This window comes from Lissotriton vulgaris, chromosome 1_1, assembly GCF_964263255.1.
Source record: "Lissotriton vulgaris chromosome 1_1, aLisVul1.2, whole genome shotgun sequence".
In the NCBI taxonomy this organism is placed as follows: Eukaryota; Metazoa; Chordata; class Amphibia; order Caudata; family Salamandridae; genus Lissotriton; species Lissotriton vulgaris.
Window position 1 is genome coordinate 1,054,135,493 of NC_141685.1, and position 144,179 is coordinate 1,054,279,671.

Sequence of the window (144,179 nt, forward strand, 5' to 3'; positions counted from 1 at the left end):
CAGGGGTTTGGGGCTGGGGGTGGGGGGCAGGGTTACATGCTTCTAATGCTGACTTTCGGACGAGGATGTTGGGGTATTGTTTTCTTTCCTTTTCTCCGTTGCTTTTCTTTCTTCTATTTTTCCGGGGATGGGGGGTTGGAGGGATGGTGTGTTTTTTTCCTGTGTTGCGGGACGCTACTCTAGCTCGGCCTTGCTCGGGGAATGGGGGTCTACTGGAGGGTCATTTGCACTGCCTTATTGCCTTATGACTTGCGCTTTGTTGCCCTCCGGGGCTTCCTGCCTCCCTACTTTCCCTCTGAATCACTGCACCGTTTCGCGTCTTGTATTGTATGTTCGCTTGACCTCCTATTCCCTTCCCCATGTTTTTTGTACCTTAATAAAATACTTTAAACCTAAAGGTTGGGCTAGCATGTCTGTTTGATTGGTTAGTTTTATACCCCATGCTTCAAATTGTTGCGTGTGGTTCAGTATAAGTTGTGGTTTGTTTAGACTGCAATGTAGTGCGAGTATGTTCGGTGTGCTTAAAATTCCAGTTTGGAAGAAATTCCACTGATCAATAATCCTCAGATTCTATGTGCATCAGTTCTGGAATTTTGGCAGTCAGTTTTAATATATTCCCAATTAAGAATGTTGTGTCGACCTTGCGAGTCATATAGTGGGGTGGAGAGGGTTTGTAGCACGTCCTTGCTCAGGGGAAAAATATTGGGGGGTTGGATGAGGATACCATGCGTTTTTTAATGGATTCAACTTTGTGTGTTTGTACTGCAACCCTAAAACCTAGTTGGGTGTTGTTGTGTCCATTTTAGCATAATCTGTTAGCATACTCTCTTCTGGAGTAGTGTAGGGAAGGTCCCCCTTCTTACTCTCTTGCAGATCTTCTTTCTTGTTTGATAGCTAGTGTAGGAAAGTGTCTCATTTTGCATGGTTACCCCCTAACTTTTTGCCTTATGCCAACTTGACCGAGTGTGTGCTGGGATCCTGATAACCAGGCCCCAGTACCTGTGTTTTCCCCCTAAACTGTACTTTTGTACCCACACTAGGCACACATCTGGGCCACAAGTAAGTCCCATGAAAAATGATCCCTTGTAGCAAGGGCCTGGTGATCAGAGAGGGCACCGGAGGGCTGTAGCGTGTATTATGCCACCATCAGAGACCCTTCACCTAAACACCTTCACCCTGCTATTACAGACTGGGTGCATACTTACCTGAAGAGTCGACATGGCACACAGCCCTGTATGCCATACCCAGCAGCACTACCTGTGGCATAGGAAAGTTATCCCTCTAGCAGGCCTTAGAGCCCAAAAAGGCGAGGTGGACCATACCACAGGTGGGGGGCATAGCTGCATGCCCCTACTGTGCCTGTGCCATTCCCAGACATTGTAAGTGCAGTGGAGCCATTTTGAGTACATAGGCTGGGAGTTTGTCAATAAACTCCACAGCTCCATGATGGCTTTACTGGAGTCTAGGACGTTTAGTAGCAAACTTCCCAGCACATTAAACCCACACTGATGCCAGTGTCAGATTTAATGAAAAATATAGAGATAATCTTTGAGATACCACCTGAAAAGTGACCAACTCTAGTGTGGTTTCTGTAGGGAAGTAGTATCTGCTTCTTATGGTTACCCGCACTTTTTGCTTGATGTTACACTATTCTTGACTAGTCTGACTGGGATTCTGCTAATCTGGATCCCAATCTGTCTGCTTTCCCCCTAAAAGGTCATGCCATGTACTTAGGTACACTCCAGATTGGATACTGGGGCAGCCTGGTCATTCTCTAGTATATGGTAAACATGTACCCAAGTCATAGGTACCCCAGAGACCTCCTATGAGCTGAAGCATATATTATGCCACCTATGAGAGGCCAACCAAAATGGAACTACAGGCCTGCCACTGCAGCCTGTGGATGATAGTGCATGCACCACTTACTTTAACTGTAGGTTTACTATATCTAAAAGGTCACTATACTCAAAATCAGTCACCTCTCTAGCAAGCCTTGACAATCCTGGAGGGAGGGAGGGTGCTGGGTTTTACGTGAGAAGGTGCCCTTGCATGAGCAGAGCAACCCTGCAGCCATTCTCCTGGGTTGTTGGTGACGCAGCCAGATATATATAGATAGGAGTGCATTATATTCTCGCGTAAAGTGCTATCTCGAAAACGGCGGCAATAAAACATGTGTTTGCTGTCAAACACCTTTGAATAATACCTCCACCGCGGTAACCGGTGTAGGAGGTATGATTCCACCCTTCTGAAGTGATCTTTGTGGGGTCCCTGGTCTTCCAGGTACCAGCCTTCTCGACCCAGGCAGCACAAAAAAGGTTGCTGCCGACCAGACACATTTGTGTCCTCCTGCTGTTGAGCCAAGCCTGAGCAGGAGAAGCCAGCACAATAGGCATCCTGCCACAGGGAGGAGTGATCACCTCCCAGACAGGATTTAGTGTATTGGGACTGGGAGGGTGCACTTCCAAAGTGCCTGAAAGTCTGCACGAAAGGCACATTTGGTGTCCCTATGAATAGGCCAGTTCAAACCAGTCCTGGGAGCCATTGGCTCCTGCTCTGGCCTGAAACTGGACAAAGGGCATGGGAGTAACCTCCCCACTGTCCTGACCCTCCCCTGGGAGGGTCCCCTGAATCTGTCCAACCCTCTCCTGTGGGTACGAAAGGGCTTACCTGGCTGTAATACTCTAGATTCGATGTGGACAAGATTCTGATCAAGAAACCACTGATCTTCGACCGTCTGGACACTCTGGACTTCGACTAGGCCCGACTTGGTCTCCCTCTCAGTCCAAAGCATTGTCCGTGCCTGTGCACCATATAGGCTCCGTGCAGCACCTGTGGAACATAAAGGACAACTGAAGTTATCTCCCTTGGGGTGAAGGAGTCCCTCCCCTGCATTTCCAGGCACCGTAACGCAACTGACCGGTCTGCTGATCCTGAGCTCCTGCGGGCTCCAAGGCCCCAGCAACATTGGAGGTGGTTTCCTACGTTCGTTGAGGTCGAGCTGCCCACGCACCAAGTCTGAGGCCAGTATCCCTTGTGGGGACCGCATAACCAGAACCCCTGTGCATTGCTTAATTTTGCAAGTGCATATGCTTGTTGGCATCCCCCAACTAAGTGCAATGGGCTATCGATAGCCCCAATCTCTGCGCACATTTTGTACAAAGGACTTCAGCCTCCTCGCACTCTGTGCCCTGCAAGCTGCTACTTTCGGAAACTGCTAGAGGTCCCCTTGTGACTCCTGTGCCTTAGGGCTGTGTGTCCATTTGAGGGACAACACTGCTTTTCCTGCCCTGACTCCCCTGATCTTTGCTGGGCCAGACCGTACCCTTACTTGACCTGTTTCGTGGGTTGCCACTGCTAAGGTTTGTTCATGCTCTTGCCGGACACCAACCCCTCAGCACTCTACATCCTTCGTGGGACAGCTCATATCTGGCTCCTGGTTGTCCTCGGCGGCTCCTGGTCCCTCTAGCTGTAGAGTCAACGTCTCTACCTGAAGCACCAGACATCTGTGGGCATTAGTCCACCTAGCCCTTGGTCACTCCAGAGTGACCCAGACTCTGTCCCCTCTGCTTTCAGATACACTTAAACACAAATCCACCTTTGGATTCAGACAGACACTTTTCTTCTTTCCCGCAGTGGCATGTCCTTGAAGTCCTCCATGGAGATCGACAGCAGTTTCCAACACCACTTCAACCCTTTGCACCCAGCTTCCCTAGCATAGGCAACTCTGGTTCTACGGTATCCACGGGTGGGGTGGCTCTCAAACCTATGATCCAAAGGGTTTCTTCATAATCCACTGGTAAGGGTCCCTAAACTTAACTGCAACTCAACTCTCCCATTGAATCGTACGTAGCACGTGGTCGTGTTCTCACACTGTACCCGTCCTCCAAGGGGTCCTCCTTACTCACCTTGGATGGTTCCTTGGGTCCCAGAGAGTCAACAACCTCTAGACACTGTTGACTCGAGTCGTGGTTCTTACACCACTATTTCAGTATATGGTTTGGTCTCCCCCTGGAGCCCACTGTGCATTAGTGCTGCTTATGATTGTTTCTGTGCTACAGTATTGTGTGCATCTGCGTGTAGCAGATACTGTGAGGTATTTAAGGTGTGTTATAATAAATACATATATTTATAACTAGTGTGTGGTTCTCCTTTCATTCAACCAATACAATAAGGTTACATTCTGATAAAACAAGCTGCTTAACATTCCTTCAAGACTAAGCCTAAAGGTTGCTCTCCAAAGTTACCACTTGGATAGCTTTCTAAGGTTATCTTTGACCTCCTAAATCACCATAAGCGTTCTTTGGACTGGTGCAAGGAGGTCACTGTAATTAATATACCAGGCCAACTTCTCATAGTTTCAGACTGGCTCCAAGCCAGCTGCTACCACCAGATGATTTCTGGATCCCTGGGTAGACATCCCTCCGCTCTCAGGGTCTGGATACAAAGCACATCCTGGGTAAAGGGGTCATGCTTCCTCCCCCAGGATGGGTAGGGTCCTCGAAGAGGGAGATTAAAAGGCCTGCAGCCTTTGTTAGCTGCACCCAGTGTTTTGCTGCTGTCAGCAAACTGACTTCCACCCATTTGGATCCCCATTGTGGGTGCAAGAACTGACAGGAAAACTTTGCTAGGAAGGAAGGTGTGCCAACCACACCACTCAGGTGGAGGAGGAGAGGCGAAGCCCACATCTCAGTCCCTGCCGTCTTGTAGATGAGGGGACCCCTCCAATCAGGAAGAGGCTTATGCCCCCCTCTCACTGGAGGGAGGCATTGCAGGGGATGTAGACACCCCAGGGAATTGACCCATTTGTCCCAACCTGCACACCCCTGTAACACCACCAAATCTAGTATTTAGGGGCACCTCTGAACCATGCCTCTTCAGATTCGACATGACAAAGAGGGCTGAAGAGCTGTGCTGATAAAGAGGAGGAAGACCACATCTCCTTTGGCCCCAGCCCTGCCAGCCTGTCTCCTGCTCTGAAACCCCTGCAAGCTGAACCAGGAAGAGTGTCGTGTAGCCAGCAGCCTCCAAGAACCCCAGAGACCTCCCCTGCCTTCCCAAAGAACTCTGAACTCCCATGGACACCAGATCTGCCCAACACCAACCCAAGCAAGGATTCCAGATACGACCGGATTTGCGAGTTCGCTACTCTGCACCGGATGCGCAGAATAAGAGTGGCCCAATATCTATGCGAGGTCCCCCCAGTGACCCTGACCTGTGATCCAGGGTTCGATAGCCTCCACCAACCTTCCCCTCAACACCTGCAGCCTCATCCCTATGGGCCCCCTCATCAGCGACTGGAACCAGAGAGAAGAACTTGAAACGAAAGGACACCCCTGCACCTGCTGCTCCAGAGTCCTGAGGTGTCCGACCGATGGTATCCAGCAACTCTTAATTATCATTTTCCAGTTGTTGGTTCTCTTCATCACATCTTCTGGGTCCAGCCTGCTATCCTTTTCCATGACCAGCATCCTCCATTGAAAAGAATTGGACTCTCAACACCATCCGTGCACCCTGCACCCGGTCGCACCTGCGCCACTGGTGGTGTGGACATGGTGCCAACCTGTGACCCCATTGTCCTGATCTTAACCCTAGGAGCTTGGCTCCTAAGGCTGAATGGCCTGCCCGTGAACAGTCCCCAACCAAGGGGCCCCCTAGCCCTAGTGGCAACATTGGCACTCTGCATCCGTGCACCCTAGTGCTGCTGGTGGTGGTGCCAGTTGAGTGCCAACCTGAACCTTGGTTCTACCCCCCCAAAACTCCAATCCAAAAACCGTGTTGCCCACCTGTAAACTTAACACTTTGTTTTCTCCACAGGACTGAATGGTAGAGGTTTCTCTGAAAATTATTTTAAGTGTTGAACTGTCTTGCACTGCAACAAAGAGTAACTTAGGCCCTCACCAGAGTTAACCTGTTTAATCGATGACCAGTGTTTGGACTGTTAGGAGTGTGTTTCATGCCAAACTAGAAATGTAATCAAAAAGGTAAATGGAAGCATTTTTGAACAGTTAACAAATAGTTTTCTTAACAGTAAAAGTAATTTGAATGTTCCTACAAACCCAGTACTCCCTAGATTACAGAAATTAATATTGTATGAAGAGTTTAACTTACCGGCCTACTAAGTAAATCTTGAAATAAAACAAAATAATAACTTTTTATACGAACAATTGGTCTGGATTTAGTCTTTGATTGAGACATTTCTTGCCCGAGTGTGTAAAGCAAAGGTTTAACACTACCCTCCTGATAAGCCTGACTGCTCAACCACTCTACCACAAAAGATATATACTTTAGCCGCTGCTAAGCAGCTGGTAGCAGTTGCGCTCTAGAAATAACATTAACTATACCTCTGAGGATCCACTGGACTCTTTACACACTATACCTTTACTTTGGTATAGTTTATACATAATGTAGCCCTACCTCAACCAACAAAACATCCAGCTTCTAGACCAAAACAAGGGTAAACGATCACACTATCTGTTTCTATACCCTGGGTGTGTATAATAACACTACTCATCAGGTCAGGATGTCTCAATTAGATAAACATGAAGTCAAAACAATGTAAAAACACAGGCCAACACTTACTGGGAACAGAAAAGTGTAGGGAATAGAGAGAGTGCCTATGAGTGTGTGAGGGCGAGTGTGTGGGTGAGTGTGTGGGTGAGTGTGTGAGTGAGGGTTAGGGTGGGTGAGTGAGGGTTAGGGTGGGTGAGTGAGGGTTAGGGTGGGTGAGTGAGGGTTAGGGTGGGTGAGTGAGTGTGAGGGTGGGTGAGAGAGTGTGAGGGTGGGTGAGAGAGTGAGGGTGGGTGAGAGAGTGTGAGGGTGGGTGAGAGAGTGTGAGGGTGGGTGAGAGAGTGTGAGGGTGGGTGAGAGAGTGTGAGGGTGGGTGAGAGAGTGTGAGGGTGGGTGAGAGAGTGTGAGGGTAGGTGAGAGAGTGTGAGGGTGGGTGAGAGAGTGTGAGGGTGGGTGAGAGAGTGTGAGGGTGTGAGGGTGGATGAGAGAGTGTGAGGGTGGGTGAGAGTGTGAGGGTGGGTGAGAGAGTGTGAGGGTGGGTGAGAGTGTGAGGGTGGGTGAGAGAGTGAGGGTGGGTGAGAGAGTGTGGGTGAGAGAGTGTGAGGGTGGGTGAGAGAGTGTGAGGGTGGGTGAGAGTGTGAGGGTGGGTGAGAGAGTGAGGGTGGGTGAGAGAGTGAGGGTGGGTGAGAGAGTGTGGGTGAGAGAGTGTGAGGGTGGGTGAGAGAGTGTGAGGGTGGGTGAGAGAGTGTGAGGGTGGGTGAGAGAGTGTGAGGGTGGGTGAGAGAGTGTGAGGGTGGGTGAGAGAGTGTGAGGGTGGGTGAGAGAGTGTGAGGGTGGGTGAGAGAGTGTGAGGGTGGGTGAGAGAGTGTGAGGGTGGGTGAGAGAGTGTGAGGGTGGGTGAGAGAGTGTGAGGGTGGGTGAGAGAGTGTGAGGGTGGGTGAGAGAGTGTGAGGGTGGGTGAGAGAGTGTGAGGGTGAGAGTGTGAGGGTGGGAGGGTGTGAGGGTGTGAGGGTGTGGGTGGGAGGGTGTGTGAGGGTGTGGGTGGGAGGGTGTGGGTGATAGGGTGTGTGAGGGTGTGGGTGGGAGGGTGTGGGTGGGAGGGTGTGTGAGGGTGTGGGTGGGAGGGTGTGTGAGGGTGTGGGTGGGAGGGTGTGTGAGGGTGTGGGTGGGAGGGTGTGTGAGGGTGTGGGTGGGAGGGTGGGTGAGGGTGTGTGAGGGTGAGAGGGGGTGCCAGGGTGAGAGGGGGTGCCAGGGAGTGCGAGGGTGAGAGGGTGAGGGTGAGAAGGTGATTGAGGGTGAGAAGGTGATTGAGGGTGAGGGTGGGTGAGGGTGAGGGGGTGAGTGGTTATGAGGGTGAGGGGGGTGCGGGTGTGGGTGGCTGGGTGGGTGAGTGTTTGAGGGTGAGGGTGTGGGTGTCTGAGTGTGGGTGTGTGAGGGTGAGAGGGTGTGTGAGGGTGAGAGGGTGTTAGGGTGAGGTGTGTGCGGGTGGGGGATGTGAGGGGGTAGGGATAAGAGGGTTCTGGGGTGAGGGTGGTGGGGTGAGGGTGGAGGGTGAGGAGGTGGGTGAGGGGATGAGGTTGAGGGGGTGTGAGGGTGAGGGTGTGTGAGCGTGAGAGAGAGAGGGTTGTAAGGGTGAGGGGGGAGGGTGAGAGTGTGAGGGTGAGTGAGTGTCTAGAGGCAAAGCATAGCGGATGTAGCACTGCAGCTAGCAAGTCAAGTTTTTCAAGCTGAGTGCCCTGCGCAGGGAGCATCGCTGGAGTACAATGTCCTGCAACTTAGTTAACATGGTACGTCCTGGGATCGGCTTGACTGGTCATACTGATTCATTATTATAAAAAACACACTGAGAAAAACTTAAAAGTGATGTTGGCTTCCGTACATGGTGTAGTAAGCTCGGCGGGGTGAGAGCTTGTTTAGCTCGGTTGTAAAATAAATAAGCCCTGGTTGCGCTCGATGGAATGCTGTAAAATTAGGAAGCATAGGAAAAATGTTATTGGCTTGACTGTGCATAAGTGAAAACAAAATGCTCAAGGGCATGCTACATAACTGGGAGGCTTAAGGAAAGTATCATTGTGATCGTATCGTTATAACTAGGAGTGAGGGAAACAAAATCAACTTGAAACTTAGGACAAGCTCTCGGCATTGCGTTGCGGGGGAGCAGGGGAGCGGCGGTCCTTTGAAGTCGGAAGGGTGGGAGGGAACGAACATATGGGGTGTGAGCGATAACGCAAGTAAGAGATGTACAGTCTCTGTGTTACAGAGAAGAAGTGGCAATGTATGGCCTCGGTAAACTAAGTTTTGGCAAGGAGACTCACTGTGGTGGACGTTAAAGATGTGGGGCAGTGCATTTCCCACGACGTGTTGCTTATGGAGTCGACCTGGCAGAGTCTAAAATCACTGCGGAAATGGGGTCACTATTCTCCCGATGTGGGTCGCTAGTAAGGCAACAAAAAGAGTCTGTCAATAAAACAAGTGGGTTCGTTCAGAAAAAGGGGTTTTCTTGCACTAGCTGGCAGGTCGCGGTGTGAGTCCAAAAACGTTGAATTTAAAAAAAATCATGATTGAAAAATTGCGTGGCGACGGCTACTCTTGGTGGACCTCTGCACTATAGTCCTTTGTAGACAAAGACTATAGGCCGCATGGGTATGCTGGCATGGGCTCAGCTGGTAGTTAGTATCTCGTGAGCATGCTGTAACAAGGCGGGTGATATATCCTAAATCTGTGCAGGGAGCATCAATGGCGTACGATGTCCAGCAACTTAGTTAATATGGTACGTCCTGGGATCGGCTTGACTGGTCATACTGATTCATTATAATAAAAAAACACACTCAGAGAAAAACTTAAGTGATGTTGGCTTCCGTACATGGTGTAGTACGCTCGGCTGGGTGAGAGCTTGCTTAGCTCGGTTGTAAAAGAAATTAACCCTGGTAGCGCTCGATGGAATGCTGTAAAACTAGGAGGCATAGGGAAAATGTTATCGGCTTGACTGTGCATAAGTGAAAACAAAATGCTCGAGGGCATGCTACATAACTGGGAGGCTTAAGGAAAGTATCATCGTGATCGTATCGTTATAACTAGGAGTGAGGGAAACAAAATCAACTTGAAACTTAGAAGGACAAGCTCTCGGCATTGCTGTGGCGGGGGTGGGCGTAAAGTGGGGATTAAAAACAAGGGAAAAACAAGTCTAACAGAGGGCAGAAAGGCACCAAAAAATAGAGTCTAAACCTGGGAGTGGGGAAGGATGTTGAAAGAGACATGGCCTGGCGGCCGTGAAAGTACAGCCGTGGGCAGCAACAGCAGGGGTGAATAATTAGGGGGGATGAGAAATGCCTGAGGCAGAGCGCACACTGGGGGAAGCTTCAGATGCCTGTGGGAGGGAGGCTGATGGCTTTGATGTGCACTTGCTATCCGCACAAGTGCACCACACGAACTGTCCGAAATCTGCGATGTTTTCAGACCTTGGTTTGCCCTCTATACTCTCGTCTATTATCCCTTGCGGGATTAATAGGCGAGACCTAACTAGCATAAGCATGGAACAGAGGCAAGAAAATCGAGCAAAAGCAGGGAACAGAGGCCACAGAGCCACACACACAGCCCTCCCCCCACACACACACACACAGAGCCCCCCCCCACACACAGAGCCCCCCCCCCCACACACACACACACAGAGACACCCCCCCACACACACAGCCCCCCCACACACAGCCCCCCCCACACACACCCCCCCCCCACACACACAGAGCCGCCCCCCCACACACACAGAGCCGCCCCCCACACACACACAGAGCCCCCCCCACACACAGAGCCCCCCCCCACACACACAGAGCCCCCCCCACCCACACACACAGAGCCCCCCCCACCCACACACACAGAGCCCCCCACACACACACACAGAGCCCCCCCACACACACACAGAGCCCCCCCACACACACACAGAGACCCCCCCACACACAGAGACCCCCCCCCCCCCACACACACACACACACACACAGAGCCCCCCCCCACACACACACACAGATCCCTCAGTCTAGGTCAGCCACACGCCCATCTCTGCCCCGTAATACCCCAGGGAACAGATGCAAGAAAAAAAACGCGCTGGCTCGGGCGGCCATCTTAGATGCCGAAAGTGGGCACACAGGGCTTACGGGCCCGGAAGATGGAGGCACGGGCTGGGAATTCCGGGAAGGGTCAGGACTTACCGTGGAGGGAAGGGTTGGTTAGGCCGGGGGACTCAGGGGTCTGTTGTGGTGGAAGCTCGGAAGGTAGGTGCTACGGGTCAGGGAGGACCACTCCACGAGGCCGGGTCCAACATGCGACCCCTCCAGCTGAAAGTCGGGGAGAACTACCCATCCTCTTGGGGGTTCGCTTCGCTGAGGCGGAAGAACCTGGAGAGGCCGTCGGTACCAGGGCGATGCTCTACAGTGAAATCCATTCCCTGGAGGGAGATCGACCATCGCAGCAGTTTGGGGTTCTCGCCCCGCATCTGCATCAGCCACCCCAATGGTCGATGATCCGTCTAGACTCTGAAATGGGTTCCGAACAGGTAGGGCAGTAATTTCTTGAGGGCCCAAACTACAGCGAACGCTTCTCGTTCGATGGTGCTCCACCTCTGCTCTCTGGGGAGTAGCCTTCGGCTGATGAAAGCTACGGGCTGGTCTAGACCTTCCTCATTCAGTTGGGATAGTACGGCCCCCAATGCCGTGCTCAGAGGCATCAGTTTGTACTACAAATTCCTTGGAGTAGTCAGGGGCTTGTAGCACCGGGGCAGTACACATGGCTCTCTTGAGGGCGTCGAACGCCTCTTGGCAGGCGGGGGTCCACTGCACTTTCTGGGGTTGCTTTTTGGACGTTAACTCCGTGAGGGGACCTACGAGGCTGCCGTACCCTCGGATGAACCTCCGGTAGTAACCGGTGAGGCCCAGGAAGGCCCGAACCTCTGTTTGGGTTGTGGGGGGTTCCCAGGCTTGGATGGCGTCGATTTTAGGCTGCAGAGGGGCGACCTGCCCACTTCCGACCTGGTGCCCCTGGTAGACCACGATCCTTGCCCGATTTGGCATTTGCTGGCTTTTACTGTGAGGCCTGCCTGGGGCAGGGCCATTAGTACTCTCCGGAGGTGCTCGCTCCATTCTGTACTGAAAACCGCAATATCGTCCAGATACGCGGCACTGAACTCTTCCAGCCCGGCCAGGACCTTGTTTACTAGTCTCTGAAAAGTGGCCGGGCGTTTTTCATTCCGAAGGGCATCACGCAAAAGCGATAATGCCCGTCCGGGGTGGAGAAGGCGGACCGCTCCTTGGCTGCCTCTGTGAGCGCAATTTGCCAGTATCCTCAGGTCAAGTCAAAGGTGCTGAGGAATTGAGCAGACCCGAGACGGTCAATGAGCTCGTCTGCCAGGGGAATGGGGTGGGCGTTGGCTCGGGTGACTGCATTGAGCCCCCGGTAGTCCACGCAGAACCTCAGTTCCGGGGCGACACCAGGGGCAGCGGCTTTCGGGACCAGCCCCACGGGGCTGGCCCAGGGGCTGTCTGAGGGTTCAACCACCCCCAAGGACAACATCTTCGAGACCTCGGCCTGAATGCAGGACCGGACTCGATCGGGGACTCAGTAGGCTCTGTGTCGCACCGGCAGACTGTCTCCGGTGTCCACGTCGTGGACACACCAGTCGGTGACCTTGGGGACGAGAGAAAACAGGTCTGAGAACTGCTCCAGGAGCTGGCGTTAGTCCTCGCGTTGCTGGGGAGTGAGGGAGGGAGAGAGAGAGGTTCACTCCTTCCACTGAGCCATCTTTCTCTTTGACGCACAGGAGGTCAGGGAGAGGCTCCGTCTCCTCTTCCGCCCCGTCATCTGTGGCCAGCAGCAGGCTCAACTCCGTACGCACGAAGTGAGGCTTGAGGCGGTTCACGTGCAGGACCTGCAGGGGATTCCTGCGAGACTGGACGTCCACCAAGTATGTGACTTGGCTTTTCCGCTCGATCACCTTGAAGGGCCCTGTCCACTTATCTTGAAGATCGCACGGTTTTACTGGGGCCATGACCCATACCTGCTGCTCCAGCTGGAACTCGACCAGAGTGGCATTCTGGTCGTACCAGCGCTTAATTTCTTCCTGGCTCGCCTCCAGGTGGCTTCGGCCAGTTCTCGGAACTTCCTAGTCTGATTTCGGAACACCTTCTGAGGAGGGTCGCGGGGGGCAGTCTCCCAACCCTCTCGGACCAGGCTGAAGGGCCCCTGGACAGGGTGTCCGTACAGTAATTCGAACGGGCTGAACCCCAAGGATTTCTGGGGGACCTCCCGGTAGGCGAACAAGAGGCAGGGGAGCAGGACGTCCCACTTACGCCGGAGGGGCTCCTCTAGGCCCATGATCATCCCCTTTAGAGTCCGGTTGAACCGCTCTACTAGGCCATTTCCTTGGGGGTGGTACGGAGTGGTGAACCGATAGGACACTCCACATTGCTGCCAAAGGGACGTCCTGTACCGGGAGATAAAGTCACGTGGGGAAATCCTACATGGGAAAAGATTCCCATCAGCGCCCGGCCCACCATGGGGGCTGTGACGGTGCGTAGGGGTATGCTTCCGGGTATCGAGTGGCATGGTCCACTAGGACGAGGATGAAGCGGTTTTGGGGTCCAGCGGCCCCACAATGTCAATTCCGACCCGTTCAAAGGGGGTACTGACTGGGAATGGTTGGAGGGGAGCCTTGCGCTTTCCTCCGATTGCAGTGGGTTTCTACGTCTGTTTTCATCTTGGGCCAATAGAAGTGCGTAACCAGGCGGCTATATGTCTTGTCTTGACCTAAGTGGCCTGCTAGGGGTACATCGTGGGCCAAGTTCAGGAGGAAGTCGCGGAAGCGTAGGGGTACCACCAGCACTCGGGCTGACCCTAGCTTCGCTGACTTCTGTTCGCTGTAAAGGAGGTAATTCTCCCAGTACAGCCAGTGCGTACCAGATTGGTCGCCCGCTGCCTGGGCTTCGGCCTGTCGCCGGGGCCCGACCAAGGAAGGACAGGCAGCTTGTTATCGGCAGAACTCCTCTCGGGAGGGGCCCCCTTCGTGGCGCCACTTCGGGCAGATCAGATCACCCAGCTCGGTGATCTGTGCGGGATCTGGGTGTATGGCTTAGTCGTTAATGTCCTCCTCTCCTCGTGGGACGAGGTCGGAGGCCTCGGCCCGGTCGCCATCCACAGGGGGAAGGCTGGCCGGGTCTTCCTCGACTTCTCTGTCGGGGGGCAGTCGGGCTGCCATGGATCGGGTGGTGGCGCACACCCACTCGGGAAGACCCATCATCCCGAGGTGGGTGCGGCGCTCGACCTGCTTCCATGGAGAACTTTCTAGGTCGTTCCCCAGGAGGCAGTCAACCGGTTGGGAGGTCCGTACTGCTACTTTTAATTTTCCTGCTACTCCTTCCCACTCAAATGGTATCAGGGCTACCTGACACAAGCTCTCAGTGTTATCTGCTGAAATTACAGGGCACATGACATTGGGGAGGATCTGGTCTTCTTTTACTAGATGGCTAAGGACACCTGTGATGCTGGCGCCGGTGTCACGGAGGGCCTCCACTTGGTGGCCATTCACGATGACGGACTGGTGGTACTTCTCGGTGTTGGGGGGTAGGATGTTCCCGGGGACCATCTCCCCATCTCCCAGGGATACTAGGGCCATGGCAGCAGGTTCCCATTCCTCGGTGTCCTCAAACTCTTCCCCTAGAGCTACATTCGCTATCTGCCTAGCTGGGGGAGTGGTGGTAGGGATATGTGGGGCCATAGGACACAGGGGATCACTGGCGTAGTGACCGGGCTTCTGACATCTAAAGCAGGTGATGGTCACCTTGTGTGGCCTACCCAGGGGACCGGCCGTGGTGGGTGGAGGTGCGGGGAAATTCGGTGGTGTGGTTCTCGGGGGGGGGGCTACGCTGGGGACCGGACTTGGCATCCCTGGGTCCTCCTTGGTTTCCCCCCCTCTCTGGCGGGGTGGTCCTTGATTGGTGCGGGAAGAATCCCCTATGGGGCCTCTGGAGACCAGAGTGTTTACCCAGCGATCCGCCTCGACGGCCAGCTTCCTCGGATCTGCGAGCTTGCTGTCGAGCAGATGCTGGCGGAGTTCTACAAAACAGTTGTGGCCAAATGTTCCCATAGCATGAGGTCAGTTAGTTCTTCCATGGTGGTCACTTTGCTGCCCTTGACCCATCCGTCGAATGCTCAGCTAAAAATTTTTACGTACTCTACCCAGGTGGTGCCAGGAATCTTCTTGCAGTCCCGGAACCGCTGGTGGTACATTGCCGTACCTCGTCAGGAGGGCCTCCTTCATGTGGCTGTAGGAAGTCTGCTCGGAGGATGGTAGATCAAGCAGGGTGTCTCTCCCCTCGCTCAGGAATCGACCCCACAACCCGGCCCCCCAATCCTTCTGTGGGACTCGGTGGGTGGTCATGGCGACTTCGTAGGCCTTAAACCATTGCTGGATGTCGTAATTTTTGTAGTACTCTTTGACCACATCTTTGGGGTTGTGGACCGTCGGCTCGGCCGGGTTGATGAGCTCTCTGTTCCCCAGGGGCCGGTTCTCCTCGTTTCTTGCTTCGCTCGTGTTCCAGCTGAAGTCTCCTTCCCTCAGGCTCCCGCTGGAGTTTCTTCTCCTCTAGGTCTCCTTGTACCTTCATTTGCTCGATCGCCAACTTCTTTTCGGCTAGTTTTATTTCTCCTTCGATTTTTAGTTTCGCCATTTCGAGCTCATGGTGGCGACTTCTTTCTTGGTCTGCGAGCGCTTCCGGGGATAGGCCCCTGTCTGGTACAGTGCTTCGTACTGGGCTGCTGCCGTTCTCTGTCTGGGGGAGTCCCGGCGCCGCTGCTCCTTCTGTGCGGGGGTTCCGGACTCCACCCAAGCTTTCAATGCTTTCTGCATGTCTTCTTTTGTGTGGAGGCCAGTGGTAGCGATTCCTAGTTCTTTACAGAATTCTTTTAGTTCTTTGTGTGTGTAGTCTTCCAGTTGTTCCACACGGAATGCCGTACTTGCTTCAGTTTCGATGATACTCATGGTGGTTTCTTCCGTTGTCTTTGCTTGGTAGTGCGTTAGTCGTGTACTGTACGATCTCTAGATTGCGGCTCGTATCCCGTCGCTTGCCACCAATGTTAGAAGGCGACCTCAGGGGAGGGCAGGAAGTGTACCCGACCACCCTGGGACCCACCTCCCTAGGTACGAAGACTAGCACTGGAGGGAGACTTCTCAGGGGGAGAGTCTTGAGTCTAGGATCGTACACACTACACAAGCACCACAGGACAAAGAGAGACCACACCGTAGCTGCTTAAGAACTTTTCTTTATCTTTATGATCAATGAAAGCTGATAGTTACAAGTAGAGCAAGAGCTCAAAGAGTCTCGGTCAGGGTAGGGGTAGCGGGACAGTCTTATAGGATCAGTGTCACTGTCGTTGCGTATCTGACGCACAGCTCTCAATCCTCGAGCCGGGGGATACGGGGCGATCTTTCAGGGTCCAGTCGGACCAGGAGAGTCAGGGAGCCACGAGTCACTCAGCAGGGCTCAAGCAGGATGTCGGAGGTCTTACGATCTTCAGGGGAGCCGCGAGTCACTTAGCAAGGCTCAGATGTTCCAAGGGTGCAGGGGAGCCGCGAGTCACTCAGCAGGGCTCAGATGTTCCAAGGGTGCAGGGGAGCCGCGAGTCACTCAGCAGGGCTCAGGTGGTTCTGGCAGAAGTCCTTCTCTGCCAAACGAGCCGCGACCACGTCAGCAGGGCTCTCGATGTTCCAGAATCGAATCTGCCGATCGTCCCGGAGCATCCCCAGTTATAGGACTGCTCCTCTTTGATCTCCGGAGTCTGGTCGGCAGGGGACTTGGCACCTGGGGGCCGCTTGTTGGGGTTTCCTGCCACGCGGCCCTTTGATTCATTCAGGTCGGTTTCGGGAGGAGTCCCAGACACACAGCAGGCGTGGAGCCAGCCCTCCGGGCGATCGAAACCCACTTCTCGAGGAGAGGTCGGAGGTGTGAAGGATACTGCTCCTCACTCTCACTCGCTGGGAGCGCTCTGTCCTCCCGCCAGGGTGGCGCCTCTCGGCCTAGGCCGCGCTGGCTCAGGCGGCAATCTTAGATGCAGAAAGTGGGCACACAGGGCTTACGGGCCGGGAAGATGGAGGCACGGGCTGGGAAGTCTGGGAAGGGTCAGGACTTACCGTGGAGGGAAGGGTTGGTTAGGCCGGGGGACTCAGGGGTCTGTTGTGGTGGAAGCTCGGAAGGGAGGTGCTACGGGTCAGGGAGGACCACGCCACGAGGCCGGGTCTAACAGAGGCTGAGAGGGGAGGCGAGAGCGGGATGGAGGGCAGAGGGAAGGGGGGGGGGGGGGGGGGGAGAGGAGAGCGGAGCCGAGCAGCTGCAGAAATAACCAAAGTACTGTGGGGGGAAGACTGGGGGCCACCAAGTTTCGCCGAGGTCCTCTGGCACTTCACCGTTTTACAGCAACCTACTTTGTAGAACCAGTTGAAAGACACATTTTTACCATCTGCCTTTCTAGTCTACGACCACATGCTGATGCCACCCGATTTCATCTAGCGCCTAGAGCTGTCCTCCTATCCACTAGGTGCTTCAGAAGGCTAGCTTTACAACTGGATGGAAGGCAGCGTGGCCCTTCCACCCAGACTCGTTATGGAAGATCAGTTTGACCGTTCACCTCCATGCATTAAGTACGAGGGGCTCGCAGGGCGCGCCGTTTGTCTTTATATAGCATAGGAAAATGTCCACACAACCAGGATTGGGTAATGTCTGGGCTCGGGTGACCGGCCGCACTCACGGTTTGGAGCATCGCAGTGGGAGGGACCACTGTGGTATGCACGCACCTCCACAGTGGGCCTGGATAGGCTGCAGGGAGCTGATGCATTTACCGCACGTGCTACTCACTGGAGATGTGGTCTTTAGGCGCTACGTGCAAAGGACGCTTTTAAGCTGCGACTGACACTTCTGCAAATGAGTGAGGTTAAGCAGTTTTTTATTGTTTCTAAATGTTGTAAGTGCGTGAAATGAGCGCTGTACCTAAACGGCACTCTGAAGTTCTCTTCTGCTTAATTTGTGGCTGTTCACCAGGGATGTGGCCAGTTACGGGCAACCTGCCGTTCTAGAAAGAGAAGAAAGACAGTAACTAGAGAAGCATTTAGCGGCCATCTTCGATTGGGATACTATTGTCTTAAAAGCTTAAATGCTGGTGCCATTTTGTATACTAGGGTCATATGTGCAGTGAAGATGGGCCTTAATTATTCAGATTTTCCTTATTCGTGAGTTGTGGGTGTCCCAGATTTTGGTGTCTTACATACCACGTCTGGTGTCCGTGTCACTGAATATAGCCGCTACGCTGTATTCATGCTTCAGGCAAGTGAATTGCAAGCAGGAGTTATTCCTTTAAATAACTGAATGAGCGCCAGTTCATTTTATTAGGACAACGTTATAGTGGCCTGCAAATACACCCAGTGGACATTGCAAATCGCTGGGTCCGAGCAGGCAACCGGGAGAAAGGAGCCAAGGTGGTGGAAACACCACCATGTTTCTCCGAGGCGAAGCAGAAATGCCTCGGAGAAACGCACGGTCATTTTGGGATTCGGGGGCGTGGTTTTCGTTCTCTGCACCTCTTCCCATTGGCTGGAATGTAAAATTCCAGCCAATGGGAAGAGAAGAGGTGAGAAAGAACCTAAAAAAACACGCCCCTCAATCCCCAAAACGAGGGGCTTAAACACATACGCCCCTCTCCTCCAATGGTTGGCCTCCGGTTAGGAAGCCAGCAATGGAGAAGAGGGGCGGGTTCAAGCCCTCACTGAAAAACATAAGATCTCGCCGGCGAGACTGCGTAAGTGCAGCGTACGCAGACCGAGACCTAAAAAGGCAACTGGTAAAATCTACAGAGTAAGCAGACAACTAAAACCTTCTGATGAACTATGCTGTTGAAAAAGAAATATGCAAGGCGGCTCTCCGTTGATGCAGACTAAATAGCTTATGCATACATTTGAAGATGTCCCTTCAGAGTGGCTACTCAAAGTATAGCTGAGCTGGGGCAGAGTCACATGCTTTAGAGACCTTTACAGTGCTTTACGTTGCAGCATACGGGACACTCCTTTACTTTTGTTTAGGTGCTGTGATATTGCGACTGTTCACACTGGATACATAAGTAGGGCCTAACTTTACTTCCTCAATGTCCCTAAAAATGGGGGTTAACATTTTTAACATAAGGTGGGAGTTGTCCTACAGCTAGAGATGGCGTTTTGCAATCAGGACTGAGGCTTTTCTTAAATGCTTAGAATAGACCATATACATCTATTACCCATACCTAAAGCTTAAACAGCACGTTCCAACCAGACAAGGAAGAAATACAGATGAAACAGTCAGCTCAAATCTTTATTTTTGTGCTATTAATAAATCATGGTTTTGGAGTTGTCAGCAGTGAAAATAAAGTGGCTACTTCTCAGTGCCCATGGCATTGGACGCTCAGCTCTCCTCTTCTGAAAGAAAAATAGACAATGTTCCTTAAGACAAAATGCGTAGAGAACAGCTACAGGGAGTTGGGTAAAACTTTGGTGAGCCTGAAAGTTCTGGGAAGGGGGTAAAACAGGCTCCTTGGGTTTGTAAACTTAGCGGTGTACCAACAGTGAGGTATTCCAGTTTCAGGGGTTCAGATTAACCCTGGGTTACCAAATGCTTTCAAGTAATCCCAAATTCTCCACACAAATGGACTTTCCAATTAAAATGAACTACAATTCCCAGCATGCAACTGTGAGATAAATGAAAATGTCCAATTGAAAAGCAACATCATTGTAACAGTGCTATGATAACCATAATTCAAGATACAGATTAAGGGCCTTGAACACTGCCTAAAAGCTACAGTACTACATGTCTGTGCTGCCTCAAAACATGGACAATGGATTTCAAAAAAAAATTATGACACAAAAGAATGGATATAAACTGCCATAATATCATTTGGAGGTTAGCTGATAAGTAGGTTCAAATCTGGCCAAAATGAGTGTCCTGTGAGAGAGTGAGAAGGTTGGACAGGAAGAGGGTGACGCGTAAGTGAGTGGGCAGGCAACAGGAAAAGGGCAAGCACGGCCACTGCAATGTCTGGGCATCGGTGGTTTGTGTTCAAAATCTCCCCATTATTGGGGACAGGGCTGCTCATTTGTGCTCTATTGAAGGTTGCATACAGGACCACCAGTGTTTCAAACTCTGGCCTTGGTGTGCTTAGCTGTGTACTTTTAAGGTGGGAAGGGATAGAGGGAACAAACTGCAGCTAGGAGTTGTCCACCGATACAACCCCCCCCAAATAAGGTCCTTCACCACCTACATACCTTCTGCTTCTTCCTCCTCCTCTTCATCATCATCCTCATCCTCATCTGAGCTGAAGGTGCCCTCTGGCAAGCTGTAGATTCGGATTACTTGCTGAAAAGAAGCAATGTTATCCTGAGTACAAAAATTTCTTGCACAGGAATTGTTTTCTTTTATTTTCACATATGACATTAGAAGGAATTTCTACATTTTATTCTAAGAGACCTAGTTGCCACCTACTGTAGATTTTGGATCTAAAGAAATAAACACCAGAAACATGGGTGGAACCAGCAAAACTGATCTCCCTCTTACTGGCTATCACAGAGGACACAATATCACTGCCAGGAGCACCACACAACCTCTTAGACGATAACCCCTGAAGACCTAATCCACAACACACTTCTAGAGCATCACTTCAACATTATAGCGCATTCATTAAACAAAACCAGAGTTCAAAATCCAAACTTTCCAACCTCACTCCTTTCTCTCAAGGTTGGTCTTTTACAAAATGATTTCAAAATGTTTGAGATGGCCGAAGTTAGTGGGGAAATAAAGATTGAATCTGTAGTCCAAATCTGTCTGGTAGGAAGAGAACAAGGGACCGGTCAACCAGGGTGCCAAGATGTTACACTTACCTGGTAATTCTGAGTCTTCAGACAAGAACTGAGTCCCAGTTCTTAATACTAGTCAAAAAGCCTGGGGAATGGACTATAGGGAGGTTGGATGGTATCTGCATGCAAGGCCCAGTTGGTGGGGTGATGACACAGGATCTGATACTCGGGGAATAGCACTCCATCATGCAAGCTATCTAGGTTACTATAAAAAGATATTGGACATGTTTTGATCGTCAACTGTCCGTCCTACAGCGTAAATCAATGAGAAATGGGATTACGCTTTGTGTACTGGTTATTATGAAGTATGATCAAAAAAATATATACAGATATTTTTTTAAAAGCTCACACCACTTCAAGTAAATGCCTCAAGAGCAATCTAAGGCCAACCCCATAAGTCTTTTTTCCTCTCAATGCAATTTCAGAATGCTATAGACACAACAGACACTTTCTGCTACAGGAGGGTAAGGAGGAAGGTTTCAGTTATGACAGGATCATTACCATACATTAGTAATTACAGCCAAGTTGCTTCAATCTTATCTTCTGCCCTGCAGCAAATTCATTATGTCCTCAAAGTAATAACCGGAAAGAGCGGTGCTAAAGGAGGAAAATGGGAAGAGTGACATTTTAATATGAATTAGATCAAAAGGTTCCAAAAGACTGACCAACCAAACTTCACAACTGTCCTGGTTTCGAACCCCACACAAAAAAAATTATTTGTTGCAGAAGCCCTTGTGGCAGCCTCCAAATCCATGAGCTTGACAGACGTTAGTAAGAATTTGTGCACGGACTGCCAATCCTTCCATGGTTGGTAGTTGCGGATACTGGCCTAAAATCTCAAGTTGGTAGCTCTTATGTTTGGGAGGAGCATAAAAAGCAAAAACTAAGCCAGGTGTAAACCATGGCCCCCACCAATGGGACAGGGTAGATGTTCACAGCCATAGAACAAGCAAAACATCAGTAGCAAACTGAACTTGGCGTATTGTGGAGGACAACATTTAGCGTTAAAGTGGTGATCTAATTAATAAAGCAGGGGGAAGGAATATGTTTTTAAGTTTGGCAAAATTAATCTGACATACTAACAGGAGGACTTCTGTTAATTCCACATTTAATTATAGCCAGCACTGCCAACATAAATGATTCTCGTTCTTTTTGCCATGCTGTAGCTCAGAACAATTCGGAAAAAGTGAAAATTTATCCTTAGCATATTCAACCTGATAATGGCGGTCTCACTTTTCAGAACTGCAGCTACAAAAGATCTTAATGGCACAACTAGAGCATTCCATCTTTTAAAAACCAGCCAAGGCACCTGATAAAATTCCTGGGGACTTGTATCAAGCAGAGCCACTAGTATGGACTATTTATATAAACGTATTATCAAATGCAAAAGCGGCAGGGGGAGAGATACCAGAATAATGGAGAGGTGCTGAAATCATTTCTATTAATAAGAAAGGTGGTGTATGCATCCCCTAAAATTACAGCCCATCAGCCTGATCGACAATCTGCAAAAGATCTTTGCACAACAAGTAATGGCTAGACTGCTAGATTGGCCAGATTCCAACAACATAGGACAGCCTTTGTAAGGCTAGTAAAACTTGATGAATCAGTAAATCATGGATAGCAGGTCTGGGGGCTGACATAGAGCTGCATAAAAGTCACATGTCCATCGACAACAGGGGTCATGTCAGTGCATTAAGTAATGTACAAAGGCTTTTGTAATGTGGAATGTCCTATATGGGTAATACACAACAGTAACAGCTGGAGTTACCCTTGCACCAAGGTAATAGCAGTAATATTCACGGGAGTAGCCAGAAAATGAAACCATCCCCTCTTGAAACATATCTGTAATCAGCCAGAGAATGCTAAGCGAGCAAATGCGACCTTCCATCTATTAATCCATCCATACCTTTACATATACCCAGGTATTGCCCCATCCATCAGTATGTTTGTGTATCTGACTTCTAACCATCCATTCGCTCTTTCATTGAGCATTTTCCATACTTGCACCCATTAACACTTACCAGTCATTCCCATCACTCTTCCATCCAGTCATTTTTACACTTCACCCTACCTTTCAAATTTCTTATGCTTTCCTTTGATGTGTCCTTCTTGCATCCCTCCTCCCCCCCTATTTCCCTTTCCCATTTTTTCTCCCTCATCCTTACTTTTTCATTCATATTTTTCTGTCAGACCAATTGTTTTCTAAAGTGTTCACCTCTGCGTTTTCTACAATCATTTTATTTTTAAATATATGCGTTTTCTTCCTTGTGCATTCCAGATGATCGCTCACAACCCCCTCTTGTGGTAATTCCTAGCAGTTTAATTTATCAGCATTTCTCTGCAGACATAAGGCCATAAAAACCAAATTAATGTTCAGATAGCCCCAGTGCACCAGCTCAAAAGGCCTAGGGGTAGCCTCCGCTTAAGCTGCTAAAGAGCCTCCATCCCGGGGATATTTCAACAATCCGCTTTAAATATACTTTGGAGATCTGTTTTTTCTCAAAACATCAGATTTTGAGTTTTGAAAATACACACTTTTTAATCTCATATATGCTCTTCAATTTTGAGATACATAATTCAACCAAACAAAAGCTTCCCATGTAATAGGCTGGGATGCTCACAGGAGTGATCCTTACAGTTAGTTGGAGAGCTATTAGTAGTTCCCAAGCTACTCATTGGAAAAGCTTGATCTAGATTAACGTACCAAAGGAACCTGCAGTGTGCTTGGTGCGCTTAAACTTCACATCCTGATAAACAAGGAAACTTCATGATGGTCAGCGAAGTCAAGAAATTTGGCCCAAGTTTAACTTTCACCAATTTTACGAATTAGAGCATTTAAACCGTGTGGACAAGTGCTACATGTATAGTGATTGTACCCAAATGGAACCATGCATCGAAAATGAAGTACGAACAAGCTAATAGCTGGTGGTGTAGACAAAGATACTATCATCAAATTACCGATCTCCGAATGCAGATTTGGAAAGCTCAACATTCCAAAACAAAATTTGTGTGGAAGAGTTTCTTGCTGCCTTCATCCACAATTTCTTCTGAAAGTTACAAACTGAGTTATGACCTTTCAAGAACTAACCCTAGTCTCACCTCCCACAAAAATTGTTGCAAAGGATTTAAAATTAGACGAACACAGGGATCCAAGATCCTGCTGTTTTGGGAGTATTTACCAAAGAAAATCTGTGGACTTTACCTGAAAGGGGCTGTCACAATCACAGCTCCGTTACAATCATTCAAGCACCATATGCCCTGTACCTGGTGACTGCGAGGAGGGCAAGAGCCTAAAGGTGTAGAATGAGGCAGTTTCACCAAGACTTCCAACTGTCGAATGATGAGTCTGCTTAAACATATTTAGGTTCTTACTGGATGAGGCACCGCTTCTATCAAGCGATAGAGCACCTACAAATTTGTGCCATTAATTACCTTGTTGGGGTCCTTCAGGATAAGGTATTTCCCCTCGTCCAACTTCATGCAAACATCGATCACACAGCGCAGGATGCCCCAGGTGTTCTCCATGCACAGGTTAATCTGGCTCGCAAACTCGTTTGGTTTAAACTGCTGTGTGCCCAGGACGACATGTCGTGAGGAATCCTTAGTGTGATAGCGGGAAACATAGCTAGAATAAAGAAGAGGCATGGGAAAAAGGGAGAGTGCGTTATTAAAGGACCATGATAGGAGGGGAGGCCCCAGTGACTTCTAGGACCATGCATGAGTGATTGCTATCACAATGATCAGATCATACAGACCTACACATCTAAAGAACAAGCTGATGCTTTGACCAGCACAGCCAGTAAGAAAAGGTAGTAGCAGTGCTTGCAGAGGGTCACAGATGCCCCTAAACCACCCACTTCGTCTCCCTCCTATGGATCAGCCTAACCCACAGAGAAAAACGTTAGATATGCCCTATCTAACCCATGCCCTGGAAGCCCACAGCTTTAATACAGGTTCAGATACTCCATTCATGCCATCTCCAGGACATTACCATATCTAGTATTATGTACCTGCCTTCCCAAGGACCTTACCCCAATTTCAAGTACTCTGATCCTGCCAGGAGGGCACAGCAAGTCCAGCGAGCTAGTTTGTAGCTGTTGTTTTTCAGCTCAGTGGCGATCACGGCTCCCCTCTGGGAGTCCAGTTTCTGACGCCAATCAACCCCATTGCAGTGCTGAAAAAGTCACACAAAAGGCATCTTGTTAGAAACTTTGGGGCACAATATGAACACACAAGTGCTGGTGAGGTGTTAGATCACAGTTAAGACGACGTTAGGCCCTTAAGCCAGAAGGTCAAATTTAGAAAGGAGCGAGTTTAGGGAAAGGGCACAACTTGGGGAGCATGACACCAGAGTGTAATGAGGAAGGTGTGAGAAACTACAGATCAGGAAGGTTTGTTTTTAGTGAGCAACAGTTAGAACATATCCTCACTTCATAAAACGTGCAGTGCAAATGACTGCCATAGTTCTTAAGACAAGAAGAGGGCATAATGGGACGGAGTACAGAGACAGGCAGAAGGCGGTCTGATACAAACATCAGAGCGGCCTCTAAATAGACACCAACCCTGGAGTCCCACTCGTTCAGCGTCTTGATGTTGATAAAGGACACTTCACCATTGGCTCCAGTCATCACACCGTCGTGTTCACAGCGAACAATCAGGTCAATGTCATCGCCAAGCTTCCACCGTCGGTACCTGAAAGACAGAGGCGTCAGGCTATTATAGTAATCCCTATAAAAATAACTGCACAAGTACTGTAAGATGGGTTTTAGCGACACAAAGTTCTCTGGCATTACGTGGATTGGTAGCATAAACAGTGGACACCAGAGTTAGGGCAAAATAAAGGCTTTTACCAGCAACTGTATTCCAGAGTACAAACGTAAACAGTTTCAATATACCCGGTTGCCAGAAAGAAAATATCCACTGCCCACGAATCCCCTTCTAGACTCCGGACCTCATTAGGCAGTGAGAAGAACATAGTGTATCACTGCTGTCCTTGTCCAGTTCAGGCACAGTTTGGTAAATGTCTGAAACACTGCATTATGGGCCAATCTTTCAAAGGAGTAAGATGGGTGAGCTCCAACAATACCCACTCTAGACAGTACGTAGACACAGGGAAATTCCTCTGAATTAATGCAGTGTTTCATTCTGGCTGAGAGGGGACCAGGCAGAAAACCTTTAGTGGAAGGAAGCAATCTTAGCATGGTCAGCTGAAAGGTAAAGGGGCTTTTCTTTCATTTACATCGCTAAGTCAATGACTAGAATTTCTAAAGAGTATGGATTTATTTCCAGCAGCAAAGAAGATCAGCCGAGGAATACACCACAGGACAAAGAAGTGTTCAATCACCTCTTGGTGAAGACTCGTGATCATCAAGATGTCGTCAAATCAGGCTGTACACCCTGGTGTTCAGACACCCAGCCCATTTGCGACAACCCAAATGCTGGAGAACACAGGGCCAGAGCATCTCAACAGAGAAAGCAAAACCCCAATCCTGTCTGCTTGTTGACATAACCACATTGCTTTCATATTGTCTGTCAACATCTGGACAGACTGAGCAGGAAGAAAAGCCTTGAGCACCAAATCGCAATCAATTAAAGTAGGCTGATGAGCAATACTTGCCATTCCGGAGACTAAAGCTTCCTATCTACAGCTGATCCAGATAAGCACCCCAGCCAAGAGCAGATAAAGCAGTCAACCCCATGGCCTTGTCTGGTGGAGGTTGTCCTTACATTCCACGACACAGGTGCACCTCCAAGTTAGGTCCGCCACTGTGGCTTGAGAAGCCAAAACTATGTCTAACAGGCTTACCCTGAGCCGGCACCACTGCCCACAGAAGAACCGCTGGAAAGCCCCCGTGGGGCAGCACGTATACATGACCAGGAAGCCAGTAGATCAAGCAGTTGTAGAACCATCAGGTATGGAATCAAAGACCACTCCTGAAACATCATAATCAAAACCGAATTTTCTGGACCTTCAGAGGAGAGAATGAACATAGATTTTGAGTCCAGTATTACCCTTATAAACAGGAAACAGTAATGGGCCCCCAAGAGAGATTTGGGCTTGTCAATGGAAAATTCCAACTCAAACAGCAGGGATGATGTTTTTTGCAAGTGGTGAGACACATTCTGCGACAACCCAACTGAGAGAAGCAAGTCATCCAGATATGTGACTACAGCAATTCTAGACCTCCCGAGATAAGCCACAACCCATGCCATCACCTCTGTTTAGACTTGAGGTGCTGATCTCAGTCCAAACAGAAGTACCACAAACTGGTAGGGAGATGACCTTATCAGAAAATGTAGGTACTGTAGGAAACTGATGCAGAACCCATGCTTTTTTTTACCCCTTTTTATCTACTAGATGCTGGTTTTGAGCTCTGACAGTGCACTGAAGCATGCTAACCAGAACTCCATGCCAGTGCTCTTTCCTTAAAATAAGTTGAAGTCTAATTGGAACACAACTAGCAAAAGGACTTTAGCACCCCTGTAAGTCCCTAGTAAATGGTACCCCTGGTACCTAGGGCATGGGTACTAAAGAGGGTCCCTAAGGGCTGCAGTATATGTTATGCCACCCTAAGGAACCCACACACAAACGGCCATTGCAGGCAGCTATATATGGTGCAAACCATGAGTGAAAATATGACCAGGCACATTACTGTGTGCCATGCGAAAGTCACTGCATTTAATATAAGTAAGTCATCCCTAGAGCAGGCCTTCTAGCCCTAAGGCAGGGTGAATTATATTTTATGTGAGGACATCTCTGCATGAGCAGATATACCCCTGTGATGTCTGGTTCTATTACCAGATGATGTGAGAGAACAGAGAAGCCATCTTAATGTATTTACTGTGCACCGGTCAAAACGAGTAACCCAGCTACATAATGGCTTCACAGATACATAGGTACCCCCACAAAACCTACTAGTTCATCTAGTGAGCTGGCTGGCTGGTATTGTCCAGCCTGCTACCACAGATGAGTTTCTGACCCCCTAGAAGGCGAGAGCTCCACTCGGAGTTCAGTAACAATGCACCTCCTTGTGGGGGGGGGGGGGGGGGGGGGAGACTAGTGAATCAGCATATCAAGGCCAGAGGTTTCAAAGCCTCTGCTGCCTTTGATATGCATGCCTAGCTTCCCCGAGACCTTGATACCACCCCCGGAGGCCCATTTGGCAGCAGGACAGACAGGTAATTATTAGGAGGCGTGTTACACTGCCAGGCTGGGCACACTTCCAGGGTAAGCAGGATGAAGTGAACAAAAGTACTCCACCATCTTGACTATGGTGGAATTAGGAACTCTGGAACAGGGTGATGCCCACTCCCCACAGGAAGTTGTCATCTAGGGATGAAGTCACCCCAGAAGTAAGTAGCCAATTGGCTGCTAAGTCACTTCCTTTAACGCCCCTAAATTGAGAGTTTAGGTGGCCCCCGACACCAGAAAATCTATTTGACTACTAGAAACCAAGGAAGAAAGAAGGAGCAAAGAGCGAAAAGTGAAGACTTGCACACAACCCTGCCAGGTTGCTTTCACTTTGACCATCGCTGGGACTGACTTCACCAAGTGCTGGATAGCGTCCCCAAAAGCCTTCAAGGACTGCCCAGCACCTCAACAACCAGAAGAGATCTCGCTTGGAGCAGAAAATCTGCTCTTCTACATCTGCAGGCACCAAAACAAATCTGCCAGGGCCACTGTGTTGCCGGCTATTGGGCCCACCGAAGGAGCAGCTCCAGGAGATCAAATTGGTCTCCTTGCCAAATTTGGAGACGCCAAGACCCCTGGTAGCTTCCCAGCACCAATAACCTGGCTATTGCAGCAGCTGCAGCAACCAAGGCTTGTTGGTGGTCCAATCCAGACTGCAATAGCACAAAGACCGACTGACCTACTATTGAGGGACATCAGAATCTACAAAGGCAGCACAGAGAGTGGCCCTGCTGCCCTGTTTCCCCTGTACACTAGGTCACCAAGACACAGAGAGTCTGACCGCGGCACTCCAGTGGCGTAGTGAGCACGGGACCCACGTCTGGGCATACCCTCCCAAAATAGGGCGAATAGAAAAACACACAAGATGATGGTCTCCATGCCACTAGAATCAAGCTATCCTGGCTGATGAAGGCTGATAGCCAGAAACCGGTTCTAGGATGCTTGATTCCGGTCCAGGGAAGACATGTCTTGGCAGTTCAGGCTGGACTGTTCCCATGAGGCACAGGGTCAAGACTGATTTGCATATGGCCATGTCTGAACTGGGGTGGTGTGGGGAGCAAAATAACAATGGATTAAACCCAGATCTGTGATTGGGGGTGAATGTTTTGCCATTGTGCAACATTTCGTCCATCAAATGTTTTAACATAAGCTTCTTTATTAAAAAGCCTTTATGCCTCCGTACCTGTCAATCCGCAGAGGTATTGGCCTAGCAGGGATAACGGACAACATTTAGAATCACTCAAAAAAACAATCTAATTTCTGTTTTTATTCACATTTAAAAATAAATACAGACAAGAAAATACATTTTTTTATGTTGTATCTATCTGTAAAAAGAAATCGAAACGGAAAACACAGAGCCGTATTTATTGTACTCCTCAAAGCACCATGTCCATCTTTTACTACTTCCGAAAAATCTTCTTTCAAATGGTCTAGCATATTAAGTTACTACAGCATGCAGCTAAAATACAGGCAGCATTAAAGAGACTATAGGGCCAAACTTCCTGATTAATAACTCATTTTGCCCACGGGCTCAAGATTGTTGGATCCCTGTCCGGTAGGTGAGAGGGAAAGGATCCAGGATTTTTGTTTGCAACATGAGGAGGCCAGGAGCACTAAACTCTCCGGTAAAGGATGAAAGAAATGGAGGGTCCCCTAGAGCCGTTTTGCTCCTCCAAACCACAGCTCTGCTAGCAGTAGGCAAAAAGACAGGTTTGTTACATGCCTCCCAACTGGGATCCATAAACTTCATTGAAGGGCAAGAGTAACTCTGCAGAAACTGCTGCAGTGTTCAACCTCTAAGAATATTGTAGGAAGACTATACAGATGGTAGAAGAAGTTCCAGATTGTCAACAGCATCCTTTATGACCGCATTGAAGGATACCATATATGCAGAAGCAGGGCCTAGTGGGGAGGGGAGGTCTATATATCTGGAGATGTGTCCAGACTGCAAGTTTTCTGTGAAGCTAGTAAAACTGCAGTCTCACAGGGGCTTACAGAGATGTATGATTAGTGCTGCTGGTACATCTTGCAACGGTGGTGGTGGAGCGACTGGTATAGGGGTCAATCATGGAACGGACTACGAGGGCCGTGGACTCAAGAGGATAGATCAACGCCAGGGTAAACACCAGATGAACAAAGGGAATACTTGGCACCAAGGTATGCACAACTAGTACCCCAGGCAGTACTCTACTCTGTATCATGAGGCCAACCGGTGCATTAGAGGAGAAACTGAGCATGTTGGAACATGTCCCGCTTATAGGAAAACTGATCTGCGTCCGGAGCCAGTAACTCTGTGTAACCAGGCACCAATCAGCAGCTGAAACTGGTACCAGCTAATGATCCAGAGGGATGGTCACAAATTACGACTGAGGAAGACAATTTCTGAGGAGGTGAGAAGTTCTCTGCACTTTGAAAGTCTAAGCGCCTGAACACTTTTTCCTCTTTTCAATGTCCTCTCTTTTACCCAAGAATACTTCCAGGAGGTTGAAGACCGCGAACAGGAGCGGACCTAGACTGAGAATATGGCAAGTCCATCAATCATCCTTTGCAAAAGCCACAATCATACTTGGCTTCCCAGTTTTTGATTGCCTTGGGCAACATGCTCCCGTACAGGGGAGCCCAAACACAACAGACAATCCATGTGAGGATCCATTCGGAACAATTGTTTGTTGCTGCTGCGCCACAGCTTAATGCATGACCTCTTATGGGTTGACAATGTCATATACAAAGCACTGATTTTGTTTGCTGATTTCCCTGAGGAAAATGTCTGACGAGAGGAGAGCTTTGGATACATGCAATACTGTAAAGAAAAAAGTGATCCGATGTCTGTGTACTGTGGTGAGCTCTTTATAGCTCCAATAACATCACAGGAGGCTATTTCCGGCTCCCAGATGAAGCCAGGGCCCTCTTCCGGCACAGAGGATCTATAAAGAAAATTCAGCATCTAGGTTAGTGCCTGGGAATATTCAGCAGGAGAAGAGTCTGCAGGCACATCTACCAATTAGAGTTATATTTTATCGGCAATGGCAGGTTAAACTACAATGGAATACTATATGTACCTACCTGCAAAATGAAATAATGATCTACAACCTAGAGGTTTGTTGCAGCATAAATAAACCAGCAGGTTTTCAGTTTGGACAACAACAAAAAAATCACTATAACCACAGAGTGAACACCACCCATACGCAAACAGTCCACATTATGCCTCGAGGCACATCCTTTTCTAATATTTTACTAAAGTCATTCTGAGAAACAAGATCAAACTTTCGGCCTTGCTCTGCGAAAACCACCTATTAGCACTGAAGTGTGTTATGTCCAACAAATGGATGCAGGTGGCCTTCATTAGCTGAGAGCTAGCATTTGTGGAAACAGCTGGCTCTGGTTGTAATAATAATCCGACAGAATTGGATACGAAGGAGGAGCCTGGGCCTAGCTGGACAGCTCTGGTGAAAAATGGTGATTGTTCTTCTGAAAGAGCGTGAACTTTGCAGACTGCATATGATGGGACAATTGGCATCATTTCAACAGTGATCTGCAAGTGCTCAGAACATTCAATAGGCACAACTTAGGAAATATTTCATAGTTTATATGTATTCAACCTTATATGTATAAACAATCTAAATAATCACTATCATGCAAAATCATTACTTGCCTTTATTTGCAACATATCCAGGATCATTTCTTTTCCACATATTATATCAGAACCCAATTCAGAGTGATGCTTAAGAGTACACCCTAAGCCGCACACATTATATGGTCATAGACCCTCCCCCACTCATAGCCAGGTTGTACCTGTAGGCAACAGACGCTACTTCATTCTGGTCCACATCATCCTCGATAAAGGGGTTCGGGTTGGGAAACTTGTACTTTTCTTTACCCTGCCAGGGAATTAAGAACAGGTAAACCAGGTGTGTATTAGGCTCAGACGAGACAATGCCAGCCACTTACTCAAGATGCTCCAGTAAGATTATTGAAATAGGTGATATGGTACCATCACAGCTCCCGCTTCTCAAGAACCCTCACTGCAGTACCATGAAATAATGCTGATCTGCCTTCCCTTACTAGGCAAACCCGTTGCAATCCTCATCCTCTGGGCTCCGGCAATCCCACATGCTTTCTAGACTATCGCTTGAGTGCTCCTTTCACTGGATCCCCACCTGCTACACTCCTGCTGCTGTATAAAGACCCACTTCTACAGTTATCTGCTACTTCTTTTAATGGCCTCTTGCATATTTGCTCTCAACCCCTAATTAGGATACCTCGGTGCAGTGGTTGTTGCCCCTCGTTAAGACCTGCTGCGGCAATCCTCCTCACTCCTAGTTAGGACCTCTTTCTGCAGCACTCATTTTCCTCCCTCACTAGGATATCCCTGCTGCAGTGTTGCATCGTACCCATTATGACCCACCGCCCTAAACCCCAACCCTCCTGCTGCAGCCCTCTTCTTCCTACATTAGGCCTCCTCCATGCCACACTCCGGTCCTTATCAGGCTCGTTCCCTACTTAGGCACCTCACTTTGGCACTTACCATTCGCAGACACTGCTGAGAGAAGTTGTGGTTGATGTAGGTAGCCTCCATCGCAAGGTTTCTGGGTGAATTGAAGGAGTTGACTTCATCCTGGGGCGGCTCATTGGCAGTTTCACTCACAGTGAGGAGGTCTATGGGGGAAAAAAAGGGGTTGGGAGTGGGGGAGGAAGCGTTAACATAAATATCAGGTCAATCACAAAAATACTTCATCTCTCAACAGGCAACTTGCATCAATTTCCAAACATTGATATAGCACTGCCTATTGGGCATTTTCCCTAAACCCAAACCGGGAATTATGCAACACAAATTTGCAAAATTAGGCTAAATCCTTGATAAGCAGCATATAGAGTTTTGTTCGCTGTCAAATATGGGGTCTACTATTCAAATGGACCAAAGATGTATTGGAATAGGCACTTGTGGAAGAACTACAATTAAAAGTGGCGAGAAGAGATTGACCGGGCAGAGGAGGACTCAAGGGAGTTGGGAAATATATAGGTTGAGTCAAATATTAGTTAACCCTGCATCAGATGAGAACTGATTTAATATAGGGCCCACCAGTGTGTGTGTGTGTGGGGGGGGGGGGGGTCAATAAATTGAGCTGGTGATATAATCCTGTGTACTGTTGCCTAAAAGACCAGGTAAGAATCATTCACATACGGGGGGGGGAGAACACTGGGGGGCTGCGCAGACTCTTGCTTAATTGTATGGACAGGCTTCGTTGCCACAGACAGCCACCTTCCCAAGTGCAATGGCAGGTTACGTTATTAATGACTTATGCTGTGGATATATCTGCTTGACATAAAAATGTAAAAAAGAAAAAAAACTATTTCGATTCAGACAGGAAAACAACAGAAAATATACATAAAATGAAGTGCCTGTATCTGAGGGGGATCGTTAAATAAGTATACATTGGAATAGACTTGCAGTCCAAATATCATTCATTTTCGCTGTTAATCTAACTCCTAGGTACACTGCAGACTCCTTCACCCGGGGATCATCCACTATACAGTCAGAAGAGCAAATGATGTGTCTTAGAGCTGTTTACTAAATAGCCTGATCTCCGACAATAAATCTGGATCCAGTTATGATGTCAATCAATAGGGAAATGAAAAGACTAGATCATCTGCACGTCACAATAATTGGTAGGATAAATGTAATAAAAATGAAAATCTTTGCAAAAATTCTTTATTTAATGCGGGCCATCCCCATAGAACGGAAGGCTGTAAAAATACGGGAATTAGAAGGGTTGTTTATTAATTTTATTTGGAGCTACCAAAGAAATTGCCGTGCCTATAGAAATCTAAATCGATCGATTGACCAGGGTGTCTGGAACACTCCAAATATACAGCTATACAGCTATATTACTGGGGTACGACCCTGCAAAATTTTGGCGTTCTATACTACCATAAGAAGATCCAAAATGATGGGGGAGAAAAACCCAATATTTACAAATTGGCAATTGGGGAAGCTGCAGGTGGTCTATTCCAGCGCCAAGATGACATAAGGAAATATCGAAGGAAAGGATATAAATGTATTGATTGTGCAATCAAAAATTGGAGAAAAATAGTGAAGAAATGTGAGATTAACAGATTTACTAAATATTCATCACTCTGGCATTCAGATTTCCTTCATGCAAATATGTATGATGACATGGCTAGAAAATGGTAAAGTAAAGGGTTTGTAATGCTGACAGAAGTTTATGTAAATTCAGAAACATGTATATTTATAGAAATTGCACAAAAATATGATCTACAAAGTGACTAATGTTTTAAATATCTACAAGTTAAGAACTGTATGAGAGACGTTCCAAAAGAAAATATCTGTCTTGACCAAATACTTCACCTTATGGGTAATTCTAAAAGTAGAATAAAAGACTTATCAGGAATTACAAACATGTATCCCTAGTGATCTAGAAAGAACAGAAACAAAGTGGTCAAGCAAACTAAATGGTGGGGACGTTGATATAGATAAGGAGCTGGAAATAGGTAAAAACTTTTTTATATCGTCTAACCTTAAAGCACAACAATATAAAACGATGTTTAGCCTATATTATACACCAGTGAAGCTTTTCAAATGGGGGAATAGAGACGGATAGGTGTCCAAGGTGTCAAAACGGAACAGTTGACATGGTACATATGTTCTACTCCTGTGACAAGCTACACGAGTTAAAAAAAGGAAATTAGGTATTTATCCTACAGTTCTGGGGAGGAATGTTAAGATCACTGCAACACTAATGTTATTGGGCTTTGACAACAATGCAATTTGATGTGTCGCACAGAGATTTCATGTAGCAATAGCACGTCTCTTGATTGCCACACCATGGAAGGATTCTGAACCACCAACTTATTATCAGTGGTTAAATCGATTAATCTGCTTTGGGAAACAAGAAATTGCTCTATATAAATGCAAAGGCTCAAAAAACAGGAAAGAAGGTATGAATATTTGGAAACCACTCATTGTCTCGATGGAGGAACGAAGCAGACAAGGAGTAGGGTGAAGAAATAGATACATTCTTTTTTGTTGTAATAGGTAGTACAATCAAAGGATAACGCTAAAGAGATATGTATCTGTATGCTCCTCTTTTGTTGATGTTTATCGTATCTAACATACCCATTATTTAACTGTATAATCTTATACTTTGTTTTGATGTACTCAAATGCAATGTGTCTGATTTCAATAAAAAAAAAAGGAATAGACTTGCAGTACCTAATGTATTAATAGTGGCAGATAAGCATCCAGTTATTAGTTATCCAAATTCTCCAGTATTGAGTCTTTCATAGATTCACATGCTTTATTGTTCCACGTCGTCATGGTGGGATCCCACGGTAATTACTACAAGCAGTGTTATGAATAAACATTAACAGCCACAGAGAAAGAAATTGACATTGTTAACCAATTCACATTGTTTTAATAGAACCAAACTTGAGCCAATCAGTGACCATAGCCCTGTAGCACTCTTCCCCTGCAGATCTCAACCACGCGTGACAGTCTCCCTGAGCTCTGCTCAATTAATCTTCAACTTTTGAGCCCCGACTTCTTCCAAAAGTCAAACATTTGACTTGTACAACTGAGGTACTGTTTCCAGCTTTTCCATCATGTCAGAGGGATCTAACAGACTTTTCAGGCCCTGTAAGTCTTGTGGACATCCAAGACTTTTCTCTGAAGATACCCATAAGAAATGCCTATATTGTTTACATCCACATCATAAGCCAAAGGATTGTACACATTTCCAAACTTTTTCTGCTAATACTCTAAAGGTCCGGTTAGCCACACTACTCCTTTGGCTTCAAAAGAAGAGGACTCCTTCAGAAAAAGGATCTGGCGATGAGGGACAGAATCACACCCCAACTGAGCGAAAAGGTAAAAATTAGGGCTTTACCTAACGCAGGGACCCTAAAAGATCAAAAATCAATGAGTAAAGGCTCTGGGTCTGTCAACCCGGCCAATAAAAAGATTCCACTCCAAGTCCCTCTCACAAAAAATGATCTGCTGTACCTGCGACTCCTCAAAAGGAGCCTTCGCCGAAAAACATCTGCTAGTCGACAGATCCATCATAGACTGGAACTTCGTTGATGCTAAAGCCACCGTTGATTACAGTGACAAGTATCGTCTGTAATCCAGACTGCAATGTTACTTTCGAAGAGATCAATGCCAACCTCCTCGTTGATGGTCATCTCATTGATGGGAAATTTTGAAATCTCAGCAGAAGCCTACATCCCATTGATGGGACCTTTAAAAGCTCCACTGTCTAAGCCTACATTGCTTCAGCGAGGAGTTCATCGGAAGCGGACCTCTTGGTCATCGTTGAGCCCGTACACTGTACAAAAACAGGCTATACTTCCTTCCTCAAAAAACGCGCCAAGGTCGCTGGACCCAGACCAGATATCTCCTAGCACAGATTCTCCATTGCCTTCAGCAAATCTCATTGAGACTGAGGAGTCGGGTGAGGGGGCTTGGGTGACGAAGTACGTTTTGGGATAGCATACAGTCCCCCACAGCTGAATGTAAAATGGCAAGATATGGAATGATGAAGACGTTAGTAGAGAAACTTCCACTTATTTGGAGGGAAATAATCCTTTCAGATTGCCAACAGTCAGCGGCTCACTGCTACAACTCTTTTCAAGAGCACTACCCCTATGATGAATCTTATGATGAACACCAGGGTTCATGTGGCAACACCGTATCAGTGCCTATATATCTTTAGTCTCAGACTTGCGTCATATGCTAAAGGACTACTACAAAAGTTTTTCTGAAGCACCACCAGATAAAAAGATGACATCGGTAAGCGTTTTTTGGGATTGGCATCCACATCTATTAGAGCATCAAGTGAGTTGGGACACTACGATAGACCTATGGTCGGACTTGTAGGCATTCATTGAATTTTTATCAGAAGACAAAAGAAAGAGGCTAAAGACATACTGCAGGAAGATGATAGGGCTTCCTTTGAAATCATCGACAGTTATGGATATATCCTCCACAGCATTTAAGCATATGGCAGGTGCGGCTGTGTTACCCAGGCAGCGATGGTAAAAAGCAACATCCCTCCGCCTGGAAGTTCAGATATGCTGTTTGATGGTGAAAATGTATTTGGGAATTATGTAGATGATGCTCTACAAGTCCTAAAAATAGATACCAACACTTCACGTTCCATGGGGACGCGGCAGTAAACACGTTTTCAGTCCTTTCTTGAAGGCGGAGGACAATTTTTTTCCCGGAGAGCTTACTACCAATCTTATAGTTATCAACCCTATTCTCAGCAGGGTTATCAGACTCAATACTCTGTTCAACAGCACGAATACAGGGCGACCTCAACTTTCATCTATTCAAGGCAGCCAACAAGAGGGCAGCACCAGGGAGGACAGGAGGGGAGTATTGGGAGCCCAGGAAGCAACAAAAACCAATGAGCTAGAATCTCTCCAACTCTTACAATCATTGGAAGAGCACCTCTTTAGACAAATGGGTGTTAGACCAGGGCCACTGGAACTATGCAATTGAGCGGCGATTTTCGCATAATTATATATTTGCCAAATAATCCACCATCTGCTGCATAATGTGCAGATTTACAAAAAGGTGTTTCTAGCTCAAATGATTCAAAGGTTACTAAAAATGCAGCGGCAAGGGTTACAGTGCAGTGGAAGGCCTTTTGAAAATGTTGACTGACATTTCTGTAGCTTATTACTGTATTTGGATGTTAAACTGGTGCTAATGAGGTACACCCAATGCTCAGACAGTGTTAAGTGTAAAAAAAGTAGAAAATAATGAAGTAATACTATTAAAAAATGTGACACATTACGCCACATAATTAGCAGTTTATTGCCGCATAATTTACTCAACCCTGCTGCATAATTCAGCCATATCCTGCCGCACAATTCCAGTGGCCCATGTGTTAGACCAAAGGGAGCAATAGGAAACGCTCAGGAAAACGGAGGCTCGTTCTGGAGCGAAGTCTGCTGAACACGTACATAAATAAGCAACCTTTCAGAATGCTCTCTCTAAAGGAGATTTTACTGCTGATAGAAATGAGGAATTTCAGGACGTGTCAACCTCTTAGAAGTGTACTTCCGCATTCACGTGAAACAGTGGCAATTCCTGAGGTTCGAGGTGGCGAGGTGCCATTACAAATTGCAAGTCCTTCCCTTTGGGATATGGTCGGCTCCCATGGTGTTCACAGAATGCATGCTCCTGTGCGGTGTTTAGAAACCAGTCTCCAGGTATTCCCTCATCTTGACGACTGGTTGGTCAAGTATCCCATGTTCGAACTAGCAAAAAAAAAAAAAAACTACCTTAACCTGTCTTTGGTTGTTCAAGTGTCTAAGTCTAAAATGGAACAGAGAAAAGACTTCCCCAATCCCATTCCAATCTTTGGTGTTTCTGGGAGCCATTCTGGATACAAATGTCTTCAAAGCTTACCCAACTATAGAGAGAATTCAGCAGATAATGGAAAGAACAGCTTCCCTGTCAAGAGAAGAGTTCTGTGTGGATGTTCGTCAATGTTGGGAGTGATGGGGGGGTGGGGGTGGGGGAAGGGAGGAGGAATATCTTTCGGGGTCCGTCATTCTTAACAGTACACCCCCCAGACCGTTTGGGAGCTCTCATTTAGGAACAGCAAGAGTCCAAAATGAACATCAATCTTCTGGAGCTAAAGTCTGTTTTCCCGGGCCTACAATACTTTCTACCCAGAATTCGCAATTCCTCCATTTTGGTGACAACGGACAATACAACGACCATGCCATATCACATATTCACAAGAGGAAGCAGGGACCGTGCAGTCGCTTACTCATAGCTCCAGCATGGCCGAGGCAATATTGATACACAGAGCTTCTTCTACTATCCATGTGCCCACACATTCAATTCAAACCACAGGAGAATGTCTTTTCCTTGAATGGTCAGATCTTAAGTCCTCAAATAAAGTCGCTCAATGCATCAGATTGGCTCCTCACGACAAGGAGTCTGGATTGTTGAATTTCAGACTAGAGTGTAAAACTATTATCGAGCAGTCACGCGCTACTATGAAAAATAAATCTTACTTTTAACAGACATCCTTTCCAATTTTCTCCAGAGCAATTGCCATCATCCCAGTGAAGTCAGGCCTGGCACATTCTTCAATAAAGGTGCATTTGGCTGCAATTTCAAGATTTCAGAGAAAGAAAGGCAACATCTTTTTGTGGTCTACTAGACTATTAAGGAATTTGTGAAAGGATTATTCAGAGTCTGCCTTCTAGTAAAACCTCTTTCAGTGTCCTGGCAGTTGCTGTCCAGTCACAGCTCATTAGACAGATATAACATATGTATTGTGGAAAATAGCCCTAGTCTTGGCCCTCATGTCAGCAAGACGAGTCCATAAAATACCAGCTTTTACAGTTACAAAAACCTTCATGGAGCTCAAAGATGACCATGATATTAAGAACTAATCCCAAATTCATTCCGAAGGTCCCAACTTCCTTTCACTTGAATGAACCAACTGTGAGGTCAACATAGCTTTAAAACTCCTCCTCTACAGTGGAAAGATCTCTGCATTCTCTGGATGTCAAACGTGTTTTAAATTCTATATTAACAGGACAAAGACTTTCAGGAAATCAGCTCATCACTTTTGCTCCACCCAGAAAGGGATACGCATTAACAAGAAGCAGTATAGTTGTTGGGTGTCTGTAGGGATTGCCTTTTGGCACAACAAAGCAGCAAGGCCCCTGTCGACGAAGGTTACAGCACATTCTCAACGAGAAATATGGCTGCGTCCACGGCCCTGTTTGCAGGCGTGTCGCTTCAGACATTTGCAGAGCTGCAGCGTGGGCGAATGAAAATACGTTCTCCAAGCATTATTGTTTGGACTCATCGTGGAAGGTGGATGCCTATGTTGGACAGGCAGCATTACGCCGCCTTTTTCAGGAAGGTACAAAAGTTTTGTTATTAAACATAATTACTATAGTTAATACTTTGTATTGCTTAAGACTCCGCGCTTGCAATATTTATATACAGTTTACATTGCCATTTTAATATGTTTATTAAAAAAAACTATTATGATCATAGCTTTCTATGTGTGAGGGTTGGGTTGCCCGAAACCTGCATATTTTTTTTTTTTTTTTACTTTGGTACTGCTGACTGCTCCGATTTAAGCATGTGAATCTGAAAGATTCAATACTGGGGAAAAAAACAAGTTACTTACCTGTACACACACTGTGGTTTTCCAGTATTGATATCTTCCATAGATTCATATGCGACCCTCCCACCTTCCCTATACACACATACCTACATGCAGAAAAGGAATAGTGCTTCAGGGGAATGGTCTCTGGCTAAAGCTTGGCTCAATTAAAATAATGCGAAGTGGTTAGCAATATCAATTGTTAATGCTTATTCATAGCACTCGCACCATGGTGGGAGTCCAAAGGTAATTACACAAGCAGGGAAAATTTGCGCCCTTTTTTTTTTTTTACTAGCCTCAGAAGCTACAGCCCACCTCAGTCTCTCATGGCAGGTCTTAGGAATTTAACAGCAGCACAACAAATCCTCGGGGATTTAAAAAAATGTATTTATTGCTTTTACACATAAGAGAGGTCATCCAACAGAATAATTTACAAAATTAGTTATAAACTTCGGAACTGAATACCACATCTACAACATGGTCACATTTCTGCAATATTCTGGATAATGTAACCATACACTACTGATTAGTCCCACCATCTTCATCTCTTTAGACCCCAATGGTGGTTCAGTCTTAATGTTCAACTGGCATCTTCCAGCAACTAGAAAGTTCACCATAATTATAGTTATAAATTCAAGCGCGACCACATTTATTTGTAGGGCAGGGTTATTAAACTACTGTATCATCTGCTATGCTTCATAGATATATTTACCACAGAGGTCTAGGAAGAGGGCAGCCAAAGTAGCAGATGAGTCCCTGCAATATAGTTTCATAACTTTTAGCACAGTCGCAGCACCTTAGATCACTTGTAGATATTTCTTCGCATTGCATACTCCTCTTCGATCAACTAATTAAATGTAATCTCCATGTCGAACACTGTGGAGCATATTTCGACTTCCAAACCACCATTTAGACTTTTTTGCCAATAATACCAAATCTATAATCGTTAGTCTTTTTAGATACCTGGGAGTGCCTCACTAAAAAGCGGTTTGGCCTGCACGCACATGGCCAAACATTGGGGGATTAAATAAAGAAAGGTTCAAAAGGCTAGTGTCTATACTCTATGTCCAAGTAGGATGAACAGCCACAAAAATTACCTTCGCTGTAGTTCATAAAAGTCGCTCATACTGCATACTGGTCATAGCTGGCTAAAAGCACCCCAAAAAGAACATTTAAACAGCATAACAGGTTTTTGTCATAACAGTTAGAAACTCTGTTTGGCACCGGGATAATGTCAGATAAAACAGTAGAAGTCTAATTTTGAGTGATAATGTTCACAGCACAAAGGCCTCACATGGACTTACCAAAGTCAGAGTTGTCTCTCTTATCGAAAAAGACCTTGGAGCCAACTCTTTGCACAACGATGTCCCATGAGTTGACAGAGCGGGTGCAACACATGAGGGTGGCCAGGATGGCATCGGTAGCAAAAACGTTCCCCTGGGTCTTGGCCAACTTAAAGCAAGCAAAAAAGAACAAGAGGTGAGCAAACCAGCAATTCTTGGAAGAAAGTAGATCAAAACCCAAGGAGGTGAATGGGCTGATGGGACTCACTGAAGGAAGCGGCATGTATGTAGAATCACTCACAAACATGCCTATTATCTTATTAGTTCTTCTAGAACAGTGCATGAGCCAGTTTCCCACCAGTCCTCTAACAGTAGAAAAACTAACCAGAGGTATTTTTACCTGTGGTGTTAGTGAGATGGGTGCAGAGGGATTGGAAATCGTACCCTGTCAGTGGTTAACTCCTTTGGGCTACTCTCAGAAGAACACAGTATTCATCACCTCACCTGTCTGGAAGGGAAGGCAGTTGGGGCTCATGTTCTTTGTGCACCTGCAAGTACCCTGATGCTCATCCCAACAGCAGCTGAAATTATTCAAGAGGTCTGTAATGTTGTACTCTTGGTGTCCTCTTTATAATGCATTGCTCTCTTTAGACTCTCATGCGTGTCATCTTGCAATCTGACAAACACTGGAAAACGTCCATACTTTGTTAGTAACAGGTATTGCAAATGCATGATGCTCACAAATGATAAATCATGCATTTGCAATGCTAATTACATTACAAAGTAAATGTGTAAAAAAATGTACTGAGCGTGCACAGCTCACCAGCTCCAGAAAGTAAATACATGTAGCAGGCATGCATTTCACTTTTGTACCTTTAGGTCACTGGTATCTGCAGAGGATGCACAGATTTCTCAGCCAGCTATTTGTAAGATCTGTCCTGGGCGGATGTCAGCACAAGAAACGATACAGCATGCGTCTCCCAGCCAACAATAACAACTTTATGACCTCTAGTAGAGCCCCTTGTATAATCGGATCGCTCCATAGAGGAGTTGCAGGGAGAGCAATAAAAAGAACAAGCTAGATTCATCTGGCCATTCTTCATGATAGGTAAGCGTGATGTATTTTACTTTTGAAATAACTGAATAAAGAGATTTCTGAAAGTTCTTTCTCCGGTTCGGCCATTAGAGACCAGAGTCTGAATACACTGCTCATTCGCTTCTCCATGTTCAACTTTCTGCTCTACCAGTGCACTTAATACTAATTGCAGGCTTGTAAATTGTAGATGTATTGGCATGTTGTGCTATAAAATGGCCTGCTCTGACTTGATTTTTGTAGCTTACTATTCTGTTTTTTCCTAAACTTTAGACCAAGACATTTTTTAAGAAACATTTCCACCTCCAATAGTAATAAAAGCATTTGTGCACAGTAAAGCGTCTGCTGACTTTTCTGAGCTAAGCTCCGCTCAGGGTTATACTGACCTTTCAAACAGCTTGAAAGGGCCAGTGTGTGGCTGCTTTAGCCCACTCACGATCCGCAGGGAAAAAACAATCGTCCCTCACACTGGTCGTTCTAAGCTGGCCGGTAGTGCCAGATTTCCCAAACATTCAGTCCAACAATGCATTCTGGTGGTTTCCATGACCTCTCACTCTGTTATTACCACTTGCAGTGATGAACAGGCCTTTCGAGCAATCTGGCACGGTCGGTAGGGCCAGCTTCAAAGGGCCAGTGTGTGGGCTATATATCTTAGCCATGATATGGCCCAAGGGACCAACAAAATATTCAACACACTGGCCTTTTCAAGCTGGACCATTTGAGAACCAGGCTGCCCATAAGGCCAGCGCAACACTGCACTCTAGTAGGTTTTCATGACATTGACAGCACTTTGGCAACTGCGGAAAGCTAAACTGTAGTTTAAATTATAGAGCCTGGAGTGTATTTCACGTTTATGGTTAAGCGGTTTCGCCATGCTGGACTATGATCTCAGATGACCTGCATCATTTTGTTTCCCTAGGGGAGTCAGTTAATGGGGATACCTACTGTGTTGGTGCATGGGAGCTGCTGCCTGAAGTTGGTGTTGGCCCTAAATGCCAAAGGGCTGCTGCCTCTGAAGGACATTGTATCTGCTGGCTTGTATGCAGCTCCTCTGGCCCTGCACCCGCTGTGACTAAGATGTATTTTGTGATCACAGCAATGAAAGTGAAGTGGACGAAGAGCAGCAGTATATGTGGAAAAGGGAGAGTAGTGGATGGGAAGAGATATTGTTAGATGTACAGGCGAGTGATAAAATGTGATGGGAGGGCTGTTAGTGTGAGAGTGGTGGACGACTGAAGTGGACAGTAGTAAAGGTAGTTGGAGGTGGATATAACAAATGGGTAAGTAGGGGTGATGGGAAAGATGCAGTGGTAAGGAGAGAGTGCCTGAGGTGAACTGAAGGAAAGGCAAACAGTGGGAGGATAACCATGTCAAAAGAGGCACTTTCTCACACAGAAGAGCTGAGAAGAGAGACAAATGAAAGAGTAGGGGCAGTAGATAGGGATAGTCGTAAGGGATGATGGACGAATGATGGTTGTGGTTAGTGGAGATTAAATACGGAGGAAAGAGTGGTAGGGGTCATGAGAAGAGTTGTGAGGGTTACTGGCACACAGGGCTGGGTAGTGAAAGAGGCAAGAGACAAAATATACAATGTAGCCCTTGTTCTGAAAAGTTTGGTGAGCCCTGCTCTACAGTGACAAATGTGCAAGCATTGGGGGAGAAGCTGATGCAATAACAGTAGGATAGAGGGTTAGCTCCATCTCATGGAGTGACCGATACAAGGATAACCTTTAAAAAAAAAAAGCAGTTCATTTAAAGGACTGAAGCACAGCCTGATCATGTAAAATTATCTCAAGAAAAGCTGAATATGGAACATGCAAGAATACATGTTCAATAATAGATGCAGGATATGCATGCATTTGCAAATTACAGAATAATTTGATTTGTTATCAGAAGATACAATGAACAGCTTCATAACATCAGGAAGGATTTCTAAGATAACCAGTTATTCGCCATTGACTCTACTAACAATCCATTGACTTTTCAATGATTGATTAATTGAAGTGCGCTTTCTTTAATATACCTGGTACACTTCCTTTCTGAAATTCGGAGTTACATGGTTTAAGTTTTCGTTAATGACAAGAGCGGACCTTAAAGACAGTCTTTAAATTTTTTTTTTTTTTAATTTAAAAAAAAAAAAAAAAAAAAAAAAAGAAGAGGTATCCTCGTTATCTAGTGTTCTGCAAGAAGTAAAATAGTTTTGCGGAAGAACCAGGCACCGTAGCAATTCTGAAAGGCACAAGTTGTGTTATACTAATAGGCAGTACCTGCAAATATGCAATGTAGTGCATTTCATGCCAAGGGGCCTAAGATGAGTAAGTTACAGACTAGTTAAAACCACCAGGCTGGGCATTCAAATCGCTCTTTATCCAGGCCAGAAATGCTAATCACAAGAACAGTTATCCCTGCAACGTCTTTGAACAAGATATTTGGTGGTTACCAATGCTTCTATTTGTTACACAATTCATATTCTTGTGTGCAGTTGTAAAATATATATGGTTTAACTATGTCAGACAGTGAAGAATATGAGAGAGAGAATGAGATAGACAGAGATATATATATATATATATATATATATATATATATATATATATATATATATATATATATATATATATATTGGGGTCCACAGAAAAGAATGAGAAGGGGAACCAGGTTGTAGAAAAAAAAAACACGGCACTTTTTAAGTATGGAAGATTTCAGAGAGCGTTCTTACCTTGCGGATAACCGGGTCATCAGTTGTCGTCACTGTGTGGAAGATTCTCTTGATGCTCTTCAATGACTTTTCATTCCTGGTGGTGATTCTGTCAAAGGCTTTATCATAATATTCCAGGGCACCACAGCACTCACTGAGAGAAAGACAAAGAGAGGTGAGGATCAACACTGGAGACCATCAGTCAAGGGTCACCCCAGTTCTTGCTCCAGGAGGGCCCTTCAAATATCTGTCCCAAGCCAGGTCCCAACACTCTTCTCTTTTGGCTTTATGTTGAATGACCTCTTCGGTTATCTTTTTTTGTGTTCAAGTGCTAACAGGGCCAGCACTTGCTTCTTTTCTAGGACTTGTACACAGTTAGAAGTGACAAGATCACTACTGAGACTCAGTGCTAAGGGAGCATTCAGATGGCTAGATGGGGTTCTGGTTCCTGCTGCCATGCTAAACAGTGCGTGGGTCGAATAATGCAGTCAGCTGCTGGGTGCAGTTCATTTGTGGCATAAGAAGATGTATATTTCCCACACTCAGGCAGAAGACTCATACCCAAAACCCACTCCCCAATAGTGGCTTCCAAACAATCCCATTTTATTCAAGCATGTCCTGCCTCATGTCTGTACAGCAACTCTAGCTGATAGAGGTCCAACTATTTGCAGTCTTTGAGTCATATGTTCTTTGCACCTGGGTCCTCATCATGCTCTAGCCTTTTATACTATAATTCTGTTTCTAAATGCCAGGAGTCCTGTGCAGATAATCCCCTGCTTTGCAGTTTCTAACCAGTATTTGAAAGAATGAAGATTTCAGTACAAGTATAAGCAATGTCGGTTGTATCCCCCTGAAATTGTTTATCTTTTGTTGTATTTTCACTCTACTTTGCAGGAGGCCTTAGACTGTTCAGTGTTTCCTACCAGGATACTCATTTTTGGGACTGTTGCCATTAAACAAGCATTGGCAAAACCAACACGTCTTATTTCTGTCATGTGGTAAACCAGTGGGGCGGCTGTACAGCATAGCTAAAGGTTAGTGGCACGGAGAGAAGGAAAAATACATGCACATACAAGCAGTCATCCTTACACAACTGCTAAGGTCCCGGAACTCTGCCCCTAAAAGTGAAATATAATCACCATTTTCTCTACTTAAAAAGAAACTCTGGACACTTCAAGATGCTGGATTCTGTTTATTAAACAGAATCCAGCATCTCAGAGTGTCCAGAGTTTTTCTTCTTAAGGAGAGAAAGTGGTGATTAACTTAACACTGGGTTCCACTCTGGACCGCCGCATGGTAAAGCCCCGCACTACCGGATCTGTGTGCATGATTATATATTATATATCTTGTATTCATGAAAATTGCTCCAATACCCTCGGATCGGGTTCGCAACATTTATAAAAAATAAAAAACACAAATAGTGCCTCAATTGTAGCAGACACTAATTAGACCCTCGAGGATATTGCAGCATGCATTCAGAAATTTTGCACCACAGTATTGCATTTTTTGCGGCATCTCATTTTTTGGGCAGCAGAGTTATTCATATTTATTTACAATAAAACTTGGGTAAGAGTAAGAATGGGGGACGGCCAATCACTAACAAAGGAGATTCCAGCAATAGACGGGCTAAAGCAGGGATGTGTGTTGGCCCCTCTTCTCTTTAATTTATTCCTTGGAGATATATCAGGGAACTTGGAGCTCAACGCACATCCTCCGAAGCTAGGGGACAAACATATCTCTAACTTAATGTATGCAGATGACGCCATCCTTTTAAGTCATACTAAAATTGGTCTTCAACGCCTAATTAACAAAATAGCTTTGTATGCTCAAGAAAATGGAATGATAATGAATGAAACCAAAACAAAAATCATGGTGGTCACTAGGAACATAAAACTAAGACAAAAAAATAAATGGTATATGGAAAACACCCAACTGGAACAAATAGAAGTATACAAGTATTTGGGTGTACTATTTGACCAAAAAGGAAATTTTCAATCACAAAAACTGGATATACAAAGAAAAGCTAATTCACTTACTGCAGCATTTAAGATGCTCGGAAATCTGACCTATCAACCGCTTTTGAAAATTATAGGGGCTAAATTGCTCCCAACAATATCATATGGTAGCGAAGCATTAATGGGGATGGATGCGGAAACAATAAACAAAGTTCTTTCTAAAACATATAAAACGCTTTTCTATCTCCCAAATAACGCTTCACCGGCACAAATTAGACTGGAGTTTGGTTTAAACAATCAAGAATTTGCAAGAAAAGGCCAATTTATTGAAACTTGGTATAGGATTAAAAATGAGCATGATAATCATTTATCCCAATTACTTTGGCAAGAAATAAATAAGAACATGAAATCGGTTGCATGGAAATACCTCAATGAGGCAATAGAAGAGTTTGCACTAATGCCAATCTGGATAAATATGATAAGCAATGGATCATTTAAAAAAATTGTAAATCGAACAACAAACCACCTATCACTAGTAAAGGACAAAGATACGTTGGCAAAAAGAAAGCACTCGTGGTCAGTAATAATTGGATACGAAAAAAATAAAGTACAAGAATATCTGGAGACACCCTGGTCTGAAAAAAGCAAACAATGTCTCATAAGAGCAAGATTTGGAATACTACCAGGCCTCAGTCATGCCCCGCCGTGGAAAAAGACCAACAGCAACACTTGGTGTAGACTATGTAACGGTGGAGAAGAGAATATTGTCCACCTTCTATGTATCTGCCCTGGACTCCGAAATGAAAGATGTGCACTACTGAAACCTCACTTTAATATGCGTGGAATAAGGACATGTAGGCAGGCTTTAAAAATCTGTCTTCATTCAAATGATATAGTCATGAACGCTGCCTTTGTAAAGTTCCTAAAGATAGCATCTACAAAACTGGGAGAATGATTTAGAAAAATTGTTTTTAAAATAACTTTTTATAGAAATCTTTTAAGGATATAATTGTCTTTTTACTGTATTTTAAAAACTATGTTTTTGTATTGGAAATATTGTAAGATTTTAAATAATCAAACAAAGAATTATCTACTAAAAACAAAATTAAAGTATTTATGAGTTGTAATTTAGGTGTAAACCAATAGTTTCCTATCTAAATACATTGCAAGTGCTCAATAATGACACCTTAAGTGAGCACTGGCTTTTTAGACAAAAACACTGTTGAAATTGTAAGTGTCTCCAGTCACATGAGGGCAAAAGTGGCTGTAGGAAGAGGACTGTGTAAGCTACTGCTGAGAGCTGTAGGACGTTAAAACACATACCTTAACCACACATGACTTCACCATGAATATGCCTTTACAATGCAAGTTAAGTATATTTAAGGTAAGCTAAATAAATGTGTAATTTTATTTTTTAAGAGAGGAACCCCCAAACCCTCCCTTTAAAACAGTTAAGGAATTGGGGGGGGAACCCAACAGGCAGAACGTCACCGAGCGGCATCCCAGGATGAGCTACAGCAAGCAAAGCAGTGCTGGGACGGTGGCATTTTGTCACCCCGAGTGGGATGGGTATGCTCAGACGTGAGTCCCTTGCTCTCCACACCACTGGAGTAAAGCTATCCTGGCTGAAGACGGCTGATAGCCAGAAACCGGCCCTAGGATACTTGATTCCGGTCCAGTAAAGACATGGCTTGGCAGTTCGGGCTGGACTGTTCCCATGAGGCAGAGGGTCAAGGCTGATTTGCATATGGCCATGTCTGAACTGGGGTGGTGTGGAGTGCAAAAAACGATGGATTTAGGCCCAGATCTCTGTACTGGGGTGAATGTATGACATTGTTCTGCATTCTGTCCATCAACTGTGGTTTTGCATTGGGCCGGTGGGAGGTAGCAGCGCTGGAGGCTGCAGGTCCCTACCAAAGGAGGAGGAAGCAGTGGTGGCAGCAATGGCACAAACATGAGCCAGGCATCGGCACGAGATTTTGAAAACTGTGCGTCGGCCACTGGCTGAAGTTGTTCGTCAGCATGGAATTAAGATCATTTCATATGCTGACGACACTCAGCTAGTGGTCTCACTGGCACAGGAAGTTAACCAGACCTCAAAAGGAGGGCTGAGGAAATGCCTAGAGGAAGTCAAGGACTGGATGTCCTCCTCCTCATTAAAAATGAATGGAGACAAGACAGAGCTTATGCTCCTGGGCCCTGCCAACCCTAACTCCCTCAGCACTCTATGGCCACCCTGCCTGGGCACCCCTCCGGCCCCAAAGGACAGCATCAAGAGCCTTGGGGTGTGGCTAGACAGATCTCTGTCCTTCGGCACCCAATCCACCAAACTGGCAGCCACCTGCTTCGGCCTCCTCAGAGTGCTAAGGAAGGTACTCCATCTTCTACCGATGGAGGCAAAACAAGTAGCCATTCAGGGCCTTATCCAGTCACGACTGGATTATAACAACGCCCTCTACCTCGCCGCCCCTGAGTACACGATACGGAGATTACAGACGGTGCAGAACTGTGCCGCGCGCATTTTGCTTCAGATCCCTCGACGTCAATCAGTCAAAAATGGACTGAAAAAACTGCATTGGCTACCCATTCCCCAAAGAATACAATTCAAAGCCTTATGCATTGCGCACCAGGCGTTCTGGAAAACGGGTCCTCTCATCACTCGCAACCTAGTGTCACACTACCTCCCCACTAGGAATTTGCGATCCAACCAGACCTTCACGGCCACAATTCCCAAAATAAAAAAGTCCAGAACTGGCGGTAGGACTTTCACTTACAACGCTTCCAAGCTATGGAACACCCTACCCCTCCACCTAAGGAAAAATTCCAATCTCACCTCATTCAGGAAACAGCTAAAAACATTCCTCTTCACTACTGCCCAATAACACCGGGCTACCTCCCCTTGTTCTGTTGGTTTCTTAGCGCTTGGACGCCCCCGGGCAGCAATCGCGCTCTACAAATCGGCATACAAATACAAATACAAATAAAAAATAAAAAACACACTGGTGCTCCTAACATGACATGGGGCCAGACAGCCATTAAAAAAAATAATAAAGTAGTCCCAAAACAATGGATGAAAATTGCTGCAGTGTATGTGTAGAAGTAGTTGGGGGGCTCTTAGGGAGGGCTTCACACCGGAAGAGGCATGATGAGTGCATGCCCTTGACAAATGGGGAGAACGAATAAAGGAGCGACAATGGTACCAGCACATGGGAATCCAATGGGCGGGCTGTAAGCCCAAGCCCACAATGTAGATACACCATGTCTCTTCTCAAGACACTGCAAACGCATCGCCTAGAGCAGAGATCTAAAGAGGAATAGATCTCCATGTCGTATTTGCTTACTTTACTCACTTTTGTGTGGCCAGGCAGTGTTTTTATAATACAAAGAAGCCAGAAAAATAAACAACCCCTACTTGGGAGACCACCACTTTCGTTTTTTTGCAGCAGGATTCTTAAACTTGCAGGCATCACAGGAGTCAGATATTGCAGGAAAAAAGCAATTCATGGGCGGGCCAAACGACCTAAAAAGAGTAATCTTTTCCCCGAGATCTCATTGTTGTGCAAGTGACCCAGATTCAGGTAGTTGTACTTGGACAACCAATATGTTCTATTCCTTTGGGGGACACTCAAGGAGGGTTGTGGCCTACTATTTAGAAAAAAACAGAGTGGATTTACAGCTTGAAAGGAAGATACAGAGCTCTTTGTAACTTCATTTATGGAGTAACATACAATGGCTAACCTTCACAGCAAGTAAAGGAGCCTCAACTGTGGTTGAAATCTTAATTGCCTGAGGATAGGGTGGAAAAGTTTTGAAATTACAATAAAATGTTGAAAAAAGGCCATAAGTCAACCCATGAGCAGTGAAATATTTCGGTTTCATGGAGTGAGTGAATCCCAGCTGAGAGAAGGCCTGGGGACTTTCCACACACCTACCCTCGTCACCGCAGTATAAACTTACATGTCCTGTGGCTCTGAAACCTCAACGTATCTCATTTTCATCAGCCGAGGAAAGTCCATTTCCTCCTTCACCTCCCAGTCACTGCGCACTTCCACTGAGGAGTCTCGGGGCTTCTGCTAGGATCAAGACAAGAACAAGATGAAACATCGCAAGTTAAAGAACACACAGCAAAGAGAAGGAGGCAAATAAGGGGAATCTAAGAGGAACACCTCATTAGGGAAAGGGGGAAATTGAGGGGAGCGGTTGCCCAAACCATGAGGAATCACACAACAGAAGGGAAAACCCGGTTGAGAAGATGTGATGTATGGAGACAAAACAGAAGCAACATATTTACCAAGAGAACAACTATAGGAATGTGGTGAATTTACAATTATATATGAAAATGTTAATATCCATCGGACATTCAGAATATGATGCGCAATCCCAAATATTTTGTTGTGTAAAATTCCAAAACATGATAATTTTATTCCACACAGATTTTCATAGTGGTTTCTGTGATGAAGCATTTGTTAAATTAACTTCGGGGACGGAAAAGATGAGAGCAAAACCTTTCAAGTGGCTAAGTAGCCAGCGTTTTGAACACTGCTTGCTGTACCTAGAGTTAAGTGAACATATCACTCGCCTTCTGATGTTCAGATAGCCTTTGAATTTCGCATCCATACACACCATTCCATCACTTCCACAACCGCTACAAAACACTACTTGGATAGCAGTGGCTCATTGTTCTGCCACATTTTCTAAATACACAGCTCTTCTGGGGATTGAGGAAACCAGGATTTACCTATGTGCCGAAACCAGACATCTATTCTGAATCTAGTAATGCCATATTCATTTTGACTGCAAAAACCTGCTCATGGACCTAATCACAAGGTTCATTAACATAAAACTCCAAAAATTGGGTATATCCTCCACACACCTTTAATGTTAACTGATAATCCCACTGCTTAGTCTAAAAACAGAACCAGAAGCTCTTCAACTACACACCAACCACTAGACTTCCTTGATAGGTAAAGATTCTATACATGATGATTAACACCTAACTCTGTCCATTGGAACGGACCAACCTCCCTAGCCACTCAATTCAGGACATGACCATGAAGAAAGATGGAGATCACAGTAATTATCATTAGGGAGTAAGATAATCAGGTAGTACCTACTCATTGCACTGAACGAGAATCTGCACCAATTCCTCTCGGTGGCATTTAGTTACAAATTACTCATAGACAAGCTCTGACCAGCTTGAGGATTCAGGAGCAGTTTCAGTGGCTCTTGCACGGCGGCACCAACACAGCAGAAATTAGTTAAATCTGGTCACCTGACTGTTGTCACCAGTGAATTAAAAAAATGCCAGTATCGTCTCCCCAACAATATCTAAAATATGTGCTATCCAACACCTCTGACATTCCAAATCAAGCAGTCTTTGGGCCATCCACTGGCTTGTTCTCAGTCATTTCAGTGAGGGACACCCTGAATGCAATCTTATCACTTGATTTCCTAGCTGATCAACACTTTTAAAAAGGCCATCTACCACTTCAGTTTCTGCTGCTACTGCCTCAGCAGATCACTGGGGTTATAGCAATGATCCTCTCTATTACGGATTACGACAATAGATTCTACAGAGACTTATCTACTATGATGGTGGTCACGCTCTTCAGAGTAAAAAATTATGTAGGAATCATGAAATATGCAGACTACATCTCACCTGAACAAACGGCACACCATTGGCTTCCCACCAAAGGTTTCAAGTTTAAAATATTACAGATGAATGCCCACTGAGCTGTCTAACGTGAAGACCTCATACCAGCTAACAACATGTTTAAGCCTCGAAGCCCAATACTGACTTTATACCCAATCAGTGTGTGATACAAGCTTTGGGGACAGAACAAGAAGTGCACAAAGCGTTTCACTCTGAAACTTTCTCATGGTACCCCTCCACCTGGAATCAGAATTTCTGAGGCTCAGAAAAGCCATCCACTCCAGTCTCAGAATGAACATGAGACCTTTAAAAATATGAACACCCTCTTGCAGACCTTCTGGAACAATTATTTTTCCAACATGTGCAAAGCAAGTTACAACAGTTCAGACACAAAACATCAGCAACAAAATTCGTTGCATTCCAGTATTTCACCTATTGTACAAATAGGCGTCTCTTCTTCATTTTCTTTATCTCCCATTGTGAGGAGCCAAATTCTGAGAACAAGGCCTAAGCAGTTAATGTGTTAATGAAAATGAACGTCACCTACTCCCCACAAGAAGAGAAGGGGTACGTCTGTCCTCACCGGAGACTCAAACCCAAAAACACTGTTCCCCCAGGAATTCACCTGCCTATTGCGTGACAAGGGAGTGGAATTAAGACAAAATATGGTTCATGTATGATAGCAGAAAGGGATTGAGGGGGCACACAATTTATTTTAGGCACCTCTTTTCTGTCCCTTCAGAAGTTACGTGGTGTTTTTTCCTAAGCCAAAAGACTATCTTGGAGCATATACATAAATAATGCCTTAGAATCCTCATGGCCATGAGGGAACCTTTAATGTGGCACTCAGAAGTGTACTTTGTGCACTTTCGCAGCACATAAAAACAGGTCTGTTGATTCAATGCTAGATTAGTTTATCCGTTTTCAAAATGAATGGAGAGCTTAGCCTGTTTCAATAAATTCTGTACTAAGGCAAACAGACGTGCTTCTCTATTGTGTTGACATAGGTTGTATAATCTGTGTTTTTCATACTGTATTCACCAAAACGTAAAGCATAAATCTGCTGTTTACACTTATTTCAGCTCTGCACGATTTTTGAGGATTTATATGCCCCCATTTTAAATAGGATTACTGAATTTTTCAAAAAAATCTGTTTTACCTGTTGACAGATCTATTACACAATAATGTTGCCATTGATTTAAGAGCTCACGTACAAAACAAAGAAGAAAGACCAGGAGAAGTAAACTATAAAAATAAAAACTGCACAGTATCGTATAATTACCAATGGATTGGAAGATAAAGGATGCCCACATGGTCTTCCTCAAAAACATTCTCGTAGTACGAAGCTGGTTTTAGGTAAAGGGAAGCACAGTCAAACACCTATTTTATCCGAACCTCAGAAATCCAAACCATGAACAACTGTAAACATGACTGCTAGATGTGATCTATGCAAAACTCAGGCACCCTTCTTTGGATGAAACTGTGAAACAGTAAGCAGAAAGAACTAGTGGCTGGGAAATATCTGGGTTGACGGGAAATATCTGGGTTCACTGGGATTAAAACATTAGAGGAGTACTATTCCTTGTAACTATCACTTACAGAGATTTCCTTGAACATGTACTCTTAATTGATACAAAGGGGAGCTTTGGATGCCTAGTGTAGTCCTTATTTATAAGACAGAAGTGGCGATTGTAGGAAAAAAGCTCAATTTTTCTGCATGGAACAGCACACATGAAGAAATAAGATTGAGCATAGCACGACATTACCTGGGACCTCTGATCCCACTTCTGACGTACGCCAAACTGCTTCTGGAACTTTTTCTGGAGTCGCAAACGATCCCTGAAATTAGAAAGAACAGCAGTCACAATGGTTTCTGCATGGGAAAATGGAAAGGTGACAAGATAGCAAAGGGGGAGGGGAGGGTAAGGCTACAGCAAGTTTTTATGATTGGATCTCTCTCAAACACACTGAAGATCTCAAATTCTTAGAAAGGAGTGAATTGTAAAACGGAGTAAAAGGGCTGCCTGAGATTCTTCAAGCTTGCTGCCACTTTAAGGTACGCTTTCTTATGTAACAGGATCGCGAAAAGCTTACTGACTTTGTCTTGTTTTTTCCCCCACATAGAATAGGAAGTACACGTCGCTTAGGACCACCTTAGGAGTGATGCAATTTATGGTCAAATGATGTGTGTTCACACAAACCTACCGGCCCATTCTTCCATCCTTAACACTCTTCACCTCTTTTAGTAAAATCAGCTGATTTTACTCATGGGCTCAGACCCTGCTATTTTAGCAGTGCATTATATAATAAGGTTGACCACCCAGATGCATTGGATTCTTGATAGTGCCATACAGTAAGTCTTACAAAATATGGTCATATGCAAAACCCAGAGACCACGCTGCACAGGGTTAAACACCACAGAAGGTATACAAACCTAAAGGTGACATAAATAACAAAGACATAAGTGCCTGTGCACATAAAAGGAAAAGGAGAGAAAGTGGCTACTACAATTATTCACTCATAATATTAAGCATCACTAAATCACCACAAAAGTGCATAGTGAATCTACAATTCCACACCCTCACATGGGAAAAGAGATCCTTTATTTTATAACCAACCTATCCGAGACATTTAAGTCAACAAAAACGATGCTATCAATGCCCTATGTGCTCGCTCAGGCAGAAATGAATCACTCAAACATGCTCTCTGTCCTCTAGCTACCTGGACAGGATACGAAGGCCTTAAGCCACTCAAACTTGATCTAACCTCTGTTGAAAGAAAATCACACTGGACTTAGTTTAAAGCACTGGCCATCCTGTGAAGCATATCAAATCTATGGAAGAAACCTTTTTAATTTCGATGGGCCAAAAACAGCTTTTAGTTTTTAACCCACAAAATAGAATTTCATCAAAACCTTCACCAATACTTAAGATTTGCTGCATTCCTCAGGAGTTACTAGATTCAACAAAAATCATGAACATGGATATCCCACCCACTTTACAGTCACTGAACAGCAGTATATGGAAAACTACATCTGCTTTAGTTGGCCACAAAACAAATGCACACAGAATAAAGGTGATCTGTGAAGGGAATAAAGGATGCCAACGCAGGAAAGACAATACAAGATGTAGAAGATGACAAAGCAGGTAAATGAAAGGTTTTCGCATATAACAAGCCAGCAAGTAAAAGGCGGTCGTCTTCGTGGCATCACAGTTGAAGCCACAAAAAAAGTGGAAACGTGTTTTAACATAACAGGGTGCCGTACTATAAAGGGGACACACAACATTAAGATCAGATGATCATGCAGAAAGAAGTGAATGATAGCGCTACGCACCTTTCCTTCTGCTTGGCACTTTTAGGCAACGTCTGCATGTTGAACTGTAGCTGATTTCTACGGTCCTTGTCCCTCCGAAGGTTTCTCTGATGATGGAAAAGAATCATACAAGATAAAGGCACTGACACACAGCCTAACTATACTAAGATGGTAGGTTCTTAGATTCATCACCAGGGACTCCCCAATCAATATACTTCTAGATCCATTGTCTGTAAATCTACAAAGCACAATCCCAATTACTGTGAAAGCACCCACATCCATTAATGAGAAAGCAGTGGATCCCAGTACACCCTTGCTCAGAACTTCAACCTTCATACAGTGTGAACTTAAAGGCCCCAGCTCTGCCTTTGGATGGTACATCCATGCGAACAGGCCCTGTAAGCAGCAGATCTAACCAGAGGGGCCCAAGATCGAATCACCTGTGCGAAGCGCATACGGTTCCTCTGGTACGCAGTCTTCTGCATCTTGGTAGTGTCTACCAGCTGGAAGCTGCCCTCATCCTCCTCGTGGAAGTATGCATACTGACTGCCACCACCAAACTGAGAAGAGTATTTATCTGTACAAAGAGACAGAACAGCTCAACGTAAGGGGGAGATGACCAAATCTTGAAGAAGCAGTATTTTCGATAACAGGCTTCTCCCACACAATGAAGCTCCTAAAAGAAAAACAGAGTCAGGGAATTGAGACAAAAAAGGTTGAGAAATAAGGAGTGTGTCTGGAAGTATGGGTGCCTGGGACTCAGTATGAAGTGCACATGGAAGCAAGGTGAGAATGGTTTTGGGGTAAGAGTGGGAGAGGCATATGGGTAGATAGACTCTAGTGCTAGAGCACTTACTGGTGTATCGTTTGTCCTGGTATGTGGCTCCTGTCCAGTCAGCGACCTTAGAGAGGCAGAGGGGGAAAAGCATATTAGAAAAAGGGAAAGCACAAATACAAGACAACTTATTGTCATCTAGAACTCCTCTCCATCCTCAAACTCCCATGCCTGGCCAAGAAACCTGAGCAGTGTGGCATTGGTATCTATTAAAGGCCATACAAATTATAGATTCAAATTCCACAATGAAAAGCAGACAAAAGTGAGTTTTGCAGCAGGTCTGGAATAATGCATGGTCTGGAGTACAGTCTACAGTTACAAGACAGTGTACTACAAAACGCCACTGCCTCCCTCAAAACACATTTACCGAGTAATGGTGGGTCTTTACATTACACTTAGGGACCCACAGATGTAGCTTGTAGTTTTTCGATACACTGCTACAGAAGGGTGAATTTGTGTCACAAGACTATGCAATCTTTGCTATTCACCATAGCCAATATACAGAAAAACACAACAAGCAAGTGTAAGCTGCACAAAACAGACAGTGATATGTCTGAAGTGAACAACGTGTCATAGCATTCAAGCGGCTGCATTAAAGTGTCAGAGCCAGAAGCTGATCTGTGACTCCAAGGCTAGAAGACACAAACTGTGCTTAAAACAGCTTCATATGGAAGGGCTATTGGCTAAATGCCCCCACAATATTTCTACATCAATTAGGGAAAATCCTTACCTTGCCAAGTCGATCTCCTTTGCTGAAGGGTTGATATGGCATGTCCTTAAACTGATCGGGCACAGCACAGGGACCCCATCCAGACAGGTTGTCCTGGATTACCGGGGCAACAAATTTAGCCATCATGGTAAAGCCTGGAGTAGAGAGTGAGAAGAGCATGAATACCATAATGTATCACAGATGGTTAAACAGGTAGGGAACAGCACACCTTACAAGACCTGAATAGTTAGCATCAAGGGCTACATAAAGAACACGAAAATCGTTCAAATAAACGAGAAAACAAAACAGGCCACCATCTCATCTCGGCATGCTACACTATGGTATCTTAGAAAAAATTAAATTTTTAGTACACCAAGCTCAGATTATGGACATCAAGACAGAGTTTTCTACCGTGTTGACAGAGGAGAGTTTCAAGTTCTACCAAATTTATTTTTTACGGGCACTGAATGATGCGACATTATAAAATTCAGGATCATCCAGTCATTTTACTGTTTCAAACGAATTTTACCACTTTTGACAACAGCTGAAAGAAATGGGTGTCAGAAAGACTGGCAGACAGTATATCCTTTTGTGACAGATTGTTCATTTCACCCACCCATGACCTCTAGAATGTGAATGGTTAACTATATTAGTGATGTACATGTCTAGTTACACCCTGCTCTTGAAAATTACGATGAGTCTGTATTTTGCCGATCCTGTGGAGCTCACTACATAGCTGATCTCAAATACTAATATTTATAATCATACCTGTGGAAACTAGCCAAAATAATTTATCTTTTTTATTTGATTTTTCTATGGCACAGTACATGATTCAAAACATTGCATCCATCAACAATGCCATGCAGGATTCAACGTACAATCGTACCGAGTTACAATAACACATTACAGGAGAGATCTTCAGACTTTTTGAGCAGAGACCCCCTTGTCAAACTCTTTTAGGCGTAAGGACCCCTCTGTCAAAAATTTCTAGAACCTGGTACTCTATCATAGACAACCATAAACGCCCCAAATTACCACAGCAAATAAGGTTTATGGTGGGGAAATAATATTAAACAGTGTTTAGCAAACCAAAGGTCAATGAGCATGGGGGTGTAGTCAAAGATGTAGCTATAAACAAAGGGCCTCATTTAGGAAGAATTGCCGTTGGTCAGCTCTGCAAGTCTTCTTGCTGAGCTGCCCTATGCCAATGCAAATGGGCAGGAATGCACAGTTGTTTTAATGAAATACAGTGTATTCCTGTCCTTTTCCCTTGCCTAGGCTCACGAATTGCTGCCTAGCACCAACATAGGCAGGATAGGTTTTGTACAGGAAGAGGCACCTTCCTTCAGAAAAACAATCCCCCAAGAGGCGTTTTCCTCTTTCTATGTGAGCTGCAGACAAAAAATGAGGAGAAATAAAAACATTTCTCCTCATTACACCTCCACTGGAGAGGCGTCCTTTTTTTAGAGCTGCCCCAGATTTTGTAAATATGGGGCAGCATCAAAATCCACAAGTGTTGCATGGGAACCTGACGCAAAGTAAGGAAACGCAATGACTTGCGCTGCTGTATGTCTTAATATCTACAAAGCCATACAAAGCTATGAGGCGTGACTTTGCACTGCCTCATGGGTATGTTGAGACCCTTGCGCCACCAGAGTGTAAAATAAATAAATAAATAAATAAATAAATAAAAAGAGTGCTCTGGTGATGCAAGCCTCTCATAAAGAAGCCCCAAAATAGTCGGTACGTTTTTTATGTCTTTCACCATCAGGTATCTCCATAAAATAACGGGCAGTGTAAATGAAAAGAATTTGAAGAGTTGTTACTCAGTGGGAAATGCACTGTAGTACATTATGAAACCTCTATTCCTGAAAGCACTGCAGAGGTATGTGTGTAACCAGAGAGCCACATAATTAAATCTTGATTGGTGCAGTGGAGAATAGGGATTTGTATTTTTAGTGCTACGGAGGTCACGGCCTGTGCCAAAAATCAATGTGAATATGTAAGTCATTATTTTATACTTGCATTACACACGGTGTAAGATAGTATGCTGCAAAGTGTGCAAATAGTTTTACAATAACATGGTGCTTCCTAAACGTAGATTTTAGAAATACCATAAAGTATGCAATGACTTTTTTTTCTTTTTACTTAACTGTCCCTTCTACATCCCTTTAGGGGTATTAAGGGCTGTGTAAATGCAGTTAAAATTAAAATCAAGCACTTACCAGCCCAGTTTTAACTCTTTGCACTTCCACTCAAAAAAGCAAATCTTTGTTATCACAAAGTTTGGAGTGATTTGATCAATTAAAGCTAGAACCGCTCCCAAGCATCCTTTACACTTGCAGATTAACTGCTAGGCACATTTGCATTTCATTCAGGGAAGCAGGTGTTAACAATCTAAATGGATGTCTGTCTTTTTCTAAAAGGAAAGCAAACATTTTGGATTGCAGGGACAAGTGAAGCTGGGGAATGCTAACCCCATTCCCAGTACTCCACAGCACCTCCTGGGGGTCGCCCCCCACAGATTGAAGACCACTGCAGTACAGCATTGGCCTTTTCCACCAGAAGTGAACCACAGTGGGTTGGAAACTCCACTTTCTTTAGCAGTGCTAATCAGGAATACTACATAGGGAAGGGGCCATCCTCTCCCATGTCTATGGGATAGTGGTTGAACCAGGGACTCCAACTGTTATGGAACTTCTTGAGGCATCCACGTCTTATAGGTAACTTGTTCTACCACCATATAAAAAGGTCCATTCCTACTTTTCAATCTCCGATGGTGGACTGCTCAGGGGCACCCCAGTGTTTGCCCACTTCTCAGTTCGCCAACACAAATCCAGATTGCTAAAGAGAAGTTTGTTTCTGGGTAGGTCTCTCTTGGTGGGTATCCCCAGCAGGACGAATGTGGGTTCTATTGGCAGGCATACGCCCAGTAGTCCTGTACAAGCTTATCAAGGGCCAGGACCACATAGTAGTCATGATTGACCCATCCTAGTCCCCATATCTCCCCAAATCTGACAGTTAGGCACCACTGCCCTATCAAATCTGTGTAAACTGGCCTTATGATAGTATACCCTGTGTAAGACCTTTAAAGGAATAGGTCGTAGGCAGGACTTGATAGACACCTTCCTCAAGTGCATCAAACCTACCTCTCAATCTGTATGGTCTAATTACCCCACCTCACCTTACCATATTGCCTTCAGTCTCGTCAGGGTTTATTTATTTATTTTAGTGGTTTTATATGGCGCTGGCTGGACCCAGGGGTATCCGAGCGCTTTACAATTTTTTTTAGACAATAAGGTAAATAGGACAGGGAAAATACATAGCATCAAAGTATATAAACAACATATAAGTCTCCGCCTGACAAATTTCAAAATGATAAATATGGGCAATAAGCACACCAAAAGGAGCTGGAAAAATTGCAGAGTCAGGATAGGGAGGTTAGTGGTCAGTTAGGTTGGTAAAGGAAGAGAGGGGGGGCAGAAGGGGGAGGGTTGGAGGGGATGAGGGCTGAGGGTGGACAGGGGAAGGGAGGGTGCAAGGAAAAGTGAAGGTGGTAAACAGGGAGGGGGAAGTGACAAGGAGGAAGGGCGAGTAGGGCTGATAAAGAGAGGGCAGATGTATCTAGGGTCGGACAGATGTGGCCAGTGGAAGAGAACAGATAGGGATTAGGGTCTCCTGTATTTATTGAGGAGATGTAGTTTGAGTTCTTTTTTGAAGCTAGAGTAGGAAGGGTTGCAGCGAAGGTCAGTTGGAAGGGCATTCCAAATGCAAGGAGTGTTACCGGAAAAGGATCGTGACTGGATGGTTTTCTTTGGGGGGGGGGGGGGGAAATAAGAAGGAGGGTATTAGTACTTCTCAAGGCACGGGAGCAACCGGCTTTAGTGAGTTTGTTAGCGAGGTAGGTCGGTGTGTTCTGATGGAGAATTTTGTGTGTAATGCAGGCTGTTTTGTAAGTGGACCTACCTTCAATGGGGAACCATTTAACCCATCCCATGCTGGTGACGAACCCCAGCCGTCACGCTCCGCAGTGCTCTTGTGCGGATGACGGCTGGGGTTAGTCATGGCCCCGCCCAGTTCTTTTGTTTACCGCACCGCGGAAAAATCGCGGCCGCATCGAAGGGGTTAAGGGTTTTAAGGGCAGTGGGAGATGTGGTCGAATCACTTGCAGTTTGAGGTAAGCCTAGCTGCAAGGTAAAGCACAGATTTAAGAGGTGCTAGGTGGGTCTTGGGAATTCCGGTGAGAATGGCATTGCCATAGTCGATGCGAGAAAGAACAAGGGATTGGACTGCTAGTTTGAAATCATCGATAGGGATGAAGGGCTTGATTTTCTTAAGGTGGCGGAGAGTATAGAGGGCTCCTTTGGCAGAATTGTTGATGTGAACCTTGATGGTTAGGAGGTTGCCAAAGGAGATCCCTAGTGATTCGACTGAAGAGGACAAAGATAAGGAGCAGTTGAGGGTATTAAGGTCAGAGATCCAATTTTGAACGGGGAGCTGGTTATTTTTAGAGGAAAAAAGAAGAATTTCAGTTTTTTTAGGGTTCAGTGTGAGGTGGTTAATGTGGAACCAGTCTTGAATCTTGATGAGTGTTGTTGAGATGAAGGATGTCAGCATGCGTTTTAATCTTAAAATAGAGTTGGGTGTCGTCAGCGTAGAGATGGTAGTTGATCCAAGCTTGTTTTAAGAAGGAGTGTGAGGGGTTCCATGAAAAGGTTAAGGAGAGAGGGAGAGAGGATGGATCCTTGCAGAACTCCTAAGGAGATGGAGGTAGGGTTAGATAGCCAATTTTGGATTTTGATTTGTTGAGAACGGTGTTGTAGATATGAGACGAACCATTTACGTGTCGTACCATTCAGGCCGAATCGATCACTAAGTACATTGAGTAGAGCAGAGTAGTTAACAGTATCAAACGCTGCAGAGAGATCACGAAAGATTAGAAGGCTAGATTCGCCATTGTCAAGTGAGTGGTGGATGTCGTCAACAATGTTTAGCATGGCGGTTTCAGTGCTGCATCCTTTCCTAAAGCCAGATTGGAAGGGGTCTAGTAAGTTAAAGTGTTCAATGTGTCTATCAAGTTGGAGAAGGACACATTTTTCCAGGGCTTTAGAAAGAAGGGGAAGGTTGGAGATGGGACTACGGTTATTGAGGTCGTTTGGGTCTGCCAAAGGATTTTTGATAATGGGGGTGATTTGGCCTAGTTGCAATGAAGTGGGGACACAGCCGGTGGCAAGGGAGCTGTTGATAATAGAGGTCCAGGAAGGGGTGATGATGTGTTTAAGGTTTTGGACAAGTTTGGAGGGGAGAGGGTCATTGGTGTGGGAGGAAGGCTTGAGTTTGGTAATGATGTTAAAGACGTCTCTTTCAGTGACTGGCTGGAAGTTAAGTTAAGCCATGCGGCATTGTTTTTAGGAGGAGAATTAGGATGATTGGAGTCCAGGAAATTGGAGGGCAAGGGGGGGGGGAGGGGGCTGGGGGAGAGAGATCAGAGTTATGATGGGTAGTAGTGGGTGTAGGGGGAGTTATAATGGGGGGTGGGATATTAATAGAAATGTTCGGATTGGCGGTAGGGATCGCAGTAGAGAGGAAGGATTGCTCAATTTGTTTAATTTTGTCTGAAAAAAAGAGCTATTTCTTCACATCTAGTCGTCGAGGCCAGTGGGACAGGGGGAACGGAAGCGGTTTGATTGCGCATAATGTTGAATAGTTCTCTTGGCCTATTCTGAGCTCGATCTAATTGTGTCCTGAAGAAGGAAGTTTTTTGTCTAAAGAGGGATTTTTTGTAGGACGATCTAGCAAGTCTGAGGCGGGCCAGGTTAGAAGGAGAGGGGTGCTGTCTCCATAATCTTTCAGTCAGTCTGAGACTGCGTCTTTCATTATTTAGCTCCATGTTCAACCATGATTTGGAGGGGATATTTCTTTGTTTTTTGAGTTTGAGAGGGGCTAGAAGGTCAAGGGTAACCATGACTGCTTTGTTATATTGTTCGGATAGTTCATTCGTGTTAAGGGAGGGAGGGATAGCGAGAAGTTGGGCATGAAGTTTGGATTCAAGTACGTCGGGAGGGATATGACTGAGATTTCTGATCAGTTTCATGGGTTTAGTAGTTTTGGTAGGAGGGGGCGGGGGGGAGACAGAGGTAGTTATGGATAACAGGATATGGTGATGGTCGGACCAGTCAAAGGGAATGATGTTAGATAGGAGGGCTAGATCCTTGCTGGTAATGATAGCGTCAAGGGTGGCTCCTTTGGAATGGGTTGGTGACTGACAGATTTGTTTGAGGTCATTAATTTCGAGAAGGTCAGAGAGGAGGGATCTTTGGTATCATTGCAATGGAGGTTAAAGTCTCCCAGGAATATGTTTTTAGATTTGGTAATGGAGGATTGGGTACGAAGGTTAGATAGCTCGTCAATGAATGGGTAGTGATTTCTGGGCGGATTATATATATATTGTGATGGCGGATTGGGGGAACCCTGTATTTTGAGTTCGGCTACAAGGTATTCAAAGGAAGCATATTCGGCGTTATTGATAAGGGAGAGCTGTAGTTGGTCTTTGAAGATGATAGCTACACCACAGCCTTTTCGGATAGATCTATCTTTCCTAATGATGGAGTAGCCCGGGGTGAGAGTAGGTCTAGAATGCTTGTAGAGTGGTCATTAAGCCAGGATTCTGTAAGGAACGCGATGTCGATGGATTCGCTAAGGATGGTTTCAGAGATTATTATGGCATGTCGGGCAGCGGAGCGGCAGTTAACAAGTATGCAGGTGAGGGGTTTGGGAGATGAGAGGGCATGGCTGGAGGTGAGAAGAGGAGGGGGTCTAGGTGAGACAGGTGAGAGGGGAATACGACTAGTCCCCAATATGACTGGGATGCTTAAGGGGGAGGCGTGTTCATGGTTGATGAGAATGGAGGGTAGAAGTTTTGAAGGTCGGAGATAAAATGAGAGAAAAGGGGCCAGAGTAAAGAGAATATGAGTTAAGTAAAGCACGAAGGAAGTGAGCAATCACAGCCCAGCTAGATTTGGGGGGGGAGCTATATTAAAGCAATGTTGAAATATCCCCAACAAAGCAAACAATCAATCCTCGCAAAGCTACACAAGGTGCGGATAGCTAGGTTTAGGACCAAAAGTACTGGGTCATCAAACTGCACAGATTCTCAAGTTGGGTGCATTGTTAAAAACAGTCCAGCGAATCAAACAATCACAGCACAAATACACAATAGGAGGTCATGGGCCATAGGGCACAATAGGGGATCAGATGTGAAGACCTAAAGGGCTAGGAAGGGAAAGGAATAGGAGGTTGTATCGAGGTTGACACAAAAATCACTATAAGATTCGCAGCGGAAGGTAACTATAGGGGTAAAAAACATACGACATAACTGGCGCTAGTTAGAAACATCAAAAGTAAAAGACCATAAAAAGCACATGAGGGGCAGGTTGAAAAATTAACAGAACATGTAGGAAAAATAAACATAGGGGGACGAAGATCAGGATTAGGCCACAAGGTGGAGCTCCAGGCTAAGGAAGGGAGCAGTTTGAAATTCAAAGGAAAAATACATCAGGCGTGTTTCTGTTGAAAAGTGGCGCTGTTATTCTAATGGCAGCGCGTCCATCTTGAGGGGCCTCGAAGTAGTCAGATCTCGGCTTTGGCACCATTTTGTAAGGCTAGTTGGATCACGCAATTTCGGTGCAGCAGTTACAACTCCATTAATGTCAGTGCTGCTTCGCTCCAAAAATTCCATCCTGCCCAGCCACTATAACGATTTAACCCCCAATTTATAATCAGCGCTCCCAGAAAAGTGTCTTCACTTAAGTCAAACATTCAATCAACTAATCCACTAAGGCATTGCAGGGCTAGGCGAGGAAGGCCTCACTTGGTGCCGGTGTTGTGTTCAAAGCTCAGCCTGCAATCCCCACTAGCAATCCAGTCAGCTGATCTCGCGAGTCATAACTCACAAAGTTAGGTGAGCTGAGGCGAGTTAGAGAGAGCGGGAGCAATGCCGGTTCAGAAGCGCTGAGCTTGGAGAAAGCAGCGCAAGAGAGGCAGGCCTCACCTTTTCAACAGTTTTATCCGGTGGGGGGTCATCGCACTATCAGATGTTGGTCAGGCAGTCGGGTCCTCAGCATTCAGCATCGTGGTGGTGAGCTGGGCATGGAGAACTGGGCGGCAAACTGGGAAAGCCACGGAAGGAGCGGGAGCGCTGGAACGTTCCAAGGCGCCTAGCAGATCACAGGCACTCTGAGGAAGCGGAGATGAGCCGTGCAACTGCCAGGGGTTCGGCGGCGCTGAGGAGGATGCTGCCACTGGCGGCCGATGGGTTCCGGCGAATTCACTGAACGAGAGCCCATTTAGGTGGGCTCTCGTATGGCCGGAGGGATGCGCCGTGAAGAGGAATGGCGGGATTGTGAGGGTGGGGTAGTTATTCCCCCATCGGCATCCAGCGAGGGTGGCACGAATCACTCCGTAGGTCTGGGGGTGTTGTAGGGGAGAAAACCTGTGGCTCAGTGTTGAGAGGGGAGAAAGTGTAACAGCATACTCACTCCTAAATTCAACGACTTGTATAGGGATGAGGTCTCAAGATGTGATAGATGATAACGTGCTCAGGGTCAAGGAGCGGATTGTTGACAATCAAATAAGAACAAAGAGGTATTCCGACATGTCCAATAAAGTGGGAGAGAAAGAAATAGAACAAGGTGACTGGGTACTAGTCAAGAAGCCTGTTAAGGTGTCAGAAGGAGAGTCGGTGTATAGCAACCCTGTTCAGGTGTGTAGAACGTCCCAGGGGGCTGTATGCATGGAAGGAAAAGGTTGGAGGAGTAAGGATGATGTAATCAAACTCAAAAAAGGTCAAGAAAAGATTATAATGAGAGGGAAGGATGATCAAGAAGGAAATCTTGATGACAGCATACTGGAATGGGAAAATGTACATGAAGATCAAAGTCACCCTGAAATTGATGGTAATCCAAACATGGTCAAGGGGAATGGTGTTGGGAGAAAAGAAAATGTAATGGAGAAATCCAGTGTAGAGACTGACCTTAGTGTGGGTAGCCCAGGGGGTTCCAGTGAGGCTAAAGAGTCTACAAGCGGTCACTGTCCCAGAAACAACCAATGCAATGCCATGCATGCCAAAACTAGGTCAGGAAGAGAAGTCAGAATGCCTAAACGTTTTGAGGAGTTTTTAATTAAATAATGCTTGTTTTTACGTGGTTGCTCATTTGTATTTTCGTTGGGGAAAAGGGAGATGTTGAGAATATAATCGTACTCACTATGTATAGTGTGTTTTCTCTGTCTTTTATTGCCACGTCACATAATGTCATCTCCGAATGCTCGGAGATTACTTATGTGACATCACCAGGTTCTATCGCCAGATGCTGTAATCCCTGGCTGATAGCGTGCTCTTATCTGCTGGCTCCCTGTGGGCCCTTATTACATGTGTAATAAATCCTTCATCCAGAACCTTGCTTGTGTCATCTTGTCCATTCCCAAAACACTCAGCCTGGACACTATGTGCCTTTAGCAGACTCCCCGGTCTCGGTGAGGGGGAGACCCCTGGGGAGCTGTTGCACGAGCTGAACGGTCCACTCTAGCATGCAGTCAAGAAACCCGGATACACTGATTGGCTCAAAATGGGATAGTTGAAGTCAGAGCCATAGAACCCAGCCATGCCGCCGGGGCTCAGACGGTCGCAGGAACCTGGGAGAACAAGTCCCAGAAGTCGATCCCCACAGATCACCTGGTTAAGGGCCCAAGCAGCAGGGGCAAACCGCACCACAGCCCTGCCTACATCAAGGGTCTTCGCATGCGAGGAGCTGCCACCGATCCCACGAGGAAGAGTCGACGCTGTCCCGAGAGCCAGGACCCAGGGCTTGGAGTGGATCGGGCACCACGATTACAGGGCCCCGGAGAACCAGTTCCACCAATCAGCCCCAGCAGACTCAGGCAGCAAGAGCCCACAGCACGGCAGACAGTTCAGCCTCGAGGTCACGGGTGGCGATGTCGGTTCAGCCCGAGAGCCAGGACGAGGGCCAGGATGTAAGGAAGTCCGGGCCAGTCGTCTGTACGTTACTGAGAATAGCCTTATAGTTCCATGAGACCGCTTACCCAGCTACCTCACCCTGGAGGAGCCTCCCTTCCCAAGGTGCATAATCCACAATGTTATCTAGTACGACCTTCTCAATTTGCAGGCATGCTACAATTGTAAGTATTTAAAATACTGGGTATTATGTAGATATTTCCGCTGTAAGGAACTAAAGGGGATCAATGTGCACTCCTCTATGAGGTCACTCAGCTTGGAGATTCTGTTAGTGTCCCACTGTCCAAAACCCTTCAGCTTCCCAAATTCCTTCAAACATGTTCCCATCCATAGGGGTGTCTTCCTGGTCAGCCTTGTGTCCCTTTTTGTCAGTCTCCCCACCCCATTTCAGGCACAGATAGTCATCTCGGTCGTTGTCAGTAGTTTCTTTGACCCCCCCCCCCCCTTGTACCTGTACAGATAGTGTAAATATGAGTGGGCTTGGAACTGGGTCCTCTCCAGCAAATATGTTGGGTGATTATCTGGTATACAACCACTATTAAGTGAGCTGCCCAATAGTACACCCTGATGTTGGGTGGGAAATACCTCCATTTGGTCTCAGGACGAATCTCTCTACCACATAAACTATCTGGAGCTGACGGCCGGACTTTATGCTCTTATGAGCTTCAAAGATTCGCTTCAAGGAAGGTCTGTCCTTTTGAAAATGGACAACATGTCGGCAGTGGCTTAGATCAATCGCCTAGGAGGCACGAGGTCTGCGGATCTCTCGGATCTAGCAAAAAAACTTTGGATGTTTTGCCTGGAGCACAAGATTGCTCTAAAAGCAGAATACCTTCCGGGCTCTGCCAACTCATCCGCGGATTGGAACTCCAGGTTCCTTGTGGATTTCAGCGATTGGAAGCTGAACCCTCATGTCTTCAGGACTTTGAACCACATTTGGGGCCCTCTATAGGTGGATCTCTTTGCAAGCAGACTCACCTCCCAACTTCCAGATTATTTCAGCTGGATGCCCGACCCGGGTGCTCGAGCATTCAACTCCTTCCTCCAGCCTTGGAGGGATGTCCGGGGATATGCCTTTCCCCCCTTTGCGATGATTCAGAGAGTCCTCCAGAAGGTGAGACAAGAACAATGTCTCCTCACTTTGATAACTCCCTTCTGGCCCTCCCAAGCTTGGTTTCCAACTGCTCTGGAACTAACTTGCAGCATTCCTTTTTTAATCCCGTCTCTGGAAGATCTTCTCACAGATTCAGACGGTCGAATTCATCCCCTTATTCTCAATCAGACTTTGTCCCTTCTTGCTTGGAAGGTGTCAGGAGATCTAACGAGATCTCAGGACTTTCGGACACAGCTTCAGTTCTCCTCAGGGAGTCTTGGGCACCAGGCACACATTACAGATACAATAGAATCTGGAAACTTTGGGTTTGTTGGTGCTTGGAAAGGGACCTGGATCCCTTGGAGGCTCCTATTGTTGACGTAACCAATTTTCTAGTCGAACAATTTGAAAGGGGACTTAGTTATAGATCCATTAATTGCTTTAGGTCAGCAATTTCTGCGGGACATACCCTCGTTAATGGCAAAACCATTGGAAAAAATGTTATCATTTGTAGGGTTATGAAGAGTATTCGTCTCAAAAGACCCCCTAGACCCAAGTATGACATACTTTGGGACGTTAATTTGATTCTTCGTCTCTTTAGTAATTGGCCTTCTAATTCTCTCCTCAACCGGAAGTATCTTTCTATTAAACTGGCTACTGTCTTATGCCTGGTTTCTTGCAGAAGATCCTCAGATATCCGTTCTTTGGATATTTCCTATCGTTCCTACAATGTTTTTGGTGTTAAATTTGATATTCATAGTCGTACTAAAACCATGTCTGACTCCATATTTTACCCACGATTCGATCTACATCCTAAACTCTGTGTTGTTGAGTGCATGAAAGAATATGACCTCAGAATGTCTGGACTCCGTCCAGTTGGTGTTAATCAATTGCTTATTTCTTTTATTAAACCTCATAAAGGTATTCGTTCTCCTTCTATTGCTAGATGGATTAAAATGGCTATGAAGTTAGCCGGAGTTGATTTATCCATATTTCAGGCTCATTCTCTAAGAGGTGCTATGGCTAGCAAATCACTTTGGTCTGGAGGTAAGTTGGATGATATTTTGAAAGCTGCTGATTGGTCCAATGCAGGTACCTTCGCTCGTCATTATTGTAAACCCATCCAACATATGTCTGATGCTGTTTTAGGAAGCTTCCAACATGCATAATTTAGCCTCCGGTCTTGTAATGAAATTGCGATTCTCATATTTACATGACTAGAGAATCTGGATTCATTAAAGACTCGGAGGCTGACATTATCCCTCCCTCCCTCCTCCGGAGGCATTCCAATTATTATTGCTACCTTGTATAACTTATTGTAATGTAATGTTTACTTTGATTTATGACCTTTGAATTTGTTCTTTTCTCTTGATATGTCTCTTGAGATTCTTTAGTTTAATTGCTTTATCTTTTCAGATAACGCCTAATCTGGACTGCGCCTTTTTCAAGCCTACTTCCTGCCTGACTTCTTCTTTTGGACCTTCTCCAGTCAAGTTTCAAGTTATGCGGTCTCCTTGTTCCAAAGTTTGATTCTTCTCTACTTCAACATTTGAACTTTGAACTTTATCTTCTTTGTCCTCATTTAAAAGAGGCTGTGTGTTGTTGGCTCATGGCTTTTAGCTGTTGCCTTTGTTCTATTTGGAACTTTCTATTGTGATGCGGCTGCTGGGATCTGCATTAAAAGTTGTATGCATAATGTCAGCCTCCGAGTCTTTAATGAAATCCAGATTCTCTAGTCATGTAAATATGAGAATCACAATTCCTCTGCAAAGTCCCCAGTGCCACCTTAGGGTGACCCCCATTCCACAGCAGCCTCTGGACTTCACTATCTATTCTTGCAAAAACGTCTTCTGATATATGTTATGGTAGGCGTTTTGATGAACGAACAATAGCTTCGGAAGTTAACTATCTTATACATAGCTGCCCTCCCTAGGAGCTTCAGAGGCAGCATCCTCCACCTTTCGACCTCCTTGTGGAAGTCTGCAATTACCCTCCGAATAATGTGGTCTAGGCTGGCTTCTTTATTGGAGGTCACAGACACCCAGGTACTTTAATTCTAGCCAATCGATTTGCAACTGCTCAGGACAGTCTAGCTCAAGAAAGGAGTCTCCGGCCGGGTAGAGGCTGCTATTGGCCCAGTTGATGCTGCAGCCCGCATGGGATCCGTAATCTCCCAATATCTGGAATATACCAGGCAGCATCACAGTCTGCCTGGTTACATATAAGAGGATATTGCCTGCATACAATGATATCCATTTGTCACCTGTTTCCTAATTCCCCCCCGCATTGCTGTAAATCCTGATATCAGGATGTGCTCTAATTGTGCAGGCATGGAGCTCCAGGAGCACGAGGGCAAACACAAGGAGATAATGGGTACCCTTGTCTCATACCCCTCTCAATGGGAATTCAGTGGATAGGTCACCATTAACTTGGACAACTGTTTTTTTTTGTAGAGGAGGTTGATCCAGACAATACATTTGTGGCCACACCTCACCAAGGCCTTTCTGAAGAAGGGCTAATGGACAGCATCAAATGCCTTCTTGGCATCCAAGTACAGAATTATGTGGGGATCTTTCCAAAACGGAACCAACTCAAGCCAGTTATAAAGTCTGCAGAGGTTGAGCCTGGTCGACTTTTTGAACACAAAGCCAGATGGGTCCAGTTGTATTAAAATCGGTAATAGGAGTCTGGTGGCTAATATTGCAGCCAGTATTTTCGTCTCAATGTTCAGAAGAGAGATCAGGTGATAAGAACTGCATTGTGTTGTAATATTATCTGGTTTATGAATCACTACTATAGTAGAGCCTCTTTGGCTTAACTGAACATTTTGAGCAAACATGGACCCAGGAGTCCTCCATTTTTTTTTTTTTTTAATTCAGCCAACATGCCATTAGGACTCCAGAGGTTTTCCCATCTTTAAACTTTCAATAGACACCAGTACCTCAGAGAAGCCCACATCCTCATTAAAAGCCTGTCAATTTTCCCTTTACAAGATTGGGACTATCACCTCTCCCAGATAGTTTTCCTTTTGAGTAGCGTCTGCTAATGGCAGAGCCTTATAAAATTGCAAAAAACACAGTTGATGGGACAGAATGCAGAACAATGTCTTCTGCATTCTGTCCCATCAACTGTGTGTTTTGCAATTTTCACCCCGAGTGGGCTGGGTATGCTCAGACGTGAGTCCCAGGCTCTCCACATCACTGGAGTCAAGCTATCCAGGCTGAAGAAGGCTGATAGCCAGAAACCAGTCCTTGGATGCTTGATTCCGGTCTAGGAAAGACATGGCTTGGTAGTTCGGGCTGGACTGTTCCCTTGAGGCACAGGGTCAAGGCTGATTTGCATATAGCCAGTGTCTGACCTAGGGTGGTGTGGAGTGCAAAAAAACGATGGATTTAGGCCCAGATCTTTGTACTGGGGTGAATGTAAGACATTGTTCTGCATTCTATCCATCAACTGTGTTTTTTGCAACGAGCCTTATAAAAGGCAGCATAGTATCGCGCAAACTCATTCACAATTTCCCCAAATCATGACATAGGAAACCCCACCCACTCCTGTTTCTCAGTCATCCACCTAGCCTCCGCTTCCTTTCTACCTCGCTAAGCTAACAGCTGCCTGCTTTATCCCCGGAGTCATAAAGACATTGCTGCAAGGAATGGATCTTTGCTTTATCTTTTTGATGTGCCAACGCCTGGTATTCCCTGCGAACTATTTATCAAACAGGATTGATTAAATTATGTAGGGAGAATAGCCAGGAGCACTGGCTTGCTATTTTGTCATTTTTACTAATGTGTACAAAATAATAATAACTATCAATAATACAAGGATTTCTTAAGAAAGAAAAGTACAGAAATCTAGCAGATAGCACAGAAAATATTGTTACCCAATAAGGAAAATGTTACTTACCCAGTAAGTATCTCTTTGTAGCATATAGTGATGTAGATTTTCATGCTTTGCATACTCGTACCACCTAGTGCTGGGCTCAGACTTTTCAAAATTGTTTTTCTTTGAAATAGTCTTCAGAAATACAAAATGTGCTGTGACCACTCACTTACTGGACAATGTGCATGGGCACCAACTACACGTTACATTGCTTTTCTCACAGCCGGTGAGAAGGTTTATGAAGCGCCAAATGATCGTAGCATGGTGTACAATGCATATTGTGCGGTGTCCAACAGGTAATAAAAGTAGAGATTTGCGATCAGGAAAATGCTACTTACCAGTATGCATGTGTTCTTGGCATGTAGAGCTGCAGAGTTACACACTATTGCATTAAGCGTAAGCAAGGCCTGACTTCTACAGATGTAAAAGAGAGCAGATATTGTCCTGGACATTGGCTTTTAGGGGATTCACGTTTTTAGGTCGAGCCTAGACGAAAGCAAAGCGAAGCTTTGCTGTCTAGGGCTCGACAACTTATGTGATCACTTTTGGGGGAATGTGGACAGCAGACTGTCACGAGCTTCTCCTGCCAGAGATTTGACCTTGTGAACGCGCACGCTTTCGCGTTGGTTAACAGGCACGCACGCAGGCACACACACGCGCGCACATGCACGCAGGCACACACACTCACACATACACGCAAACTCACCCGCGCCCCGACCCACCCCTACCAGGCTCACACCACTGTGACCAGCATGTCCAGGTCTTCCAGCCGGTACTGCGGCGGCGGCTCCTGCAGAGAGGTAGGTGGGTACCAGGCTGCTTCCTCTCCTTGCTGTTTGCCAGTGCTGCTCGCCGGGCCGCCCGGCGCTCTAGCCGCCCCAGCCTCCATCGGCGGAGATCCCCCCCTTACATCCGCTGTCCTGGCCACGGAGTCCCCCTTCGGACGACACCCCGCAGACCAGAACACAGCACTAGGAGCCCGGGGCTTCTGCGCCACATTACCTCGGCTCACAGGGAAGGCATGTGGATCTCGCCGGGGGACAGAAGCTCCAAACGGAGACAGCGCACCTACAGCCGGCAGCGGCGCCCAGCTACACACAGAGCGGCGCGGAACACAGCCCCGCCCACTCAATAACTAGTAGCCAATACCAAACGCCCTAGGTCTCAGTACAGGCTCTATTGGCTGCGGCACGTTCCCACTCCTCCCAGCCCGGATACCACACTCGCTTTTTTTTTTTCTTCATTCACGTCCGCCAATGCTTTTTTTTTTTTTCTTTTCAGTGCATGGATTACTCTTTAATAATGCTGTGCTGCACAGGCTGCCCTCTGGTGCGTGGGTATTGTCAGGGCGTGCTTTGGAACGTAACTGTTGCGTGTTTTCTGGTTTGTTCATCTGGCTTTGGCAATGGCGGCCGCGAAGTGCGATGCAAATATAAACAATCGGCTTTGCGCAATGGGGATAGTTTGTTTACTTTTGAGTGACAGTAGGGGCGAGGAAGTGAAGTTCCAATGCCTAAATACAGAACACCAGGCATTGATGGGTGCGACGTGATGGATTTGTAGAAGGAAAAACCACAACAGCTGCTTCTCCGAGGGAAGGAGGGGTCTGATCCAGCAACTCGCACTGCAACAGGTGATCTATCACTCAGTGTTGTGGAGTAGAAGTGCAGTAAGGGAAAACACACAGAGGAGACTGTTTGAAATATTGCAGTATGCACAACATATTTGAGTGCTGGTGGAAAAAAATGCCTTTCTGTAAAAAAGGTCATTCCAGAAACCTATTCACAATGCCATTGAACCCCTGTGACGCCTCAAGGACAGCAAAGCTTAAGTCGTAGTTTTTTCTTACGAATAACATCAGATGTGAAACCTCACGCTAAAACTCCCTGCTGAGAGAGGACGGGTCAATTTGTCTCGGCGTGTGACGTGTTCGATTAGAAACTCGCACACCAGAGATGCAGAGTTTGCAGCCTCATAAGGTAGCGCCCATTCAGCGATGTTTTTGAAAGAGCGAACCCGGGTCTGGAAATCTGTTCAAGATGGGCACCTGCGATAAAACTCCCAAACTTCAGGAGTTCCGGTTTGATAGTTGAACGGAAAGACTTCCGGCTTGACTGTACATATGTTCTGCAGGCGCGGTTGTAGCTAACTTTTATGGAGCAATTCTTCATTTAAAAAATAATTTCCTTTAATGTAACCAGGGGCGGGCAGGGGCAGAAAATAGTCCCGGGCAGCAAAAAAAAAAAAAAGTCTCACTTCGTGAATTCGATTACTAAACAAGCATTTGCAGTGCAATCAGTCTCATTTGCGAGAGTTTGAGCTATTGGCATTGTAAATGACAATGCCTTTTATTTATATGTTTTGAAAAGCTGCAGAGGGTGCGTAAACATGCACTTTTTACTTCTAGTCCTTGCTTATGAGAAGCAAGGCTGGCAGTAAAAGAGGTGCAGTTATTGCCAGCTTGCATCTTGTAAGTAAGGACTATAAGTACAAAGTTAGCCCTCGCAAGTTTTCAAAACACCACAAATAAAATGCATTGTCATTTACAAATCCAATAACTCAAACTCTCGCAAATGCGAGACCTATTGCATTGCAAATGCTTGTTTTAAATGCAAAAGTGGACACACCTCTGCCACTGGTTTAGTGAACCTATCTGCTTCCTACAGAATGGCTAAGCATTTCTCAGGGAGAGTTCAAATTCTATGACCGGAGGTGTCAAAGTGCTAGGTGGAGCTGTCTGGGTCTGGTCTGGCCCCTTCTCTGTGTGAGAAAGTACAGCCTGAGCTTCTTGTGGGGGCTGGTGGCAGAAGGAGTAGCAGGGCTGCCTTGCCCAAGTGGGAGTCACCAAGTTGAGTGTCAGAGATATTGGCCTCATTTTACTCACCACATGTGGGAGAGAAGGAAAAGCATAGGCAAAAATCCCAGACTAATTCATCAACAGTGAACTGCCCAAGGACTTTGGGTGTGAATACCTTGAGGCAAAGCACAGGCCATTTTGCGTTTTCAGGGGTTGAAATCAGGTCTATTTTTAGAGGGCCCCAACGCTAAAAGTACTGTGAAGAACATGCAGGTGGATTTCCCAATTGTGGATTTGTTAAACACTCCTGCTGAGCAGGTCTGCAAACCTGTTGCCACCCCAAGAAGATTTTCCACTAGACTCTATTCTATAACGAATTTCCCAATACCAGATCCCTTGAGCTAAGGCAAAGATCTGGGGAGTGTGTGTTACCCTGTTTCTGTAGATAGGACATGGAGGTGATGTTATCTGTCTTGATGAGACTGCCTTTACCCGAATGACTTGGAGGAAGAATACGAGGGCTAGTCATATGTAATTGATGTGGCAGCTCTCATGTTGAGTTATGGCATTGAGATGCACACCTCACCCTGAGCACCATAGTAACGTTCACCTGAACTGAGGAATCAGGTCTGAGAAAGGCCTGCCCTGCAACAGGTTGTTGCTGTTTCACCAACACATAAAAAAGGGAGTACTGCCCTTTACCAACTCTAGATCCCCATAGTGACAGTCACGAGCAGACTCGACTACGGAAACCAACTCTACGCCGGCACCACCCAGAAACTCCAAAAGAAACTGCAGACTGTCCAGAAGCTTCCACCAGGTTCACCCTGAACATCCCACATCACCAACCACCTGAGAGACCTTCACTGGCTACTTGTCAACAAGAGAATCACCTTGGAGCTTCTCATGCAAGCCTACAAAACTCTCCTCAACGCCAGACCGGCATACCTCCACCACTGCCTCTCCTTCTACACTACCACCAGACATCTCTGGTCCGCCCAACTGGCCCTAGCCACCATCCCATGGATCCACAAGACCACAGCTGGAGGAAGGTCCTTCTCCTACCTCATTCTGAAGACCTGGAACGCCCTGCCTTTGCACCTCAGGCAAGCACCATCGCTGCTGCAATTCAGGAAGGACTTCAAGACCTGGCTTTACAAGATTCCTGAATGATTGAGCGACCCTCTGCCTGTGACAAATATTCTGTGAGGGACTCTTGAGGCTGTGTATGTGGAACCTGTGTGTGTGTTGCAATGGAGATGCACAACCCCATCATCCTTAGGAGGCATATCCCAGTACTGACTAACTCAGCTTAACACTTCGTATGTGACCCAGATTTGGCTGCGTAGGTCTCTGACATGGATGTGGTACTTGTGACTCTGGGTGTCACATTGCTCAAAAGCCAGTGGTCTTCAGGGTCGGCTCAAAGTCCTCTTCTTCCGCTAACGCGCTAAAGGATACAGTCTCCAGGCTGGGCGTTGCCTGGGATGCAAGGATTCTGTATGGGCCTGTATTGTCGCTTTCTTGACTACCTAAGGGAGCTTCTTCACCGAAAAGATTCAGAATTTCTGAGGATGTCAGTTGGTGCATTTTGCACCTTTCCCTTAAGTCTTAGAGCAGAATACAATGCAGGCCTCCCACTAGGTATTGTGGTGTCTGAGGGAGAGACAGAAGTTTAGGCATTGTAGCGTTCCAACCAGATACTTCCAATTGCACTGGGGCAATGGCGGAAGGGGTCCGTTCCAATATCACTTTCTGGTCTCCATTATCCAGTGCCAGGGGGGCGAAGGAGGACACATGATCCCCTAAGGGAACACAAAGGAGTCCCAGGCATCAAATATTGGTCAACCGAAGGTGTCTGGTGAAATAGTGTGACTGAACGATGTCAAAGTGTGGACTAGTTTTCTGTAGCAGCAATGCCGAAATTCAACTGTGTGATATATTGTGAGCAGGGGATTTCAGTATGGCGTGAAGCCACGCCCCTTTTTTCCATTGGCAGGCCTCTGGAAACGGAGGCCTGTCATTGGAAAAGCTCCTGTTTAGCAGATTTGTCTGCTCTGGATCCCGCCTCTCGAGGACTCCATGACCTGCCTTACGGTAGCACAACAATATTTTTAGATATATTGCCTTGGCAACCATGAGGCAGGTCAGGGAGTCCTGGAGGGGCGGGATTCAGTATCTTATTCCCGCCCCCTTTTTTTTGTGTGCGTGTGCTTTTCGTCATTATTGCCTCGTTCTCCTTGGTGGAAGGAGTCATTGCAGTGTACGCAAATGAGGGCTTTCACGGCCGCGCAGCTTTACTGCCGCGCGGCCAATGCTTGTTGCATCTTGTATTTATCAGCTACTGCCGAAACAGACTAACCTAAGGGTCTCTTGGTCGCCTCTCTCATTACTTTGCTAACAAGGCAGTGGGATTCCCAGGCAAGGAGCCTGCACCGCCGAGACCATTTCACTGCCTCTCCCCCGGCCTAGCAAATTTGCCTGATTACAGCCAATGATTCCGCTGTTCCGCTGTCCCTACAAATGCACGAGTGAAATTGATCCCTGGATATGCTGCGGTGCTTTAATGAGCGAGGCAGCCGGAGGAACAGCCTGTTCGCAGTGGCGTGCCCGGAACGTACCCCCTTCAGCTTTGTGCTGTGTGCAGACTGTGGGGTGTCCAGGTTTGGAGGCGCCTCTGGTGCGCTCCCCTTTTAAGCCCAATGTGCTCCGTTTCTTTCGAGTATCCCTGCTCTTTTCCATGTGATTTTCGATAAACTTAGTAAATGAAACTTTTTAAAAAAAGATGGAAATGCCAGCTAGAGCTCCCTTTGAGTCTTTTCTGCAAAGACTGTTTGTTCCGGTCTTGTGTATAAAGCGGGAAGGAGTTTCTCGTTTATTGATTCCTCAAAACCCAAGGCCTTGCAAGGTCTTGTTTTTACGGCCATCAGCCGAACAGCCCAAGGAGAGTTTCGCCTTATGTATATTTCAGAATGGACCTCACAGTGAGAAGTGGGCAACTGTTTTTCTATTGGCACGTTTGGGTCACAGTGTCACACTTCTGATATAGAGTACGCTCCAACCCTGCTCATCACATTTGAATTGCATTTATTTTGTTGCTTATACAGTATTTAATGGTGTGCTGGCCCTATTTGTCACGGCTAAAGTAGTGTTAACAATATCGAACTGCGTGTCCTGTCTGTGTGCTTAAGAACTGAGGTTGTTCGCCTTTCCCTATAGCGCTTGCATGGCTCCTGCCCACTCAGTAGCGTATGATCCGTGCCATCCAGGAGGTGTGCGTGAATACGAACAGTTCACGTCCTTCAGCCCCCGTTTTCTTTCATGTTCCAGTGAGACTCAGTAAACGCAAGAGGATTTCTGATTCTGGTCTTCTGTCAGGATAACTAACCCAAGAAAGCTTTCGGTACCCATGACGAACCCAAGTGTGAACAGATTTGGTTCTACTCACTACTCATAATAGATTCACTTCGCTACAATGAATTATCCTGAGGGTTGAAGATTAGGAGTGGATTCCATTTTTCCTCGAATACTGCAAGTCATTTTTGTGAAAATAATGTGTATTATGCAAAATCCATTTCCCTGGTCATCTGCGTGACCATTATACTCGAATCTTTCTCACATTCAAAATTCACGGAAGCTATAGGGTGGTGTTGTTTCATGCATAACATATTTAACTACTATGGCACAGTTTGGACTGAAAAGTTCTCGGAATAGCTAAGGACGTGTACCCTGCCTTGAGTACCCAACTATACTTTTATCCGGGTCACAGTCACTAATGTGGATTTTATTGTCATACGTAAAGAAGGATCATGCTTGTGCGCCATGACACAGAACTGTTGCATGAATTGCGGTCTTGTTGGACAGGAGGGGTACCCCAAAGCGCTGCTCTCATAGGGGTGGTAGGCTACAATGTTCACCAGGAGTTAAGCAGTACAAGCAGAGTGGGGGCAGCATATGGTGATCAGCAGTAGTAAACAGTTCCTTTTTATGTCTCCCCTGAGCCAGCTCGTGCGCTGATCTGCCAGAGACATTTAGTAGGTGGGTTTTCAAAGTGCTACCCCACTGCTTTGGCTGGGCTAGCGCTTGCGTTTATGAGAGCGTGCACGCGCGCAGCCGCCATCTGTCTTTCACAGGTTATTAAGTGAAGTGCATCGCAATCACTTTCGCAGCGGCACCATCTGGCTTTCCTCTCGCTCTCCCTGTGCACCACTCGCATGTTTCCTCATGCTCATAGCAGAGTGCCAGTAATCCAACCACGTGACATCAGTCCTGCAGTGTTCCAGCTGCAAGCATCATTCGTCGCGCACTCCAGGTACAAGGCAAAACCCTCCTTGCCACACCTACTTCATTAGGTCACCTAGGAAGAGGGCTCCATTTTTCACTTCCTCTGGCACTCTCCGCTTTCCATCTTGGCAGCAAAGCACATTTTTGTCATGCCGCATGATTGGACACCTCCGATCGCAATCGACCCCTAGCACCAGCACACAAGGCCTTGCCTTTGTTGCATCATTGCTATAATGCATTTGCACAGCCATGTCAATAGCAGCGCAGAAGACGCTTGTCTTTCTTAAGTACCAGAGCTTCAGCTGTTCCTGTCACACCAGTAACACCTCACATGTATTGTACGTTAGCGGCCCCTAGTATGACCATTCAGTCCTGATTATTAAAGGTCTGCATACCTGCACTGCTTCCTGTCCCCATACTAGTATGCCAGTTTCCAAGTTAAGTAGTCCTCCCTTTAAAGTTTTATATAGCGCTAGCTTGACCCTTAGGTATCACATACACACTTTAAAAAACAGAAGGCTATTGCATTACATAGTAGGCAGACAGCAAGGAAGCAAACCAGAGATAAAAAAAAATATAACATGAAAAACAAGGCCTGGTAAGGTCAGATTAGGAATGGTGTTGTAAAGGAAAGCCCTCATGGGATTTGACTGATGTATGTGCAACGAAAGGCCCTGATGAGATTTGGTGATAATTGTGAACTGGACAGTTGTAGAGATGTTTTATTTATTTATTTGAAGGTTTTATATAGCGCGAACAAGATCTTTGCAGATATCAGAGCGCTTTACAATGACACGGGGGGTGATAGAGTAATAGAAAGAAATAGTTGAGGTAGTTAGGTACAAGGTGCATAGTTACATAGGTAGGTCAAAAAACAAGAGGTAGGTCACAGGTGATGGTGAAAAGGTAAGTGGTGGTGAAATCTGGGAATTTGCAGGCTTTAAAGGCAGCGATGCAATTAAAAAATGAACACTGCGCTGAGGGAGTCAAAAGGGCTCCGCCAAGCGTGAAAAGCAGGAAGGGTGGCGGAGGCAGAGAGAGAGCGAAAAGCAGGAAAGGTTTTTTGTTTTTTTAAATTAAACCGGGCGCCGTGGTAGGCAGCGTGTCGCCCGAGCAAATGAATTAAAAAAACTGAAACCGCGCACAGTGCTAGGCAGTGCGGTGCCTGAGCACATTAAATTAAAAAATAAACAGGAAACCGGGCACTGTGCTAGGAGGTGCAGCGCCCAAGCACATTAATTTTGAAAAAAGACATAAAACCGGGCGCCATGCTAGGGAGCGTGGCACCCAAGGACATTAATTGAAAAAAAAATACCATGAAACCAGGCACTGTGCTATAGGCAGCACGGCGCCCAAGTGCATTAATTAAGATCCAAGGGTGCATGAGGCTGGGATTTGACTGATGTAGGTGCAATGAAAGGCCCTGGTGAGATGTGGTGATGATTGTGAACTGGACAGTTGTAGAGATGTGATGGTGAAAAGGAAAGTGGTGGTGAAACCTGAGAATTTGCAGCCTTTAAAGACAGCGATGCAATCAAAAAAGTAACACTGCGCTGAGGGAGTCAAAGGGGTCCGCCAGGCGTGAAAAGCATTGAGGACACGGAAGGGTGGCGGAGGCAGAGAGGGAGAGCAAACTGGGAGAGAGATGACAGTGTCTATGGGGGACGGACAAGAGTTATTAAGGGTTGAGGTGAGATCTGGAGACGAGAGAGGACTGGAGAGAGAGAAGAGAGGACTGAACATGCTAAAAGGGGGAGAGGTGGGGGAGAGGTGGGGCAGATACAATGGCACCAGTGAGGAAGATGATGCGTCGGCAGGGGAAGCAGATCATCAGAGAGGCATGCAGGTTATTGAAGGGGCTAGAAAATAAAGAGGCTGACAAAGCATGAGCTGTTAGAAAAAAACTACTGAGTCAGATAGAAAAGGCAAACTGGCAAAAGGCAGCGAAAGGCAGGAAAGGTTTTTTTTTTAATGAAACCGGGCACCGTGGTAGGCAGCGTGTCGCCCGAGCAAATTAATTTTAAAAACTATGAAACCGGGCACAGTGCTAGGCAAAGCGGTGTCTGAGCACATTAAATAAATAAAAAAAATAAAAAACAGGAAACCGGGCGCCTTGCTAGGAGGTGCAGCGCCCAAACACATTAATTGAAAAAAAATAATACCATGGAACCAGGCGCTGTGATATAGGCAGCACGGTGCCCTAGTGCATTTAATTAAGATCCACGGGTGCATGAGGATCACAGGGGGAGGCAAGATTAAAAACATTTCTTCGCGTCTCGATGCTGTTTGGGAGGTGGGAGGGGAAGTAGGAGAGGGGGGAGTGATCGGGATGAAAGCGCTAGCGGCCGCATGCTGGCAAATGGTGACCTGCAGAGTGTGTGAATGGGAAGAGCGGCCGTGGGAGGGGAAGTAGGAGAGTGTTGGTGTGCGATGTGCATGCGGGGGGAACGGCAGCCTTTGAAGTGTGATTGGGGGGGCGACAGCAGCCTTTGAAGTCTGATGCGAGGCACAGACAAATGGTGGTGTGACGTGGCTGGCCTCCTGCACGCGCCTGTCTCACATGAACTGTGTCTAGTCCGCCGTTGGTAGACTGTTCTTTTGCCCTTACTATCATCTTGTCAGCAATGCGCATTGGCAGGCCAAGACCTAATAAGTAAACAGTGCATCGGAGGGGGAGAGAGCAAAAAACAAAACAAAAAAAAGTGGTTAACACAGTCCGGTCACCAACTATCCTTGAATGTCAAGAGAGAGAGAAGACATCTCGGATATTGAAGTCTAGGTTAGTTGACGCCTACGCACTGTTCTAGGAGTTGGTATACTGTTTATAGCACTTTGAACATGGTCATAGGCACAGATCAAGCAGAGGTGCAGTTTGCTAGGCAATAGTCACAGTTCCTGATGCAGAAAGCAGTCTGCACGAGTCGCTAGAATGTGTGTTACCCTGCTCACGGCTGGCGCTATCAGCTGCCCTGTCCGATCCAAGGCTTAATAACTCTAGACCACATTAAGAATATCTGCAGTCTTCACTAGTGCTTTAATTTCTCCCTGTATCTACCATGCTTAATTACCCAACACTAACTGCGACTCCCAAGTATCTGTGACTGACACTCTGCTACTTACTTTATAGCACAAGTTGTTAACTTACTGGATGAAGGACAACAGAAGGCGCCTAAACATATCTAAACTAAGTTTCTTTTAATTGGCAATCACACCAAGGTCCCTCTCCCAATCCTTTAAGTGCAGATTTCTGAGTGCACTACTCTCCAGTACAGAAATAAAAAAAAACATGGAAGGTTAGTTTAGCAGAGCTTTAGTTTGCAAATCGGACCACAGCCAAATACCGCTTTCCAACTCAAGTTGATGAGAAAGAGAGACTCCTTCTCTCTGGCAGAGGAACCACTTTATTAAATTCACTGTGACTTTAACCTTTCCTGACTGGATTACTACAGTATCTAAGTCAGGGCACCTCTGGGATAACAGGCTCAAGATGTTACAGTTTTAAGCAGCTAAACTGTATGATTTAAAGAAACCAACCACACCACCAGCACTTTAAATGTGATCCACTCGCTTTGGAGAAGAAAATTCAAAAAGCTGTAAACAGTCTGTGCAGAGATTCATCATTGGCGATAGAGGACCCTATTTATTGCGAGTTGGTAGTGGACTTTTTTCACATCCATGCTCCAAATGTTATAGCTGGGAAAGGAAACAAGGGTACCCTACTCACTTGGAGCCTGGGTGTAAGTTATTAAAGGAAAGAATGGCTCCTGTAGATAGATAAGAACTTTTTCTGATAGATATGGCGCAAAACAGCAATGTGGGTGATTCAAGAGATGTCAAAGAAGGAAACTGCTTATACACTTAGAGAATCTGTTCGTCAATTCGTAAGATGTATGTAAATATATATCAACAATTTATACAAAGTATTTGCAACATTATATACAAACATATAATCACAAAAGTGATGGCGTGACCCAAGTGAATGTTACCAAAAAAGAACCTAAACTACTAAAGTGAGACATAATACTCTGTAGACAACACAAGGTTTCAAGTTTACATTCAGTTTGAAAGAGACGACCAAGTCATATATAAGCAATCAAAATACAGCAGTTGGAAAGTGTAAGCAACTGTTGTGCACAGTCTGTCTCTTTTTCTCTGTCGATGATGTTGCAACCTGAATAGGATATCAGGTCTCTTCAGGACTGGTCAATGAGGGGCACCTTCTCAGGGAGCGAACAAGGGTGGCACCATGAGGTAAAGGTGCAAATAAAGGCTTACAGGGACCCCATCCGGGACCCCTGGTAAGGGTGAAGTAAGCAAACGTGTTTAAATGTCGGTCCGCAGATCTGTGATGTAAGCAGTGTAGAAGTGTTGGAGGAGTGGCACGGGACAGGATACACACGAGGGCGCTCCTGATATAGATATGGCTGATATTATAGAAAAAAAAGGCGTATTCTCGATAAATGTTGCAAGGCTCAGACGATGCTGGCGCTAAGTAATGGCGCGTAGTTCACGGACGGTCCCGGCGGTGTGTCCGCTCGGTGCAATGACATCGCACCGAGAGGAGAGTCTGAGCCTTGCAACATTTATCGAGAAGAAGTCTTTTTTCCATGGAAAAAGGGTGTCCAAATTTTGGGTAAACTATACACATTAACGGATACATCGCAATAAATCACACTGGTTCGATAACCAAGACAAAATAAACATCCTAACGATCACCTCAATGCCATGGGCAAGAATTCTACAATAGTTAATATAAAATTACTGCTGGAGCGAATGGTTAATATGTATATATCTGTATATGTGTGCATGTAATTTTTATATAGCACAAACTTAGCCAAAAGACCGTGAACACTGTAGAGAGGCCAAGGTAAAGATGCAGTCAACATGTGATTTTAGTGTAGCTGGTTTCTGAACTGTTAGTGCTGCACTATGTAGTGATCTTTAAAAGAAATGTATTGACAACTCTTTCCTAAATTACGTCAGGATTTGGGCATCTCGGATTGCTACAGAGATGTAGTTCAAGATTCTTGACAAATAGATACAGAAGGCCAGTAACATTTTTTGCTTTTCTTCATAAACAGTATGATGGTGTCCTGGCTTCGGTATGCGGAGAGCCACCAGTGACTGAACTTATCAGTCCGTTGGGAAGGGGTATGTTTGTGACTGCTTTGTATCTATATGATGCAGCTGGTTTTAGAGCTGGTTAAGGGTGGCACGGGCATACGAGGTGGTGTGATGTGGTCATATTTCTTCAAGTTCTTGATGGGGTGTGCCTTTGCATGTGTGGAGTCTACAAGGATGCGGGGTCGGGCATTACCACCATCCAAATACATGCATATCAAACAGAGCTGTAGCTTAAAAAGCGCTTAAAAAGCTGCTCTACAACGGTGATACTTTAAACACCAGTGTTAATGTTCTATTACCGTTATCGCTACACTAAAATGTTTATGTTGCCATTACCACGAGAAAGAGGCAAGTGCATCTGCCTGTATAATGGGTGCTCTTGGTATGAAATCTGCCTTCACTGGGATCAGGTGTGTTGCGTTTCCCATAACATCAGAAGCCCTGCTTAATAAGAACTATAGAAACATTACGATGCCACTCAATAGATGCCTCCAGAAACATTAGATGTTGTTCAATGCGTGTTTTCAGAAATATAAAGGCTAAGTATGTTTACCAGGAAACATCTGGTTACTGTCACAAACATCAGATGGTTGGGGCTGCCTGATAAGGGCTCCCAGAACCATTTCGGGGCTGCAGTATTATGGTGTTTCTGCTCAGTGCGAAGAGTTATCAAGCAAATGTTGCTCGATGAGTGTTACCACGGACTGTGGATGCTATAAGTACAACTACACCAAGATGGGGAATTGGATCTATCACTTTACAAAGTGCAGCTGCCGTCTGGGTAATGTCCTAAACATTAGCTGGGTAATGTCCCAAACATTAGCTGCTAGCAGTGAGTGAGTGATGCGCTTCTGTGGTGTTGCGACTAAAACAGACAGCCTCCTAACGTCAGTGTATTGCTCTATGGCTGTTAGTAATGTTCTAGGAGCATTTTTTTCACCCAGTAAGAAGCACTACAAATCAGCAGCCTGGTGTAACAATATTGCTGGCAGCTATTGATACGTGACGAAAAAGGATTTCAAAAATACCCCAACTGCACCAAGATGTTAAAGGGAGTCCAGGGCTGAAAAACTCATCTTAACCCCAGTCACTGCTTCCAAGAATTCGCAGCAACCACTCTTGCTGCCCAGGGTCTATCAAAACACTATCTAACCCGCTCTTGCCGCTGTGTTGTTCCTCGTGAAAACTACTGCCACCACATTCCCCTGAGCGTGTCCCAGCACTCTAGCTCGTCACCCTGTCCCGGGCACCCTCACCGGCTCCGATGTCCTCGGATTCCCGGATCACCCAGTGATGGCTTCGCCGGCAGCAGAGATAGGAAGGAACGCGGGCCGGGTGCGTAATGGTGACGTAACCAAAGAGCGCCACCGGCTTAAACTTCTTCCGCCACACTCTTCCGGAAACGATGCTTGGTTTGGCACGCTAGACAGGAAACCACGTCAGTATAGTGGAAACCGCGTTTTGACCTGCTACGCCGGAAATTATCTGGAAGCCGGGTTTTTCAAATGCGATACGTGGAAGTAGTCGGACACCTCGCAGTTTTGACAAGTATTAAAGCCGGCTCCTGTCTGGTGGGTGACAATACCAAGAAAATAAGGACCATGGTTTGTGAATGGAAGTGGCCGAATTCAAATACTTTGGCTCAAAAGTGTTGGAAGATGCGCTAGCATGCCTTCTCGAATTAAGGGAATAAGTATGATACTCGTGTAGGGTGATATGTGCAAACGAGGTCGAATAGGCATTGGTATTAGCTTATAGGTCTGGCCTTAATATGCAAAATGATGACTACTGCATATATAGGGTGAATAACCCCCCCCCCCAATACAATTTCTCAGGACGCGTTGCGCATGCAGAAACACTTTACACTTGTATACACCTGAAGACGTTTGTTGAGAAATGAGGGTGACTAAGTTTACGTCTACCTTTTTTTACCTATCATGTAAAAATATTTGGACATCTTAGAAATCGGACTAAAACATGTTGCGAGTGCTGTAAAATGATGTAAAACAGATGGGCAGCTCACTGAAAGGGACAAACCTCACCACCATTTTTAGTTCAGTGGAGTGAGGTGAGTGAGGGCATTCGTCCTAAAAGGGATTGCTCCCCAGTGGGCCTTTTCTGAGAAAATTTGTTTTCATTACACTTTTTTGAATACCAGAGAGAAGTTCTGTGTTTATTATTACTGAATTGAACACCCTTCAGTTTTTTCCACAGTGCAATGCTAAATATCTTTGGATCGACCTCCACAGCTTCTGCCATCTTTATCTCTCTCCGAGCACAACAAAGCCTTGCTCGAGTACTCTGCAGTATTGCGGAGCAAAAGGATAATACGCTAGAGGAGAGGGAAACATTGGGCTCATCTTAAAATGCACAATCAGTCGATTGCTGGAGTGACAAAGGTTTTTGGTGACCACAGCCTCTTGAAAACGAGGCAGAAGAGGCAGGTCCGTTGGGGGGGTAGGAGCATACCAGCTGATGACCTGTCCACAAACTGTCTTCTCACGACTCTTAGGGGAAAGAGATTGAGGGAACACCTCCAAAGTCAAAACCAGTATGGCTAAAGACAAAGTCCGCTACCATGGCGCCGATAAGTTCTATCCCAGTGCAAAGTACTATCAAGAAGACAAACGTACATGCCATATTGTCACAGCAGAGCACTGCTTCTGAGGGAGCTGGCAATTCAGCCTTGAACACTTGATGCAAAATCCATCAGTGTCTCGTGCACTGCTGGCTTGCGCTCCGTTTGACAATGGGACAAGACCTCTGAGCTGAACAGACTTCTGAGGAAGGGAGCCGAACATCATGCCTCCACGCCCAAGGAGGCTCATGTGGTCCCTCCTTTAGTGCCAACTCAGTGTTGAAACAACACTAGAGGCCCACAACTTGGTCTTCGATGCCGAGATTGGATGTTTCCCAAGCGCCTATCCTCAAGACTGTTGGAGGTACTAGATGCAAGGCAAAAGAGACTTCATCCATCCTGACACTGGAAAGATCTCGGCAAAACCCCAGGGGAAAATTTCCAGCACATTGCCCGCCCATAGCTAAAAAGAGAAGGCTCACCTTAGAGTAAGAAATTACCTTTGAGGATCCTCCGCATCTGTGGCCAACAAGGCACTATGAATGAATGAATGAATGAATGAATACATTTGAATACTGTTAGGGTTCGAGGGAGGAGAAGGAGACCTTGAGCTGTGGTTAGCTCGGATCACAGACTGGGGAAGCGCACTTTACACACGATCCCTTATCCCTCTAAAGGAACGCCTCGCACATAGCCTGACGCTTGGCTTACTGACTCGTTCCGTGACCACGCCCCCTCCCACTTCCGTGTTGTTCCAGTCCCGCTGAAGCAAGCTCCTGTGTCGTCTTCGGGAGTCCTTTCCGCTGCCCTGGTTCCTGACTCCGCTCCCCTTGGTGTCGGCTCCTTCCTGTGATGTAGCGGTATTTACTTCATGGCAGCTTCCCCCCCCTTGGCTGCATTTCCCCCTCCCTTATTGTTACGTGCTGCCTTGCTGTACCATTCTTTAGCACTGCGACTTCTGTCCTGGTCTCGGTACGGCTCAAGGCTTTTTCATACTTGATATTTATCCTTTCTGTTGTTCCCCTGCGAGGGCGTCGCTGTTCCGCTCTACATCCCCCCGTGGAGCCGGACGGCACACCTTCGTGAGCGTGTATCTGCTCCGCCACGCATATCCTAGCTGGCCGGTCGGAACACCTCAGCCCCCTATACTTTCTTGTTAAGATTACTTTACCCTTCCCCCACAGTGTCTACTGTATGAATGGTGACTAAGTGAGTGTTTAGGTCTCTCCAATTAGACTTCTGGATATCCTACCATTATCCTACCCTCATTCAAACCATTGACCAGGAGGTTCTTGGATGCTTAAATGCCCTCCGCTTCAAGGAATTATTCATAACGAGCACTGGTGAGTGTGAGGTGACAATAATCACAGCTCAATGTTTAGATCGTTTTATAACCTTGCATAGGAATTAAGGGTGCTTATTGTTTTTTCCTTCTAGCATCTACGTTCTCTGGCTGCCATTCTACACAACCTCAATCCTCATCCTATGGGGAGAGTGGTGGACACTCCTTGGTTTTATTCCCCCATACTTTTAGAGAGCAGCATCTTGGAGCGAGTTTCAAAGGTCTCCTTTAAGTGCTGCTTTTTGGAAGTTGGGGGATTCATCTTCGCTCCTGTGGATCTGGCGACTGTACCTGACAAATACATTTATTTGCGTGGTTACTCAAAACCATTACAATAAAGCAAAGTAGAAAAAGAACACTACATTTTTAAAAAATAAACAATTTAAAAAATAGACATTGTGATTAAAATTTAAGGGTCTAAATTTCAATGATCATTAAATCCAAGAAAGCTTTTTGAACTCGGCCAACAGTTGTACAAGTTCCCGTTAAGCCAAACAGTTAGTTCAAGATGATATGTAACCTCTGAGCAAATGCTTGGCTGATTACTTAGCTGGAAGAATCCATCAGCTTCGTACAAGTCTGTTGTACAAATTTGCCAAACATAGCCATATGCTTCACTATGTCCAGTGTATACAGTTGATGACCTGCCTCGTTTACAGTTCTAGTCGCCAGTTGTAGCAGGATGGGCCTAAGGTAAAGTCTGCGGGCTAGGCGCAAGGCCGGGCAGCAAAGTAGGATTTGGGCCAAGGACTCACATTTATATTTGCAGAGCCGGCACTCCATGATCGCCATTTTTGTCGACCCGGAGGGGTTTAATTCTTTAAGGGGGAGAGGGTGTAATCTGAACGCTAGGATCCTGTGTAAGGCTTGTCTCCCCACAGCCTGCGTAAGATGAAGTTTGGAGTTATACTCTGTATGTGGGAGGCTTTGGGACTCGTGAAAGCCTCTTGATTCCAACGATTCCATGTCCAAGGTGCCAGAGAAAAGACAAACTTGTTTTTTTATTGTGCTTTTGATGGCAGTGTACTCGATTGTCTTGGCGTCCCAGTTCTCTATTGTAAGTTTCAAAAGGTCTTTGGCAGCAGCAAGGCTAGCTGACCAGGGATTGCTGGGTTCCAGGAAAATACTTTTTATGACAGACTTCATTGTGTTCTCTGGTGCCGCCGGGGTAAGATAGAAGTATTTGCTCAGAGAGGCCATCTCTTCCAGTTTTTGTTGGTTCAGGTTAAATTCTAACCACACTAGATTATTCCTGGTACATGCAGGTAGGTGGAATAACTTTTTATAGGCTGAGCAGTGGATTTTTTCGAGGTCTCTCGCTAGTTTCCTTGGAAATGCTTGTTGTGCGTAATTAAGAGATGGTATTAATTTTGCCCTCAGGACTCTTTGGATGGCTGCTGTTGTGGGGCTATGTAGAGTGGCGTATAGCTTGCAGAGGGCGTAAGTGATGCTTTTCCCTTTCATCTGCATTTTTTGGAGATTTACTCCTGGGCGGCCTGTTTCACTAAACCAAACTCCCATGTAATTGTAATGTTGTATACAATCCAGAGTCAGCTGGCCTAGCCTCCATTTTGCCATTTTTTTCTTAGGGTATTCAGGGGTGTGGAATTTAATAAAATATCTACTTGTCCATGGGGCAGGTTGCTTCATAAATCTTGCCCTGTAACAAAATCCACTAGTCCCTTTTGTGCCATGTAATGCGGCGACAAATTATGGCAGAAATCTCATTATAAAACAGTTCTGATATAACCTCTCTAATTATGCCAGGGCTCGTACTATAGTAGGGTTGCATACTAGCAATTCCCTTATGCTGCCACGTTTCTGCAGGTCTACATACTGGGCTGAAGGTATTGGTAAGAAATAGTTCAAGGGTTGGAATGCCCTTTTGAGTCTGTGCAGACCTACTAACGTGTGTGTTGGGTTTGCACCAACTCTTTTCTAATATTTTCCCTTACTGAAAAAGGTTGGAAATTTACTCCTGACAGTCGCAGACGTAAAACTTCTTCCAGGGTTGGGAAAAAAGTGGTTAGAGGAAAAGTGAACTTGAAACATTAAGATTTTCACATGAACCAATCTGCACATGTGCTCATGATAAAATGCAGTTCACAAATAATTTCTAGGAGTACTATTTCTTAGCCTACTTCTGTATATTCTTGTGAATTCTTGGAAACTGTATATATGCACTGTGGAAAATCAGGGGTCCCTACCTCATCAGAAGGGCGGAACAGACAGGGGTCTCCCACCCCCACGCCGGCACGAACAGCATCCCTAGGTCATCGGACTTCCTCTCTTCACCCACAGGATCCGCTAACCGACGAAGACCCGGAACCCGACAAACCGGAAACCGGAAGTGAAGTCCCTACTGGTGACCCGGAACCCGAACCATCCGGAAGCGGAAGTGCGTCAACTACGCTCCACCAGGAACATAGAAAAGCCGGGAGAGCAGTCAAGACCTCGTTCAGCCCAGCGGACTCGTGGCAGGAGACAGCGAACGGCGCGGAACCCCCGACGGAGAGCGGAAGACGAGAGGAGATCGTAGAGAAGGCGGAAAGCGGAGAGGAGAAGGAGGAAGAGGACCTGTGGTCGGAGGACTGGTGGCGACCTCCGGAGGTGGCTGGAGAGCGGCCGCAACTCGGATGAGAGTTGCGGCGGGGCACGTGAGTACACTCTATCCTTTCTCCGTGTCCCTTTGTAAATATAGTGTAAATACCTGTAAAGCCTGTATATAGAGCGTCACGAGCACCCTGCACTGTCCCCATAGATAAACGAAGTATCACGAGCACCTTGTATATATATCACTATCCTCGCACTGACCCGGACACCCCAGTCACTATACCCCTCCCGCTTGCTCAGTTGACCTTATCCCCCTCTGCCCTTCCCACCTCCCACACGTTTCCTTTCCTGGCCAACTCACTCCCGGTGAAGGTGACAGTACTCGGTAGTCCTCGTCGGACTGGACTAACCCCATTTTGTTCTCTCTCTTACATATCTCCGAGGAGACCCATCACCCGACCGTCATCTGAGGACAACAACCTACAGAGGACCCTGAACAAGACATCAACCCTACAACAGAACCCACCCCGACGTTCTCTCCGGACTTCCTCCCCTATATCTCTGTGGAACACTACTGTGTGTGCCTTACCTGTGAATAAAGTCCGAAATCATAGCTCACTACATCCGGCCTCCCAGCCTGTTATTCCGGTCCGCCCAACCCACAACTCCACATGCACTTAATGCAAGGATATATACCATGGATGCACTTTTGAGACTTTCGTTAACAATTGGGCTTCTAATTAGGCCTGGCGTTAACCATGACTGTAACGATCGGATTTTCAGACCAGATATCACCAGCTCACCAAGACACCACCAATCCAGCCGAAACGTAACCATCTCCCTCCCCAGAGTCTACTTACCACAGTACCTAGGTACCTTCCTGGGAATGGGGAATTAGCAATATACAAGCTCATATCATCAAAAACACCACTAAATCTATAGGATTACTAGGAATACTCCCTATTTACTAAGTAATTTCATATTCCACACCACACTCATACCTTATAGTCTCGCGGCAACTCAGGCCCAGACTATGCTACCCTCCTCCTCATAGTGAAGGGAGCAGTTCTGATCATATACCATTACACACTGACCTCAATCAGTGCTCACGCAAGCCACAATCCGGTGGTTATACACATTGACCACAATCAATGCTCTCAATGCCACTCTCTCTAGCAGCAATCTCACTACACACCGTATCCTCCCGGTGCTCTCACAAGCCACAATCATGTCAAGTCAAGTCAAGTCAAAATTATGTTTATTATGACCGTAGTCTTTAAACAAACAAGCAGTGAGCATAACGCACTAAGAGGAGTGTATACAGTAAAACCTATTCTTATTTTTAAAAGGTTATTCTTTAAAACAAATCTACATTTCAATTCCACAAATACAAAATCCAGTTATAAAATACTAGTCACCTCTAAAAGTTACAAATGCCTTAAAACGTGTTATAAAAGTTTAAAATCCTATTCACTTTTCTCACCATCCTAACAGTTTCGGTCAATAAAACTTCATACAGAACTACATTTTCCCTAGGTTCTCAGTACCTCTGGGTCACCTTTTGAAATTTCCCTAGGGCAATTGCAATGTCAATGGAGAGTACTTCTGTTAGGAGGCTGGCTGCCTGCGTCCTTGTTTTAATTCCGTATTTTAGGAAAACTGGGCGCAGCCATAGTTTTCTCTGTTCAAGGAGAAACAGGCAGTCCAACAGAATGTGCAGCCAGTCACACTTGGTTCTCAGGTTACACTTGCAGCGGCCTTCTTGATCTAGGAATGTGACTTTGAGCTCTTTGTTTATTATCCACGGGTTAATCCCAATTCGACACCTCAGGATCTCTTGCCTAAACCCGCGGTTAGGTAGTCTATCAAGGTAGGGGAACCAGTTTCCGTTGGGCCAAGCCTTTAGCATATGCGCCACTGATTTTTTGTTTGTTAAATAGCTTAAATCAATTGCTTTAGAAACTTCCCTCCCCCTTTGTTTCAGCTCCCCTTTGGTACTTATTACCTGCAACGTTTCCTGGTCCCAATCAATCTCTAGTGAGTTGCAGATTCCTTTCAATTTGTCCCTGCAGACTTTTGCCCATTTTAACTCACTTCTCAGTATTTCATTGCGACACCAATATGCGACTTTTTGGCTCTCGGGGTCTTCCAATCTCTTCCAAAATCTAATCACGGCCATCTGGGTTTGTATTTTCCAGGATTTTGAGGCTATTTCTAGCCTGATGGCTTGTGTCATCGAAGATCGAGGAAGGGATAAGAGTCTTTTTAAGCAATTTCCCTCTATCACGTCCCAGGACCCTTTACCGCTCAAATAAAGGATCTCTGCGCCATATAAAATTTGAGAGGGTATCATTGCTTCGAAGGCTCTCAGCATAGGTCGGTGTGACATCTCTCCATACACCCCATTAAACCTTTTTAACCCACATATGGAGGAAAGTGCCTTAGCTTTTTGGGTATCCAGATGGGAGTTCCAATTTAAAACTCTATCGAACCACAAACCCAGATATCGATATTCATTAACCATCTCCAGTTTGAGGTCGCCTATATACCAGGAAAATTTACTTATCTTTTTCCCGAAGCATAGGGTTTTAGTTTTATCTAGATTGATTGTTAGGAATTTTCTGTCACAATATGTTTTGAAGGCGTTAAGCTTCCTTTGTAGGCCCCTCTCGGTCTGGTCTACTATCACCAGATCGTCTGCGTACAATAGGCAGGGTATTTTATTGCCATCCATTTTGGGGCTGGCGCTGCCCTCCACCTCTAAATGTGCCGGGAGATCTGACAGGAAGATTGAGAAGAGCTGTGGGGCCAGCACACAGCCTTGTCTTAATCCATTCTCTATGGGTATTTTTGGTGTTAAGGATCCGACCTTATCCTTAATTACTTGCCCCCAGTTTTCCCTGTGGAGTTCTTTTATTATAGTGAGTAGATCATTGGGAATCTTCAGCCTTTCTAATAACTCCCATAGGCAGGCCCGATCCACTGAATCAAAGGCAGCTCTGAAGTCGACAAAACAGCAGCATAATTTGCCGTTCTGTTCCGTCGACTTCTTCGCCATCGCCCATAGTGCAAATCCGTGGTCTATTGTAGAATGGCCTGCTCTAAATCCCCCCTGTTCTGTGGGTATTATTTGAAACTCATCTACCCATACATTCAATTGTTTCAACAAAATTTTAGAGAACACCTTCTCGCCTATATCTAGCAGATTGATTAGCCGGTAATTTTGTGGCTCTTCCTTGCTCCCTTTCTTATGAATTGGCCTAATTATTGACCCCTTCCAAGTTGGTGGCATTACCCCTTCTTTTAGGACTACCTGGAACATCTTGGCAAGAAATCTTGCCCACCATTTTACCTCGGATTTCAAAATTATAGCAGGAAGATTGTCCGGACCTGCTGCCCGAGTTAGCTTAAGTTCCCTTATTGTGCGCTCGACGTAGTCTTCATTAAATTGTAGTAATAGGTCCTCTGAGATTTCTTGCCATACTTTGTGCTCCTCCTCCTCTCTAGAAGCCCTTGCCCCATACAGTTTCCCTATGTACCCTTCCCATGCAGCCTCACTCACCACACAGTTCAGGTCTCCATCTGGTGTTCCCGCTACCGACTTTACTAATCTCCAAAATTGCCTTAAGTTTTTATCCTCTATGGCTTCTAGTAGTTCTAGCCAACACTTTTCTTTATAAACCCTTTTTGCGTTAGTTACCATTATCTTAAATTCTTTTTTCAGTTTGGCTAGCTGGGCCTGTCTCTCAGATGTGAAGTTCTTTTTTTGTCTTCTTTGTGTTGCGCGTATCTCCTTTTTCTTATTTTGGCACTCCACTGAAAACCCTTTACATTGGTTTATTTGTTTAGCCATTGTGCGATGGTTCCCTTTTAACTTTATCTTTAGGCATTGGACCACCTCTTCTAGTTTCCCTATGAACCATTCCAATTTCTTATTCTCACAGTTTTCCGGTGCTAATTTAATTTGCAGGGCCTTCAATTTTTCCATATATTCTTCAGTTAGGCGTGTCGTCACCCGTTTGGGATATTCAACCTCCTGGGTGATCACCCTTTCTCTCTGTAGTTCACTTCCCCCTATCATTGATATATACAGGAGTTTATGATCACTCACAGCTTTTTGTTCTAATCTAAACTCCCTGATCTGGGTGAAATTCCAGGTCTGCAGGAATATATAATCTATTGGGCATTTCTGTTGCCCTGGGATGAATGTCTTTCCTGCTGGGGAGTCTGTCTCCGTTCTCCCATTTACGCAATGAAAGCCTCTCCCTCCCAGGGTGTGAACAAGCTTGAGATCTTGTTTCGAAATTTCCCCATCTGGGAACTTAGCCGGGTTTATTCCATACACCTCTAACTGTTCCCTATTCCATTGGTCTGCTTTTTTTGGATTTAGTTTATGGTTAAAATCCCCCATTATCATTATTGCCTCTGCGGGATATTTTTCTAAAAAACTGTCTACATCCTCTTTGAAGTACTTCATTTCCCTTTCATATTCCTCCCCGTTATCCCACTGCATGTATACATTCATTAAAATCAACATTTTATATTTCTGATCCACCTTCATGAGTTCAATTCTGCACGCTTGTGCCCATTTGCATTTTGTATTCAACAATTTAAAGTCCCTCATCGCTTTTGTTGATATCAATGTCAGCAGCCCCCCCGAGGGCCGTCCATGGGTTTTCTTTATGGCTGACTGCTGTATCTGAGCGTATCCGTCAAATGTAGGGGTGTTGTCGCATAACCAGGTCTCTTGCAGGCAGGCAATGTCCACTTTATTTATGACTTCCTTTATATACTCACGTTTTTGCTCATTGCCTATCCCATTTATATTCCAGGTTAAGAGACCTAAATCTTGCGACCCCCCTCCATCCTATTCAACGTCACTCAAATCACCTTCTTCCTCCATATCCAAAAGATTACTTGGGTTGCCTTCTTCCATAGGGTTACTCTGGGTCGACCAATTGCCCCATGAGGAGTCGTTCCTTGTGTTATTTATTACGACATTCAGGCGGCTTAGATCCTTCTCCGTTTCTCTACAGAGGATTACTTGCCTCTTCTGGAGCCCGGCATGGTGATTTAGGAAGTTTTTATCATTGGAGGTTTTTATTTCCCTCTCTGGGATCATCCTTATTCCCTGTTGAGTTATCTCAATTGAGGCTTTCAGGATTGCCCTTTTTACTAGGCCTGAGTGGAGGGTAATTTTTGTTATCTCCTTTCCATACCTGTTTTCTACAAAACCAACATGCTGTAGATCTTTAGTACCAATCCCTCTCAAGCTGTCGCATTTTTGAAATGCGGACAGAATCCGTGCCCTATTTAGGGGACCTGGATTTCCTGTCGGCTTCTCTTTCCTCCCGGGAGGTATTAGGTCCAGAAATAACCAATTGTTCTTATCCCTCTCAGATGGATATGTGTTTGTTACCAGCGCCTGCTGAGAGTCGATTGGTCTCCCCGTTTGCCGTCCGTTCCTTCTCTCATTGGGGTCTTCATGTACCTGAGGTCTTACTGTCCTTTGAACTATAGCTTGTTCATCCCTATGCCTTACCTTCTGTTTCGTCGTACGGAAGGAAGGGATGGTCTCAATTGCCTCCTTGCAACTCAGCGATTTCCTTTGTACCCTCTGGGTCCTTGGGGACTTTGGGTCTTTTGTCTCTACTTGCGTGGGTCTAATTGTTGTAAAAGTTGGTGCTGATGCGTTCAGGCCTGACTGTATCGCTCCCGACACTGTTTCCTTCCCTTTTTTCTTCCCTTCTTGGTTCAATTTCCTGTTTTTTCCAGACCTGGTCGTGGTCCCACGTGTGACATACCCCCCGCGCCTTTTTATCAACATAGGTCTTCTTGATATATATACGTTGTCTGCCGACTCGTCTGCCTCCTTTGCTGATTGTTTTGCAGGTTGGGGGTCACTTCCCAGGGATACACTACTTTCTTCTTCTATTAATACCATGTCACTTTTCTCCCTTGACGGGGTTAAATTCATAGACATTTCCTTAAATGGCATTTTGCTCTTTATTTCTCCTAGTTCTTCTTCTATTTTCTTTAGGTGTTGTTTTTGAGCTTTCATCAGACCATTATTTGAGAGACTCACTTCCAGGATTCCTTGTAATGCCTTCTGGAGTAACAAGATTACCTCTATCAGCGAGGATGTAGGCGTTTCCGAGATCGCTGAATCCTGTATTGTGTTTCTGGCAGGATTTACTGGGTTGCCAGACCTTTTGCTCTCATGATGCATTGATGATTTTTGCAATTGGTAGAGCTGCTGGAATTGATCAGGCGCGCCTCCCCAGATAGCGCTCTGGTTCTGCTCTTCATTTCCCCTAGGGTCTTCGTTTCTTAGTGATAGCTGAGAGAACAGTTTGGGAGATGATGATAGTCGAGGCGCCGAGATTTGGTCATTTAAGCTTTGAAGAGTTAGATTTATAGTAATGTGGTTCTCCCCCTCCTCTTTGCTGTCCGGGCTCGCCTCTTCGTGGTTTCCTCCCTTTTCTAGCTGTCTTCGACTTTCGTCCGGTTTGCCGGGGTTTCCATCTATTTCCCCGACAATTTCCACTATTTCTTCATCTATTTCTGATGTAATCGCTGGGTTCAATGATTTATAGTGTTTCCCCACGAACTCCTTTATGGACTTTGTCACTACCGTGTTCTCTTTCTGTTTGTTATTCGTTTGAATGCCACCTCTTTTTGCCTTCTGTGCATTTTTCGCTACTTTTTTAACTTTTCTTTTCTTTCTTTTACCCTTACTATTGTCCGGGGATGATACTTGACTTTCTTGGCTCTCTTCCAGAGATTTTGAGCCCTCCGTTATTTTACTCCTCTCTTGTTCGTCCCCTGTACGTAAGTTCGTCCCTCTTTTGGGGACCATTGCTGGGTACAAGAGCTGTTGTGTAAATGAAGGTGTTACACTTAATTATTGAATTTCTCTATTTCACGTTAATCACTTACCTCTGTTCTGCCTAGATGCCTTCCGCCTGCTCTCCTTCCGCTATTCTTGCCACCCTTGCCCTTTCTGTCGTTTTTTTAATGGACCTCCTGCTTCACAGTAGCTCCCGGCTTCTTTGAACCTTTGTTTTTAGTTAATGTATTCTTCCTTGCTGCCTTACTGCCTTTAGGGCTCCTCCCTTACAGAGTTGTGGACTCCTTTTTCCCTGTTTCCCTGTTTCCCTGCTGGCTCTGCTGGCTCTGCTGGTTACTACTCCAGCTCCAGCTGAATGTCGGGTCAGCTTTGGTCAGAGGGGTGCTATGGCGTGCTAGAGCTGTTTAGGGGTTAGTGCTGAAGTGTGGATTGCACTAAATTAAGGCTGCCGCTTCACTAGAGTCCTTCTTCCGTGACTCTTGCCTTGACTCTTGGCGGCTCACCGGCTCGCGTCTCCTCCCCCCCGCGGGCTCCGTAGTGCACCCAAGCGGGGGACGGAGTTTCTAGTGGTGCGCTTTTTCCCACTTTCCCGCAATCAAGGCGCTTGCCGCTTACCGCTGGTGAGATGCGAGCGGTCGTCCAGCGGCGGTTGTCTGCTGTGAGTGCGGATTTACTGCCTCCGTACTCTCTCTCCGCGGCTCCGACGCACTCCGTGGCTCCGGCGCTCTCCGTGGCTCTCCTGCTCCTGCTTGGCTTCCGCTCGGCTGCTTTGGTCTGGCGAGGGCGTGGCGTGGCTCAGGCAGGCTAGCTAGGCGATCAGAGTGTGATGGGGAAAGTTCTCAAGTGCCTGAGCAATCATGTGGCTATACACATTGATCACAATCAATGCTCTCACTAATGCCACTCTCTCTAGCGGCAATCTCTGTCCTATGAATACCTTCAGCTCTCTCTCTCTCTGTTGGGAAGTTTCTCTATATATCTAATATCCACTGGGAATGTAATATTATATGTTATGTGATAGATAGACAGTTCAATCCTCTCACACAAGAATGGCCAAATCACAACATTTAAAGGTTATCTCCCAACCTGATCTACACACAATCTTCCATGCTCAATTATCTGCAGGGAAGGGAATGTCACATCCTTCTCCTGTCAGCATTTAGGTAAAAAGAAGGGTTAGCTCTGTCCTAGAAGATAACAACCAAATGTAATTACTATATGCAAACGTTTTTCCCTGATTTAGGCACTCCTTGCTCCCTTGATCAGTTACCACTTACCTGGACGGGAAACACATCTGTCCACATAACAGCATCTGGCTAGAAGAAAGGTTAGTCATGAAGAAACAACACCTGCACAGTTGTTCACTAAGAACTGGGGTCCCTTTATTACACAATAGCAAATTATAACATCACAATAACTAGCAAACTAGGCATAGCCTGAAAAGTAAAGGGAAATAGACACATCTAAGGAATACATAAAGCTTTATTACTAACACATCCACATATAGCTGACAGGAACTGTAGATAGCTAATAAAAAGGGAAATAATGGATTATAATAGGACCACACCGCTGAAAGAAAAGGGATTAATCAGTGTAACAATACAGTAGGGAATATAGCCTAGGAAATAAAGGAAAATTAATGATTAAGTGTAAAGCAAACTAGTTTAGAATACCTCACCCTATAAGAAAGGAATGTTTCTCTCTCTCTCTGGTGGAATCAGGGTTCTCTCCCTCTGTCACCACGGCTTCACTCCACTGGCTCCAACTGCTCCAAAAGCTCTTCCATCTGACTGGCAACTGCTTCAATACATTCTGACAAACTGGCAGCTCCAGCTGACAGTTCCAGCTCCAAGGATCATCTCTGACTGCTCTCTTCAGCTCCAAAGACCAACTGCCTTCTACCATTGCAAGATTCATCTGACTGCTCCAAGATCCATCTGACCGCTCTCTTCAGCTCCAAAAACCATCTGACCACTCTGCCTTTCTGCACTTCGCTAATATGGAATGCTCTCTCCTCATGGAAATTTCCAACAGAAACTACCTCCCACCGAATTCCTGTGCCAGCTCCAAGGCTCTCCGCGCAAGTGCACTAGCCATCTGCATGTTACGTCTGGACCCAAGAGACAAACACATTCTTTCGATAAGAACCAGTCTCCGCTGGTTTCCCCTAGCACACAACAGGCTTAACTATAAACATTACCTTTACCCCGCAAGCTCCTCAGTCAGCAGAGGCAAAAAGCAAAATGGAGTATCTCTGGTTCTGGGCCTTGTAGGGCCGAAAAGGATGAAATAGACACATAACTCTATCAAAGTACATACACAAACCCTACCAATAGGTAATATAAAGTCAGAACTACAGGGTCCACTCTCTACTATAGATCTTCAGGCCTGAAAATGAAGAAAGGACACATAATTATGTCAAAGCCAATAGGCAATAGATGGATTAGAGTCAGAAATAAGGGATCTATCATCATATAAAGCGGCTATCCTCTAGTTTATGCTTCTAGGTCTGAAAAGAGGCCTGAAAAGGACCAAAACAAGCTAAGAATAGGGATCTAGGATGGTAGCAAGCTAAAGTCACCATCACTCAGAAATAGAACCAAAAACCCGGTCACTACAATGACCTATTGTGTTTAATACCATTCTGTCTCTCGCTCTCTTTTTCTCTCCGTCAACCAGATGGCTTCACTGTCAGTGACAGTATTTTGCTCTTTGACAAGGAGCATATTGGCACACAAAATAGTTTTGTTCAGTGCCCGTAACTGCTGTGGCAATGCGTGCTTTTTGAGACCAAAAACAATTTTTGCTTTTGCCAATGCTTGTTAGAATGGTGAGGGTCTAGCACCTCCCACACGGATACGGTTTTACAAAAACCATGCCTGAATAAGTCACGCATTGACAAAACCAAAAGGCTGACCACCAATTTCAGACCTACTGGCTTTGCCAATGCTTGGTAATCGTATTTAAACTGGTTACACTGATTTTCCTTTATGAATATTTTTGGGGAAATACAAGCATACATCAACATGTTGCTAAATGATGCGGCAAAGATATGGTACCTAAAATCTTACAGTAGTAAAATGTTTTTTTTCCTACTTGCATTTTTTTTAAACATTTTATTTTGAAAGCAAAGAATCATCACTCTTGCTTTGTAGCTTCGACAAATATTTGCATATAATCAGAGAGCATTCTGGGAGCATTACACATAGCCTCATATTACTAAACTTTGAAAACGTGTATACACATTTATACTGAAACCACCGTCAGTAGTGCAGGCCGAGTTTACTTTTAGTGCTAACCCTAATAATAAAGGCTTTGCATTAATGAACCATAAATACAAGCTTGAACAGCATTTAACACATGGACACAAATATTACCTTAACTGCAGACATTGCCCTTTCCTGATCCATAAAGTGATACTGTAAACTGGCAGCCAAAGAAAAGGGTTTGTGCTGTAGGGGGTTGGGCCGACTTGTCCCAAGGACAAAATACACTTGAAAACTTGTTGCCCTTGACCCCAAACAATAGGTCCTGGGAGTCGGGCTATAGGAATTCCACATCCCTGCGGTATTACCCAAAAATTACTATTTTCGATTTTGATGGGTTGGCAACCAACTTATTTTTGACATTGTAGTTTGCCAGGGCCGTAAGTGCTTTTTGTAAGCCTATTTTAGTATGGTCTAGGAGTACCAGGTCATCGGCGTATTGCATTAGTTGGATCCTAATGGGCCAATCCTAGGTGTTGCTAGTGTGGCTCCAATCAAGGCTTGGCCATGTCTGCGGTGTATAAATAAAAGAGCATCGGAGCTAAGACACACCCTTGCTTTACGCCGCAATCCGTGTTGATTTTCTCTGTAGCAGATACGCTCGAGAGTTTGATTCTTACCCAAGTTCTTGAGTACAATGATCGAATAGCTTGTAGTAAAGATGGGTTGATGTTCCAGCGTGACAGAGGATGGAACGATATACGCCGCCAAAAGCTGCCGAATAGTCAATAAAACAAGCAAAGAGCGGCAGGCTTTGGCATGACGCAGCTTGTGCTAGATATGAGAGGGCAATTATGTTGTCCACCGTTGATGCCCCAGGTCTAAACCCTGTTTGGAAAAGGGGCAGAAGGCCTTCAGTACTGGCCCAATTTGATAGTTCAGGCAGAAGGGTGCTTGCATAGGTTTTGCCCTCGATATCAAGCAGGGCAATCATAGGGTAGTTTTGTCGGTTGGATTTTGGCACTTTCTTATGTATTGGGTTCAGTAACGACCCTCTCCAGGAGTCTGGAATGTCTCCCAAGCACCGGCATTCAGCATATAACTGGGTCAGATTGTCCGTTCAGAAGTCTGTGTCGGCCCTGAAGAGGGAGCCAGGCAGGCTTGGAAATCCAAGGTTTGTAGGTCTCGCCTGTCGATGCGCATGCGCATCGAGCAAGCGAGACTATGGGGGCTTATCCACTCTTTATCCACTGCAAGGAATCATGGCGATTCCTTGCAGTGCCCGTGACTTTTAAACTCAATGCGCATGCGCATTGAGCTTAAAAGCGCGTGCACGTCCGTCTTGTTTTACCCGCTCCGCCCCCTCCCCTTCCCGCCGTGTCGCATTTCTCCTCCCCCCTCCCCTCTCTTCCCTCCGTCTTGTTTGTTTATTTTACCCGCTCCGCCCCCTCCCCTGCCCGCCGTGTTGCATTTTTTTTAAAATCCCCACTTCCCCCCTACCCCCCATCAATGCCAACACTGACGCCGTGCTAAAGCCCGCTCTCCCTGCTCCGCCCCCTGCTCCGGCCGAGACGCATTTCTCCTCCCTCCTCCCCCCTCCTGGGTCAGGTTACCCTGCTTTCTCTTTCGCTTTTTTTCAACCACATTCCACCATGGACTGGGACTTGGAGGAAAAAGAACTTCCACTACAGGCACATTCAGAAATATCTTTTTAAACGTGTACTCTGGGTATGTGATTAGAGCGGGCAGCAGCTGCTCCTGCGGCGAGGGCTGCTGCTGTTCGCTCCTGTTAGTGATGCTCAGAGATCTCTTCAGCCTGCCCCGTACCCCCCCCCCCTTTGTGCCTCCGCGCACAGTCCCCGCATGATAAGGCCATCGCGGCGGTTTTTGTTCAGATCGCATGGGCCTTTTCAAAGGAAACATGCCAGGCATTTGTTCACGTCTGACACGGCAAAGGCCCCTAGGCTGCTTAAACAAAACCTCCTTTAAAGCCACCCATGTTCATTTGTAACATGACTTTTGTGCTTTAGTTTACTTGTCAGTCCTGCTGCTCTAACACTTCAAGTGTTTTCTGCCCACATTTGCTGCCTGAAGTGTGCACTGATAAAGGGAACAAAAAACCTGCTCTCATGATTTTATTTGTAGCAGCCAGGGCATTAATATACATGTCATGCCAGTAGAAACCCGCCTGCCTGCTGGAAACCTTCATTACATTCCTGGAATCCTGGCGCACAGCCCTAGACAATACTTCCCAGTTGCTGCTCGAGTCAGATCTTTCCACTGGTGCCAACTGCGTTCCCAGTATTAAGAGGTACCCGTTAAATACCTCAGGCCGATGCGAACATTGTTAATTATATCTCCACCATTGTCATTGAATGCCCAAGGAATTTATTTTCATACACAGCACTAATTGTAGCATTTCCCTTTACGGCCCCAGCTCACTGTTTTCATGTTTTATGCACGAACTGATGCTTTTCTTTCATTCCCACCCTGCATCCTGGCCTTTCCAACAGATGCAAAGTGTCACTCTTAGCATTATGGGCCATTGCATTTTTCATGAGGAAAATCAGTTCGCTCAGCTCCTCGCTCAGATAACATGATCAGTATCGGGAGTCGCTGCAGCACCAGTGGCTCGTTTATGCTTTTGCACACTTCCAACAAAAATAAGAATGGTATCCATTTATTTCATTTACAAACGCCTAATAAATGTAGCAATAATAGTAGTAGATTTTAGAGTCTATACTTTAAAGCACTGTACAGTACATACTAATTTAAATGCCTTTACCAAGTGTTTACAATTTCCTTGCCCTCTGTTAATTATCCTGTGGTTCGAGTGATGTTCATGATCCTCCAGCATGGGGACTTTTACAGAACGACAGTCCGGGCAGGTTAGCATTTTAAAAGAAATTATAACAGTATAGTGTTCAAGTTTATGACCTGCAAGCTGCATATCTCCGCAGTGGGCGCGTTAGCCGCCTGAGCTCCTTTACAGATTTACTAAGGCACGAGCCTGCAGGTGACGTATGGCTGTAATTTTAACTGATAATCACTAATTGTTTTCTTCTAATAGCGCCAAGCACGTTATTGTCCTCAGCACACTGCACTGTGCTCATTATGTGTTGGCTCACAATAGGAACACGAACACGCTGCTTCTGTCTCCCTACTTACCAGTCCATTTGAAACCAAAGAAACTGAGGCACATGGATGCTTCACGTTCTATTTCATTCTGCATTTCTTAAGGGGATTTGCTTTTTTGAGATGATGTGACTATGCAGTGTTTTTATGTAGCCGTGCTTACTGTGAACTCAGTCACCCTCACCCTCACTCACCCTCAACCCCTCACACTCACTCACCCTCACCCTCACTCACCCTCAACTCCTCACCCTCACTCACCCTCACTCACCCTCACCCACACTCACCCTCCCTCAACCCCTCACCCTCACTCACCCTCAACCCCTCACCCTCACCCTCAAACCTTCACCCTCAACCCCTCACTCACCCTCACTCTCACTCACCCTCACTCAGCCTCAACTACTCTCACTCACCCTCAACCCCTCACCCTAACTCACCCTCACTCACCCTCAACACCTCACTCACCCTCACCCTCTCACTCACCCTCACCCTCACTCACCCTCAACACCTCACCCTCAACCTCAACCCCTCACCCTCACTCACCCTCACCCTCACCCACCCTCACCCTCAGCCTCACCCTCACCCTCACTCACCCTCAACCCCTCACCCTCACACAGTGCAATAGGTCTCAGACCATTTCAGTTAGAGCTTTAAGAAATGTTTATGGCTTTTTTTATTTGTAATTCTTTAGCATTGGCTACAGGAAACAAAAATGCTAAACATTTACAAAAAAACCCCATAAACAATTCTAAAAGCACTAACTCTAATGGTGCGAGACCTATTGCATTTCCAATGCTTGTTGATGTGTGAGCGGTGATGTCTAGTTCTCCACTCGCATTAAGGCCTTTATTTGAGGAAGTTCTGCTTCGATCTTTGTACAATGTTTTCACATGAGCGGCCCGGATGTCTGCGTCAAGTGAGTTCTCTCTGTGGTTGTCTCCTTGGCTTATAGTATTTAGGTATCACCAGAACTCTTGGGATTTGCAAGGTCTCAGTAAGTCAAAGATCTTCAGCCATTTCGCCTCAGTGCATTCGCGTTTCGCGGCCCAGACCTCCTTCGAGTGGCTTTTTGCGGCTTCTTTAAGTAGCCTTTTGGCAGATACTGAGCCGGTTTTCCGATAAGCCCTACATTTGGCATTTAATTGTTTGGCACTCTCTTTAATTGCTGGCACGCGTCCAAAAGGTATGTGAAGGGTAAGGGGGGGTTCTGCTTATTGTGTCCCCTCGGAGCAGTGAAGCTAATTTGCTGGCAGACTGATCCCATTCGTCTATAGCACCCCTGTTGTTTGCGCGGAGTTGCCAGCCTGTCCATGTTTTTTTCCATTTCTCAAACTTATTAATTGGCGCTGGCCCCCATTTGATTCTTCTTGATAGCTTGTGCAGTTCTTCTCCGTTAGATACCCCAATGCAGTGTAAAGTGTGGCGAGTATCTGCTGTGAGGTTTAACGTGGTCGTTAAAGCGGCGTTAAGCATGATCGCTTTCGTTTCGCGGGTGCACTGTATAGTTTGCCATGAGATTTCGTATTCTTCCGCTTAATAAGATGTAATCTATTGTCGTTTGGTTGTTATATGTGGGAGCAAAGAGTGTGCTGTTAACAGATTATAAAACTGCATTAGGACGTTGAAGGCGTCTGTAGCCCCAGAATGGTTGCTTTGTGAATCAGTGTCCCCTATGTTATGTATGTTAAAGTCTCCAAGGATGATGGATTCCATAGGTGCGAACTACAAGAGTAGAGTTTCTATCTGACTTATCAGCTGGGCCAGCTTGTCATTGGCACCCGACCTATGAGAGTTGTGATAAACGGTAATTAAGAGTATTGAAAGTGGGCCGTTAGTCATGAAGAGGCCTTTCAGGGTGCCTGCCAGAAACATACTTGATGTTGTTTTTATTTCTGTGAGATGTATTTTCAGAGAGTGCTTAATGTATATAGAAATCCCTCCTGAGGGTCTTCCAAATATGTTGTCTTTAATAGCTGGTTTGCAATATTCCGCGTAACCTTTTATTGATATTGATTTAGTTGGCCACGTTTCTTGGGTGCAGATTATGTCGGCTCCTTCTAGAATTGCCAATGTCGCTTGCTTTTGCACGAGCTTTGAAATCCCTGCGACGTTCTAGGTCATGATGTTTAATCTTCGAGTGCTGACCATCAAGTTGCTGTGCTTGGCTGAGTCATTTTTTGGCAAATGCAGTATGATCTCCTTGCTTGCAGGGGGACGGGTATTAAGGACTGGGATTTAAGGCCCGTAGCAGCCAAGACCAGTCTTTGCTGGAATTCCCCTTAATTGAGCAAGACTGGATGCCTTGTCCCAGACTTGTTGGTAATTTGATTAAGCTTTCATTTGTGAAATTTATTTTTGTGCCGCTTTCAGTCCCATGAAGGATGGACTCGGCTGGTGGCACTGGGTAGGTCAAGTCGTTTGTGAATGACTTTTTTTGAATATTCTGTTCCTAAGAAACTGATGGTTCCTTCGAGATGCTGTTTTTCAGGATCATTGGATATTTTAGCACAGGATTTTTATGCCCCAGTTTTCCAATTGCTTCTTGTTTCTTTTCAAGGACACAGCCATGGCCAGATTAGTGAAAATTAGCTCTGTGGTCTCATTGGTCTCACTTGGTCCTGAGGTGAGGGAAAAAACACTCTCAATGTCCGTTGTTTTTATGTTTTCTAGACCTGGGATGTTAGCACAGAGTTTTAGGAGGTTACTACGTTTAAGGATATCCCACTTGCCCCCTCATACATATTGCGGGTACAGCAATATTTTCAGGTCATCGTGGTTTATAGATGGCCGGTTTTGTTGGATGGTTGCCTCCTGCGGTTCATGGAAATTTGTGGAGTTTGAGGTTGTCTGTACCAGGGTGTCCACATTAACCTCTACCCGGTATGAGGTGGCCACCATCTGCTGAGCTTTCGTCTCGGTCTGTGAACTAGTCGGCATAGGTTCCATCTCTCTGTTATTGGTAGACTCACTTTTGCCTTGAGATGCCATATGACCTGGTACTGAGGTGGTAGTTTGTTTATTTATTTTTAATGTTTCTTGGTTCATACTGCTCATGCTTTTTTCCACTGGTTTAGGCAGCGGGTGCTCTTTGAATTAGATTCCCGGTTTCTTTTTAAGTCAGGCTTTCCTTCCCCGGCTTGTTGTCCTTGTAAGTAGTTGGAGCACCAGCTTTGTTTTTGTTCTCTCATGTCCACAGGATTTAACTGATGGTCCATGGGGTCATCCGCAATGTCGTCAGAATTAGTTTCGAAGTTAGTTTTACCTAGTATTGCTGAGCATGCAACATTTTTGTTTAAGTTCTGAGTCTGAGGAGGAATATTGGTCTCATGTTGATCAACAGTGGGAGCCTCGGCTTCCTGATTTTCGGGCAGCAACCACTGCCGAATGGAGCCATTATTATTGGGTTTGGTTTTTCTTTGTTTGTTCAGCTTTTTTAGTTTTTTCTTTTTTTTCGAGAAAGACAGTGAGTGTCTGAGGTTGCCGACTTTGGTTTAATTTGGATTCCGTGGTCGTTCTCAGGGTTGGGGCTGGTTTTTATTGCAGTTTCTTCAGCCTTACGTAGATGCTCGTCCACTGCCCTTATCGTATCTTGCAGGGGTTCTTTGTCATTAGTTTACAAATCTTTCGTGGTTGTAAGCTCCTTGGTGTTTTGCTGGGAGTGATGTTCCGTTGCCTGCTAGCTTCTTCCTTGAGGTCCTCGATTAGCGTGTTCATTATCTCTGGGAGCTTTTCTAGGTTGAGCAATATAGGACTACAGCCATAACACTCTTGTTTGACTATTGGTGTTGTTTTGGCCTGGGCTCTGTGAAACAGAGAATTTAAGTGTTTCAGCTTGGAGTCTATCCCTGAAACCAGACCAGCAACTGTTTGTAGTATGTTTATTTGAGCGTCCAGTTTATCTGCGTGCATTATTGCAGCATTTACCATTAAGATCAAGGCTTCATTGATTAGTGCTAAGTGATTTTCAATTATGGGGGCTTCTGTTCCTTTTCCGCTCCCCCTCTGGGAGGAATGAGGATCCAAGGATCTTTATCGTGTATGAGACCACTGTGGTTTGAGGAACTGGTTTCTGATATTTCTGCTGTTGCACTTGTTATGTAAGCATTGGCTACACTGGCTCCATGAGGCCCTTTTGCATGTCCCCTAATTTTTGAGTTGCTGAATTGTGTGGACTATTATAGCTAGATATGCCTAGTGCCGTGTTAGTTTGTGGTGTTCTGCCCCCGAACAATGATTATTTCTGGTGAGAGTGGGATGGCTAGGAGCCTGGGTGAGTAGGATCCTAAAGTTATTTCGCTAGCATCTGTTGGTGGTCTGGCAATCCTGATGGTTTTTCCTGGACATGGTGAGCATGCTGCTCCTCTAGGTTCACCAAGTTTGTCGTTCGGAGTTGTATGGTGCAGGAACTCTCTTATGTCTCTGTTACCATCTGTGCTGGTTGTTCTTTTTGTGGTACTGAGACTGTTCTTGTTTGCCGTGGGCTCGTGTGGATTTTAAGCCTTTCCTGATGGGGTTGCAGGTGCTAGTAGTGGTGCTAATAGTCTCTTGTTTGCTGGACCTCCAATGGGGCCCTCCTTGGGGCTTGACCCCAAATTGGAACTCCCTCTGCCCAGAGGGTAGAGCAGTTTTAATTTTTATTGTCTTGCTGATTTGTGTGGACAAGGCTTCTCTTGATGTTGGACCAGATTTGAGTTTCTTGTTCTCATGTTCGTAGTTGAACTGAGTTTGCATGAAGGAAAATTGATTGAGGCCTCCTTTTTAGATTATCGGACTGTGAAAACTACTAACTATTTAAGCTGTTGGAGTAGTTGGGGTAGTAGTTGGGTGATTAAATTGAGAGACTGCCGGGCTATCGGGCTGCCTGACTACACTGGTCGAAAATCTCTGTCTCGAGTGCTCCGAGCTGTTAGAGATAGTAGAAATGTTGTTGGAGATGCAGTTGTGCTTGTTAGTGCCCTTTAAAAAGAAGGGTAGCCCATGAGATGGAAAGACTACAGCGTTTGTTACCCCTTGCTTAGTTCCCAATTTATTGCGCTGGGTGCCCCTAATATCTTATGGCTGTGTCTGCGAGGCTCCAAACCTGCAGCTATTAATAGGATAGCCTTTTGCTGATATAAGTCCCCCGCAGGGCCTTGGTATAGGTGAGGTATGGATGGAAAACTAAGTACTTTTAGGAGAGTTTGACTGACCTTGCTGCGGGGTTTTGCAACTCCAGCTGCGTTTGGATGGGTGTTGGAGGGCCGCCGCGATTAAGCAAAATTGCGGCCCCAGCCGCGTTTGGAAGGGCATTGAGAGGGCGGCTCGCGGCTCCTGCCACGTTAAAGCCAAAAGTTGCGGCTCTATCCGCGTTTGGAAGGGCATTGTAGGGCGGCTCGCGGCTCCCGCCGCGTTTAAGAAAGGTTGCGACTCCAGCTGCGTTTGGAAGGGAGTTGTAGGGCGGCTCGCGGCTCCCGCCGTGTTTAAGAAAGGTTGCTGCTCCATTCGCAGTAAGCAGTGCCTGCCGGTTCAGCGCCCAAGGTGATGTCAGTGCCGGCGGAGTGCCTCCCCGAGAAGCCGCCAGACCCACGGGGGAGAGAGCGTCCACTGACAAGGCTCCTGGCCTGCGCCGCCAAAGCACGCCGATGGGCTACGGTAGCAGGTAAGGCTGGTGAAGCCCTCTCTCTGCTGCCTCCAATGCACTGCAGTGCAGCGCTCCCTCCTACTGCTCACAAGGCACTAAGGCAAGGCCACAAGCCCCACACATTCTAGGGGTCAACGAAAGTAGGTAGACCAACCCTGGCAGAATGAAAACCACCACAGGAGAGCCAGTACTGTACTCTAGAAGGGACAATGAACAAAATCACAAAAGTGTAGCGACCATCCTGAGCAAGGGGACAGAGAAATACCTAACTGAGTGGAAGCTAGTCATCAGCAGACTCAAGGCAGCCAGGTTAAAAAGCAGACACTTCAACACGACCATTATCCAGTGCTGTGCTCCATCAGATGACTCAGAGCAAACAGTCAAGGATATATTCTACCAACAGATGCAAGCTGAGCTTGAAGCCATGCCAAACCACAAGCTGAAGATTGAGGTGGGAGACTTGAATGCTAAAGTAGCAAACAACAAACAAACTATGAGAGAGCCATGGGAAAGGAAGGTTGTGAAACAATGAATGACAATGGACAAAGACTGTTGGAATTTTGTGCCACAAATGGTCTGGTCATAAGACAGACTCTCTTCCCCACCGTGATATAGACAAACGGACTTGGTGCTCACACAATGGCAGTGACAGAAACTATATTGTCCACCTGATGATAAACGGCACCTTCAGACTCTCACTGCAAGATTTTAGCATGAGGAAATGAGCAGACATTGGTAGTGATCACCATCTAGTGACCACTCTTATGATGCTGACGCTCCAAAAACACAGAATGCACAACATAAGGACAACATCACTTCAATGTGGCAAAATTACAGGACCACAAGTCCCAGAAGGCATTCGTCTTACAAATCAAAAACAGGTTCCTACTCCTGGCAGAAATGGAAGATCCGTATGAGCCAGCTGCATATGCAGTAAACAAGAAATGGGCACATGTCTCTTCAATATACGTGAAGAGCAGTAAAACATACTTAAGGCCCCAGAAAAGGAAGAGGAAAGAATGTATCAGACAAGGCACATGGCAAGCTCTTGAAGACAGGAGGGTAGCAAAAAAGAAACTCATGGAGGCCAAATCTGAGAGCCTGCAGTAAAAGTATAGGCAACAGTACATAGAAACAAACATAGCAGTCAAAAGAAAGACAGGAGCTGACAAGCGGGCGTAACATGGCTAGCCAAGCGAGGAGAAAGTCTTCAAGATCTCGAAGATAGTGATAAATCCTGTGCAAGATAGAACACCCCTATCATGGACAAGCAAAGCAGATGACTCGCAAGAGGGAAAGAGAGCAGGTAGCATGCTGGGCTGAGCATCTCAAATAAGCCTTGATCAGACTTGTAACAACGTTATTATTATTAGCAGCTTAATTTCAGGTAAAAAGCATACATACAATCCAATGTTTCATTTAGAAAAATCAGTACAATTCATACATATTTCATTATTTAAAACCATTATCATATACATGGAATTCAATATTTCATTTGTAAAAATCAATACAATTCATACCTGTTTGATCGTATAAAAAAACTGAACAGTATTGATACAATGCATAATTTATTTAAAATCATTAGATGAAAATGTCATGAAACGTTTGGATTTTAGGTTCATCTTGTAATAAAATCACTGTTCGTTAACATTTTTGACCCATCTTAACACTTGCAAATCTAACTGCGAGTAGATATCTAGTCAAGCTATAGATTATATAAGGGGAAGTGCCATATTTCAGGACTCTTGGGGCTTCATGATGTCGCCTGAAATCCATTTACTGCATAGCAAGCGGAACCATTTCTTCCTGATCTTATCAGAGTTCATAATAAAGAACAGAACGTGCAATATTGTCAATGCTACTTAAGTGCATAAAGTGCAAATAGACTTCATCAGTTTAATTGTGCGGCTTCCACTTTACAGTGAAGGCTTTAACTTGGAGAGTTTCATAACAGAACTTCAGGTACAATATTTTAGCTAGATACAGTTGTACGTTATCTAGGAACTTCTCAAAACTGGGGCTTGGTTTTATGGCATGAAATTGCAGGTTCAGCCTACCTAAGCTTGGTTTAGAGTGTGTAGCAGTCAAAACATAGTCCCAATATACTTGCTTTAGGTGTTTCTTAGAACTTGGTTATAATGCATGTGATTCACTCCAATAAAAGGCTAAGCGTATTTTGATGAGCCAAGTCTCAACATGTTGAAACCAAGGGAAGGTTAAAATTATATCTAATTTCAGCAGTTCTCTTAGGCCTTCCCTGGAATGTGCATTTTCCTGTGTAGTCCATAATCTAATCCAGTAGAGTATGGGTCTCAGAACTGCAATGTGGTCTATCTGCCTGATGTTTAGATCATTGTACATAGGTATTAATGTTGTCGATAAACACAAGCCTACCAAGCCTCTCATGAATTTATTTTCACCAAGGGCAAGTTGCTTTATATTGCCTGACCCCCAAAGCTCAGCCTCGTATAGGGCTGCTGCTTGGGCCATATGGTTGTAAATCTCCAGAGCCGGTGGGATCATCTTGGTTTTGGACATGAGATGTTTATTAGAAATAGCCCTTGAGCAGTGTGCGTGGACCGTTCTTGCTCAATTTATTTGGGGATTCCATGATAATCTATAATTGAGTGTTATTCCCAAATATCTAAAGTTTGACACAAGCTCCAGTGTTTGTTTGCCGACTTAGGTTTCTGCCGAAAGTCCTATGTGGTTTTATGGCCATACATTTAGTCTTACTGGCATTTTTCTCTAATCCCTGTTAAATGCATTATGCATTGAAACCATCTAAAAGGTTTGGAAGGCCCCTTGGCGTCTGTGAGACCAGAATGGTATCATCCTCAAAAAGTAACGCAGGAATAGGGGTCCCACAAAGCGTTGGGGAAACATGGATATAATTTCTAAGATGGTCACCAACATCATTATTGTAGAGTGAGACCAGGGTAGGTGTGAGTACGCAGTCCTCCCTCACAACATCATTAATGTAGAGTGTGAACAGGGTAGGTGCAAGTATGCTTCTCTGCCTCACTCCTCTGTTGATAGGGATGGATTCTGTAAGGTCACCATTCACGCCTCAGCTAACTTTGGCAAAATGATCTTCATGCATCCTAATTATCTGGGTCAAAATATCGTCAGACCCACCTGGATTCTTTAGTGTGGCTCATAGAGGGTCTCGTGGGACAACGTCAAATGCCGCCCTCAGGTCTATAAATGCTATGTATATGTGGCCCGCTTTATTTTGATGTACTTCCACAAGGTACATACCCTGGTCATTCGTGCTTGTGTGGGTTCTAACCCTGCCTGAAAAACTGTGAAGATGTTATTATCATTGATCCATTCGTTCAGTTTATTCAGTACTTGTCTGGCTTAAATTTCTGCATTACATGTAGGAGATTTATCAATCTGTAGTTCCCTCATTTATGTTTATTCCCTTTTTGTAAATTGGTACTATTTCATCCCCTTTCCATGTGGAAAGGAACAGTGCTCTTGATGCGACAGCAATGCAGATTAGATTGACGTAAGGGGCCCAAATCTATTATTCATGTTTAAACAGATTGCCCAGAATTGTATCCATGCCGGGGGTTTTACTCAGCTTGATAGCATCAATTGCCTCCATCGTTTCTTCTAGTGTGAAATGGATCGAGTATTCCATATTTGTGTTTGTGAGATTATACAGAGGCCGATATTGTTCGTGCAGGTACTCTACTGGTTCGGAGTAAAGGTCTGTGGGGTGTTGACCCCTAGTAGCTAAGTCCAGGTAATGCTCTGTGCAGGTGGCAGAGCTTTTGCTTCCATGGACAACTATATTTCAGAATGTCACAGTATCTTTGGACTTTGCCGCTTGCAACAGGTCATTTCAAGTCATCTCCTCCCAGCTTCTCTTTGCTCTAAGTATAGTTTTCTTATAAGCTGTCCCTGACTTCTCTACCCATCGGTGCATTTTCACTCTTTAAAGCCCTAAGTCCTTAAGTAAGATCTTCTTGGCCTCTTTACATTCCTCCTCATTGCATGGATTACACGCAGGAGCACTTCCTGTTTTGAGTCTGTTTTTGTATTCTGGCATTTTTTTTTAGAAACGGCCTTAACCATTGATTGCTGAGTGGCCGTGGCTGAGGCTGGGTTTCCTATTGCGACGTGCTGAACATATGGGCCCACCACCTTAGAAAAGACATTATAAATATTCGTCATAGTCTCTGTATTGTGCAGAATTCGTGGCCATTTTACCTTCCTTTGTGGGACAAATTGCCAGAGTCTCTTAACCAGTTGATCTTGTCTCTGTAAAATATCCTATCATCTCTATAAAAGGAGGAAATGGTTGCCGTCTTCTCTAACATCTGTCTTAGATACAGTTATCCTATGACAGTGGTTTATACTATGAAATACATAGTCTATATTTGAACAGGCACTCCCCCCCTTTTAAAAGCGTATAAAGTGGTGTTATCATTATTAGTGGAGCTAATCCTGTTGTTTAATGCTCTTAGGCCTTGTTCTAGTGTAAAATCTACCAGTAGCAGAGCTGCTACAGTGCATGGCATGGGTGGGCCTGCTTCTAGTTGAGGAATGCCTCTGAACAAACCCTTGTCCACCGTTAAAGTGTCTAGGCCATTTAATGATTTGAACATGCAGTTAAAATCGCCACCTATAATAATTGTCATTTGGGGCTATATGTTTGAGGGCACTGTCTAGTGTTTATATGACCGGTGACTTTATATTACTTCTCGTTGGTCTGACGTACACATTATAATTTTGAATTGGAATCTTCTTTTTAGTGGTTAAACGTACTCCAAGAATATCTGGTAAGTCTATGTGATGGACCCTGATGTCAACATTTAGTGTTATATTTACTCATAAAACCAACCCCCCCCCCCCCCCCCCCCGAGGGCCTGCCTGTCCTGGAGAGGGATGCACCCATGGGAAAAGTTTTGTACCCATATTTATGCGGCATATCTAATAACCACGTTTCTTTAAAGAGGCAGAGGTGGAATTGATCTATATACTTGTGCCAATAAGTTTCTATTTTAATCGGGCTACATTCCATGAAATCAGGGTTATGAGATCTTGGTCCAGTATTCTGGAAGTGGCTGTTGGAAAAGTTTGCCATATTTCCACATCAGTGATTTCATTCAATTCCCTACTTCCTACACTCTGTGCTGGTTGGCCGACAGCCCTATCTGAGTTTGCAACTAGCATTCCCTCAAATTCTTGACTCTGGGCACGTGGTAGTATTGGGGTGCTTCGGCTAGTGGTGTCAATTTGCTTAGTCAGTTTACTGCCTCAAGATTCGTCATATTTTGGCTCAAGGGTACTTCGGTTGGAGTAATAAAGCTGCTTATTGGCGGACGAACTGGAATGGGAAGTGGCCTGTGTAGCTTAAACCTCAGTGCAGGTTTTAGCAATGCAGTTGATCTTAGATCCATAGCAATCAGGCCCTCCACTATTGCTTTGTCACTAAAAGTGAGGGCAATGGTGTCATTGTCTCCATTCTCGCCTTGTAACCACTCTGCCTTCAATATATAAGATCGCACCACTGATAAACATTGCCAGTTATCCGTAATTCAGTAGATGACTTTGTTTTTTAGGGCGTCCTTATCCTCCCAGCTTGCGTGTTTTAGTTTTGGTAGGTGAACTATGTGTTCCCTAGGTCTACTAATTTTTTTTAATTAGAATACTGGGTTTTAGGATTAGCATTTTCCCTATACTGGTGATTGGTGTACCAACATCATTATGGACATGTCTAAGCATAGTACGACTTCTACTGAATAAACAGATGTATTACATGATTAAGGAAGCCTATTGTTGGTATCCAAGTTGTTATTACATACATTAATTGGCACCTCACTTGCACTGCAGGTCACAAAATCAACTGCTCTGCTATACTAATGCTGTTTTTTGAGTATTAATAATACATTATAATTGTTCATTATTTGTATGGAAATCTGGTTTTCAATTCTTTGTATTTGGTGTGTTTTTTTAGTTTCAAGATATTTTGACAATGAATTGTCTCATTGTTTTTACAGTTCTTTGTTCTGAATAATTTTCGTTTTTCTTACCCCTCAAGTAAACCGTTGTTGTTTGATACATTACTATTACCCTGGTTCTTTGGGTTTCATGCTCTGCCCCATTGGTTGTTACATACCTTCACAAAGCAGACATCCATATCTTTTCATACCTCGACGACTGGTTTATAAAGAGCAATAGCAGACTAGCACACAACACTCAACCTACTGTGCAGCCTAGGCTTTACTGTCAATGCTAAAAAAATCTAATCTTCAACCCCAGCAGATCCAACTCTTTCTAGGATAATTGTGTCAATGCTCTCAGAGAGAGTGGATACCTTACTCAGCAATGGGTGATGGCATTCCAATAGCTGCTGTCACTTTATCCTACCCCTCTTCCCATAACTGTAAACATAGTAATGAAGCTGCTAGGTATGATGGCATCATCTATAGTAATTGTCCCACATGCCAGGTTGCACAATTGCCCCTTTAGCAGTGTCTGCCCAAGCAGTAGCCACAAACAGAGTGCCAGTAGGAAGATCTAGTGTTGATAAAGGTCAGCACTCAACACACTCAGCAGTGGTGGAACACCATGAACCTGTTGATGGGTAGGCCTTTTGTTGCTTCTTTTCTGCTGGTGACGATTACAACCAATGCATTGCTTACCGGGTTGGGGCCAAATCTGGACAACAGAACCATATAGGGCACATTGACCTCCCTGAATAAGGGCTTGCATATGAAGGGCATATTAATGACCTGGACCTCAAGGCCATATTCCTTGACCTGAGGGTGTTTTACTCCATGGTATGGCACAAGGTGGCACTAGTGTAAACAGACAACATGACAGCCATATACTACATATAGAAACTGGAGAACAGACTCTCTCCTCTCGCATATAGCAGAAAGGATTTGTCATTGTGTTACTCGCCACCACATATACCTTGTGGCGGATCATCTCCCAAAGGTGAACAGCATATTTGCGGACCTCCTAAGCAGCACACATCAACAAGTCGACGAGTGGGAACTCCAACTGTAAGTACTCAGACAGTACTTACACAGGTGACCCCGCACATAGATATGTTTATTACCCCAGAAACGTAGAATGCCAACGCTTAACCTCCAGATACCCACAGTCCATGGGAAATACACTATGGATGAATTTTGTCAGGGATATTTGTTTATGTTTTTCCATTTCTCTCAGTCATCTCATACGTGGTCAGCTACTCTTATTCTAGCAAGCCCACCTTGGACCAGACATCCTTGATCAAGCAGGACCTTCTCACTCAGCAACAGGTTCACATCAGACACCGGGACCACAGCCAGCTCACTTTTGCTATTTGGCAACTGAAGTCTTTGAGTTTGGATACTTTTAGCTTCCAGAGGAGTGTATGGCCATATTTTGTAAAGAATCGAAGCCCACATCTAGGGCTTGTTATGCAGCCAAATGAAAATCATCCATACATTTATGAATTTCTAAGCAACTAGACACTTTTAAGGTTCCTCTTGAGGATATAGTTTCATACCTTCTTCACCTTCACGGCATAGGTTTTGCTTACACCTCCACACATCTTCGCTTAGTGGCACAGGGAAAATGTTTCTTTCTCCCATATTGCAGTAGTAAAGGCATTCCTGGTGTAGCTTAAGAGGGTTATATCTGCAAGAACACCACCTGTACCTGCTTGGAACCTTAATGTGATACACACATGACTCATGCAGCCCCATTTTGAACTACTTCACTGATATTCTCTGCAGTTCCTTTCAGGGAAAATGGCTTTCCTTATGACCATAACTTTGCTTAAGATGTATTATGGGAACGCAAGCTCTTACTATCGCAGAGCCATTTCTACAAGTTAATAGGGACAGAGTGGTGCTGATGACAAACCCACAATATCTTACCTAATGTGGTATCCCCTTTTCGTGTCAACCAGTCTATTGAACTATCCATATATTTTCCGCAATCGAATACAGTTGCGGATAGATCATTACATACTCTGGCTGTTATAAGGGTGCTCATGTATTACATTGATAGGACTTTGTTGTTTAGAAGGACCAATCAACTTTTTCCAGCCTTCGGCTAAACTTTGTAAAGGACAGCCTTTATCCCAGGCAGGGCGTGCAAGTTGGATTGTTAACTTCATTCAGATTGCTTATGCAGAGGCAAAAGGTGTACTCCCTATACCACCCAAGCTCACTCTACACGTAAAAGGGAGCTACTATGGCTTTCCTAGTTCATATACCTTTAGCAGATAACTGCAAAGCTGCTACCTGGTCAACACCACACACATTTATAAAGCATTATTCTGTGGCCCTATTTGCTCCTAAACAAGCTATGATTTGCAAGGCTGTATTGAGTAAGTTGTTTCAAACATCTTCATCATCTGCCACTTTGACACAGCAGGGAGGAACCTGTGTTACTGGGAACGCAAAGCATGTGTATTTACAGCCACAGATGCTACAAACTGAAAATGTTACTTAGCCTAAGCATATGTTTATGACTTGTAATTCTGTAGATTCACATGCATCCACCCTCTTCCGCGGAAGTGGTTTGTGATAACACTTTTCTTACAGTAAATATATCTTCTTCAATAGAAATCACAAGGTACATTCATACTATTTAGTACACCAGAAGGCGGATGGAGGCGAGCAACGTCGGCGGAGCACCACTCTTGGAGTAAGTGTGACTATAGGTGGTCTCTCCTTGCCTGCCGCCAGTTCTAATCCGAAATAGGAGTAAACTCGTATTACCTCGCTAGAGGAATTTCCTTGCCACGGAAGGAACTGGTTTTAAGGTACCCTCTTACCTCAATTGGAGGTGAGAGCAAGAGCACACTGGGACAGGTAGATTCCTGTTGAAGGCCGGCGTGACCCTACACGTGGGGCATTCACTTACGGCCGAAACATGTTGACCACCTGGCAGTAAAGGAGGGGTGCTAGGAGCACATAGTATCTCCCAATCACCTCCATCCTTCACATTTTTTATCCTGGCCGGAGGGTCCAGGAATAAAGTCTTAGGCACAGCGACACTTCCAAGCTAGTTTTAACTCACAACACTGCACTTTCACTACCATTGTTCCCAGTCACTGTGAAATCATCTTGTTTCTCTTTGTGTTGTATTGTCTCCCCCCTCCCTATTGTTCCACCCTGTGCGAAGCTATGCCGGGGTGGTTTGTAAGCAGCCCAATGATGAAGCATGTCACACATTTGTGTGAATGAGGGCATTATTAGCACATGCAGCACGAGCCATCACGCAATATAAATATATTATATTACTCCCTACTCTTTCTGGTGTACTAAGTATTGACAGAGGGTTCAGGGTAGGTGAGTCCGTACCCTCACCCCTTCTTTTGTGTGTACAAATATACATATTATTCTCAGCACTCCAATTTTATCTTTCACCTGCTGAGCAAAAACAATTTAAGGTTGAAGTAGGTGCCCATGTGAATTAGAACATTATAGGAGGAGTCACACACCATTCTGTGATTCAAAGCTTCTTAGAAGAAAAACAACTTGTAAAGTCCAAGCCCAACACTCAATGGCAAGAGAATGTAAAGCATGTGAATCTACACCACTACATGCCACAAATAGATGCTTACAGGAGTAACATTTCTCTTATGCCTCCATCTGTATGATTTCTCCTGTATATTTGGGTGTGGAGACATCATAATGAAATATCCAAATCTGGATCCAACATACATTGATAATTATACATAATGAAGCAGCACATGTCACAATTTCCCCAAAAATTAGACTTAACTTGACTGCTCTCTCCCTCTTAAGCTGCATTTCATTGGTGAGGCCCAAAAAGGCCAAAATGCATCCAGTGTTTCAAGCGGTCACGTTCAGAGGGTAGAGGCCTAGCAGAATGACTTGCATATGATTTGTCTTTGTAATGGCAAAGGTGAGCTAAATACAATGAAATGTAACTAGTGCAAGGTAATTGCCTATTGTTCATATTGATATATATACATTAACGTCCATCATCTTTGTGAAGTAAATCTCTCTAAGTGGCAGAATAATCCCTGACATTGATATTCTCGAGCTGCTCTTCACGGATGAGCCCAATATTGCAGAAGCCTGTAGTGTTGCTTTTCTTTTCATTCAGAAGTGACATAGCTCAGCAATGCAGGCTGCACTGCACTTTGAGGGGCTTGTCTATGTTTATATGTTTATTATTAGAGAAAATAGTCCCTTTTCAATACAAGCACACTTGATAGGAGAGAGAACAACTCAGAAAGCTTGAGGTGTGATAGACAAGAACCAATGGTCTGATCCGAAAAGTATTTATTTGACAATGTCTGAAGCCAATGGCTGAAATAGAAGCAAATAGCAAGTTAATGGTCTATGTTTAACTATACTGAATACTTCTGATAGTGACTTCTAGCTAAAGATTCCTCACGTTTTAAATATTCCCCAGGTGTCGGACCAGATCCAGAAACTTTTCAGCAGTACCTCTGTTTATGGGAAGGTGTCACCTAGCAGCTCTGCACTGATGCCGGTCCACTCTGGAAAGACTTGCAGGCCTATACATGTGCCACTCCCGCTCGGTGACGTTATTTCCTTTCTTTCCGCACCACCATATGAGGATCCAGAGCTCCCTCTTGTCTGTCTGAGCCACGTATCTTGATATTTTCCACATTTTCTTCAGTACACAAGGGATGTCACCCCTTAAAACAACAGGTTGGAAGCCCCGTAAGGACTGTCTAAAAAAAAAACAGCAGGGACAGATCCCCATCAGTGCATGTGATGCCTGAGGTCCAGCCATGACTTCAAGGCCTGTGGCAACTGCGCTTCAATAACACTGAAGGCCATCGGAGAACGCAAGGTGAAACACTACGCCTCCAAGCTTAAGACTCCACAAAAGGACTGTTCCTAGTCTTGTTCCGCGTCCAAAGTTCCTTCTTGGTCCTTTCACCAGAGTCGATGGAGCCGTTCCAGTGGCTGGTCTTTGTCGTGCTCCGAGTCCTCAAGTAAGCGTGAGAAACACAAGAATTCAAAGCAGGATTCCGCTCCCTCGCGCTTCTCGCATTCACCTGAAAAAGCAAGGAGGCAGTGCTACCCTTCTAGATCTCGCTCCTAAAGTCAGCTGAATTTGGAGCTGATAATCTGAGTTTCCTAGGCCTTCAGCCACACCGGGTAAGATTGAAGAGTTCTGCACAATTATTTGCTGGCTCTTTGGATCCCTAGTGACTCCATCTGTTGCGGCTTTGGGCCCCCTGGAGCCGAGAGGCCTTCCACCTGCCTGCATGTTTACCCTTGGCACCAGCTGGACCCTCCAAACATATCTTGCCTCTAGCTCTTGTTCTGACTCTTTCCAGCACGTTGACCCATGCCAGTTCCGAGCACATCAGCACCGATGCCAACTTCCCCTCCTGAGGAAGCGTCCGATTGTCTTCTGGTGCTGAGTTGAAGCCGGTTTGACCTCGACCGACTGGACGCCTGCATTGGCCCCAGGTGTCGCATCCTCTACTTAAGTTTCCATAGGCTCGACAACATTCTTTGGATACCACTTTTGTGACGGATTTGGATAATGACTGTGACCTGGGTTATGAGTTCGCTCTGCCCTACCAAGATGGCAGTTAGTATGAGTACTTACTGGATGGGAGTGACCTCAATACATCGCAGAAGACCTGTCTTTTTTCTCACCCTATGGCAGTCACATAGGAATCTGCCTCCTACGCCATGGTTATGCGTATGTCGGCGGTAGTACTTGACCTCCAGCTCCCCACCTTGGGGATTAAAGCAAATGTCTTGACAGAAATCCTTCATCTGGGGCAAACATCTTCTGAGCCCCTTTTTCCCCGAAGCCCTGATGGATACATTATTAAGGGCTTGGGCCAACCCTTGCTCTGGGGTCCGAGTCTGTAGACAAATTGCCAGACGCCATCGTCCTTCCTCTGTTGACCGGGCTTTTCTTTCGCAGTACCCCTCGCAGAAAGCCTAGTGGTGTACACTTCCACTTTCTACCAGCAACTGTAACCCCACCAAAGTTCCCAACACTCCCCTTATGGGGAATGTAAGTGAGTGGAAACATTTAGCAAACATGCTTTTTCTTTTACCAATTGGCCTTCCGATCAGTTAATGCCAGCTGTTTGTTGGAATGCGACTCTAACGCCCTCTCGGTTCGGTGGCGCAAGTCCTCCCTAGTGTCCCCAAAGACCTTTGCCTTGTGCTTTCTCAGGCAATTCAAGATGGTCGTAATGCTGCCAAGTTTCCGAATCATTGTGGCTTGAAAACCAGATTCCATCGGGCAGGCCATAGAAACCAGCATTGCATTCACTGTCATGTGTGGATGCGATCGCCTGGGTTGGCTGGTGATTTTCAGTCCTCCTAGATAGGTATACCCTTTAATGGGACTCACCTGTTTGGGGACAACTCTGATTTCAACTGTTTTATGGAGAGCAGAGCTACCACTCGCTCTCTAAGCCTCTGCCTGACCTCGCCAACAGTTCCATGGTTCCCTTCGTGGCTTTGGCCGATGCATCACTTACCGCCAACTCATCCAACCCCACAGGGAACTCATCAATTTCACTGTGGAGGCCATTTGGAGGCCATTTGGGGCCCACCAACCCCGTTTCTAAGCTCAGCGTGCTGCCCAGCCTTTCCCCACTCCCCACCCCCAAAAAAACTCTTTTATGTGATCTTATAGGGACATAGCGTCCTGGTTGGAGGCAGAATCCACCGATTCTGACTGGGCTAGCAAGCAGCGATCACGTCAGACAGGAGGGTACTACGCTTGTTCGCAAGGAATACGCCTTACCCTGTCTCTCTTCTCCGCCACTTCTTTCACAATGCCCTCAGCAACTGATGGAGGACCAGCTCCCCATTTTGCGGCAGGAAGTGCATACCCTTTTGGCCAAAGGGGCTGTGGATAGGGTGCCGGTTCCAGAAGTAAGATTTACAGATTGGCAGGTACGGAGGTACAAGAAATTTAAACAATAGCAAAACTGGACAAGAAAAGGGCAAAACAGATCATAACAATCATAACAGTTCAATAAAGACAACCGTAAGATAGTGAGTCCTAGGGTGAACTGGGGATGTATCCCAGAAATGTCTCTGCAGAATCTCTTTAACTTTCCTTTGCAATTTAATTGTTCTATTGCCAACTTTCTTTGCAGTGGATTGGGCATGCCGGGTTATCCCTGTCGGGACTCGCTGAAGTTGTCATGGTGGTCTAGGTTTGTGGCTCTCAGAGGCTTACTCACAGTTGCCGTGAGAACATATTGACCAACAAGGCTTAGTGGAGATATAGATTGCCTGCAGCGGCATGGCTGTACAGCAGTTTTTCTGTGCATTGTCAGTACCTAGATACCAAAAGGAATATCCAGGACGAGGAGCAGTTCCTGAGACCAAACATAAGAGGAAAGAGATGGAGGAACTAACGAAGGCAGGAGTTATTGGTGTCAAGGTGGGTGTACTCTCACTTTATTCCCTGTGGATGACTTTGAATCTCCCTGCTTATTCTTGAAGTCTGTTAGTATCCCTCTAGCTGGGCGGCTAGCTCTCTTTGGTTGATGGGCACGAAGGCCTCGCAGCCCACCACCAGGGCTTTGCTTGTTGTGTAAGTGTTCACCATGAGGTCAGTCACATCCAGGACATCCGCTTTCTCTAGCCGAGCCTAGCTGATGTTCGGGCACCCCTCGAGCAGGCCCCCCTGGTTCAGCCTTGCCTTGAACTGCTTCAGCAGCTCGTCCAGGATGGACTGCAGGACCTTCCGGGGAGAGGGCACACCATTACTTAACTCGACGGCTGGCAGCTACAGGTCAACTTAATATGGCAAGTTTGGGAGAGAGGCGAACCCTCAGACCCTCTGCCTTCCAGACTCACTCTCTTTGGACTGTGCACGATACTCACCGGTGAACGTGGTAAAATAAGCACATGGGGAATTTCCTCCACCATTGGAGGCGAAGTCGTTGGAGCCAGCCCTATTCCTGGAAAGGCTGTTGTCACGAGTATGATGGCTAGTAGTTGTGATAGTGTGTCATTGGCCACGCTGGCTGGGGCAATGGGTGATGCAAGCTACAGTGGCCTCCTGACAATGGCCCCAGCACTTATTTTTTCACAAATAAAGCACTGATTTTGTCCTCTTGGTCCTGCAAGACTTTCTGGTTTGAATCCATTCACAGACCCACCTCCAAATGGGGATTGCTTCAGTGTCTATTCAGAAGGCGATGAATCTGTGGGTAGAAGTCTCTAGCAGAAGATCAAGTTACCTTCAGTAACGTACTTTCTTATAGAGACTCCTTTCAGCTGCAGATTTTTCACTGACCCTTCCATCCTCCCCGTTCTATGACTGGACTCTATACATTAACAAGATCCCAAATCTAGGATCTGCACGTTGTCTACTAATTTGCTTTGAAGCGCAGACATCCTCGAAAACAACTCACTTCAGGGTGCAGGAGTGGTGCCTATATAGGCCCCACTCTTCCTTTCCGGAGCAGCCGGCGTCAGTGTGGAGCCACAAGTCACCACCTTCCAGCTTACAGAGGTTTTGCTAAAAGTTTCCAGATCCAGTCTGAAGCCCGGGAAATATTCAAAAGGCGAGGAATCTGCTACTAGATAGGGTCCCTACGAGAGTAAGCATTACTAAAGGTATGTAATTTGTTCAATAGGTATGTTGACGACAGACAGGTAAAGATATTGGTATGTGACCCTGAAAATGATGGAATGTCCCGGAGGAATTATTCATTGGTTCAAATAGATTCAATTTCATTTGCAACCTTTATTTTGTTTCTTACTCGATTCTATGACCTACATTTAAACATTTCTACAGACTAGGTTTATGCTTTTCTGTAGTGCTTTGCACACTATCACACTATGAGTAACTTTGAACATACATAACCAAATTCAAGTACACTTGAGGGTGGGAGAGATTAGGTTTTTCCAACTAATAACAGTGCTATTATTTTATACATAGCATACATAGCACACCCATATATATATTTAACTGTAACTCTTTCCTCATTTTATGTTGTACTTTATGAAAGCTGCTTATATACTGAATCTATCTGGGCTGTTAAGAAGGGGCATGGTGGTACGTGGAATTGACAGGCTTTGCATTTGGTTGCAAATTAGATGTATACAAATGTCATACCAATTAGGCTTTCGTCTCTGCATCATATGGATTCTGCTGCTGATAGAATGCAGGAACTGTCTTAGAAACACGTAATGCATAAGAATGCCTTTGGTTGATCGTAGTAACAGGCCATGTATTTAAAAAGCTCTTTTGCATCTGGTGTATCCCATAATAAAAACGTATTGCGGGAGATCCACTGGCTGCTGTGATTGTAAACCAACACAGACTAATGAAAAGGTTTGCTAGCCTAGCACGTGAAACAATTACATTTTTTTAAAAATGTTGCTGCAATATGACAAAATACATGTATACCTTTGAAAGGAACTAAAGCAGTCAAGTGAAACTTTCCATGTAATAAATCCTAAATATATGTTTAGAAAATAAATTAACTCCTGGTGCAATAATGCATGCTAACTGCAGTGAGAAACTAGTATTCACAAATCTATATGCACATGTTACACACTGAGTTTTTAGTTATGAATGTTTATTCAGCAATTCATTGCATCAGAGTTGTAATCTTTATTCACTTAATTTGACCACATTGGACTAGAGAACAAACATTGGCAAAGCCTGTAGGTCTGGTGTGGTCTGCCGGCCTTTTGGCAATTCTTGTTTTGTTTCATCATGGCCTTTGCAAAGTATTATGTTTGGGAAGCTGCAGTGAGTTTTTCAATCTAAAACTACACATTGACTAAATCCAAAAATGTTTTTGGTGTCAAAAAGCTCACATTACCATAGTACTCCTTAGCACTGAAGGGAACTACTATGTGTGTGTGGATGTGCTCCTTGTGAAAGGGTATTTTCAAGAAGAAGACCCGGTCACTGTTTTTGTTCTGCAACTTTATTTTTTAGGGCAGAATCTCACCCTAAGGTATTTAATCCTTGGGTGCTTTACATATTCTTTGTGAAATAGTGGAAGAATTTTTTACAATATTTAGAAAAACGTCCGAGGTTTACTCGCTGTCCTGCACAGTGGCATATATTTACAAGGACTGAAAACAAAATTTGCAATACAAAACAAACATTGAAATACTTTTAACAATTATATCAAACATTTATCAAGAAATCATTGTTGTCAATTCTCATGATAGTACCCTACCAACTAATTCAACCAGGCCACTATAATACAATTTTTGCTCAAAGTCTGGCCTAGTAACGCAAAGGCATACAGTTCATTTTTATTCCCTTTATTCCATGTGGATTTTTTGTGAAGCCTTACGCGGGAAAGAAACCATTCGTAATTAAAACGAATGTGTGGCAAGCCGACACGTTTCCGAGCCTGTATTTTACTTGTCAGGCTCTTCTTCAGGGCTTTAGGATGGGTACCTGTATAACTGTAAGCGAAGGACATACTTTAGTGTGGGACCTTCATGTATGCTGTCACTAGTGTAAAAATTATCAACAATTATTGTTACCTTCTTGTGGGGTTTATGCGGGTTTAATCCGTTTCTTAAGACTCTTGACTGAGATATTTCACTGTATTCTGTAATACAAACAGTGATATTGTTTCTATTTACTGTCTTAAGGGACTGCGCATCATTAATTCAGAGAGATGTTTGTGATGTAACTCACGTAATTATCGGGCGGTACATGTCTTCCAGTCTGTAATTCTTATTATGAATGTTGAAAAGTCATCAGTATCTGCAACATTAAATTGAGCGTTTTTTAGTTGAGGAGCTAAAGGATCTGCAGGCAAAGACCGCCGGCGAGCCGCAAGGATAACGTGCACTTACTTCATTTTGGTTACAATGGCGTGAAGCACCGGGCTTTTCGTAAACTGGGGCGCCACCTCTTTTAATCCGTTTCAAAGATCGCCGTTTGTGCTGCGGGGGCGAGGGGAATTTGAGTTAACGGGGCATGTCTTCCACATGTAATGCTTTATCTTTACGAGCCGTTCGCAAGGATGTCATGCACGTACTTTATTTTGGCCACAATTGTGCTGAACGCCAAGCTTTCGGTAGGTGGGGCGCCGCCTTTTTCAATCTATTTCAAAATTGCTGCTGTTGCTACAGGGGCAAAAGGAACTTGTATTAGAGGGCATATCTCCCACAATTGATGCTGTATCTTAGCAGGCGCGTGCGGCGTTTACCTGCAGTTTTCGATTTATTTTGGTGCTTCCGTCTGCCAAAGTTTCACTCGTGTGAGTGAGTGTTGCGATCACGTGATTACTTAAGGACCAGACATGTGACCTAGCGTTTATGGGACATGTTGTCCAGAACATGAGTTATTCCGAGAGTCATTCTTTGTCTTTTAACAGTGATCAGATTTACGTTTGACCTGTTTACTGATTATAGCATTCTCCGTATTCATTCAGACCTGCACTCAAGCAGTCGTACTTCAAAATCAGATATGACAAAATACATGTATACCTTTGAAAGGAACTAAAGCAGTCAAGTGAAACTTTCCATGTAATAAATCCCAAATATATGTTTAGAAAATAAATTAACTCCTGGTGCAATTAATGCATGCTAACTGCAGTGAGAAACTAGTATTCACAAATCTATATGCACATGTTACACACTGAGTTTTTAGTTTTGAATGTTTATTTAGCAATTCATTGCATCAGAGGTGTAATCTTTGGGGGCGTGGCTTGGGCGCCGATGGCGATGGTCGCCTGAGAGCTCGGCTCCGGGACTGAGCCCGGGTTTATCCTGTAAATCGGAGGCCGCGGGGCACCCCAGACCCCGCATTCTGCTGAGCGGACCGACGAAGACCTGCCGGGGCCCCTGGTGGGGCTCGGTTGAGGGTTGCTCCGGAGTAAAACCGAAGTTTGCGGAGTCGCGGAGTGCGACCCAACATGGCGCCCGGACTTCTTTGTCCCCCTGGTCGGACCCACTGACTTGGAGGAGCGTCGCGAACAGTGACTTGCGCCCGACTTCGCCATCCCCGGCTGCTCTGTGCACTGGCTGTCTATTGGATCGGACTTCTCACAACGAGTTTGCACTCGGTTGGGTGGCCGGGCGGATGCCCACGTTACAGGGGACCCCGGGAGCGGACGCCCTATGACCCAGGCGGTGGCCCGCCTCGCGACTCCGCACCTAGCTACGTCTTCCCGGCCAGTCCACTTCCATGGGAGGCGCGACACTTTGGCGCCACACATCGTCCGGTAGAGTTGGTGACCCTCGCCCCGGATCTCTAGCGGGTGAGCGGGCCTGCCCGACTCGACGACGGTTGTCTCCGCCCCCTCATCGGTGCCCTCGGACGCCGTGGCGGTGGCGTGAGCCGAAGCGGAGAAGTCTCCATAGGCCCTGGAGAAGGAGGTCTCCCATACTCGATTTGAGGACCAGTAACCGGGAGGATCGTGGTCGACATCTGCACCCGGAGACACCTTCTCCGGGACTTTCACGGAGTGCCCCCGGCGACATGGGGAAACCTAGAGGAGCCAAGGGGACTACCCCGACCGCCTCGGACTCGGAAGCCCAGGACAAAGAGGAGCATGGGGACCCAAAGAGTTCTGGTGGCGCGTCGATGCAACAGCAGTTCGACCGCGTCCTAGAGGCGATAACGACCACGAGATCGGCCCTCCAACAGGACATTGCCCAGGTGGCGGCGAGCCTAGGCCTCCTCAGAGCGGACCATGGCAAACTTTCGGACCGGGTCAAGGAAGTGGAGGGCTCGGTGAAAACCTTGGAGCCGGCGCAGCGAACCTTGGCTGCGACGATGAAGGATGCCCTGTCCCGAATTGCGACCCTGGAGCAGAGGGCGGAGGATGCGGAAGGCCGCAACAGGAGGAACAACATTCGTGTAGTGGGCCTCCCGGAAAAGATCGAGGATGGCGACATGGTGACGTACTTGGAGACCTGGCTCCGTGACACGGTGGCCCCGGAGGGGCTATCCTCCTTCTACACTCTGGAGCGTGCCCACAGAGTCCCGGCACGGCCACCGCAACAGGGACGCACCCCGAGGCCGGTGGTGGCGCGATTATTGCACTTTCGGGACAGGGACTTAATCCTCAATGCCGCCAGACATAATGGTCCATTCAAAGTGGCGAACAGTCAGGTGAACATTTTTCCGGATTACACCTACGAGACTCAACGCAAGCGTTTCTCCTTCCTGGCGGTCAAGCGCGAGCTCAGGAGCGAGGGCATCCAGTACTCGCTCCTCTACCCTGCAAGGCTCCGCATCATAGTCGACGACAAAACTCAGTTCTTCGACACCCCGGAGGATGTCTGTGCCTGGCTCGAGCTTTACAGGACAGGGAAAGATGGCTTCGGCTCCTCGTCCCAACAGGCAGATGAGCCGGAACAGAGACGGCGATCCAGGAGGATCAGGAATCGCCGCGGCCGCACGGGAGGGCCCTCAACTGCAGAGACGTCGTCGGAGCGGAGGGGTGTGTTGGAAGTATTGTCGGAATTGTCGGGTGCACGGGACGAAGCCATTGAGGAGGAGGAAAACCTGGGTGAAGAGGAGGCACCATCGGACTCGGAGGATTTAGTGACTGATAGTGCCCATACACCGGTAATCACACCGAAATCGGTGGAGGACCTTTTGGATGGACAAGGGTAATGGGGTGTGCTGCCTTATTTTGGGTGGGGGCCCGGCAGGGGGGAGGCGGTTGCCGTCCATTGCTGCTGACAAGGAGGGTGGGAGGGGGGGGGGTGCCCCTGTTTCTGCCCCGAGAGAGGTTTTTGGCACTGTTTAGGGCTTGATATAGTCCTGGTGGCCTGAGCGCCGAGGGCCCACTGCCTCCGCCCGGCCCGCACCTGGCCCTTAAGGCCTTCCTACGGTGGCGACCGTGGGATTAGTAGGGGTTATTGGGTTGCTGGAAGGCGAGGTTTGGATGGGATCTAGATGGTGCAGTTTGGGTCCTGTTCTGGGGTGGGTGGGTGAGGGTTTGGTTCATTCTTGGGTTGTTTGGTTTTGGTTGGGGAAAATGGCCGCCATCAGTGCTGGGAGGAATGATGTCTTTTCTTTGTGGGGACCCGGATAGGGAGACTGTGCGAGAACGTTATGGGACAATGGCTGATGTTGCTAACTTGAAATGTGTCACTTGGAACGTAAGGGGGCTTCATACTATGTCCAGGCGCCACAAGGTCCACGCTTATTTAGTGCGTAGGGGAGTGCAAATGGCGCTGCTGCAGGAAACTCATCTGAACAAGGCGGAAGGGGCGGCGCTACAGCGTAGATGGCGGGGGCAGGTCTTTTCCACGTCGTACTCCGCTTATGCCAGAGGGGCGCTAATATGGATCAGGGCAGGGGTCCCCTTCCAAGTCACGAGAACAGTGATAGATCCGGAGGGGCGTTACGTGGCCATCTCGGGCACTCTAGGAGGGAGGGACTTGAACGTTTGCTGTGTGTATGCTCCTAACATAGACCAGACTGCCTTCCTTTCCAGGTTATCGGGCTCGTTGGCCCACTTCTTCTCCGGGCCCCTTCTGCTTGGAGGAGACTTCAACTCTGTAGTGGACGTAGACATTGATCGCTCGCATCCACCGCTTCCCGATTCTCCGGTTCGTCGCACAGCTAAGGGTCGTCAGGATTGGCAGACCCGCTGGGGTTTGACGGACATCTGGAGAGCGCATCACCCCGCATCTAGGGATTATTCATATTTCTCAAGCCTTCATGAGTTACATGTCAGACTTGATGGCTTTCTTGGGTCGCCCGAACTGGTTTCGGCAGCGGTCCGATCTGAGTACTTATCCAGGACCATTTCGGACCATAACCCCCTCCTGCTGGACCTTCGCTGGTTCCCCGGACCGCCGGCGGTGCCCACTTGGAAGCTGCGACCCGAGAACCTTGAGGACAGTGTTTTCAGGGCGGACCTGGGGGACAAGGTGTTAGAATATTTTGCATCCAACGGCGGCACCGCGAGTACCAGAGCGGTAGAGTGGGATGCTTTTAAGGTAGTGGTGAGGGGTTACTGCATTTCTAAGAAGGTGGGCATGAGGCGCGTTATCCTAGCTGATTTAGATGCAGCGGATCAGAAACTCCGCGAGCTTGAACTTCGCCGCCCGGGACACCCGGAATTGCAAATACGAACGGCGGAGGCGAGGGAAAAGGTGGCCGCAGAGGTCGAACGGCTCCGCTGTTTTGACTATAAGGCCTACACGGTCCGATCCATCGCAGAGGGAGACAGATCAAGCGCGTTGTTGGCGTGGTTGGCAAACCCTACGCGCCAGTCCCAATTGACGACAAGTATGCGTAAGGCAGACGGAACCGAGGTACACACCCAACCGGAGATTCTTAGCTGCTTCCGGCAGTATTACGAATGTTTATACCGTAGTCGCTCCGCACGAGACCCTGACCGGCTGGATGATTATCTACGTCCACTGGAGCTCCGCACGGTGGAGCAAGAAGTGGCGAAAGCCCTGGGATCCGACATTGAATTGGGGGAGATCCGCGGGGCCATTAAACGGATGGCGAGAAATAAGACCCCGGGCCTGGATGGCCTGCCGGTGGAGTTTTATGCAGCTTACGCTGACCTCCTAGCCCCTCGACTATTGGTGGTCTACAGGGAGGCGAAGAGGCTGGGGCGACTCCCGAGCTCGATGTGTGAGGCGTTGGTGGTTCCTCTCCTTAAACCAGGCCGAGACTCGTCCGACCCGGGGTCTTACCGTCCCCTATCGATGCTGACGGTGGACTATAAAATACTGAGCAGCATATTGGCCTCGAGGCTGCTGGGACACATGAGTTCCCTGGTGCATGAAGACCAAGCTGGGTTCATCCCACGGCGGAACACGACTATGAATATTTGCAGGTTGTTCCGTTTGTTAGGGGAACCATTCGTGGATGCCCCGTCCCCGGTCGTCCTGTCGGTGGACCTAGAGAAGGCTTTTGATAGCCTGGAGTGGGACTACCTCTGCTCGGTGCTGCGGAGATTCGGCCTCGGGGAGGGCTTTATCAGGTGGACCACGGTTCTATATGCCTCGGCATCGGCCAGGGTCCGGGCGGGACCACTGATTTCCTCGCGGTATCCGGTAGAACGAGGCACGCGGCAAGGGTGTTCATTGTCCCCGCTTCTCTTTGCGCTGGCGGTGGAGCCACTCGTGCTGCACCTTCGATCGGGAGCCCACTATACGGGCTTGTGGACGCCTGCGGGCCCGCATTATGTTTTGCTGTATGCGGACGACCTGTTGCTCTTCCTGGAGGACCCGCTCGACGCTTTACGTGGAGCGGCGGTGGCGCTCACAGAGTTCGGGGAGGTCTCGGGCCTCCGAGTGAACTGGCCCAAGACCTGTCTTTTTCCGATACGCAGGGGCACTCCCGCCCCTGCCCTAAGTAGGGAGATTAGGTGGGAACCCGACTGCTTTAAATACCTCGGGGTATTTGTATATCACGACCAGCCCGACCTCCTAGATGGGAACATTGCCCGCAGCATTCGAGCACTCCGAGGCAGCATGGCCTTTTGGGCCACGCTGCCGCTCTCGGTGGCGGGACGGATCGCCTTGCTTAAAATGGTGGCGCTTCCCCGGCTATTATATTACTTCCGGACTCTACCGATCTGGGTCCCACCGGCCACGTTTCGACTGTTACGCTCCATGGTGGTCGGATTCCTCTGGGGTTCGGGCCGCCGGCGGGTGGCCCTCAAAACCCTGATGAGGCCGAAAGACGAGGGGGGGCTCGCGGTGCCGGACTTTGAAAAGTATTATCTGGCGGCGCAGCTCCAGACCTACACCCAGGAGATCGCCAGGGAATTCCGGGGCCCGGAAGACGGGAGGGGGACGGGCATGGCCAGGCATGTTCTATCCTTTATAGCGTTGCGACAACGTTTGACCCTGCGGGACTTGACGATGGAGGAGCGGACTATCCGCCTGTGTTGGAACCGGGCCCACGCCCGGGGCCAACTGAGGATACCATATGCGCCTGAAATACCGTTGGGGATGTTGACGGCCCTCCCCCACGGAGGGGATTGGTCACGCTTGGCGGCCTGGGAGGAAGCCGGCTTACAGCTGGTTGGGGATCTGTACGAGGACGGAGCGCTCTTGTCCTTCCAGGATCTTATTGACCGCTTTGAGATCCCCCGTGGTGACTTTCTGCTACACTCGGCCATTATGCGAGCGATCCAGGCACACTGGAAGAACGGGCAGGAGGAACCCCCCTTATCTCAGGTGTGCCAGTACGTGATGATGTCGGCGGGCACGGTGAAGGCGGTCACTTGCCTCTACGGCAGGTTGATTAACGAAGGGTTGGCTCCGCTCACCACTCTAAGAAACCGCTGGGAGGAGGACATTGGTAGGGAGATCCCGGAGACGACTTGGTCCCAGTTGGTGAGACGAGCCTGGAAGGGCACGCGCAACGCCCGTTTTCAGCTGGTCCACTATTACGTTCTCCATAGAGCGTACCTGACCCCGGTGAAAATCAGGCGGTATTTTGCCACGAATTCGGCGGCGTGCCCTAGATGTCCGGCTCAGGAAGCGGACCTCCTACATATGTTATGGGCCTGTCCAGGTCTGTCATCTTACTGGCAGGAAGTAGAGACGACCCTGGAGGAGGTGACGGGGAGATCCTTATCATTCGATGCGGCGGTGGGGCTCCTGCACTGGTTCCCCCATACCCCCAGGAATAAAATTTCTAGTAAATTTGTCGACCTAGGGCTCCTCCTTGCTAAACGAGAGGTGACCAGGAACTGGAAGGCACGAGTTGGTCCGACAGGCAGCAGGTGGCACAGTGAGCTTTTGAAATGGGCGGCGGGGGAGAGCGCGCTGAGGTATCAACTAGCTTGGAGGCAGCGCAATGAGAAGGCGCAGGAGGCTGCGTTGGAGTGGGAAATGTTGGTGCAGGCCCTCAGGGATTATTGTGCCCCCAGCGACTCCGAAGGTGAAGGAGCGACTCGCCCCGAGTCCCGATAAACGTTTGTACTGATAGTCCTATTGCTTCCCCGTGGGTCCCATGGCAGATCCTGTGTAGGTGGCTCCCTGGCGCTGGTGGTGGGGTTGGGTGGGTTTTCTTTTGCTTAGTAGTCCTTTGAGGGTGGGGGTTTTCTTTTGGGTTTATAGGCTTGTTTAGAAAAGCAGATGACGGACAGTGAATCATCCGGACCAGCTCAAGCATCCTACTGATCCCCCATTGCATTTCGCCGCCCGACCCCAGGGTTGTGGGCCGGATGGCTGTGTTCGGGACTTACGGTGGGGGGCCAGAGGGTCTTATTCTGTTGATATTGCTTATGATACAAAGCTGGTCGATATTGTAATGATTTACTAATTCCTGCAATAAAAATATATTTAACAAAAAAAAAAAAAAAATCAGAGGTGTAATCTTTATTCACTCAATTTGACCACATTGGACTAGAGAACAAACATTGGCAAAGCCTGTAGGGCTGGTGTGGTGTGCCGGCCTTTTGGCAATTCTTGTTTTGTTTCATCATGGCCTTTGCAAAGCATTATGTTTGGGAAGCTGCAGTGAGTTTTTCAATCTAAAACTACACATTGACTAAATCCAAAAATGTTTTTGGTGTCAAAAAGCTCACATTACCATAATACTCCTTAGCACTGAAGGGAACTACTATGTGTGTGTGTGGATGTGCTCCTTGTGAAAGGGTAGCATGCCATAACTCATAGTGAAGACAGCCAGTCACTGAAGTGAGGTGATGGGGGCCCGTTTATGCATGCTCCAGAAGGTTGGTGAAAAATGTGAATGAAACAACCACAGACAAATAGACAGTGTTAGTAAAAACCTTATACGTAACTATGTCATACTTATCATTTTAGTAAAATCAAAAGGTCTTAAAAAGACCCTTGTTGTCCCATTGGCTGTCAGCCTCTTGTCTTTGAGAAGGAAAGAAAGAAGAAGGCAAGAAAGATGGAATATACGAAAAATATAAAGAAGGCAAGAATGAAAAACACAAGACAAGCAAGAATGTAGGTATGAAAGAACATAAGAACTAGAGAAGGGAGGCAAGAAAGAGAAAAAAGGATAGAAAGACAGAATGCAAGAAAGAATGAATGAAACAATGAAAGCAAGAAAGAATGGAAGCGAGAGAGAAAGTCAGAAAGCAAGAAAAAGGCGACAAAGGACAGCAAGAATGTAAGAAACAAAGAAGGCAAGAGATAGAAGTAAAAAGAAACAGAAGGCAAAAAAGAAAGAACGCAAAAAGAAAAGAAGTAATAAAAGAAAAGGGAACAAATGAAATACTGAAAGAGAAAAGGAAATGAAGAAAGAAGGAATGAAAGAATGAAAGAAAAGTGAAAACAAGAAAAAAAGTAAGACGAGTGAAAGAAAAATTAAAGCAAAAAAAAGGAAAGAAGCAATAGAAAAAAAAGAATGAGAGAAAAGGGAAAGAAGGAATAAAAGAATGAAAGGGAAGAAGGATTGTAAGAATGAAAGGAGAAAGGTATAAAGAGGAAATAAAGAAACAAAGAAAGAAGAAAAAGAAAGGAAAGAAGGCAATACAAATGTTATAAGTGCAAATTTTCTTCCTGGATAAAGTTTATTAACCCGTTGCGTGCTCGTGACGGAACAGCTCCGTCACAAGCCTCGGGTGGGCTGTGCGGGTGACGGAACGGTTCCGCCACGGCCCGCTCGCCGTGCCTGCACGGCGCGTTCTATTAAGCGGGCGGGGCCGTGACGGAACCGTTCCATCACAAGCACAGCCCACCCGAGGCTCGTGACGGAGCGGTTCCGTCACGAGTATGGGAGCGCCGCGCCCTCCCCTTTAGCGCTGCGGCGGAAAAGCCGCCACAGCTAAGGGGTTAAAGAACCATTGGTGGAACTGAGTCCAGAATAAATGTGTTCTGTAGAATTGTCCGCATATGAATTCAGATGTATAATGTTTCCCCTTTCAATAAGTTAATACAGAACAGTTACAAATGAACTCAATATGTTTTGCTGTGTAATGCCATCAGTCAAATGTAAACAAAGGACACTCCAAAAGGAATTTACAACAGTATTGGCAGGAGATAGAAACTGATAAAGTGTGGGATGTGACCTGTGCTCTCATCTGGTCAAGCGTCCTGCTGTCACATCAGACTCTAAACACAAAGAAAGTATCAAAGTAATAAATAAAATTAAAAAAAACATTAGCACAGAACTAGCTTGTGTGCAGGTGTGCTCCTTGTGAAAGAGCAAAATGCAGTCATTCAAAGGGAAGTCATCCTGTGATCGAAGTGGGCTGACCCCCAACCCTGAGCTGTATGTTGTAGTGGACAGAAGAAAATATGAATGATACACCAAAAGACCAATGGATTAATAACGCTAGCTGAAAACCTCTTTAAATAAGTATATTGTACATATATATTATTTTAAAAAAGGTCTTGGCTAACACCAGACCTAAAAATGACACGTAAAGATAAAAACCTCATACGTTGTTGGGCATACATGGTGTGATACTCCAATCATAACTGTGGTGTATTAGCACTGAATTGCAGAATGTGATCACTGAGCCCCTTCCTCTCTGTTGTGACATCCAGTTACAAACGGTTGCTACCTCTGAAGTTTGTTTGGAAAGAAGAATTTTTTTAAATACCTTATATCGAGAGGGAGCACCATCTTAAAATTGTGTGTGAGTGAGGAACAGGTCACGTCAATGTTTTAAAATTATTCCTCTCCATCGTCACTTGGCTAAAATCTTAAACTAGGTGAACTGTTCAAAGCAGACCTCTAAGCTATGTTTTCAACATATTTCTGTGCTCTGAAGAAAGGACCTAGGTGAATCAGGGAATTAATCAGGACAAATAAAACAGTCCTCTCCTAGTCCTTTAGTTCCGTCGGTCGTTTCAAAGAGTTGTGTGAGAACAAAGAAAGAAGGGGTATACTTTGCGCGTGGTGTATCTTAACATCTTCGATGCTGGTGACAAAGCCAGCTCGTCATGGGCGTTACCTGCGCTGCGCGCATGACGAACTGGCTTTGTCACGTAAGGCTCTTTTTTGAAATTTCAGCGCACAGCGGGAAAACCCGCTAGCGAGCATGCGGTTAAAGATGGTCCTTTTTTACCTGGAGGAGAATTAGAAAAGCAACAGTAAAGTAAGTCATGCATGGCAACATTTTGAAACATAAAAGAAGGAGATAATGAAAAGAATGTGGAGAATGTATTTCCTACTTTGAGTAACGGGCAATTTTAGGTGGGATATAGTTAACATAAAGCCGTTATTGACTTGAAAAAGAGGGAATCTACAGCCTGAATCAGGTCTGTTGGTTTGTATGCTAAATACTGGTGACAGGTTTCTTTCTTTCTTTTTATATGAAAAAGTGCCCCAGAGTGGGTGACTAAATTATTTGGCAAGAAAGGTCAAATTATGACCAGACAACCTTTGCATAGGGCCTTACACTGGGTGGCAAGGCAAGTTGCCGCAGTTTTAGTCCCCTTTGATTCCTTTGAGCTAGAAACAATTATTTTAACCCCTTGCATGCTGCCGTCGGCCAACGGCCGTCACGGCCCCGCCCATTTTGCGCAAGTGCCGCACTGCCGCGGAATCGCAAAGGGGTTAAATCTGCTGATTATTCCACAGATGATGGTTTATGTGGCAAAGGCAGCAGATCCTTAACTATGGGAAAAACACTGCATCATTTAGCATCGCATAAGTCCAGTGGCCCTGCATATTGCAAATGTTATGTATATAAATGGCTCACAAATATTTGGCCTTACACATGGCCACCTGACAGTGACTTGTGTCTCAGATTGCTTACATTCAGAAGATTAGATCATGTAATTTACTGACTTGTCAAGTTACACACATCGATTTTAAACAGTCTGGCAGCTTTCAAACCATCCTGTTCATACTTACCCCACAGAAGGATGGATCTCATTGTCTATTGATCACTACTACTATTGCCCGTTATGCCCACTGACCTGTAGAGTAGCAACACACGACCTCCACTTTTGTTTGCCTTAAGAAAGTTTCTGTATGGTGCCCCAGCTGTGGTTCAGGGCCTTCATTTCTGTTTCTACAGTTTATCTCTAGGTTTTCTTTGGTCTGCCTTTCTTCTGTTTGCCATCAGTGTCCATTGGAGAGCTGTTCTTGTGTTTGAATCTAGATCTCTTCTGATGGTGTATCCTATCAGTCTCCATGTTCTTCACATAATAATGGTGTCAATGCTCTCTTGCTTGCATCTGGTGAGCAGTTCATGGTTGCAGGTGGTCCGCGGCCAGAAAATATGCAAGATTCTTCTTAGGTTACTGGTGTGGATGGCTGACAGTTTGGTGAGGTTGGTTTTCATCATCTTCAACTCGTTCTGGATACAAAAATCAGTTTCGCTTTGCACATTGCTGTCGGGTCAGCATGAAAGAAATGCGTTTTCATTCAGGACCACTTCTCTACTTGTGGTTTACTCTCGCATCGTATTAAAAACGTGCGTCAATAGAGGCCGCACTGAAATTGATCTTATCATTATATGGGTGTATATTTGGATTTCTCCCAAATCCGCCACAATTTTTGGATACAACAGTCCACTACCTTTGTAGGTGCTTCATCTCCGTATGATACTCATGAACAGGCATTAATTGTGTTGCAAAAAGCCTGTTGTTTTGCTTAATTACAGATTGTTGAAAAATCAGGTGCTTCATGTAATATAGCAATTGTACCATGCCAGGCAATTGATCCTCAGTCCTGATGATGATACCATATTTTTACGGGATCGAAACGTCGTAGACATACACTCTGACCCATTACACTATGCTTTGTAGTATTTTTGTTTTGGGTGCAGTAGTGTTTTGTTTTTAATAAGAGGTGACGTAAAGGTTTTATATTAACGTTGGTCACTGATTGCTTGCCTGTATATATGTCTATATGTTTTTTGTTGTCAGTTTTTAACACCTGGTTTTCTGCGCATTGTTGTGTTTTTTGCTCATTGTTTGTTTCAGTTCATTGTTTTTTTGCTCTCTTGATCTTTGGTTTTTGAAATTGTTCCGACTGGGGTAATTCAAATTTTTGTTCGAATTGTAGTATTAATTTTTGAAAACTTTGATCCTTGAATCTGTTTATAGAACTGATTTTTGTATCCAGAATGATTGTATTTTTTTGTTAAGGGGCCGTTACTAGAATTACTTAAGTAGCCTTGGTCCCTTATGATCTTGGGGTTTCGCTTGTGTACATGTACTACTTTCGTCATCTTCCAGCTTTCTGATACATATAAGAGTGTGGACAGAATGCAGCTCTGGTAAAGTCTTAGTTTTGGCAGTAGTGCTGTACTGAGATGAACTCCATATATTGGTCTGCATCCTGAAGGCATTCCTGGCCCTGTTCAGTCTGCTTTGATGTCACTACCTGCCCCCCAACATGTATGATAGTACTGCCTAGGTAGGTAAATGTGGGCAGGCTGGGTGGACAAACAGATGAGTAGGCTGAATATACTTCTTAATGATGTGGTTTTTAATTAAATATTGATAAACCGAAATCAAAAGGTCAGGTTAGTAATGTTCTTTCTTCTTCCTCTTCCAGGGCTCTCCTCTCCTGAATGGCACCTACCAGAGGCTCGGCGAAGAAGAGACAAAGCAGAGGTAAGTATACGGATGAGAATTTATAGGGTCTTTACTCTACCCTTCACCACACCGTCTCTCAAAAAGAGGTGTTCTTGCCGTGGAAGGTTAAAGGTAAGGGCCGGACAGGGTAATATTCAGGACACAAGTGCACCAAGTAATCCTTCCTCTTACAATTTTAACAAATGAAAAGAATCCCCATCTCAGGATTTAGTAGGGAAAAACAAAATGCCTATATTTATGCAATTTCTAGTTTTTTCTTACCCAGAAAACATGCAGTTCTCTATTCCTTTTGGGAAAAACTCAACTACAGTGTTTCCTCACACCATCCACAAGGATACGGCGTCTTTAGGTCATTTAAGGAGGCTTTTAAAAAAAATTAAAGTGAAAAAGAAATAACCCGTCCCATGCGCTCTGTCCTTCACTGCGATCTACCTCCCTTCCGCTACTAAAGACTGCCCGCCCATCCCGCTCTGACTCACCAGCAACTCACCAGAGTTGTGGCTTCCCTTCAGCGTCCTCCAGTGGGCTCCCCCTTTCCTTGCCCCACCTCTCAGGAGCTTCTTCCGTCTCAGCTTCTCTCTCCGTCTCTCAGTGGCTGGGACCTGTCTGTCTGACTTGAAGGGTTTCGGCGGAGTCCTTCCGTGGGTCCGGGCACGTTTTTTACTGTTCTGTGGTAATCGTTTTTCTTCTCTCTCCATTTATGCCAACTTCCTGTTCTTTTTACTGTTTCTTTGGCCCTCTGTAATTGGTTCCCTTTTCTCGGGTCACCACCTCCCTGATGTGACTTGTGACAGGCCGGGGTAAGTGCAGTCGCTGAAGTAAATGTCTTGTTTCCATTATTTTCACAGGTGGAATCCTGGTTCTTGACGGTGGAAAGCAGATTCACCCGCGCCCTTTCAGGTAAGTGAAGGGGATCGGATCGTATTACTCACAGTAAACTCTTTCCTTCAGTCATAGCTAGGTCCTTTCCATCCACCTTGATTGGTGGAGGGTTTAAGAGGTTGAGTAGTATGACTTTCTTTGTGTTTACTTGCTGTGTATAGATGTTTAGATGAGTCGTCTTTTCCTGCATATGCTGATGATGTGTGTGAGAGAACAAAGCTAGGTCATCCACATAGTCACTGTCCTCCACTTTAGAGAATAAGGTTTATCCAATGCCTCTGACTTGATCTTCTGTTGTGTGTTGCCTACCCAACTTGATGACTAGGTTGGAGAGCAACACTGACATCATGCATCCCAGTCTCACACCAGTCTTGGCTTCGACTCTGTATTCACTACTTTCAAACTTGCAGATAAAATTATCTGTAGTGACTGAGCTATTTTTATGGATAAGTGGCTCGAGTATGACCATTGCCCACTACCATCTCAGTATATTTTAGCCTAATATAGTGATATTTAGGCCTGTTTGTGACTTCATCTTGCTTAATGATAGGCAGGGCTTGCCTATTGGCTTTGGCATGATCTTATGCCTTCTTGCATACTAATTTTGGCTCTTTGCAGGAGTAGAGACCTATGCTTGAGCAACTCCTTATTCTAAACTGCAGCCATCTTCTGAGCCTCTTTAGGTGAGAGGTTATGTTCTCATTCCTAGTTGTTATTCACTCTTGCTAAACTAGAGAGGACCGGTTCTTATCAGAGGAAGGTGCTCACTTGATGCCGGAGTCATAGCAAAACGCCTGGCCAGCTGCTTGTTGTGCTCTCTTGGTACGAGGTGGTACAGGAATCCAGTGAGAACGGTAGCGGAGTTTGCTAGAAACTTCGATGGAGAGCTGCATTCTGTATTAGAGAAAGGGGGTCTGAAAAAGGGTGACATGTTGGTCTGGTGGTTTGGCGGTCTGGTGATACATCAGGGTGCAGACGTGCAGTCGTGACTGTGGAACAGAGAGTCCTGACCCAACCAGAGAGGGAAAGAGAGACGGACCCTTCTTCAGATGCAAAGATGCCTAAGATTATGGTGAGGTGTTCCATGTATATCTAACTTTATCTAACTATGCCTTTTATTTTCAGCTTTTATGTATATGTATGTGTTGGTGATTGCTATAAATGTTTACTGTGATATTTAGTTATTTCTTCTTCCTTGTCATCCTATTATCATGTAATAGAGAAACCCCAGAGCATATAATTTGTTTGTATTCCTTGTGAGGGAAGGTCGGGACCCTTTTTTACCAAGTACTTACAGAGGGATGGGTGATTCCCCTCTAATGGGTAATTGTTGATACAGGAGGGAAATCAGCTCCCAGCAGGGATGTCTAAATTCTAATTATTCTATCCAATACATTTCTAGAAGGAGCATGCGCTGTGTACCCTCTCGGATGGAGAGGTGTTGTGATTTGCTGTGTACCCTCTCGGATGGGTAGGTGTTGTGACTTGTTGTTATTTGCGAGCTCCTCAGCAATGATCTTATTTGTTGTTAGTGTTTCTTCCTTTCTTGGGTAAGTATTGTGAAATGTGGTGTCTTTCTGGATCCTGAGAAAGGATGTGGTAAGTAATGGCCTGGTGAATGACAGAAGCACCAGAATATACAAAAAAGCAGGTCATTACAATTAGCATAGAATGTCTTGATGAGGAGAATTATCTGCTGCGGTATGCCATATGCTCTCACTATATGCCAAAGGCTGGTACGGTGGATACAGTCAAAAAAGCTTTCACAAAATCAATGAAGTTGATAGACAGTTGTCTCTGCCACTCCATGCACTGCTCTATGATGTTGCGTAGAATAAGGATATGATCAACACACCCTTTACCCTTGTGGATCCAGCCTGTTCTTTTCTTTACTGCTTATCCATGGCATATGAAATGCACTGTGTACTGATTTGGGCCAGGATTTTACTTGTGATTGACAGAACAGTGTTTTCACACCAGTTGTTACAGTTAGTACCTTATTTTCTTCCCAAATCAATGTAAACAGTAGGTGGAGGATCTTGGCTGATGCTTCACGGTATACGTTCAACATTTTTGTAATCAATTTGTTGTGGTCAGGAGCTTCTGCATTGTTGAGAGATCAGATGGCAGTGAGGATTTCTGCTTTCTGTGCTGCCTGGTTTTCAAAGCCAAGTCTGTCTCTGCTTCTTGGATGTAGGCTTTGCTTGTTGATACTGGTCTGTTCAAGACTTCTTTGAAGTGCTCGGCCCAGTGTGTTTCCTGCTATTTCTCTCTTGTGAGTAGTTTGCTTGCTTGTCTATGATAGAGGTGCTGTATGTTGCACATGTCCATGTGATCTTGAAGACCTTCCCCTGTTCTCCTCTTCTAGCTGCCTTCTCTGCTTAGCTGGCAAGGTTATCCCTGTACACCCACTTGTTTGCTCTTGTCATACTTTTGCCTGCTCTATTTGCTTATTTGTATTGTTGCTTGCACTTCTGCGGCAGCCTCTCTTGCCATATGTTCTGTCTTATCCATTCTTTCCTCTTCCTTTGCTTTGTCCTGATCTTCTGTGTCTGCCAGGTGTTGGAACCTGTTTTTAATTTGTAAGATGAATGCCTTCTTGGGGTCCTGTAATTTTGTCACATTTAAGTGCTGTTGTGCTGTTTTGTGTTCAGGTTTTCTGAACTTCCGGTTCACAAGAGAGATAACTAGATGGTGACCATTGCCGAAGTCCGCCCATCTTCTTACTCTACCATCTTTCAGTGGGTGTCTCCTGGTGCTGCTTATAATTAGAAGGTCAATCTGGTTTCTGTCTCTGCTATTGGCCGAGCACCAGATTCGTTTGTTAATATCACGGTGAGGAAGAGAGTCCCTCCTATGACCGGTACATTTGTGGAGAAAAATTGCAATAGTCTTTCTCCTTTCTCATTCATTGATCCAAAACCTTCCCTTCCCATGTCTCTGTCATGTTACATGTTGTCTTTTCCCACTTTAGCACTGAAGTCCGCCATCACAATCTTCAGGTCGTGGTTCAGCAAGGCTTCAAGCTCAATTTGCAAGTATTAGCAGAATACGTCCTTGACTGTTTGCTCTGTGTCATTTGTTGGAGCATGGCACTGAATAATGGTGGTGTTGATCTGTCCGTCTTTTAACCAGGCTGTCATGAGTCTGCTATTGACAGGCTTCTACTCATTTAGCATTTCTAGACCATCTTGCTCAGGGTGATGGCTTTTTTATGATATTGGTATTTTTTATTCTACTAAATCCGGTCCACCAACCTTTGCTGACCCCCAACAATTGTAGGTTGTAACGCCTCATCCCAGATGTTGCTTGACCCAGCTTTCCTTTGCTGTACATAGTCCGTACTTTCCAAAATCCAATTCTGGTCCTGCACTTTTTCTCGCAGAAGAACTTCTGTCATCCTGTCCGTCATTTCCTAGCACATTTGACTGTTATCAATCATACGTGTCTCATGCAGACACTCTGGAAGTCCTTAGTTCCCAGAAGATTTAGAGGTTCTTGCTGCCGTTTCCAAAAAGGAAAGTTGCTGGCCTTGTACCCAGGCTCAAACCTGGAGAACCAGTGGATCGTGCTTCATCTAGTTTCTACCCTTTGACCTGTCCACCTTGGGCGAACCTGCCAGGAGACTAAGCTCCCGTCAACTTAGCTGTCTAGGTCACTGAAACAAGTAAGTCTTTCGATCACTTCAAAGTGATGATCCTCCGAGGGGCTGTTGATCACTGGCCCAAAAGAATGGTCGAGGGAAAGTCCACGGCAGCGGTATTTGTATTATCCCTCCACTGCACGCTTATCAGTTTACATCTCATTGCGTCTATTGCAGCATCAGTGTATTTTGTTGTATTGTTCTTCGAACTTGTAACGTTCATACGTGGAGATCCGGACACATTTTGGAACGGAGTCGTGAAATGTTGAAGTAGTTAGAACCAACCTACTAGGTACATACTGTGCATAGTGGCTATGCAGCCACTCGATCACCATATTATTGGGGGCATCTGACTGTTTAATAATTCTGAGTGAGCTGGAATAAGTAGGTATATTTTTATCAGTCAGAGTGTGTAGTCTTGGCAATGCAGCCATTTGTTAT

The 144,179-nt window shown here is 45.8% G+C and overlaps 1 protein-coding gene across 4 annotated transcripts; it reads right to left on the bottom strand.

The window, feature by feature from the left end:
- Nucleotides 1-18,864: 18,864 nt before the first annotated feature.
- EIF3D (eukaryotic translation initiation factor 3 subunit D) lies at nt 18,865-85,894 on the bottom strand. Of its 4 annotated transcripts, none has more exons than XM_086962842.1 (16): nt 85,769-85,894; nt 57,327-57,460; nt 56,618-56,663; nt 56,202-56,338; nt 55,783-55,868; nt 54,215-54,287; nt 50,753-50,865; nt 44,862-44,994; nt 41,074-41,221; nt 32,131-32,261; nt 31,398-31,483; nt 24,976-25,105; nt 24,445-24,587; nt 23,846-24,038; nt 19,826-19,916; nt 18,865-18,982 (listed from the first exon to the last, which is right to left on the bottom strand). In XM_086962842.1, exons 2-16 carry the CDS (start codon nt 57,450-57,452, stop codon nt 18,969-18,971), a joined length of 1,650 nt encoding a protein of 549 aa, XP_086818968.1. In that variant the 5' UTR covers nt 57,453-57,460; nt 85,769-85,894; the 3' UTR covers nt 18,865-18,968. The 4 variants fall into 4 exon arrangements, with proteins under 4 accessions (XP_086818968.1, XP_086818980.1, XP_086818964.1 ...); XM_086962854.1 differs by having other exon boundaries at nt 18,865-19,006; nt 19,815-19,916; nt 85,769-85,884; XM_086962838.1 differs by having other exon boundaries at nt 50,753-50,868; nt 85,769-85,884.
- Between the last annotated feature and the right edge of the window lie 58,285 nt (nt 85,895-144,179).

Bases quoted from the DNA above. Each gene is read 5' to 3' on its own strand.
- EIF3D (XM_086962838.1), bottom strand. From the start codon at position 57,452: ATGATGGCTAAATTTGTTGCCCCGGTAATCCAGGACAACCTGTCTGGA. The intron at 50,869-54,214 runs GTAATGTCGTGC...TCTTGATCCTAG, and splicing joins AGTGGGATCAGAGGTCCCAG to CAGAAGCCCCGAGACTCCTC. The intron at 44,995-50,752 runs GTAAGTTTATAC...TCTTTCTCTCAG, and splicing joins GTTTCAGAGCCACAGGACAT to TGAGTGCTGTGGTGCCCTGG.